Raw genomic sequence first — 141,479 nt, 5'->3', positions numbered from 1 at the left:
GGGACCAGGTTTCAAACAACAAAGCCAGCGAAAAAAAATCACATCACCGTGAATAAAGGGAGTGCGTGATGGGGACCCAATGCCCATCTGTAGACAGCTGGACATTCCTTGCAGAGGGGTAGTGGTGAGGAGATGAGTCACTCAGGGTTCAGTGTAGCAACAATGAAATTCAAAACCTTCCTCGAGTTCTTGAACGCTTCCTCCCCTCCCCATTATCATGATCCCAATTCTACCTTGCAGACCTGGTTAGACCAGAGGATGCACAGCGGTGCAGTAGGGATCTGGAAACACAGGGAATCTAGGACAGATGAACCCCTTGGGACCAGCAGTGAGAGTGGCGACACTGGGAGGGAAGGGGGTGTAGAAAGGGAGAACTGATCTCGGGGAGCTATGTGTAATCTCCTCTCTGGGGGATGGGCAATGGGAGGGTGGGCAAGGGGAGATGCTGGGCAGTGTGAGATAAGATAAAATAATAATTTATCAACTATTGAGGGTTTAGGGGGGAGGCGGAGGGGGGAGCAGTGAGGGAGGGCGGGGAGGAAAATGAGCTGATTCCAGGAACCCAAGTGGAGGGCGAATTTTGAGAATGACCAGGGCAATGAATGTATAAGGGTGCTTTACTCAATTGATATATGTATGGATTGTGATAAGCATTGTATGAGCCCCAATAAAATAATTTATTTAAAAAAATAATATCCCTTGTTTCCCATCCTCTTCTGATTCTGGCTTAAATTTCTGGCTGCTCGCTGTCAATGTACAGTTGCAACCATTACTGAATTAATTAAGCAAAATAATTTTTTTTGCTTAAAATGCATATGATATTAATGATATTGTTCGATAATTTCTGTACTTTGCTGGGCCCCCTTTCCTTAGAACGGGCACAAACGTGGGTCTCCTGAAGGTTGTTGGCCAGCTGGCTGTTGTCTAAAGATCTGAACATCTTGGCCCTGATATGGGAGCACGTCCAGTGCTTCCCCGGATTGTTGAAACATTCCAATGGGTATTCTTGCCATTCCTGAAGCCTCGTTTTTCCAGGAGTGCCTTCAGTGCTGTCTGCACTTCTTCCTTCAGCACCATCGATTCGTGATCCTATGTTCCCTCTTGAACTGGTTGACTGCCCAGTGACTACATGTAATCAGGGGCGACTGCCACTGAGCCAGGTGCTGCAATATTGAGCGGCCAGGTTCAGCTGCTCATAGGAAAAGCTGTGGCTACCTGCTTCCATAAAGATTACCGCCAATTGAGTGATTGTAGGAAATGTGAAGTATATACCAATAAAACTATTTTTTAAAAGATTAAAGCCAAAATCAAACTCATTGCAATGGAGTCGATGCCCATTCATTACAAGCCTGCAGGACAGAGTAGAACTGCCCCTGTGGGTTCCCCAGGTGGAAAATCCTCATGGGAGTAGATCACCTCCGCCCCCTCTTTCCTCAGACACAGTTCTACTCTGCGATGAGTCCAGTGGGCTGGCTGACAGCAGTGTTTGTTTGTTTGTCTATTGGCTGACATTGTACCACACACTATTTTAGGTACTTCCCATGTACCTTGTGAGAGGAGACCCTAACCCAAGTGTTCTAGGCGCAGCTCTGGCGTGCTTTGGGGAAGCCACTTCCCTTCATGGGTAGATCTCCAAAGTGAGGTCTCTGGTTCCGGCTCTGGGGGTCTCTTGCGACTGTCCACCTCTTAAAGTTGGAGCCAGAGCTTCTCCTGCATCTTCTTCAACCGACAGAGAGCCTCCAAACCCAGCCAGCCAGTGCGCTTCCACTCAGAGACCCTGCTGCCGGAAGGGGGCTGCCTGAGAGGGCTTCCAGGACTGGGCGTCTTTTCAGAAGCAGGCTGTCACAGATTTGGGAAAGGTTGGTGGGTTCGAACGGCTGACCTTTGGGTGAACAGCTGTGTGCTCTACCCACTAGACACCAGAGCGCCTAATCCTCTGCAGAGACAAAATCACCCAGGCACGCCCGAGCCACAGTCCGAGCATTTTTGGGGTGTGGTTTCGGCAGAGATCCTGTTTCTCTCTGGGGCCCCTGCCCACAGCCCAGCCTTGGGCACGCACATAGACATCCTTCTTCAGATCCTGGTCCAGGACAGGGTGGGGCCTCGAGCCCCGTTCTTGAGGGAAAGGGCTGCGCAGCGGTTCCCAGCCCAAGGGACAGGAGAGGCGAGGGGGTAAGGGACACCGCCCTGCAAGCAATGCCACCCTGGAGCCACTCCTGGAGGCTCCCCAGCTCTCTGTCCTCCCAGGTACACCGCAGGGACACAAGAGAAAGAAGCCAGTCTCCTCCGCGGAAAGGAAACGCCCCCCCACCACGGGGCGAGGGCGGGAAGCACAGTCTTGGAATTCCACCCCCACTTGCCCCACGTAGCGCCCGCCCTGGGGGCAGTCACCACGAAGAAGCCTGGCCCGGGAAACAGAACCTGCGAGCAGGGAGGAGCAGCCCCCCCCCGCCCCCTCCCCAGCAGCGCCGTGCTGAGGCCCGAGCTCCCCGCAGTCCTGGGGTCTCTAGGAGGCCGAAAATGAGGTCCCCAATAGGCAGGGCCCAGGACAGCGGGCACCCAGACAGGACCGCACCCTGAGGGCCAGCCCTCTCCCCAGGCCCAGCTTGATGCGGGCGGGCGCGGCCGTGGGGTGGGTGCGTTGATGGCGCAAGAAGCCCACGGGGACTGACTCATCCTCCCGCCGCAGCAGCGAGTCACCCACGGGGACCGTGGCTGCGCAAAGCCGGCTCTGTGCCTGCGCGGCAGCTCTGAGGGGACCCCTGGCGGCCACACCGGGACGTGCAGCCCACCGGCACCCACCCACGGCCAGCGGCCAGTCTCCTGAGCCACGCCTCCCTGCTCTGACCGCCCCTCTTTGGCCCCGCCTACTCACAGCCCCCCCCCACACACACCCCGGCTTCTCCCACCGTCTGAGCCCTGACACCATGCTGACACTAGGGGTGTCTGATGGTGTCTACTTAGCGTAGAATTTCTTTCCGGTTCTCCTGTAGATATGAACGTTTTCCAAATTAAAAGTTGGAGACCGGCTCCCTCCCTCTGTGTCTCTCTCCCTGCCCTTCTCCCTCTTCCTTTTCGCTCCCTATTAGTTGCCATGGTGACCCCAGCGAGTGGCCTTGAGGTTTTCTAGTAATCGTGTTTTCAAGTCTCTCACATTTCGAAAGCAGATTCTCCCAAAGTCTCTCTGGGTGGGTTCAGACTGCCGAGTTTCAGCTAGTGGTTGAACACCTTCAATGTCTGCACTGCCTGGGGACATCCTGCTGCCACACGTTCTTGTTTTCCAGTTTCTGTGACTTTTCTGGGGACCCCAAGCCAAGTTCAAATCGGGACCAGACGCTGGGATGAACTGCCTTGTCCCAATCTGCCTCCTTCCCAGGAGAACAGACTAGAAATAAGGTGGTGGGCAATCCACCAAGCACCTAGCCCGTCATCCACTGCATTCCTCTGCAAGGTCGGAGGTCCTGAGGACCAGAGGCCACGGTTGTCTTGCTCTCTAGCCCCTTGTTCAGCTCAACATCCTCGTCACTTAGCATGTTCTCTGTAAACGTGAACCAACTGAGTGGCTGGATCAGGTGCTCTGGGATGCAGGGGAAGGAAGCAGGCAAAGCAATGCAGGGGTCTCCTTCACTCCTCTCCCAGCTACTCTTACCCCAGCCTCCCACAGGGCTTCCTCCGGGAGTGGCTTCGGCTGCCCCTTTCCTCCCTGCCCTAAGAAGTAAGGCTCAGAACCGTGAACATCCAACCTGCACACGTAGCAGTCAGAGCAAGAAGATTTCAGGCCTGGCCCTGCACATGCTGGCAGACTCCCAGCCTGAAGTTCTGTCTTAGTCTGGGACAGGTCCCCATGTCCTGGGCCCAGCGGAGGCTGACCTTGAGACAGCAAAGAATCCACCAAAGATGACAGTGACTAATGACAGTGGTCAGCATGTCCCCAGCATCCTGTGGCACTTCCTATGTATTACTGTGCTGACCACCCACAAACAGCCCCCAGGGAGGTGGGTGCTCAAAGAGGGCAAGAAAGACTTCGGTGGTCGCATAAGGACTGTTTGCGTAGCACGTGAGCTAACCCGTATTCAAACAATTCAGAATCAAGGTTCTCCTCACCAGTTAGCAGTCTCTGATCAGCTAACAGTTCTCTCATCTGCTAACAGTCTCAGGAAAAGTAGTTGATTTGCTCCACGTTGTCCAGTCCCAGGCCTTCAGACACCAAGTCCAGCACTCCTTCCATGACCTTCCTCTGCCCCTCCCCTCAAGCCACAGGAGTGACTCACTCTGTGAACTCACTGCCACATCCAGATGGGAATCCCTATGACTCACGGCATCCGTACAGCTTTGATATCACAGCGAAGGAAAACTAGTCCCCCGTACTGCAAGGTAGCCTTCCAGGAGACGGGTGGGGGGGGGGGGGAATTCTAGTTCTCTGCTTTGTTCACTGCTGAGTGGGTCTCCTGGAGCCTGTGGTTGTGAATGCCAGCCTGTCCTGTGACTTGGTGAGTTTGAGTGGAGTGAATGGGGCCAATGGAAGCTAGTCAGCCCCCAGCAGGCCTCAGAAAGAATGGAAGAAGACATCCTTGCGTGTGGGTCCTAAACCTCCCCAGGACAGAAAGACACCTCCTACGATGTCTCTTTGACTTGCCAGTCTTCAGGCGGAGTCCTGAAATGCTTCCTAGCAGCTACTGTGTCGATCCATCTTGTTGAGGGTCTTCCTCTACATTGATGTCCTGCTCCAGGAACTCCTGATAACGTGCCCCAAGTCTGTATGGTGAAGGCTCGCTATCCGTGCTTCTAAGGAGCGTTCTGGCGGCACCTCTGCCGAGACAGATTTGTTTGTTGTTCTGGCGGTCCACAGTACTTTCAAGATTCTTCACCGGCGTAATAATTCACGTGCATTCTTCTTCGGTCTTCCATATTCATTTCACATGCGTATGAGGCGATGGAAAAAACCCTGGCTTCTGTCCGGCATCCCTTAGCCCTCAAGTGGCACCCTTGCCCTCTGTACATGAAAGAGCTCTTGTGCCACAGATTGACCCGATGTAGTGCATGGATTGGTTCCTTGACGACTGTATCCATGGGCACTGATAAACAAAAGGAAACGCTTTTCAACTTCAATCTTTCCTCCATCTATAGGTGCAACTGTGAGGCTTGGGGTTTTCTTTACACCCGTGTAGTCTGTACTAGAGCTTACATTCCGAGCACCCCAGTTTGCAAAGGGCTATGGATGGCAGTGACAGCCCCAAATCCATTTTCAGAGTCCCCACATAGATTCAGCCCCGTGGAACCCTTTCTGATCATTAATCAAGGGTGTAGACAACCTTGCCCTCAGGCAGAGGGCATTGGAAAGTAGATGACCTTGACCCTTCAGGAACCATCCCAGGCAAGGGCAGCCTTTCTTAAGGGCTTGTCTAGATGCATCCTTGATGGAGATAACTAGCTTCCAACTTGAGTGCTCAGACGCCATTTTGATGTTGTGTTAATGGCCTCCCTCATGCCGATGAGATGCCTTTGTCTTTGTGTTGTCTTTATCTCTCTGATGGCTTAATGTTCTCCTTAATTTATATTTGGGGGAAAAATTATATTTGAGATTGGGGTCTCTTTGGTACCCTGAAACAAATCTGAGTTGAAAGCTGTAGCTCTTGATTGTCATCAGCAAGTGCTTCATGTCCTCCTGACTTTTAGCAAGCAAGGTTGTATCATATGTGTACCAAGGGTTCTGGATAAGCATTCTGCCGATCCCGATGCCTGCATCTTCTTCAACTAGTCCTGTTTCTCATATTATTTGCTCAGCATATATATTGAATATGTGTGGTGAAAGAATTCAATCCTGACCCACATCTTTCCTGATTTTAAACCATGCAGTGTCCCCTTGTTCTGTTCAAATGACGGCCTCTTGGCCCATGCACAGGTTCCTCATGCGCACAATGAAATGTTCTGGAATCCCCCATCTTTGTTATGCTATCCATAGTTTGTTATGATTCACACAAACAAATGCCTTTGCATAGCCAATAAAGCACAAGTGAACATCTTTCTGGAATTCTCTACTGTCCGCCAAGATCAAATTGATATCAGCAATGTTATCCCTTGTGTCGTGTACTCTTCTGAATCTGGCTTGAAGCCCTAGCAGCTCCCTGTTGATGTGCTGCTACCACCGTCTCTGAATTGTGTTTAGCAGAATGTTACTTGTACGGGATTAGAATGATGTAGTTCTGTCACTGGCGTGTTCTGTTGGGTCACCCTTCTTTGGAATGGACACAGATATTGATCTCCTCTGGTCAGGTGTCTGGCTTGCAAATCATTGGCCTGGAAGAGTGAGTGCTGCCTATGCTTTTCAGCGCTTCATCATCAAACACGTCAACAGCTATTAATGTCCATTCCTGGAGCTTGTTTTCCCTTATGTAGCTTAGACGTCTTCCTCCAGCACCATCGGTTCTGGAAAGAGCTGTAAGTTGACCACATCTTTTTGAGAACTCACTCTGCGTATTTCTGTCATCTGTCTTGATATTTCCTCCATTACTCAACATACTTCTATGTGCAGTTGCCCATAGAATCCCTCAGCATTGCAATTCTGGGCTTTCATTTTCTCTGGAGTTCATTCAGCTTGAGATATGCTTAGGATGTAGCTTTCCCTTTTGGCTTTCTAACTCAAGTTCTTCTCGTCTTCATTATAGTATTTTACTCTGTCTTCTTCAGCTGCCCTTTGAAAGTTTCTGTTCAACTCTTTGATTTCGTCATTTCTTCCATTTGTTTTAGCTGCTCTGCATTCAAGAGCAAGCTTCAGAGTCTCTTCTGACATCCCGCCCTCTCGTCTTTCTTTCCTTCTTGTTCTTTTAATGACCTTTTGCTTTCTTCGGGTGTGAGGTTCTTGATGGTCTCCCACTGCTCAATCGGGTCTTCTGTCATTCGTTTTCAATGGAGCAAATCTGCTCTTGAGATAATCGTGTGGGATAGACTCGAAATCATAGGTAGGCTCTTGTGGGCCCGTTTTGATTTTCTTCAGCTGCAACCTGAACTTCATATGAGCAATTGATGGTCTGTTCCACAGTCAGCCCCTGGCTTAGTATTCGCTGCTGATATTAAGCTTTTCCACAGTCTCAACCCATAGACGTAGTCTATTTGTCTCCTGTGTATTCCATCTGGAGAAGTCCATGTGTAAAGTCGCCATTTATGTTGTTGAGAAAAAGTATTTGCAATGAAGAGGCTGTTGGTCTTGCAAAATTCTATCATTTAATCTCCAGCTTCATTTTTATCACCAAAGCCAGATTTTCCAGCTATTGCCCCTTCTTCTTTGTTTCCAATTTCCCTATTCCAAGCACCAGTAATTATTAATACATCTTGTTTGCATGTGTGATCAATTTTAGACTGAAGTAGTCAATAGAGTTCCTCGATGACTTCATCGATGCCTTATCATTAGTGACTGGTGCACAAATTTGAATAGTAGTTGTATTAACTGAGCTTCCTTGTGTACAGCTATTACACTATCACAGACAGCACTGTAGTTCAAGACAGAAATGTTCATTTTTTGACAATGAATGTAATGCCATTCCACTTGGATTTGTCATTCACAGCATAGCAAACCATATGGTTGACAGATTCACAATGGCCAATACCAGTCCATTGAAGCTCACTAATACCTAGGTTATCGATCTTTTATGTATCTCTTTCTCTATTTTTTAATGATTTTCAATTTTCCTAGATTCTACATATTCCAAGGGAGGGGTGCTTGGGCAACAGTTCTTGACCTCTGGAGGAGAAAGTCACAAATACCTTTAAGAGTTTGATTAAAATTATAAAACCTCCATCCAGCCAGAAAAATGAACATAGTCACAAGCATACAGATTTTACATATAAATTCTAGATGTTCACTGGCCCTCAGAAACTCCAGCATGGCCATCAGGCTTAACACGAGAAAAGAAAGAAACCATTGCTGTTAGTTGTACTTACAGTGGCCCTACAGGAGGGACCCAAACTGTCCCCTAGTGTTTCCAAAGCTAAAAATCTTTACAGAAATAGACTGCTATCATCTCTCTCCTGGGAAGTGGCTGGAGGATTTGAACTGCCAGCCACACATGTAACCACTGGGCCACAAGCCCTCATCATCAGTTTAAGGATCCTAAATTTAGGAAGAAAAAACCAAATCAATGTGGTTCACCTGAGGCATGGATAGCACACAAGGACACCTGGAGAACCTGGTTCAAGGTGAGAGATGCTGTACTGAAAGGGTGGAGATTCAAGTTCACCAGAGGCGTCTTGGAAGAAAGGCCTGGAGAAGTACTACAAAACATCAGTCACTAATAGCCCGCACTGTCCTACTCCGACACGGGAGAGGGGAAGGCCACCGGTCCCCCTCCAAGGCGGGCATCCTTGATTCGACAGCGCTCTCTGGTGGCAGGCTCTGGCTGTCACACAGGCCCGCAGAGGAAATGATGGATGGGGGAATGCTCTCCTGTCCATTTTCTGTCTCCCTCCAACACATCACATGGTCTCTGGCCACCGATGTATCCTTCAAACATCTCCCTTGAAGCCCACCTTGTGGAAATTTAAAATATCTGAGAGTTGTGAAATGGCTCAACAGATTTCTCAGGTGGGCTGGAAGTTTCAGGAGAAACGTGGTGAGGAAGCTTGAACCCCTACCTTTCATCAGTTCGATTGGGCTTGTTGGAGAATTCCATTCTGTCCTTCATAATCCTTACACTTCTAAAGGCAGCACGTGGTTTTCCAGGATAGTTCTTAATTCATGGGGGCAGTGTGCCTTGGCTAATATTTTCCTGCCATTTGCATGTTCTTGTTTACTTTTATGTTCGTGTATATAGATTTTATACCACCTAATATTACAATAAGAGAGTTACCTTTTTTAAAAATAGTTTTATTGGCATATAATTCACATACCAATAGTTCAATCAATATTTTATTTTATTTTTCAGAACCATCATTGCTGTTTATTATTTCTTTCTAAACCATTTCCATCCTCCCATTAAGCAGTAATTCCCCATTTACTTCTTTGACCACACCTGGTGACCTCTAGTGTTAGTCTGGATAGACTAGAGAAACAAATCCATGGACACACACATATATGTAAAAGAAATAGATTTATATACAAGAAAAATTGAACATTGAGAAAACATCCTAACCCAGTCCAGTCCAAGGTCATAAATCTGATATTAACCCATCGGTCCAACAGCAATCTATAAAGTCCTCTTCAGACTCAGGAAACACATGCAATGATGCCGAATGTAGAAGATCACAGGCCAGTGGGTAGAAAGTCTTTGGTGGTAGAAGCATCTCAGGGCTGGCAGGGGGCTCCACATGGCCCTTCCAGTTCCCAGGGCTGCATCAGGGTAGGTCCATGTGGCTTCTCCTCAGGGATACTTCCCTCTCAGGAAGTCAGCCTGGTCAGTAGAGAGTCTCCAAGGGAGTGAACCAAGAGAGATAGTGTCTCCTGCCTCCAAGAAGGAATTCACAGATTCCCAGAATTCTCAGGAGAAAGCCATGCCCACACAGAAGTCTCATTGGCAAGCTCCAGAATGACACTCTAGACGCCCACACTCTTAATCCTTAAATTGACACCAGATTAGGTGACTACCACATCTACGTTCTTTCTTTTTCACTAAATTGTAATTTGGTCTCGTCTACTTCCTATCTCTCTGCCATTTGCTGTCATGGGAGTGTGTCTGGCTGTGTTCACTATGCAAGGTTCATCCCTGTCGTGGCATGGACCAGAACTTCATTTCTCTTCGTGGCTGCATAAGAGTCCACTGTGTGTATACCGCACGGTGCAGTGAATTCATTGTTGTGACTTTTCTAGTCAGGCTTTGTAATTCCTATCAAATGACTGGATTAGCTCAACTCACTGCTATCAGGTCGATTCCAACTCACAGTGACTCAGTCAGACAGAGTAGAACTACTCCAGTGGGTTTCCAGGGTGTTCGTTTTTTAACAGGAGTCGAAAAGCCCGTCTCTCCCATGGAGTGGCTGGGGGTTTTAAACCGCCAGCCTTGTGGCTAGCAGCCCAACTTGTAACCCACTACACCACCATGGCTCCTAAATGCCTGGGTAGGACAATGCAAAGGTGAAGTGCTTGAGGCCCTCCAGGGTGATTGGATAGCTTGCTAATAATGTAGATAAGGTACATGACTCCCATGGGGGGTGGAAATGGACAAATAAGGTGTATGGAACTCTAACTCAAGGACTGGCTAGCTTTTCCATCTTTCTAGGCTTTGAGGAGCCACCTTAGAACCAGGAACAGAGATCTTATTACCACCAAGAAAGTAGAGTCAGGAGTGGAGCATGCCTTTTGGATCCTGGGATCCATGTAGCAAACCTCTTCAATGCAGGGGATGGAGAGAAATGGCAGGAAGCTAACAGCAGCAGTGGCATCAGAACCAAGCGCAGTGGGTTCCGGGGCCCTCAGAGCAAGAAAATCGAGTGCCTTCAGACAGAAGGCTTGTTGCTTGCTTGCTTGCTTGCTTGCTTGCTTGCTTGCTTGCTTGCTTGCTTGCTTGCTTGCTTGCAGAAAGGGCTATGCCCTGACTTTGGGGTGGTGAGGTAGGTTAACTAACCTATGAAGCTAGAGCTGAGCTCCTGTGGGCTGAGTGTCAAATGGACACTTATTGGCAGAGCCAGAAGAGTTTTGTAGCTTTGCCTGAATCATGCAGATGCCGAGAAACTAAGGAACAGAGAGAGATGTGACTGTGAATGGCTGAGGAGAGGCTATCCTAACCTAAGAATTGTATCCTGAGCACTTCTAAGCCTGAATTGGAACCTATTAATTTCCCTAATAGACATCATAAGTGTGAGTATTGTCTGCAAATCCTGTGTGAACACGGCAATGGATGACTGAACTCGGGAGAAATAGAGTGCTTGTGAGGGATGACTGCTGTCAGAATCGGTTGAAAAAGGCTGGAGGGTGGAGGGTGGAGGGTGGAGGTATGTCTGATCTTTGCTGCTCCATAGGAATCCTCCTTGAACTGATTTTGAGATGAAGTCTACTTCCTTTTTGTGAAGTCTTAGGAGGTTCTTAGGATGCTGTTGTTACCATAGCATATTTTGTTTATGTTTTTAAATGTGTTTTATGTGCTCCCAGAGCTGTTATGTTATGCCCCCCAAACTATTAAAACGTCATTAAAACATTCAAAAATATTTCACTGGCTCACAAAAGCAGCCGTGAAGATAATATTACACCCATAGTTCTGACCACTCAGAACAAGGCCATGGGTGCAGCCAACAGGCTTTCCGTGAGAATGTACTGGAAAGATGATATGGAAACTAGGACTGACTGACTATCCACCCCTTGTTTCCAAGGCACTACCCACTGCCATCAAGTCAATTCTGACACATAGCGTCCCCATACAGCATTTCCAAGATCGTAAGTCTTTATGGGAGCAGACAGCCTCATCTTTCTCCCTCAGAGTGGCTGGTGGGTTTGAACTGCCCACCTTTCAGTTAGCAGCCCAACACTTACCCCACAGTGCCACCTTCTATGAATTGTAGTCAAACCAAGGCTCAAAGCCATCCAAGTTTTGATTACCAGTCACAGTTAGCACCTAGTGGATTATTCCAGAATGAACACAAAATAACACTTCCCAGAGTGCAGGTTTCTGTTTCATTCCATAATGCCTTCCCTCACTCCTCAGAGCACACACAAGCTACAAGCCACACATACAGGAAGCCAGCACACGATCGATGTCCTTAGTCTCTCCATGCGTACACGTGAAAAATGTTAAATTGGCCAATGTTACCAATACCTGTCCAACCACCCCCAAACAATAATCAGCAGAAAGAACAGCCAGACAAGCCAGCTGTGGCATGCATGACCTGAATAATTAACTAGAGGGAAAGCAGTGGGACCCGGGCCACAGCTGGAGGCCCCGTACCGCTACACACCACGTGACGGGCCATCCCCATCCAGTTTGCAGGCTAGGATACAGAGATGTCGCAGGGTCATCCCAGACCATCACAATAAACCTTCCGCTTGGAAACACACTTTCTGCAGAGTGCAATCCAATGAAGTCCGCCTATAGAGTTTGCTGTGTAGCTGGCCAAAGAACACTGGGAGATCGCTTTCAGAGTGGGCATGGAGGAGGACAAGTGTTTTCCTCGGGGTGATTTTGTGAGTCACAGAGGCACCCTGGAATCATGTTGAGATGGAGTTCCAGCTTTGGGAGCAACAAAAGAGAGCATTGGAATTCTAATAAAAGAGGTGGATCCTCTTGGGCACCGATCGAATTGTGTCCCTCTCAAATACGTGTTCGAGTCCCAAGCCTTCTGCCTATGGTGTCATTTTATTTGGAACTAGAGCTTTCTTTGTTAGGTTTAAGAGGCCGTGTCAGTGTAGGGTGCGTCCTAGATCTCATTACTTCTGAGCAAGGAAAGACCAGATTAGACACAAAAGCCAGCCAAAAGGGGAAGAGATCATTGCTGCTTGAAGACCACCAAGGAACCGAAACTCCACAGCTCCGGCAGCAGCAGGAGACCAGCCCTTCCCCCTGCAGGGAGCAGGGAGAGGGGCATCATGGCTCGGCAGTGGGTGCTGACCACAGTTTCTTCTGCCCAAGCCCATGGAGCCAGAGGGAGGAGGAGCAGGCTGTCTGCTCCTATAGAGATTTATAGTCTCGGTACCCGATGTTGAGTCCCCAGGAGTCCAAATCAACTTGATGGAAATGGGTTTGGTTTTCTGCATGTTTGGACCGAGCTGAAGTAGGTCCGGGCCCTGCACATGCTTCCCTGCACATCCCAAAGGTCAGCAGCAGATGGCGCCAGAGAAGATAACTGGTGAGACCAGATGCTCACCAGTTAAAGAAAGCCGCGAGGAGTCCACAAGCAATTCTCAGTTTCCAAACCCCATATGCTAATTGCCATGATTGCCATACCTTCCTCACCACCCCTTTAAAAACCGAAGCCCCCAGTTGCTGAGCACGACTTCCCTCACCTGTTGGTCTAGGTCTCAGAACCTCGTCTGGGAGCTTTCCCTAATAAAGCTATGTCTGTTTCTGCTCTCCCTTGTCCTGTCTGTTATGTCTGTCTGTCTCCTTGTACCTCAGCCTCACCTTTACACTACACGCCATGATTCCAGACTTCTAGCATTTCTAAATGGTAAGAAGAAAAGAGTTCCTCTTCTTTGAAGCCTCCCACGTGGTATTTCTATCACAGCAGCACTAGTGAACTGGGACACTCTCTTCCCTCTGAAAATTCAGATGATGGAAATCACAAACAACAATGATTCCTATGTCATACAGCCGTGGTTAAAAAAAATGGGGTGAAGAAATGCATGTAAAGCCTTGGGACAATGCCTGGCATATGGAAAGTTCTCAGAGGCAAGCTATAGGTATCATCCAAGTTCCTGGGTGGTGCAATGGTTAACGTGCTCAGCTGCCAACTGAAAGATTGGTGCCAGTTCGAGTCCACCCAGAAGTGCCTCAGAAGAAGGTCCTAGATATCTAATTCCAAGGAAAATCAGCCATAAAGTCACGGTTTCATGGGACACCACAAGTAACCGACCGAAGACAATGTTCAGTGCTTGTGGCCTGCTTTCTAGTTCACTGTGTAAGGCTTGGGTCTTAAAAGTCTGCAAGTAGCCACCCAAGCCATTCCTTAATTGGTGTCTGTTTGCCTGGAGCAGCAGCAGAATAGAGTCGGGAAGAGGAGGAGGGAACGGGCTGCTAGCCGAATTATTTGCATGAGATAAGAAAAACCTAATGATTCACGGCTACCAGTATTGAACATTTTCATCAAAAATTTATAGAAGAATCCTGATCAAAAGGGTAAGGGGAGAGAATGAAGAATATAGTAATTCTACATGCTGATGTGTTCTAAACTTTCTGGATTCATTGAGGCTAGATGAACCCTCAACCCTGTTGCCCTGAGCAAAAAACATGAGCAGACAGTTCACCAAACATACCATCCAAATGGCCAGCACATATATGAAGAAAGGCTCGTGGTCACTAGTCATCTGGGGGATGCAAATCAAAGCAACAATGTGATGCCACCTTACACCAACAATGGCATCCAGTTAGATAGATAGATGATGGTAGATAGCTAGACAGATAGATAGATAGATAGATAGATAGATAGATAGATAGATAGATAGATAGATAGATGATAAATGCTCGAGAGGATGTGGGGACACTGGAACCCTCCTACATTGCTGGTAGAATTGTAAACATGTGCAACCACTGTGGAAAGTGATGTGTTAGTCTGAATAGACTAGAGAAACAAATCCAGGGAGACTCATGTGTGTAAGAGAGAACTTTATGTGAAAGAGCAATTGTACATTAAGAAAACATCCCAGCCCAGTCCAGATCAAGTCCATACATCTGATATTACACCATATGTCAATACTAATCCATAAATTCCTTTTCAGACTCATACAACACATGCAATGACACTGAATGCAGGGAGATCACAGGCCAGTAGGTGGAAGGTCTTGTGGATCCAGTGGCAGTGGAAGCATCTCACGGCTGGCATTGGTCTCCTCGTGGCTTCTCCAGCTCCAGGGCACTGGTTCCATCAGCTTGGCTCCATGTGGCTTGTCAACAGGAATGTCTTGCAGGAAGAGTGTGTCTGGTCTCCAGTTCCCAGAATCCTCAGGAGAGGGCCATGCTACACAGAGGCTTCATTGGCTATGACCTGATTGACAAGATAGATTCCACCTCTTCGCAGTTGACAGATTATTATGTAACTGCCACACATGATATGAAGATACTATAAACAACTAGGAAGAGAAATGCCATATAAGCCAGAAATTCCTCTGTTGCCTATCTACCCTAAAGAAGTAAGAGCCATCATATGAACAGATACATGTGTACCCACACTCATCACAGCACTGTTTGCAGCTGCCCAGAGATAGAAGAATGGCTAGACTTTGGTACATGCACACAAAGGAATACTACACATCACTGAAAAACAATAGGGAAACTCTGAAGCCCCTCACAGCTGGATCAACCTGGAAAATATTTATGCTGAGTGAAATCAATCAATCACAAAAAGACAAATCTTGTATGAGACCACCGTTGTGAAAAAAAAGAAATTTAAAAGACAAAAGACGTTCATACCAAAAAAATAAACTTTGGGGGTTACCACGGCAGGGAAAATGAAGCAATAGTCTAGAAGGTTGACCAGAATACTGGGCTGTTTTTGAGAGAAGCAAAATGAGGTACAACAAAAGACTGTCTATGAAGAAAGAATTTTACATTAAGAAAGCATCCCAGCCCAGGCCAACTCAAGCCCATTGGTCCGATGCTCACCAGAGACTCTCAGACTCACACAGCTATTGATGGAGGAAGCAGGAAGACTAAGCGAGAAGTCAGAACATCACAGGTCAGTGGGTGCACAGTCTCATGTATCCAAGGGCCACAGGAACGTGGCAGGGCTCCGCCAGCTCTCAGGGCCAGCAGGCCACAGCCAAGCAGAAAGGTGAAGAGGGACAATAGAGAGATGTTCCCAGTGTCGCTCTTGTAAAAAAAAAAAAAAGCCACACCCCCAAGAAGGTATCATCAAGCTGTGACTTGATTGAGAGGTTGGACTCAACACATAAAATCTAAGGATCAAAACAGGTATTAACTTGGGTGAAGGGAAAGATAGTAATCCACAAGAGATCAGTCAAAGGAAAGAGTAGGAAAAATAATCATAATTTATAAATTATCAAGGGTTCATGAAGTAGGGAGGGTAAGAAAGGGAGGGGGAAATGTAGAGCTGATACCAAGGGCTCAAGTAGAAAGAAAATGTATTGAAAATGATGATGGAAACAAATATGCAAATGTGCTTGACACAATGGATAGATGTATGGATTGTGATAGGAGTTGTATGAGTCACAAATAAAACGATTTTTTTTTAAAAAGGAAAGAGTACGGTAAGATAGCGGATGGGTTATTAAACTACTGAATACAACGTTGATTATCTGAATGGTAAACTTTCACCTAATTCATAATTTAAATTTTTTTAAAAGGAAGAAAGAAGAAAACCTGATGCCCTGTGGTAATTTTTAAAGGTTTAATCAAAACTGCCCCTGATGATCATCGTTAAACCAAACAGTATCTTAGCTTATTCAGTAGAGAATGTTTGCCTTCACATGGAAGAAGCACACCAGCCTGTGTAATCATGAAGTGTCGATGGAATCAGGTATCAGGCATCAAAGACCCAGAACAAAAAATCATATCAATATGAATGAGGGGAAGCGCAGAGCAGAGACCCAAAGCCCTTCTGTAAGCAACTGGACATCCCCTTACAAAAGGGCCACAAAGAAGAGATGAGTGACTCGGGGTGTAGTATAGCACAGATGAAACATACAACTTTTCTCTAATTCTTTAATGCTTCCTTTTTGCCCCTCCCCCCCATCATGATCCAAATTCTACCTTACAAATCTGGCTAGACCAGAGCATGTACATGGGTACAGATAAGAGCTCGAAATACAGGGAATCCAAAAAAAAAAAATACAGGGAATCCAGGACAGATAAGCCCCTCAGGACCAATAATGAGAGTAGCGATACTAGAAGGGGAAGGTGGGGAGAAGGGGGGAATAGATCACAATGATCTACAGATAACCTCCTCCCAGGGGGACAGACAACAGAAAAATGGGTGAAGGGAGACATCGATCAGTGTGGGACATGAAAAAATAATAATGATTTATAAATTATCAAGGGTTCATGAGAGAGGGGGTGGGGGGAGGGAGGGAGGGGAAAATGAGGTGATACCAAGGGCTCAAGTAGAAAGAAAATGTTTTGAAAATGATGATGGCAACAAATGTACAAATGTGATTGACACAATAGATGGATGGGTTATGATAGAGCTGTATGAGTCCCCAATAAAATGATTTTTTTAAAAAAAGAGTGAAGGGCACATGAGGGAGGGGGGAGTGGGGAAGGAGGGGGAAAAAAAGAGGACCTGATGCAAAGGGCTTAAGTGGAGAGCAAATGCTTTGAGAATGATTGGGGCAGGGAATGTATGGATGTGCTTTATGCAATTGATGTATGTATATGTATGGATTGTGATAAGAGTTGTATGATCCCCTAATAAAATGTTTTTTTTTAAAAAAAAAAAAGAATGTTGGGATCAATCGGTGGGATCAAATTGACAAGAGCACCTCAAAAGGTTAGGTAAGCTTAGGGGACAGTGGGTTTATGTCCGTGGAACGTAGCCAAGGTCACTCCATTATACATGTAGAAATCATTGAATTGGTGGGTGTTCTGCTGTATGTACTTTCAACAACAATGAAAGTAAAAACCTGTGGTTCTGCTCTAGAAGCCCAGGTGGCACAGTAACAGTGGTTACATGTTGGGCTGCTAACCACAAGGTCAGCAGTTCAAAGCTACCATCCGCTCGATGGGAGAAAGATAAGGCTTTCTGCTCCCATCAATATTTACAGCATCTGAACCCAACAGGCTACTCTGTCCTCTAGGGCCACTAGGGGTCAGCGTTGACTCCACCGCCGTGAGTTCTTCTCTAGCGTAGCTGGGTCGCCACAGGCAGAAGGCAACTCAATAGCAACAGACTCTTATTATCATCACACGAATGCCAGGGTGAATCGTGTGGTATTCATAGAGAATCACCAACAGGACTCCTGTGCCCACCTCAATTTCAAAGGAAATAGAAAATATGTTTACAATAATTCAAACTGCACTCACTGAGGACATTCTTTTCAACCTTTCCATGTGACATATACATACATATACACATGTAAAACATACGCACGTGAAATGGGCACTGAGTACCAGAAATCGCTCAACCTCCACCCTGGATGAAACACCCCGACTATAAAGGGCAAGGTCGCTCATAGTTTTGTTTTGTTTGTTTTGTTTTGTTAGTATTTTTTTTAACTGACATATTGTTCACTACCATAAAATTCATCTATAGGGTTCAGAACTTTCCATCGCCCCAACAAGATTCCCCATACCTCTGACTCCCTGCTCTCCAGCACCCCCTGGCAGCCATGAATCAGCTTTCCATCTCTGTGGATTTGTCAACCTTGGACATTTCCTACAAATGGGATTGTGTCTGGCTGATTTCGTTGAGCATGATATCAAGGTTCATTCACATTGTATCACATAGACCAGGACGCCATTCCTTTGTATGGCTGAGTAATAATCCTTCATGTACACGTACCACTGTTTGTCCATCTGGCCATCCGTTTACGGACATATGGGTTATTTCCACCTGTTGGCTATTGTGAATAGTGCTGCTATAAACATCTATGTATAAATACTTAAATACTTGTTTTCCATTTTTTTGGTATACCTAGGAGTGGAATTTCTAGGTCACAAAGTGATCCTACAATTTAACAGTTTGAAGGCCCCACCCTATGGGATCCAGCCCCATATCCCGATGGGTTTGAAGAGGCAGTTGTGTAACTTAAGGGAAGAAATTAAAAGACAAAAGTTTAAGGGTGCTCACCTTCGCCATGACATCAGGAACCAGGTCTGAGCAGAGAGGGAAAGAGAATTTAGTCTTACGTTAGGGAGCTAGCATAGGGACTGGGATGTCCATTACACATGCTCAGAGGTTCGAGCTTCCAACTAGGAAGAAGTGGTACACCTTGATGGGTGTTATACCTGGATTGGCCCATCTGAGCCAGGTGAATTCAGTCGACCAGGATCGTCGACCACGCCTCCCAGCGGAGGACCTGAAAAGCCAGAGTCCGGAATCTTGTGGCCCTTCTGTTTCTTAAGCTGCTCCGCGGAGGCCGTGCAGTGACCTCCTCTGGCCTCAGAACTCCATGTGCGGGTGTGAAGGGCCTTCAGGTGCCTGTGCAAACCTGAAACTTCTATCCTTTATAAAACTCACTTGGATCACAATACAGGCTTCGGAGTGAATTCTTTCTCATGGGAAGCTAAGGACCACGGTCTATTTCTCCCACGAGAGAGTTCTAACACTTACACACTTTATAGTCTCAGGCACGCAAGCCACGGTAAGCACATATGTAACAGGAAGGGGTTGTGTTGGAGGGATACAGGTAACATGAGGAGGGCGAGCTAGGAGTATACATGCAATAGGAAGGGGAGGTTACTAGAGGCATACATGTGACAGGAAGGTACATACATAACAAGATGGGTGGGCTCTAGAGTCAAGGTGGCGGATGTGTTAGTCTTGATAAACAGGAAAACAAATCCACAGAAACTCATGTGTGCAAGACAGAGTTTTATATAAAGGGTAAGTATACATTAAGAAAGCATCCCAACCCAGTGCTGTCCAAGCCCATAAGTCTGCCATTAGTCCATATGTTCAACACCAATCTACAAAGTCCTCCTCAATCTCACAGAGCACATGCAATGATGCCGACTGCAGGAGGAAAGCTGAATCAGTGAGCATGTAAGCATCTCAGTGTTGACAGGGGTCTCTACACGGCTGCTCCAGCACCCAAGGCAGCATCAGGGTAGGTCCATGTGGCTTCTCCTCAGGGATGTCTCACAGAAGGTGAACCTTGCTAGCTGAAGAATGGAACTGGCTAAGGCAGCTGCACCTTGGTCTGACCATCAGAAAGCAAGACACTGGAGAACCAGAAAGGTGAGGCTCACTGAGCCATTTATCTCTCCGCCCTTCAATTAATCCCACATGAGTTTATCGGCCAGGTTGACACAATAAACCTTAACTATCTCAGTGGCCTAACCATTTTCTCTGAGCTGGCTCGACCTTAGGTGTCTTTGAGCACCCATCCAGGGGAATGATCTGTGCTCCTTATCAGAAGGGAGTGGACCCTGCTTAAGATGGGACAGACATCTGATGACTCTGAGGGAGTCTGATGGCTCTGATGCAGACAACCTTCAAGAAAGTAGTCTCCAGGCTGTTGACCTTCAAGAGTAGGGTAAGCAGCCATATGCTTGCAAACAGCACCTTAAATTTGGCAATATCTGGGGGGTCATCAGAGGGAATAACTTTTATGTAGGAGAGTGTGAGTGGATAGCATATCCCACCCACGAACACGACGGTCCTCCTCCACAGGCGCCCCAACCTTCCAGACTCTAACGTGTGAATGTAGATGATTTGTTCACATGCACTCTCTTCCCGGTTGTGTTTCCCACACCACTCAACTGTTTTCCATAGCAACTGCACCATTTTAAATTCCCGCCAGTCATGTGTGAGCATTTCAATTTCTCCACAACCTCGCCAACACTATCAGTTGGTATTTTGATTGATATGCTTGCCTAGAGAGAAAACTGTGTGCTACCAAAGCTCTGCCAGCAGAGCTTTTTTCTGTTGGGGGGGGGGGATACTCCCTTGTACACATTAGCTTGTGACTTTGGTTGAGATCCCTGCAGAAGTGCCAGCAACTCTCCCCAGTTTCTCCCTGGGCTGCCCTTTTCTGGTTGTCTGGTTTCCCTGCCTCTCCCTGTCTTCTCGTTTTGATGGGAGGCAAACGTTGGGCTGTTTGGGCTCACAGAGTTGACGTGTTCAGCAGCAGCTGCTTTGCACTGTCTGTTTTACTGCCCTGGCTGTGGTTTGGCTGGAAGCTGGCCTCTGGAAGTGCCTGCATTTTCAAGTTCACAGGTTTCCTCAGGGCGGTGGTCCCTGGGGTTCTTCCAGTCTCATTCTGACAGGTAAGTCTCGTCTGTTTGTTTATCTTTGTTTTCATTGCCTTGATGGTGGCCTAAGATGCACAAGACTTTTTAAAATTTGGATGAAGTCTAGTTTATCCATTTTCTCTCTCGTAGTGTAGGCTGTCCATGGCATGTCTAATCCCAGGTTATGCAGATTTTTTTACCTGTTTCAAGCGTTTGATAGTTTTAACTCTTAGATGTAAGTCTTGGGTCCATTCTGCGTTAATTTTTGTGCGCTCGGTGAGGTAGGAGATTCAAATTCATTCTTTCTCAGGTGGAGGAGCGGTTGCCACAGCAAATTGGTTGAAAGGCTATTCCTTCTCCATTGAATTGTGTTCCCAAAGATTCACAAGGACCGAGTTTTCTGAAGTAGCTCCCCAAGCCTATCTTTCAAGGTGCTTCTTGTTCCCAAGAGCAAGGGTAAGAGACGGCCTGTCACTGTGGTAGCCAAAGGTTGACCAGAGAAACTTGAAGTTTATTCTGTAAGTGCGAAACAGAAGGAAACAGTGGGGTTTGCTGCCTCCAAATGGCTTTTAAACCCCCAGTGAAAGTCAAGTAAGTCAAATACCCCAAGCAGTGTGACAAAGGGCAGACTTTGTCGTGATCTCAGGAAGCAATGCCCAGGTTTTGCAATGATCTCAGGAAACAGTGATCTATGCTCACATTTCTCCAGGGGCTCCCAGCCAGCCAGCCCACTGAAGCCTCATACTGCATTGCTTATGAGAATGCTTTTTGCCTGGCTACCTATTTTAAAGACCTTGCGTATGGCCTTCCTGAGTTAGAATATACTTATTCATTAAACTTAAAAGAAATATTTACTGCAAAGGAAGGGGCTGTTGCATTTTGGATGACCGATGAAGCAGATCTAAAATTATATTTCCAGTATCGGAACAGCAGGCTAACTCCTTCACCCTCTCCTTCATTCTCAGTGGACTCAAAGCTCTACTCTTTTGGTCAGCAGCTGGACGTGTGTGTTTTACACCACCCAGGAATTCCTGGGCACGTCGAAAACCAAACTTAGTTGCCCTTAAATCAATCCTGACTCATGGTGACCCCGTATGTGAGTCACATGTGCCAGGACCAGTTGTACCTGTTGTCAGCTAAATAATTTTGACTCACAGAGAGCCCACGTGTGCTAGAGTAGAACTGTGTGGTTTTACAGAAGTAGACCACCAGGGCTGTCTTCCCAGGTGCCTCAGGGAAGACTCAAACCTCCACCCTTTCCGTCAGCAGCCTGGACAACCATTTGAAACATCCTAAACGCACCTGGTCATTGGGGTAGTCACCTCTGTGTGCTTAATACCTTTATCTGATGGAAAAGTAAATTCCTCTTATCTTTATGACCAGAGGTAGGTTTGCTGTAACTCCCAGGAAACCCATAGCCAGGAGGGCATCTTCTTGGATTGCTTACATTTCAAAGAGCTGTAAAGTTGCTAAAATGCTTGTTCTGATTTTAAAGAGATTTACGTAGACTTCAAAAGGGGAGTCATAAAAATAAAAAGGGGAGGAGAGTCATAACTCCAAGTTTTCTTAAATCTATGCTCTATAAACAGGGGAGTAAGGAGTCTCTTTCCCTTTTCAGATGAGGGAATTTTTTCTTTTTCTGTGTGTATTTTCTTACACTGATGAAGAAAGTGACGAGGTTTTCTGAAAGCTTTGTTGTTGACTGGTGACTTAGGAGACCCAGTGTGTCACCACCACGTAGGACCGCTCCCCAAGGACTGCTTTTCAGTACTTTTTCTTGTCCCCTGTAATCCTTACAAAAACAAATTACCAGGCCTTTCCTCCATGGAGCCACTAGGTGAGTTAGAACCACCAGCCTTTCTGTTACCAGCTAAGTGCAAGCCAGTTGTAGGACCCAGGACCCTTTCCCCTGAAATCTGTCTCTAACTCTTCTTTCTGTTACCTGCATTTCTCTGTCTGGCTCCACCCCCTGGGACTCCTCCCAAATGTGTTGGCAGATGTGGCGTTTCTGGACGGTTGGCGTGGAGATGCACACACTTCTTTCACACACCACACACCTCCCATCCCTGACTGCAGGCGGCTGTCCCTTAATCCCACCCATTGGCTTGCCCAGCCTCTCTCCCAAGCCCTAGATTCCAAAGAAGCTCTGTGGTTCCTGCTCTAGGCTGGGAGGAGCTTCGGGATTCTGAGCCAGAAAAGGGAGCTTGCAACCTCGCCCTGAAAACCCCACCCTCTAGGGATGGGTTTGTGCTTTTATGCCTCATAGTTGGTGGGAACCATAGAAACCACAGGTGACTGAGTCATAAGCCAATAAACAGGATTCTTTACTAACACGAGTTGCCTGGGGAAACCCCGGGAGGACTGGGCCCCTGGATTTCTTGGTTTGGCCGCTGAGAACCAGAGCACCCACACTGTGAGATTAAGCAAGGCCAGTGGGTGCAGGACACTCGTTTCTTGTGGGGCTCCTCACGACACCAGGCCCCAGCCTGAGCCGCTTCCTCAAGCCCCCCACACTGTCTTTTACCTCGTGAGGTTCCCACTCCCGGAAATTCTCTTCCCTTTTCGTCACTCCGGGATGTGAATGGTTCCTCCTTCACATCTCCATATGCCTGGCACTGGCACAATATAGACTCTCGCACATGGTCTGAAGATCAGGGGTTCTCTCCAGGGAGTCTCCAGGGCCCCTGCCTTCTCTAAGTCACTCAGCCTCCCAGTCCAGGAGGCAGTGTCTCCATCCCAGACAGCAGAGTAGGGCTGAGGGCTGGTGCTGGCTTGCACATACAACCACACCAGGATCGACTTGGAGTCCACTTTGACTCACCTGTGTCAGAACAGGACTGTGCTCCATGGGCTGATTTTTCAGATGTGCGTCGCCAAGCCCTTCCGCGAGGCACCTCCAGGTGGACTTGAAGCTCCAACCTTTTGGTTAGCAACCAAGCCTGATATGTGCACCACCCAGAGCCTCTACGGCATCAACCCCAATACCAAACCATACCCACTGTCTTTGAGTTAATTCCAACTCATAGGAACACAATGTCAGATTTCCAAGCCAAGGGAGCCAATCACCTCCTCTGGCGCCCTGGGAGCAGGGCCGTTGATGTGCCTGAACCCTCAACCTTGCAGTTTGCTGTGCCACGTTTACCCAACATCGCCGCCAAGTCTCCTACCATATAAAACTCACTCCCTGCCATCGAGTTGATGCCGACCCATAGCAATCCTAGAAGACGAGAGAGAACTGCCCCTGTAAGTTTCCAAGACTAAATTTTGATGGGAATAGACAGCTGGAGTGCTTGACTCCTGTCCCGGGTTCGGCAATCCAGTGGCTGCTACCCAGAAGGCCCAGCAGCTGAGCCCCTGGGGAAGTGCAGCGGAGGGAGGGCCTGGCAACCTGCGCCTGCCCGAAGTCCCTCAGGGCCCAGTTGTACCGCTGACCCACAAAGGGCAGCCCTCCTCCCACCCACGTCCACCCCCGTGAGTCGAAGCAGCCTGCAGGGAAAGAAAAGAGAGTCACCAACACACAGGTGGTACACAGTATGTCCCCCTGTCCCCCAACCCACCCATTTGAGAAAGCAATAGATTTCTCATAGATTGAAGAACTGCCGAACGATAAAAGCAAAATAAAGGGGGCCCTGCGTGGGCTGTTATACTGTTCAAAGAACAAGAGAAAGCCGGAGCGGCTGGTGGTCTCGCTCCCCGCCAAGGTCACAGAGGCCTTCCAACCCACCAGCCAGCACTCTGCACAGAGCTTTAAAGTCATGCATTTGCACCTACCCAGACATCACCTCCTCCTTAAAATGTTCCTGCCAGAGGACACCGCAAGGGGCCTCCTGCCCTTTAACAGGAATGGCCCTTGCTTGATCCAAGAGATCAGAGGCTTCTCACCAGGGACGGCCAAGAGCAGAGGGCACTCAAGGGCGGGCTTTGAGGAAGCCCATCAGCCGGTCTTTCTTCCTTGGTGCCTTTGGAGGACTCAAACCTTCAAACTTCCAGTCATCAAGCTCGATAACCATTTCCATGAGAACCATCTGCAGCACCCTCTGGCTCTGCAAGGTCTGTCTTTGAAAAGCCCAGCCCACTGCCATCAAGTCCAAAGTGACCCACGGGGACGGCTGCCCGAGGCTGCGAGTGTGTACGAGAGTCATCTTTCTCCAGTGCAGCGGCTCATGGGACGGAACCACCAACCTGGCACTGTCTGTCTAAAAAACTGCCAGCTATCGAGCCAATTCCAACTAAGGGCAGCCTAAAGGGGGCCATGATGGCATCGTGGGTCACATGCGGGGCTGCTAATCCCAAGGACGGCAGTTCAAAAGGAGCAGATGCTCCTCAGGAGAAAGCTGAGGCTTTCTACCCCCTTCAAGAGTTCCCGTTTCAGAAGTGCACAGGGGTAGTGCTCCTCGGTCGGACGGGCCCTCTGTGAGCATTTTCTATAATTAACCAGCCAGTTTTTTGCTCCCTGTGGTTCCCTCAGCCAGAAATTCTAAGCAATGCCAATCGTTGCCCCCTGAAGACAATAACTTGTGAGTCTAAACTCTAAATTTCAACAACCATTGTAATGACTAGTGTCTTTTGGTACCCCGTGTAAACTTGAAATCAGCCCAGGTTTGTAACTCCTCCTTCAGCTTGTGTTCCACACAGAACTGCGCACGGAGCACTCCAGTGAGACCAGGGCCCCACACCTGCAGACTCAGCTGCCCGTGTTTGGATCCAGACCAAGTTGATCATGCTTCCATCCCCGTCATCCCAGCTCCCTTGGGCTGCTCTGCACATGCAACCCCGTCCCTGCTTCCAAGCAGATGCCAAAGCAGCAGTGATGGATGGCCCAGGGATTGTGCACACAATGAAAAACTTGAGTGATTTCACATCTGCCTGCTTGGCCTGCCCTGAGTGTTTGGTTTCATATGCAAAGCCATGGAGACTGCCCACCAGGAGCATGGTGCTCTCTTAAAGGACTCTTTTACTGGCACCCCATTGGGAACGGCACCTGGAGAGGTCAGATAGGAACCCAAGTGAGTTTATGTCTTTGGGAGGGGCAGAGGAAGATGGAGTGATGTGTGTCCCCCCAAAATATAGGTATTAAATCCCAACTCATATATCTCTGGTTCTAGAGCCCTACTGGCTTTGTGGGTCATGAGTTGGGCTACTAACCATAAGGTCAGCAGTTCAAACCCACCAGCCACTCCAAGGAAGACAGATGGAGCTTTCTGCTCCCTGCTCCCTCAGAAAGTATAAATAAAGATGAACAGCCTCGGGAACCCAAAGTGGCAGTTCTGCCCTGCCCTATAGGTTTGCTATGAATGAGTAAATACCTGTGGTTATGATCTCATTTGGGAATTAATTTTCTTTGTAATGTTAGTATTGGGGTAAAGTTTGTCTTAAGACAACCACTTATGAGCTATGAAAAGAACCAGCTGACACCTGGCAGGAGGAGACCTCACATTGCCTGGGGTCACTCTTTCAAGAGGGGGGACCTAGGAGATGACCATCCACTTGAGGTGATACAACATCGAGACAAGGCTGAGGCAAATCAATGGGCCCCCACAGGAATGGAAGTAGAACCTTGCCAGAAAGTCAAGCCAAGACCAGGGGAGGGGAACGTCTGAATTTTGGAGAAACAGTTCTATTGATGAGTATGGTGGGTGAGTATGATGGGGAGAAGGGATGCTACACGATGACTGTAGGGAACCCAAGGGGGCGATGGGCCAGATTTTATGTTCCTGGGAAGACACTACAAATGTGTTTCTACCCAACCTTCGGTGAACCACATCATGGACTAAGTATCACAATGACATTGGGTGCTGACCTTACAGGCAGCATGGCATAACCCAGGGGCTACACCAGAAGGACTTAACATAAAGGCCCAACTAAATGAACTGAGCCCTGTCTCAAAGGTGCCCGTGCCCTTGGACTGAGGACTGGGGTACTCTGATGGGAGAAGAATCAGACTGTAGAAATAGCAGTCATTGTACACTGGGGGGAATTCCTGGCTGAGTGGGTGTCCACTGCAAAGGGTCCAATGCAATATTTAGCACCTCGCAGTGACATGACAGATTTTGATCTGTTGGGCAGGGATCTGTGCTTGGAAGGATTGAGCCAGGAAGTTTCCCCTGGCACCAAGCCCCCCACATTGGTAAACAGAGCTCCGTGGAGGGGAGATGGAATGTACAGGACTACAATTCAAATGGAGTTCAGCTCACGGTGGACCTGCACTCGCGTAGCTCCTCCTACCCATAGTGTCTGCAGGGCTGTGTCATCAGGAAACCGATGATGTCTTCAATGCAATCGCCTTCTACCCCAGGGGGATGATCGAATATGTTTTACTTTTTTTTTTTCTATGTGAGTTTGCTTTTCTGCCTCTCATTTATTTGTTTTTGGTTGTTTGTTTGTTTGTTTGTTTGTTTGTTTGTTTGTTTGTTTGTTGGCTGATTGGTTTATTGGTTTATTGCTGTTGGTGGTGGTGCAGTTGGTCTTAGGAGGTTTTGATTTTGTCATACTGTGACCGACAAAGTAAATCTGCGTCGTGCATATCCCAGGGACAAGCAGATGGATTCTGGACTTCCCCTTAACTCTAGCCCCAATCTTAGAACAGTTAGTTCTGATCACATAGCCCTGCTCGATGCTCACCTTCATGGACTGATCACCCAAGATAGGGGGGCTACAGCAAAGTGTGGTGAAGAAAGCAGAAGGTGCCCGGCTATCAATCAGAATAGTGTGTGGGGTCTAAAGGTCTTGCATTCAAACAAGCAGCCATCTAACTGAGGAGGCAACTCAGTCCATATGGAAGAAGCACACCAGCTTGTGTGATCCAAAAATGATAATAACAAAATCCAAATATGATGAAGCGAAAAGTATCAGAGCTTAAATTGTGAACACCCAATTTGTAGACAGCTATGGAGGACAATGAGAACCCAAAACCCATCTGCAGAGTATCCAATTAAATTAAAGTGCAGTCAGATCCCCTCTAGTCACAGGCAAGGGTCTCAAACAGCTTTACTACCAAGCAGAGGTCATGGTCATCTTGATTATGCTGGATCAAACTTGATACTTGGTCAGCTGACCGCCCTTTTGACCCCACCTGAATTTGTTCTAGGTGCAAGTATTTCTTCCTTGTTCTGTGACAAAAATTTCTGCGCTGGCTTTTTAAATATTGATGGTGGCCTTTTCTTTCTTACTCCTTATTTATTTTTTATATTGCTATTATTCTTATCACTGTTCTGTTCTTTATTGCTTCTATTGGGTTTCCCAGTTTGTGACGCACAGGAGAAGATACATAGAGATAACTGATCCAACAGTTTAGAGGGGAGGTGGGGGTGAGGGGTCGGAGATAGGGAGGGTGAGGGGGCTTGGGGAGCAAGCAATGTATGTGGGAGGTGGAAGGGACCACTGGAACGGATTGTGGTTACACAACTCATCTTAAAAGCGATTTTAAATATGAAAATATTCTAACATTGATTGTTGGTAACGAGTGTACAATTCTTCTTGATAGGATTGAACTATTGAATTATAAAAGATGTGGATTCTGTGCCAATAAAACTTTAAAATATTAAATTAAAAGATTGATCTGAGCAAGCAACCAAGCAAGGTAAGGTGGGGAAAGTGCAGAACCACATGAAGATCGCCCAGGAAAAGATGCTGAAGAGAGACAAGGACCGACAGAGAAATCCTTCCCTCATGAAGCCTCTTAAACTGTGGGAAAGCCACTCTCTGTGTGTCAGAGCCACCCACTTGTGGCGTTCCTGTCATAGCAGCACTGCCGAACTCGCCAACAGGATAAGAATAGGAGTTGGCATGAGACCACCATCACTGGGTTGTACACGTGGAAACCGTGGGATCAGCCTGTCTTTCGCAGTGCATACTTCCAATAACAATAAAAAATAATTGTTTTCAACAGTGAAACAGGGCAAAATAATTTTGCCTTGTAGAGGTGTGGGAAGTGCTAAAAATAACCCACACCAGGTCCTTTCCCCCACCCCCCACGAGATAGATAGATTTATTTATTTATTTATTTATAATCATTTTATTGGGGCTTATACAATTCTTATCACAATCCATACATCCATCCATTATGTCAAGAACATATGTACATTTGTTGCCATCATCATTCTCAAAACATTTGCCTTCTACCTGAGCCCTTAATATCTGCTGCTCATTTTCTCCCTCCCTCCCCCCTCCCCGCTCCCTCATGAACCCTTCATCATTCATAAATTATTATTATTTTGTCATATATTACACCGTCTGACGTCTCCCTCAACCCTCTTCCCTGCTGTCCATTCCCCAGGGTGGAGGCTATACGTAGATTCTTGTAATCAGTTCCCCCTTTCTACCCCACATTCCCTCCACCCTCCAGGCATCACCACTCTCACCACTGGTCCTGAAGGAGTCATCTGTCCTGGATTCCCTGTGTTTCCAGTTGCTATCTGTACCAATGTAGATCCTATGGTCTAGCCACATCTGTAAGGTAGAATTGGGATCATGATAGTGGGGGGGGGGAGGAAGTATTTAAGAACTAGAGGAAAGTTATATGTTTCATCGTTGCTACCCTGCACCCTGCCTGGTTCATCTCCTCCCCACAACCCTTCTGTAATGGGGTATCCGGTTGGCTACCAATGGGCTTTGAGTCTCCACTCTATACTCACCCACATTTTCAATAATATGATTTTTTTTTCCTTGATGCTTGATACCTGATCCCTTCGACAGCTTGTGTTCACACAGGCTGGTGTGTTTCTTCCATGTGAGCTTTGTTGCTTCTGAGCTAGATGGCCACTTGTTTATCCTCGAGCCTTTAAGACCCCAGATGCTATATCTTTTGATAATTGGGCACTATCAGCTTTATTCACCACATTTGCTTATGCACAGTTGTCTTCATTGATCGTATCAGGGAGGTGGGCACCCATTGATATGAGTTTTAGTTCTTTGATGTCTGATAACTGGTCCCTTTTGTACCTTGTGGTCAGACAGGCTGATTTGCTTCTTCCATGTGGGCTTTGATGCTTCTCAGCTGGATGGCATCTTGTTTATCTTCAAGACCCCAGATGCTATATCTTTTGATAGCCAGGCACCGTCAGCTTTCTTCACCACATTTGCTTATGCACACATTTTTCTTCAGCAATCGTGTTGGGAAGGTGTGCATCCTGGCATGCCAATTTAATAGAACAAAGTGTTCTTGCATTGAGTAAGTGCTTGAGTGGAGGCCCAATGTCCATCTGCTGCCTTAATACTAAACCTATAAATATATGCACATAGATCTGTTTTCCTACACTCACATAAATATATTTACATATGTACATTCCAGTCTTTGGACCTCTATAAATACCCTTTGTCACCTAGTTCTTTCCTCTATTTCCTTTTATGTGGGATACAGAAGGATTTCTCCCAAGCTGTCTCCCCCAAATATATGCCAAACAGCTGCTTGAGAATGACCATACAGTTGGAGGTCATCAGAAGTAGGTCAGGGTTTATTCTCCCTGAGAGCTATCAGCCATCTAGAGCAAGGAGTCACCACTGTTTATCCCACAAGTAGGGCCCACTCCCTTCTGATAAGAATAGTAGTTGTTTGTTTCCTTGTAGGAGACCCCAGAGAGGTCAAACCCACCCAAGGATGACTAAGACTAGGCTGCCATCTTGAATCTAGGGTCCGCCCATCTTGTCACATGTATATTCCCAATTCCTCTTCTTCCTATTGCATGTTTGTCCCTAGACCACCCCCTCTCATTACTGGATTACCTATAGCACAGCCCCTTCCTGTGACATATGTCCTCACCTGTATTTAGGGGCTTGCATGTCCCCAGAGAAGATAAAAAACCTGGACTAGCATTAAAATCACTCTCTCCCTCCACGTGGACCATCAGGCGGGGCTGAGATGAGCATGCTACCATGAATCGTGTCTAACTCCATTTATATTTCAATACTTCACTTCTATCTCTCATGCTCTCTATAACTCTACTATGATCTTTACTTATTATCACTGTACAATTGCGCCTACTGGACTCATAATGATGTTAGGGGTTGGCTTCCCCTGACACTTTTACTTTCTTCTTGTCCCACCATCATGCTCAGCCTTCATTTGGGTTTCAGTAATTTCTCTAGGTTACCTTGCCCTTGCTGAATCCCTACCAGGCCACTCACACCCTCCTTGCTACTGATTTTGGATTAATGGTCCCTGGCTTGGTCAGCAACACCTCCTTGCCCCCTCCTCCCCCTCTCCCGTGTCCCCCTGGAACCATTGGTCCCATTGTTTTCTCCTCCAGACTATTCATCCAGTCTGTCTTATCTAGATAGATCTGTAGAGATCATAATATGCACCATGAATCAAGTCATTGCAAGGTAGGCAATGAGTGAGAACACAACTATAACAATAAAAAGGGAAACCAATTACCCATAGAAGAATAAATTAATTAAAAGAAAGAAAACCTGTAAATATATCAAGGTCTGATTTTTTTATCTCTAGGCGTGTCTTTCAGTCAGGTCCAATGGGGTACCATGCTTTGGCCCCAGAGTCTGTCCTTTGTACTCCCTCGGGGGCTCCCTGCTCTGCTCCCATGGTTGCTGTGTCACTCGCTTTTAGTGGTTTGCCTCAGTGTCACAGGGTCAATCTGGGCCAGTCCCGGCCCTGAGTCTACAGTGTTGACCTCCTTAGGGCCCTGGGCCATCAAGGGACGGTGTGTCTCGTAATGGGATCAGCCATATTGTCCACTCTGTCCATTGGCTGTTCAAAGCGGGGATATCGTCCTCCAGGTTTGATGGGCCAGGATGTGCTCCACTCTCTCTTCCTCCCCCTTCATTTGCTCTGATTGAACATGCCCCTCTCCCCTAGCTGCAGCTCCAGTGCCGTCCTCTCACGTAAATTCTTCTGGGGTGAGGGGCAGTTGTCCACGTGGCTGGTATGGGGGCCGAGCCCTCAGGCCCCTCCACTGGCTCCCCACTCCTTGCTGGCACACTGCATTCATCTAGCACTGGCTTTATATCTGGTCCCTCTTTCCTGGTGGAGACAAACAATACCCTCCCCTTGGGTGGGTCAGTGCCCTATTCCCCCATCACACATCTTTTATTTTCCCTTTCCCCTTCCTCCCTCCACCCCCATTTTAGTTGGCTACCATATGTACCCCTGGATTTGGTCTGGCCCCTGCCATTCTACCTGGACCTCACCCCTGGAGTGTTTGTATACAGTAGCTTTTTCCCTGTGCCCCTTTTGCACTTACCTTTCTGTTCTCTCTTTCATATATATATATATGAAAGAGGAGGTGGGCAAAGGACCTGAACAGAAGTTTCACAGAATCTGAAATCTGAATGGCCAATAAACATATGAGAAAATGTTCCTGTTCATTAGCCATAAGAGAAATGCAAATTAAAACAGCTATGAGATATCACAAAACATCAGGAGATTGGTTCTTCTCGTGGCAACTTAAGGAGCCCCAGGGCACAGTGGGTACGCATGGCGTTGGGGGCAAACTGCTGGCTCAGCAGCTGGAATCCACCTGCGCCTCCTTGGGAGAAAGAGGACGCGTTCCTCACCTGGAAAGGTGCCGGCGCATAAACCCACGAGGCTTACAGGGCAGCTGTGAGTCGGAATCCACTCAATTGCAGGGGAAACTTGTCCCAGAATGCCAGACTCTGAGAAAGAGTCCCGTGTGCGCCAAGCAAGGAGAGCATGGTGGAATCTACTCAAGGGTACCTAACGACAAGAACAGTGACCCACAAATAGCCATGCTACGGGGAGAGTGCACTGTTGCAGAGACTGGGGCTAAACTGCCGCACCCTAGCCCTTGATCTCCCTGAGATCCATGTACATCTGCAACGAAGCCCCCAGGGAGTACCAAAAAGAGACTTTGGGGCCAGGGAGTGGCACCCCATCAGACTAGACTGGAAAACACTCCCAAAGGTCTACAAACAGACCTTGAACTATTTACAGGCATTTCTTTTTTGGTTGGGATTTTTTGTCTTTTGTTGTTGTTGTTGCTTTTGTTTTGTTGCTTTGTTTTGCTCTGTCTTGTTTTGTTTTGTTGCTTTGTTTTGCTCTGTCTTGTTTTTGTGCATATTATTATCTTTACAGGTCTATCTAGATAAGATAGGTGGGATAAACAATCTGGAGGAGAAAACAATGGACCAATAGTTGGGGGGGAGGGAGGGACGACATGGGGGAGGGGGAGACCAGGGAAAGAAAGTGGGTGTTAACAAACCCAGGGACAAAGGAGCAATAAGTGATCCAAAATTGATGGCAAGGAGGGTGTAGGAGGCCTGGTAGGGCTTGATCAAAAGCAAGGTAACCAAGAGGAATTACTGAAATCCAAATGAAGACTGAGCATGATAGTGGGACAAGAGGAAAGTAAAAGGAAATAGAGGGAAGAACTAGGAGGCAAAGGGCATTTATGGAAGTCTAAATAGAAACATGTACATATGTAAATATATTTATATGAGGATGGGGAAATAGGTCTAGGTGCATATATTTATAGGTTTAGTATTAAGGTAGCAGATGGATATTGGACCTCCACTCAAGTACTCCCTCAATGCAAGAATATTTTGTTCTATTAAACTGGCATTCCATGATGTTCACCCTCCCGACACACTCACTGAAGACAAAGCAGGTCCATAAGCAAATGTAGTGAAGAAAGCTAATGGTGCCCAGCTATCAAAAGATATAGCATCTGGGCTCAAATGACATCTAGCTCAGAAGCAACAAAGCCCATATGGAAGAAGCACACCAGCCTGTGTGATCATGAAGTGTTGATGGGATCAGGTATCAGGCATCAAAGGACAAAAAAAATCATATCATTGTTAATGAGGAGGAGTGTGGAGTGGAGACACAAAGCCCATCTGTAGGCAACTGGACATCCCCTTACAGAAGAGTCGAGGGGAGGAGACCAGCCAGTCAGGGTGCAGTGTAGCACCAATCAAGCACAACTTTCCTCTAGTTTTTTAATGCTTTCTCCCTGCTCCCTCCCCCGCCCCCACTTTCATGATCCCAATTCTACCTTACAAATGTGCTAAACCAGAGGATGTACATGGGTACAGATAAGAGCTGGAAACACAGGGAATCCAGGACAGATAAACCCCTCAGGACCAATAATGAGAGTAGTGATACCAGGAGGGGAAGGGGAAGGGGAAGGTGGGGTAGAAAGGAGGAACCAATCACAAAGATCTACACATAACCCCCTCCCTGGGGGATGGACAACAGAAAAGTGGGTGAAGGGAGACATCAGACACTGTAAGACACGAAAAAATAATAATTTATAAATTATCAAGGGCTCATGAGGGAAGGAGGGTGGGAGAGGGAGGGAGAAAAATAAGCTGATATCAAGGGCTCAGGTAGAAAGAAAATGTTTTGAAAATGATGATGGCAACAAATGTACAAATGTGCTTGACACAATAGATTTATGTATGTTTTGTGTTAAGAGTTGTATGAGCCCGAATGAAATTTTTTTTTAATTACAAATTTGCTCTAGTTTTTAATATGTTCTGCTTTCTTGTCTATTAAGGTTTTAAATCTGTTTTACTTTATTCTTTTTGTTTTGTTTGTTTGTTAATGTTTTCTGTATATGAAAACCAGGATAGGTAACTTTTCTAGACACAATAAGAGGATTAATGCTTCCTTAGGGGTATGGCAGGGGCGGGGAGGGGGAAATGGAGAGCTAATAACAAGAATGAATACAAGAATGAAGAAAATGTTTTAAAACTGGGTGCATTTTTTAATGTGATTGCACTATTGAATTGTATGATATGTGAATTATATGCTAATATAACTGTTCGGGGGGGAAGTGTTAGTCTGGGTACTTTAGAGAAACAAATCCACAGAAACGCATATGTGTAAGAAAGAATTGTATATAAAGGTTAAGTGTGCATCAAGAAAACATCACAGCCCAGTGCTGCCCAAACCCACAAGTCCAACATTAGCCCATATGTCCAACACCAACCAACAAAGTCCTTCTCCATCTCATAAAACACGCACTACGATGCCAACTGCAGGAGGAAAACCGAGTCAGTGAGCGTGTAAGCATCTCAGCGCTGACAGGGGTCTCCACACGGCTGCTCCAGCACCCAGGGCTGCATCAGGGTAGGTCTATGCAGCTTCCCCTCAGGGTTCTCTTACAGGAAATGAGCCTTGTCAGCTGAAGCAGGGAACTGGCTAAGGCAACTGCACCCTGGTCCAACCATCACAAATCAAGAGACCTGAGAACTAGAAAGGCGAGGTTCTCCAAGCCATTTATCCCTTTGCCCTTCAGTTAATCCCACATGTGTTTATTGACCAGGTTGGCAAAATAAACTACCTCAGGAGGGAAAGTGAAATTCTGGAAAACATTATTAAAAGGAATAATTTTCATGTCTCAGGAAAAAAAAATACCTCACTGCCATGGAGTCAATGACGACTCATAGCGACCCTATAGGGCAGGATATGTGGGTCTCTGAGACTGTAACTGTCTATGGGAATAGAAAGCCCCATCCCAATGCATACGCACTATGTGACCAGGGCTGCTTACGCAGAACCCCTCACAGCTATGGTGACCACTGGGCTCCCATATACAAAATGCCTTTTTGCTGTGGTTGTTAATAATTTATAATAGAGAGTACTGCTATTTTTAAAATATTCTAGCAGTATTCACTGCTTTACTTAAAAATAATAATAAAAGCTTTCATAAATATATAAATAAGTGGGTGCGTATGATTTCCTCAAAGACACGTGGGCAGTGCCAGTCTGCTTTGACCTCTGCGCTATTGAAATAAGCAAGAGCTTGGCAGCAGCCCTGGCTGCATCTGTTCTTTGCATGTTTTGTGTGATGTGTTAGTCTGGGTTGACTAGAGAAACAAATCCAGAGACACTCATGTATGTATAAGACATAGTTTCATATCAAAGAGTCATTGTATATTAAAAGAACACCCCAGCTCAGTCCAGATCAAGTCCATAAGTTTGGTATTAGCCCATGTATCTGATACCAGTCTATACATTCCTCTTCAGACTAACCCAACACATACAATGACACCAAATGCAGAAAGATCACAGGCCAGTGGGTGGAAAGTCTTGTGAATCAGTGGTGATAGAAGCATCTCAGCACTGGTGTGGATCTCCATGTGGATCCTCCAGCTCCAGGGCTCTGGTTCCATCAGTATATCTCCATGTGGCTTGTCAACAGGAATGTAAACAGAGAGTGTGTGTGTCCCGCCTCCAGGGAGGAAGACAGGAGTTCCCAGAATCCTCAGGAGAAGGCCATGCCCACCCAGAGGTCTCAATGACCATGACCTGAATGACCTAGAATCCATCCCTTCGCTCAAGGTGACAGCAGATTATGTCACTGCCACACGTGGTTTCCAAAAGGAAGCAACGGTTTCACACTTACTTTCAACAGATCAACATTGCCATCTTGCAATGAAAAGAACACACCAGAGAAGTACGTCAGTGTTTCATATCTTCATAGACGTGTAGTCAGATTTATCAGAGAAACCATCTCAGTAACTTAACCCTCAAATCACTGGGTAAGCCACATTCTCTTCACTCATTCATTCACTCAGTTATTTAATGTGGATGCCTGGGCTCTGCTTGCTCTCACCCATCTGTCACTTCTTTGAACATGTAGCTATTCCTAAAGTCAGCGGCTGTCAATGGGGCTCCGACACATGGCACTCAGGCGAGTCCCAGTCAAGCTGTCCTCCACAGGGTCACATGACTGAGTGAGTCTGCAGAAGGAGATGGCCAGACATTCTCCCCCATGCCTCTCAGGAAGGCCGTGAACATCCAGCCTTTTGGTTCACACTGGGTTTGTTAACTACTGGAGCCATCTTGGTACTCCTAATTGATTCCTTTTTTTAAAAAAATCATTTCATGGGAGGCTCATAGAGCTCTTATCACAATCCATATATCCATCCATTGTGTCAAGCACGTGTGTACATTTGTTGCCATCATCATTCTCAAAACATTTTCTTTCTACTTGAGCCCTTGGTATCAGCTCCTCATTGTTTCCTCTCCCTTCCCAACCCTCCCTCCCCCATGAACCCTTGACAATTTATAAATTATTATTATTTTTTCATGTCTTACAGTGTCTGATGTCTCCCTTCACCCACTTTTCTGTTGCCCAGCCCCCTAGGACAGGGTTATATGTAGATCATTATGATCAGCTCCCCCTCTCTCCCCCAGGTCTCCCCTTACCCTCCTAGTATTGCTACTCTCATTATTGGTCTTGAGGGGTTTATCTGTCCTGGATTTCCTGTGTTTCCAGCTCTTATCTGTACCCATGTACATCATCTGGTTTAGCCCATTTGTAAGGTAGAATTGGGGTCATGATAGTGGGGAGGGGGGGAAGAAGCATTAAAGAACTAGAGGAAAGTTGTATGTTTTGTTGGTGCTATACTGCACCCTGACTGGCTCGTCTCCTAATTTATTCTTAGCATGTTATTAGATTAACTTGACAAGCCTGTGATTTGCCTGTACAAGAAATAATGTATTTAATAAGTTATTAGTACATCTCATAAACTTCCAACTTATGCTATTGCTCTGAACCCTAACGTATTCAACCAACAAGTCATCTTCATCTGTGGATGCATTCTATTGATATCATAAATCCAGGTCATGCTGGCAATAACTCAGCGAGCGTGGAACCGCTCCGTGGGGTTTTCCTGGCTATAATCTCTATAGAAGCCGGTGCCAGGACTGTCTTCTTTGGTGCTGCCGCGTGGGCTTGACCTGCCCATTTTATAAGTTAGCAGCCCCCAAGGGAAATCACTTGCCCCATCTCAGATTCAAAGCAACACTGACCCACTGCACACATGATCCCAATCACCGCGCTACACTGCCAGGCTTTAAAAAGCAAAACCTGGAAGTGGAAAGAAAGCTCTCTCTATTCGTAGGGAAGCACGATTCCAAACATTCTTCTTCTTTTATGCTTGGTGAGTACTTGAACTGGGTTTTTGTTGTTTGGGTCAAATATATACTAGCAATAAATGTAATGACATAAGGAGAGAGAGAAAGAACAAAGGGCAAATATTATTTACTGAGTCTATGTCAAGACTATATAGACATTTCTAGCATTATTCGTAGGAGCCCTGGTGGCACAGTGGTTAAGCACTCAGCTGCTCGCCAAATGGTTGGCAGCTTGAATGATCTGGGAGGAAGAGTGTGGCACTCTGCTTCACTAGAGACTTGCAGCCTTGGAAACTTTAGGGGACAAGGAACTGCTCCTGTCTCTACAGAGTCACCTAGCCTGGACTTCATGCACAGAAAACAGTCCCAAAATAACAACAACGCCAAGGTGAAACAGAGGACACCTCAACTGAAAAGAAAGCAGAAAATATTAAAACTAGAACAAACTTTCAGCGGGTCAAAAAGGAGATCAAATGATAAGGTGTTACATTTCAACCTACCTACACCTGCTATAACCATCTTTACAATGTTCTCTGTCTGCAGGCAATGCACATCCTTCAACTGCGCTCTGAGAGGACTCACGGAAGCCCACGTGGGACTCCCACCGTCATCCATACCCTCCTCCAAAGCAGGGGTTCACAAGTTAAGCTCTGATACCATTCCCTCCTGGGATCCCACAGGCTGGTGTGCTTTCTTCGTGTGGATTTAGTTGATGCCTCACTTAGATTGCTGCTTGCTTGACGATGGGCCTTTGAGACCCTGGTTGCTACTCCTTATGAGAGATGGGCACTGTCTAGGCTCTTCCCCATGCTTTGCTATAGCACCCGTGGCTCCAGTGACCTCTTCATGCAGATGAGCTTAAATTTGAATTACATTGACTTAAAATTAAAGTGAATTGTGTTGTTTTAACATGTTAGTATTGATAGCATGCTGAAGATACATTTAAACATATAAAGTAGAGTTAGATCTTAGAAATGTACCAGGCTACCTGACAAATATCATTGATGTCACTGCATTATGCAAGGGAACCCGTCTCCATAACCGATAGGGTCCTAAGGAGCAGTTGTATAATTGAAAGAGAAAATTAAAGAGACAACAGACAAGATATGCAAGTGCGTACCACTTTCGTGGAATCTGGAATGTCTTCCATGGAATGTCTTTTCCTACAGGCTTCAATAGCCATGTGGCATGCAAGCCAGTCATGTGCATCTGTAGCAGGAAGGGCAGGAACTAGAGGCATGCAGGTGACAGGAAGGAAGGTGGGTTCTAGAGTTAAGGTGGCAGATTAACCTGGCTTTTCCTGAGCTGGCTTGGCCTGAGGTGGCCCTGAGCTCTTCTCCGGTGAAACAATCTACGACAATAGGGTCTGATTGCTCTCCATGGCATATAGCCTCTGGGTACATTAGAGAGCAGCCATGTGCTTAATAGGAACATCTTTAAGTAGTCTATTATGGGGGGAGCTGGTGGGGATGATTTTTAGACTGGGATTCATCTCCAACTAATGAATATGAAGGCCTTCCCCCACCAGCGTCTGCCTCCCAGACTTTTTTAATTTCATTTTCATAAATCATTTTGTTGGGGGCTCTTACAGCTCGTATAACAATCCATACATCAATGGCATCAAGCACATTTGTACATATTTTGCCATCATCATTTTAAAAACATTTTCTTTCTACTTGAGCCCTTAGTATCAGCTCCTTTTTTCCCTCCCGCCTGCACTTTCCCTCTCTCATGAACACTTGATAATTTATTATTAATTTCATATCTTACACTATCTGCTGTCTACCTTAACCCATGTTTCTGTTGGTCATCCTGCTCATGGGGGGGGGAAGTTATACCTCTATCATTGCAATAGGTTTCCCCATTCTCCCCCTTCTCCCCCCCTTCCCCCTACCCTCGTGGTATGTCTACTCCCATTATTGTTCCAGAGGGGGTTATTTGACCTGGATTCTGTGTGTCTATACCTCTTATCTGTACCAGTGCACATGCTCTGCTCTAGTCAGATTTGTAAGGTAGAACTGGGATCATGATAGTGGGGTGGGGCGGAGGAAGTATTAAAGAACTAGAGGAATGTTGTGTGTTTTGTTGGTGCTATACTGCACCCTGACAGGCTCTTCCCTTCCTTGTGACCCTTCTGTGAGGGGATGTCCAATTGTCTGCAGATGGGCTTTTGGTCTCCACGCAAACCCTCCTTGTTAACATCAATATGATTGGCCTCCCAGACTCTTAATCATGAGCTTAGAGAATTTGTCCGCATACACTCTCTTCCTGCTTCTCAATTTCCCACAATTATACATGTGAAAATGGTTGAAATAGCAAATGCCTTGTTATATATATTCTACCTCAAGATAGTATAAAAGGGGTGGTTGGGGGCACATACTTATCATTTCCCAAAATGCATTTGGTAGTGGTAACAAATGCGAAACATTTCCAGGAAACTGCCCAGTAACCCTATAGCCTTCACCCCAGAGGCCAGAATTTGCCACACGGTCACTTGCCTCCCCTCTCACAAGTTAGTTCCAGAAAACCAGACCTTTGAGATAGAGATTTAAACTTAGTCGTTATTGGGATCTACTCTTGGAGAATGAAGCAGGCCTTGGCAGGGAGAGGAGGCAGACTATGATACAGTCACAACAAAGGCCTTAACTGATCTGACAGGCAGCTCTGGAATTCAGTGGCTCTGCAGAGTTGTCCCAGATTGGAACAAAGAGGCGGACACAAACAAGGGTAAGACAAAATTATTGTTCCAAAAGAATAGAAACCCTTATTAAACAAAAAACATCAAAACGTGAGGCTGCTGCTTCTCAGCGTCGTCCATCGAGGGCCATACACTTGTGCAAATCATGTTTCCCTCTCTACCACCTTTCCCTTCACTCCTTGGTTTACACCACACTACGGTGACATGAAGTCACTTAACCATGCCTCTCCTCCTCATTTCTCCATAACTTCCACTGAATGATTGCGTTGGACCATGCAGACAAGGTGAAGAAAGGTCTAACTTGGGCATTGGCCAGTTTTGCCATTTCCCTGAGTATAAGAGCTAGCTGAGAGGCAGGGACGGAGAAAGTCCTGGGAACATCAAGAAAGAAGAGCTGCCAGCGGAGCACAGAGCTTAAGAGAAACATGGGTGTGCATAGATCTGTTCATAAGTTGTTCTTTATTTCTTTGGGGTATAAACTGAGTGGAGAAACTGCAGGGTCGTATGACAGTTTATTCACACTTGTCTAAGGAAGCGCCATGCTCCTTTCCATCGTGGCTGTACAATTCTCCCACCCCACCAGCAACGGATGAGAGTCCCAGTCTCTCCACAGCTTCTCCAGGTTTGTTATTTTCTGGGTTTCTGAGTTTTGCTACCAGTGCCCATGTGAAGTGGTATCTCCTTCGTTGTTTTCATTTGTTTTTCTCCAATGGTGTTGGGAATTTCTTCATATGATTATCGATCACCTGGATGTCATCTTTAGTGAATTCATGTCTTCTGCACATTTTTTATTGGATTTTCTGTGTTTTTTCTTATTGGGGTGTTGCAGTTTTCTATAGATTTTTTTTAGATTAGCCCTTTATCTGTTACATCATTACAAAAAAATTTTCCCAATCAGTAGGTGCTCCTTTTGGTATATGTGATACACAAAGTCTCTTGGTCTACATAATGCCATATTTGAGGAGCTCTTTTTGTTTTCTGTACTGTGGTGTTGGTAATTCTATTCGGTAGTGTACTTATGCCTTATATTAGGGTCCTTACATTTGTTTGTAATTTATCATTGATGGTTGTTATAGTGCTAAAGTTTGTAGTTAACTCTTTAATCCATCTTAAGCTTGTTGTGTGTGTTTTTTAATATGGTGTGATGCATGGGTCCTGTTTAATTCCTCTTCAGGCAGATATCAAATGTTTCTTCACAGGTCATAGAAAAGACTATCTCTACCACCCCCCACATCCCTGCCCTTTAATGTGTTTTAGGCCTTTATCAAAACTCAGGTGTCTGGAGGTGCTTGGTTTTATTTCTGGGTTCTCTGTTCAGATCCATTGTATTAATTCCAAACTGTTTTGATTACCTTGGCTGGATAGCAGGGCTTGAAATCAGAGAATGAGAGTCTTCCTACTTGTTGCTTTTAGTAGTATTTTGTCTATCTTTGGTTTCTTTTCCTTATGAAGTTAGCGGCTATTTTTTCCTTTTCTTTGAAGAATTATGTTGGGATTTGAATCAGAATTGCATTGAATTTATAGAGGGAGTTCGGTATGATTGACATGTTTACTACATTAAGTCTATATCCATGAACATGGGATGTTCTCTCACTTATGGAAGTCTCTTCATTTCTGGTAGAAGTGCTTTATAGTTACCTTGGTATGGGACTTCTGTTTCTCTGCTCAGCTTTATTCCTAAGTATTTTATCTCTAGGATAGTTATTGTAAAATCATTTTTTTCCTTTTCAGGGTCCTCTTCCTTAATATATGAGAATCCTGTTGATGTCTTATATGTTGATCTTATACTCTGCTTTTTTCAATTAATTCCAGCAATTTTTTTTTTTTTACTGATTTTGGGGGCTGTTTCTTAAGAGCATAAAACCAAACTCACTGCCATGGAGTCAATCCTGACTCATAGCGACCCCCTGTGGGATTCTGAGACTAGGACTATTTACGGGAGGAGAAAGCCCAGTCTTTCTCCCACAGAGCAGCTGATGGTTTCAGAGAGCTGCGCATGGGGCACCACCAGGGGTCCTATAAGGCCATAGCATATGCAAACACAGAAATTTGCCTCTCTCTCCCTTTTTTTTTTTTTTTTTTTTGCCATTTTGGCTGCCTGGCTTCTTTCTGACATCTCACAGCTAAGACTTCCAGGACTGTGGTAAGTGAGAATCGTGATAAAGGGCAGTCCTGTCTGGTTCTCACTAGGAGGGGGATGCTTTCAGTTTCTCTCCACGGAGTGCATTACTGGCTGTTGGTTTTGCATACACAGCCCTGTTAGGTTAAGGGAGCTTTCCTTCTACTCCTATTCTATTGTACTGTCTATCCCCATTGTTGAAGATGGTGGAAACGCCTAAGAATCTTGGGTTTGACTGAGCAGACCCAAGGACACTGTTGCCCAAGGGAAGCCAGGGATGTCTAGCTCTGTGGAAGAAAGGGAATGAGCTATGGGAGAGAGGAGGCCTGGAAGGAGACAGAGAAGAGAGGGTGGGAGAGCTCTGAGCCCTCGGGTGCTGGGAGGCCTGACATCTGTGGGGTGGGGCGGGGGGAGATAAAAATGCTTTTTAGGAAGCATGACTGCGATGAGCAGCAGGTCCCCGGCTCGAGGTCAACAATCTTCATCAAAAGCCATCAACACTGAGTTAAACTTTGAGAAATTCTTGAATTGGTTTTCACCCCATTGTATTCAAAAGAAGAAGAAGGCATCCTTACTTCCAAGGCTTTGGGAATGAGATGTCTGTTTCTTTGGGATCTGAGATGACAATGTAAGCCCGTTTTATTTGGTTTCCTTGCAGATGATAGGCTTTGAAGTTGGAAATATAAATTCAAGTCCTGTATCAGGCATCATCAGAACAAAAATCATATTGTTGTGAATGAGGTGGGGAGTGCAGAGTGGAGACCCAAAGCCCATTTGTAGGCCACTGGAGATCCCTTTACAGAAGGGTCGAGGGGAGGAGACGAGCCAGTCAGGGTGCAGTGTGGCAACAATGAAATGTACAACTTTCCTCTAGTTCCTAAATGCTTCCTCCCCCTTCCCCACTATCATGATCCAAATTCTACCTTGCAAGTCTGGCTAGACCAGAGGATGTACACTGGTACAGATAGGAAGTGGAAACACAGGGAATCCAGGGCGATGATCCCTTCAGGACTAGTGGTATGAGTGGCAATGCCTGGAGGGTGGAGGGAATGAGGGATGGAAAGGGGGAACCGATTACAAGGATCTACATGTGACCTCCTCCTTGGGGGACAGACAACAGAAAAGTAGGTGAAGGGAGATGTCAGACAGAGCAAGATATGACAAAATAATAGTTTATAAATGATCAAGGGCTCATGAGGGCGGGGGGACCAGGGAAGGAGAGGGGAAATAAGGAGCTGATGCCAGGAGCTTACATGGAGAGAATGATGAGGACAATGAATGTACAAATGTGCTTTACACAATCGATGTATGTATGAATTGTGAGAAGAGTTGTATGAGCCCCTAATAAAATGATAAATAAATAAATAAAATTCAAGTCCTGGCTTTTCTTCTTACGAACTATGTCATTTTAAGCATGTTACATATGTTATCTGAGTCTGTTTCCTTATCTAGTTTGAAGCCCCCTGAAAGCAAGTCCATTCAAACTCACAGAGACCCTGTGCGGGGTTTCCAGGACTGTGAATCTTCATGGCGAGAACTGGTTCATCTTTCTCCCTCAGAGTGACAACTGGGTTTGAACAGCCAACCCTATGGTTAGCAGCCAAAGGTCTAACCTATAGCACCACCCGAGTTCCTTTCATGTGTTCTAAGAGAGTAAAAATATCTACCTCATGGTGTTTTCGTGAAGACAAAATGAGTTAAGCCACATAAACTGCTTAATTATGCCTTGCACATAATAATGCCCTTTTTTCTAAAGTTAGGGGTAATTATGACAATTCTACACTCGATTAATTATCCTCCTTTTATATATGAGGAAATGGAGACGTAAAGAACCTACAGGTAATAACTAGTGGGCTGGGGCAGGAACCCAACACAGCTTGCCCACAAGCCTGAGTGACGGGCCTCCCTGTGAACAAAGACATGGACAGAAACAAAGAGCTGGCTCTGGGCACCAAGGACCATCCCTGTGGTTTCACACAGCACGTGTGTAGTCTAAAAACAGCTAACTAATGCAGGTACATATGAGCCGTCAGGGATGCCCGTGACCATAACTGAAGGACATTTAAGCAAACAGAGGGATTCATGCCCAATTAGGGTGGAGAGCAGCACAAGTCAAGAACAAGGTCAGAGGATGTCGGCTGTCCTACATGTTCTCATGTCAGGGGAGCCCGCCCCTAACACATCATCACTGGTCCAGTAAGCGCAACTATACCGTGATAACAAGTAAAGATTATAGTAAAGTCATCGAGAGCATGACAGATAGAAGAGAGATTGGCATAATGGAGTCAGACACATTTCATGGTAGCATGCTCATCTCAGCTCCTCTTGGTGGTCCACGTGGAGAGAGGTTTATTACTAACCAAAGCTTATATATCTTTTGGGGGATATGCAAGGCCCCTAATTACAGGTAAAGGTATATATCACAGGAAAGGGTTGTACTATAGGTAATACAGTGAGAGGGGGGCAATCTAGGGGTATACACGCAATAGGAAGGGGAGGGATTAAGGGTATACATGTGACAAGATGGGCGGACCCTAGATTCATGATGGCGGCCTAACCTTGATGGCCCTCGAGCTGGAGACTTTAATTAGTCTAAACTTCAGGGGAAGCAATCCACCTTCCCTAACAGCAGAGAGTGAGCCCCACCATTGTGGGAGAAACAATGGTGTCTGCTTGCTCTGGATGGCTGGAGTCTTCAGGGAGGTAACTTGCCAATCATTTACCATTAGTTGCAAGCAGTGTCCTGAGGCTAACATATATATTGGGGGAGTCAGTTGGGGAAGAGTCTTTTGTATCCCACATTCTCAGAAGTCACCGGTGTGCAGGCTGATCACTGAGCAAAAGACTTGCTCTCTTAAGTCTTTCTTGATTTAGGAGCAGATATTGGCTTTCCCACTTAAGCCAAGTTACTCTACCTCTGAGGTTCCTTCACGTCATCTGTCAAACGAGTGACAGCTCATGAGGTTGCTGTGGAGAGAAACTTGAGTAGTCTGTTCTGAAGGCCCGGCACATAGCAGGGTCTTTTCCAGCCTAATCGCCAGTCCATTTGAAGCCAAACTGAGAAAGTGGGTCTCTGAAGAAAGACAACGGGACCCAGAACTTCTGACTCTGCCAAAAAGGCCTCCATCAGGGTTCAGTGAAAGAAGAAGGGGTGGGGGTTGTGATCCAGAGCATGCGGAAATGAGCGTTCAGCTTGAGCTGGAGCTATTTGGGTCATAGGTCAGCTAGAACTTCCTGAAAGTCAAGGTTGTCAAGTAAGATTAGAAATAATGATTTAAGGCTGTTCTCTAAAGAGAAGCTACCTGTCTTCCTGGGCGGGCCAGGCGGGCCATAATGAGATGGGTGGAGACACAGCCAAGTACCCAGAGCAAATGAGCCTGGACAGACAAGTACCATGAGCGTGGGGCTGGCTGTGTGGGACTGGCCGAAGTGACAGAGGCCACCAAGTCAGCATGTATCCTGGTTTTCAAAACAAGGGGTGACCTAGAGCTTTAATCTGGCTCTTTTCAGTGACTCTCAAGTTGAAAGGGGGAACCAGTGTCCGTCTAAAGCTGAGGGAGGAACCCCAATGACTGCTGGGAGGAAGGGAGCACGCTTCTGTTGATCTGAAGCCATCTAACAAAGGCACTGACACTGGAAGAACCTCTGCTGGAGGAGGTTTTGGGTCAGAGACCAGGGATCATCTGCTGAGCACATCATGCCATCCTTCCCACATGGGGAAGAATGTCGGACTACCAAACCACGTGGGGCCCATACAACTCAGAGAAGCCAGGGCTTGAGGGCATGTCTCCTCCTAGCCCCTGCTCACTGACCCAAAACACCCCAAACAAATCAGTTGCCACCAAGTCGATTCCAATTCGGGGCACCTCCATGTGTGGGGGAGGAGAGCTGTGGGCCCTAAGGGTGTCCACAGCTGGTCTTTCAGAAGTAGAATGTGAGAGGAAACCAGCCCTCACACGATCATGGCCCAGTAGGCGCAATTATACGGTTATAATAGATTAAGATTATAGTAAAGTCATAGTGAATAAGAGAGATAGGAGCCTAGGTAAAATAAAGGAGTCTGACATATTTCATGGTAACATGCCAGGTCTGAGAACAGTGCGGGTGGAGGACAAGGAAAAAGAAAGACAACGATTTATTTCTAACCAAGACCTATATATCTTTGGGGGGGGGGGTGCAAGCTCCCTGATTACAGGTAGGGACATGCATCACAGGATGGGAGGGGGATGATCTAGGGGTGTACACGCCATAGGAAGAGGAGGGATTAAGGGTACACATGTGACAAGATGGACAGATCCCAGATTCATGATGGCGGCCTAACCTTGATTGTCTTTGAACTGGAGACTTGATTTATTCTAAGCTTTCAGAAGAAGCAAACCACTGTCCCTAGCAGTAGGGAGTGAGCTCCACCTACCGCAGGCCAAACAATAGGGTCTGGATGACTGGTGCCTTCAGGGAGCTAACGTGACAATCATGGACCATTAGTTGCAAGCAGCAGTGTCCTAGGTCTGACTTATATTTGGGGGAGGAAGCTGGGGAAATATCTTTTTATAGGCCACATCCTCCCATTTGTTTTATGTATTAAATTCAAAAGAGCCACAGTAGATCACAGGCCTTTCTTTGGAGACACTGCTGGGTGGCCTTGAAGTTCCAACTTTTTTATTAGAAGTCAAGGGCACTGACTGTTTCTGCACCACCCAGGAACACCCTCCTGGTCCCAATGACCAAGTTGAAACTAACATATTTCTAGGAAATGCCACTGGAGGAGACCGTGGCTCTCAGGTGTGAAGGGAGAGAGATAAAAAGCTTCCAAAAACCCATTCACTTTGGGTGCATTGTCTTATTCTTGAAGACCCGAGCCGCTTGTGAGGAGAAAAGGGTGGGGGATGCTCCTGAAAGTGGGAAGCACAGGTTCATGCCTTCACCTCAGGACCCCACCATGCCAGGAAGCCTCTGTTCATCTGGCCATGGACCCCTGCGGCTGATCACACCAAGTGTAGAAGAGGGCATGGTCAGAGCACGCAGCCAGACACTTGACTTCAAAGTCTGCCCCAGCAAAACCCGAGAAGTTGAATCTGCCTTTGGAACACCCCCAAACTCCCCTTTTGCTCACTTCCCCCCATCAGCTTCCACCCGAGACAAAGGTCGTATCTCCGACGGTGCCTGAGAGTAAGCTCAATGTACGACGTGTCTGACAAAATAGCTGAGGTTTGAGGGGCTTCTACCTTGACGGCAGATATTACTAGACCATTTTAGCAAGGCACACTTCTGTTGAGTCCACGTCATCCGAGACTCCTCCTTCTTAACATACTACTGTCGGATGTCATGCCGACCTACCAAAATTGGCCAGGAAGGCAATGTGACATGTCTGTTCTAAGCAGGAACTTTCAAGCGAGCAGAAAGGAGGTGCAGCAGCCGGTGAATGAAGAATGTCCGACAGAGGTGACGAAGGCATCTCAGGTATCTACTAAATAAAGGTGGCTCCTTTGGGTGGAGGAAGAGAGAAGACAGTGTTGGCAAGTCTGCCTGGAAATCTGCTGGGTCGGTTGGTCATGCTGTGGTGACTCACATGTTACTGTAATGCTGGAAGCCGTAATGCTAGAAGTTATACCTCTGGTATTTTAAATACCAACAGAGTACCTGGGGTGGACAGGCTACATACAGTAGGGCTTCCAGACTAAGACAGACCAGATGACCTCCTTCTGGAAATTAACCAACAAAACCCTTATTGATCCCAAAAGAACACTGTCTGCTCGCTTGCTTTGGACATGACATTGGGAGAGATCAATTGCTGGAGACGGACATCGTGTCTGGTGAAATGGAGGACCAGAGAGGGTGAGGGAGAGCCCCGGTGAGATAGATTGGTGTTGAGATGGATACTCTGGTGCTTGTGAGGAGGACACAGGACCCGTCAAGGTTTCTTTCTGTTGCACATACAGTCACCGTGAGAGTTGACTGAGCGGCAGCTGTCTACCTATTTATGTTACCTATTTGGTATTTCATTCACCCTGTATGCTGAGTAGATACTCGGAGAAGCTGGATTGCATGCAAGAGACAGTGGCATCAGGGTTGGAGGAAGGCTTATTAGCGGCCTGTGATATGCAGATGGCACAACCTTGCTGAACATGAGGAAGATTTGAAGCACTGGATGATGAAGATCAAGGATCTTCATGCCTGCAGCATGAATTACAGCTCAATGTAAAGAAAACCCAAATCCTCACAGCTGGGCCGATAGACAATAATTATGATAAACTGAGAAACGATGAGGATTGCCAAGGATTTCATTTTGCTTGGATCCATAATCAATGCTGGTGGAAACAGCAGTCAAGAAATCAAACACCCTCCTCCCCCGCCCCCCTACCACGGGGGCTGAACAACAGAAACGTGGGTGAAGGGAGACAGCGAACAGTGTAAGATATGAAAATAATAAATAATTTATCAAGGGTTCACAAGGGTAGGACACTTGGGGAGGGAAGGAAAAAAGAGGAGGTGATACCAAGGGCTCAAGTAGAAAGAACATGCTTTGAAAATGATTACAGCAACATATGTACAAATGTGCTTGATACAATTAATGCACGGGTTGTTATAAAAGCTATGAGTCCCCAAGAAAATGATTTATAATTTTTTAATCTAATGAAAAATAAGTAAATAAAATGGTGTGTTGGTCTGGGTTGACTAGAGAAATAAAATCATAGACACTCAAAGAGCTTTACATACAAGAGCAGTTTAATATTAAGAAAACATCCCAGCCCAGTCCAGATCAAGTCTATAAGTCCAATATTAGCCCATATGTCCAATACTAATCTATAAAGTCCTCTCGAAACTCACACAACACATGCAATTACACCGAATGCAGGAAGAATGCAGTGGATGGGAGGTCTTGTGGATCCAGTGGCAGTGGAAGCATCTTAGCGCTGGCAGGGGTCTCCACATGGCTCCTTCAATTCAAGGGTTCTAGTGTAGCTCCATGTATCTTGTCCTCGGGAATGTTTCACAGGGAGTAAGCATGTGCCCCACCTCCTATGAGCTATGGATCTCCTTAGAGCTTCCAAATGAGGTCAGCAAGCTGCGACCTGATTGATAGGCTAAACTCCACTCCTTCACTCTTAAATCTCAAACTGACAACACATTATGTAAATGTGTTAGTTTGGGTACTTTACAGAAACAAATCCACAGAAACTCATGTATAAGAAAGAGTTTTATATAAAGGTTAAGTGCACATCAAGAAAACATCCCAACCCAGTGCTGCCCAAACCCACAAGTCCAATATTAACCCATATGTCCAACACCAATCCTCAAAGTCCTCCTCCATCTCACAAAACAGATGCTATGATACCGACTGCAGGAGGAAAACTGAGTCAGTGAACGTGTAAGCATCTCAGCACTGGCAGTGGTCTCAACAGGTGCTCCAGCACCCAGGGCTGCTTCGGGGTAGGTCCATGTGGCTTCTCCTTGGGGATGTCTTGCAGGAAGTGAGCCTTGCCAGCTGAAGCAGGGAACTGGATAGGGCAGCTGTACCCTGGTCTGACCATCAGAAAGCAAGAGACCCGCCCGATAACTCAAAAAGGCGAGGCTCACTGAGCCATTTATCCCTCCACCCTTCAGTGAACCCCACATGTGTTTATCGGCCAAGTTGGCACAATAAACTAACTCAGTGTCACAAATGAGGAGAAGGAGAAGGAGGAGGAGGAGGAGGAGGAGGAAGGGGAGGAAAAGAAGAAGAAATATTGCTTTGGGAAAACTGATGCACAAGACCTCTTTAAAGTGTTGAAGAACAAAGATGTCTCTTTGAAGATTAAGTTGCTCCGACCTATAAACCATAGTGTTTTCAATTTCCTCATACACATGTGAGAATTGGTTAATGAACAAGGAAGACCAAAGAATTGATGCATTGGAATTATGGTTTTGACAAAGAATATTGAGAAAACTGTGAACTGTCAAAAGAAGAAACAAAGCAGTCTTGGAAGAAGTACAGCCAGAGGCTCTTCAGATGTGAGGATGGCGAGACTTTATCTCATGTCCTTGGTGTATGTAATCAGGAGAGTCAAGTCCCTGGAAAAGAGGACTAATGCTTGGTAAAGTATAAAGTCATTGGAAAAGAGAAAGACCTGCAGAGAGTGGCTGCAATACTGAGCTCAAACAGAACAGAAAATGTGAGGATGGCCCAGGACCGGGCAGTGCTTCTTCCAGGTGTACCTCGAGTCACTATGAGTTAGGACCAACAAACAGCTCCTTCCCATGGCAGCAGCCACATGTAGCATCCACTCTCCTATCGTCTGATACTTGTAGCAAGTCACTTCCTTCAAGCCCATAAACCCTGGATGCTACGGTAGTCCTATGGCATGCCCTGTACTAGGAGTTAGTACTGGAGGTGACCATTGTCCAGTGAGGGACTGGGACATATAGACAAATGCAACAGGACAAAGCAGAATAGGGAAGTTCTTTTTTTATTTTAATAACTTTATTGGGAGCTCGTACAACTCTTACCACAATCCATATATACATCTATTGGGTTCAGCACATTTGTGCATTTGTTGCCATCATCATTCTCAAAACATTTGCTTTCTGCTTGAGTCCTAGGTATCAGCTCATTTTTCCCCTCCCTCACTGCTCCCCCCTCCCTCGTGAACCCTTGATAATGCATAAATTATTATTTTGTCATATCTTGCCCTGTCCGACGTCTCCTTTCACCCACTTCTCTGTTGTCTGTCCCCCAGGGAGGAAGTTATATTTAGATCCTTGTAATCTGTTCCCCCTTTCCACCCCACCCTCCTGGTATCGCCAGTTTTAGCACTAGTCCTGAAGAGATCATCTGTCCTGAATTCCCTATGTTTCCAGTTCCTAGCTGTACCAGTGTACATCCTGTGGTCTAGCCAGATTTGTAAGGTAGAATTGGGGTCATGGTAGGGGGGGGGCGGAGGGAGAGGAAGTATTTAGGAACTAGCGGAAAGTTGTATGTGTCATTGTTGCTATACTGCACCCTGACTGGTTCGTCTCCTCCCCGCGACCCTTCTGTAAGGGGATGTCCAGTTGCCCACAGATGGGTCTTGGGTCCCCAATCTGCACTCCCCCTCATTCAAAATGATTTGATTTTTTGTTCTTTGATGCCTCCTGGACACCTGATCTCCTGGACACCTCGTGGTCACACAGGCTGGTGTGCTTCTTCCACGTGGGCTTTGTTGCTTCTAAGTGAGATGACTGTTTGTTAATCTTCAAGCCTTTAAGACCCCAGACGCTATATCTTTTGATAGCCAGGCACCATCAGCTTTCTTCACCACATTTGCTTATGCAAGAGGTAGTTCTTTTTAAAGAAACATGGTGGCCAAGGCCGTTGGAAACAAGAAGGAAAAGTGATCATCCTGATTGAGGAAATATTGGGGGGTGGAATCCTGAAAAAGATGGCCCTCAGGAAAGGCTTTGAAGGAACCAGGTCTGAGAGAAGACTGGAGAGCAGGCCCAGGCGAGGGAATCACTTGAGTACAGACATGACATGAAGGCAGTGGAAGCAGGTTCAGGAGACAGGGAAGGAGGAGAAGAGTAGTCACTGAAAGGTCTGAAGTGTAAGCAGGTGATACAGTGGAGATACTTGAATGCCAGGAAGAGCATGTATCTTTCTAAGTCAACACCCAGAGACCACCGCTCCGAGAGGAGGATCTGCCTCCTAGAAGGAAAGCCTTTCCTTTTCTGCTGTCTTTTTCAACATGTTCTTCTACATTTCTGCAACTTGGCTCATGTTGTTTCCCCTTCCAGAAATGTCCTTCCCCTTTCTCTGTCCAGCAAACCCTTGCTCACCCATAAATTCCCAGCACAAAGTTTGCCTTCTCTCTGAAGCCTCCCGGGGTCATCTCAGTGGTTATTGGTCCCACAAAATGCTCCCACAGCTCTTGGCTCATTCTTTTTAATATACTTATAGGTCAATATTCTTTTAACCAATCTGTCTCTTCACTCTCCACTTGTCTGTAAGCTCCTTAAGGTCAGGCTCAGTCTTTCTCTCTGTCTGTCTATCTGTCTGTCTCTCTCAAATTTTTACTGCAAATTGTCTAAAAGTATACAGAGAAAATCTGTTTTCCATCCTATAATAAATACATATTTTATTTTATGTCATTGGTTGCAATCCCCATGATGTACCATGACGTTTCTAACTTCCTCCCTGCACTTCCTGTTTCCATTCCTCCACCTTTCCTAACCCTACTGAACTTTGACCTAGGCAAATGCTGCCCTTTTGATCTTAAATGATTGATTATTCCAAAGCAAGTGTGCCTCCCTAGTACTATTGTTCCCCTTCTAGTGTGATCCTTTTCAGAGAGATGGTAGTAGTGGCTGGGCACCATCTAGTTCTTCTGGCCTCAGGGTCATGGAAGCTGATGTTCATGTCTATCGACTTCTCTGGGAGGAAAGACCACCTGACAACAAGCTCGTCATTTGTCCAGTTAGTCCATTGGACTAATTGTTTCTGTACATTTTTTTGTTTTCTTCACTTTTCTTTGTTCAAGACAAGAAGAAACTAATAGTAGCATCTTTGAAGGCCACTCACATGCCTTTAAGGCCCCAGTCACTTAATCATCAAAGTAGGATGTAGAACTATGTTGTGGATTATGTCATGCCAATTTACCAGGGCATCAAGGACTGACTAGCTCTTATTCATCTCTGCATCTATGTGCTCCTGTGCCGGAAGCTAGTGAACATTGCCAGTGGATGTGAAAGGAAGAAATGGAGGGAGGCAAGAAGAAAAAACTTCAGGTCTGAGGACCTGGCAGCTCTACTCAATGGCATCTACCTCACCTGGACTAGCACCTCCCAGTCTTCCTCCTCTCCAGGGCAGGGAGGACACAAACTCCCATTAGATGCCTCTGACAGCTGGTACTATTAACCTAAATGATCTCCACCCCTGCCCCTGCCCCTGCCCTGAGAGGTGAAAGCTGGACAGAGCTCAAGATTCAATAGTTCCAACTGCCCAGCTGGGTCTCGCTGCCCGTCTTAGGGGAGATGGAGAGAAGGGGTTTGGAGTCCTGTTATTAGTTATCCAGTACTACTATAATACAAAATTTTTAAAAAAACACCACAAGTGAATGGCTTCACAATAGAAATGTGTTTGCACACAATTAGTTTAGGGGACTAGAAGTCCAAATTTAGGATTAAGGGAAGGCTTTCTTTCTCTGTCAGCTCACAGCTTAGAAGGAAGCTCCTTGTCTCCTTTCAACATCCGTGAGTCTGGCCTGCCTTGGCAACCGCCATGTGGCTCGGCGTCACTCCTTCTCCGCTGGGTCTAGGAGGGGCTCAGCCAGGGATGCTGGGCCAACGGATGCGTGCTCGGCTCCTAGTCCTTCTTTCCTGATCATGTTGAGGATCCTTTGATCTCTGTTGATTTATTCGATCTCTTTTATATCTCAAAAGAAATTGATTCAAGATACAGTCTAATCCTGTAGATTGTATGTATCCTACTTCCTTAACACCACTGTCGCAATCCTGCTTTGTTATAACATTATAAAAGTTAGGATTTACCAAAAGTAGGATAACTACATCAGATCCACAAAAAAATGGAAGAAAAACAAGGAGGATAATTACATAATACTGAGGACTTTGGCCCAGCCAAATTGACACATATCTCTGGAGACACAATGTAATCCATAGCAAGCTCCTATGCTACACCCAGAAAGTCACCCACGTCTGGCCCTTGAATAGAGGCTCTGATCCTGAACAGGTAGACAGCCTCTCCTCAGCAGTGAGGTTGAGCAGGGGACCCTGGGGAGAGTTGCTGTCTTACAGGAGAAACTGAGGCATGGAGGAGGGCTATAACTCAAGCCAGGTATGTGAGAAAAGTATGAGCACAGAGAAGTATCCAACTGGCCAACTCTGGTCCAGGGCCAGGGCTCATGCTCCAGCAAGTGCTGAGCTCCCTGAGTTCGTTGTGTGCTCCCTTTCAGCCCACCAAAGGAGCCTCCTCTCCTTAGCACAGGAGGGCCGAGGAAAACCAGCGGTTCTAAGAAAGTCCATCTGACAACCAGCAAGCGCAGAGGAAAAGCAATAGCACATGGGTGCTCTACCTTCCTGCCTATGCAGAGCCAAACCTCTTATTTCTAGACACCAACCTTCCCTGGGAACCTCTCCTCCCAGAGAAGCTGAAGACAGGCCCTGGGGCAATGGCAGGTGGTAATTGGACCTCCACCTTGAGGGAAGTGAAAGGGTTAACTCTCCCTCATCCAATTGGCCTAACTTGCTCACCCTAAAGGGTTATAAGTCCAGGCTTGTCTCCCAGTGCTCTTTCCATTACCATTTCCCTCTGACTCCTCCTGGAAGATGTGGGATGAAGAAGCTCCCGGGGGCCCTTGTCAGGGATTCTTTCTGGTGTCATTTAATACCATCAGTAACCACCACCTCCCTGGTCTAGTCACTCTTCCTCCATGGCCCAGATACAGCTATTTGCTTGTCTCTAACCCAGTCTCTCTCTCTCTCTCTCTCTCTCTCTCTCTCTCTCTCTCTCTCTCTCTCTCTCTCTCTCTCTCTCTCTCTCTCTCTCTCCCTCTTCCTCTCCACCCTTGCCCCACCCCACCTAATCCTGTAGACACACACACACCAATGAATGAATTAGAAGAGGAGTTAGGAAAAAGAAAAATGTATCTTTTCCGCTTCTACAGTTTTACTCCTACAATGCCTCATCCCACATCTCTCCCTAAACCAGACCCCACTGACCATGTGGGAAGCAGGAGCTAGGATACAAAGTTAGAGGTACAGCCAATGTTTCTGAACCACCAGAGCATTCACCTAACAGTAAGTCCAGAAAAGGAGAATCTGTGGAGGCAAGTATTAAGCTGACAACCAAGCCAAGCCAATCTCCTTGCTGTTGAGTCGGTGCTGACTCATAGTGACCCTGTAGGACAGGGTAGAACTGCCCTTGTGGGTTTCCAACACAGAACTCTTTATGGGAATCACAGGCCTCATCTTTCCCCGGAAGAACACTGCTGACCTTGCAGTTGGTGGCCCAGAGCAGAACCACTGCACCACCAGAACTCTCTGGAAGATGAGAACAGGGGAGGCAAACTTTGAAACCATCCAACGATTGTTTTTAAATCCTCTCCTGAATGGAACAGAGTCAACTGGTGCAAAGTGGAGCGCAGAGCTCTTCGGATGATTTATGTATTTACTATGCTAAACAAGAGAGAAGGGAGATCCTTCTTCCAGCAATCAAATGAGTTAGGAAGGAGTCGTCTCCAGCTCTTCACAGTCTATTCCAAGAGGCAAACCTGTCCCCCAGCCCTCCCACGGACCTTGCAGCTGCAAGATAATGAGCTTATAAAGACCACACACCCATGGGATGGAGATATATATATGCACACATATATAATAAAACATCAGCCTGTTCAGCATTTTCACGTGCACAATTTAATGACATTAATTACTTTCATCAGGTTGTGCAACCGTCACCAGGATCCATTTCCAAATGTTCCCATCATCCCTAAGTAATGGCTCCCCTCACAGGACACCTGATTTCAAACATCCCACCTGACTGTCCGATGGCTGTCAGACAATGTATTGTGATCTGGGGATATGAAAAGGCGGTCTTCTTAGGTACAATCCCACCACACATCTTTGCTCAAACAATGTGGGCTGTCACTGTGAATTGGAATGGACTCGGTGACAGTGAGTTTGGGGGATATTTTTTTTGGGGGTGCTATAGATGATGTCAGAAGAGCCCAGTGACACCGTAAGTAGTTCCGTGGCTGAGATTTTCTGTTTGTTCTTGTTTTTCATCTCACTTCCTCCTTGTATTCCCAATTTGAGCCCTTCTGGATTTCTGCCCTTAGGTAATACTGAGGCCTTTTTGATGTTAAATACTGGTTATTCTAAGGTGTGTGAACCTCACTAGTATTATTTCCCTCTTCTGGGTCTGTCCATTGTTTGGCTGAAAATTGAGCCACAGGGTGAGTTTGATTCTAGATTGGAGGGGTAAGGGCCTTCATCATAGTTCCTATCCGACCAGAAAGCCTGGCCTTTTGGGATGTTTGCGTCACATTGTTCTCCCGGCCTGTTCAGGACCTTCCTGCGCCCTCTCAGCTCAGAGCAGATGGCAGTAGCAGCCCAGCATCCTCGGGTTCTTTGGGTCTTGTCAGCAAGAAGCTCAGGGTTTCAAGCCCGTCCACTCCTCGGTTCTTGGCCCACTCACAAGAAAGATTTCGGGCGAGGCACGAAATCCAGACAAATGTCAGAGAAAGAGCTTGAACAGGAAGAGTACGTTTGTTGAAGGGAGATACTTTGGGAAGGAAACCCAAAGGGTCTCAGCTATTTAAAAAGGCCTGGCCAAACCTAAAGCTGGACCTTCTATTGGGCTTAGGAGGACCTCCCAGCCTAGGCTGGCTTTGTGGTGGGTCCTCTGCTACTGGCTGGTCCTCTGGCACTCAGACAGCCCGCCTTCCCGCTGTGCTCTTGTCCCCGACCCAAAGCAGAAGAGTCTATCTATTCAGCCATTCTTCGGGTAGTGTGAACATCAGCTCTCTCTTCCCCCAGAGCAATATCGGAGTTGCTTCCATGGTAAGGAAATGTGTCTTATTCAGCCCTTCACCTCCCTTTGTGCTGGGGGAGTGAGGGGAGGGTTGGGGCATGGCTCCACCTTTTTGCCAGGTGTAAGGTTCCTGCCAGTTGCCTTCCATAAGCCCCTCTTCCTCACCCCTCACCCCTGCCAGCATCTGACTGGTGACCAGCCTCACAGTCAGGGGTGGGGGGCTGGTGTTTGATCCACTGACCTGATGGTTTCCATATGTCTTCCATTTTTGTGATGCCCCTTTCCTCTAGGGAGGAGCCCTGGGGTATGTACAGTGGTTAGGCAAGCGGTTGTCCTCATGGTCGGCAGTTTGAAACCGAGGGCAGCCCCGAGGGAGAAAGACTGAGCTTTCTACTCCAGGCAACAGTTAGCAAGGCTGACTGGAGGGCAGGGAGTTTGGTTTCTTGTGTCTTTCTTCTAAACGAGGAGAGACCAATAGTTGCATCTTCGATGGCTGCTCACAAGCTTTTGAGACACCCTCCCCACCAAATGCTACTCAGCAAATGGGGGTGTGGACCACCATCGAACTAACTGGGTTGTGCCTCTTGACCTTGGTGTCTCCCTGGAAAAGGTGGGAGGTCAGAACCCACCAGGGATGAGGTGGGAAGGAGAGGTAGCAGTCTGCTTCCGTCGTGATAAACGTCTACTCGGTGCTATAGGTTCACTACGGATGGTAATCACCTGGACAGGCGGTGAGAGAAATGCTGGGTGGGTGTCAGGGGACAGGTGATCCTTGTGAAGCCTAGAGTAGACTCCCTTGCCAGGGAAGGATGGGAGTCCTCAGAGAGACCTCCCTTCAGCCCAGTCTTGGGTGAAGGCAAGCCTCAGCAGGGCAAGAGGCCTCATCCCACGACAGAGGCAAAGTCCACAAGTGGCCTTCCACCTGATTGTCAAGGCCGGGAAGCAGGGCCTACGGAGAGATAATGATCACACTTTGGACTCGGTGGCCAGAGGACAGCTGGAGGGAGGTCAATGGTCCCCAGTCCCAGGGCGCCACCCATAGCTGCTGGCCCAACCCACCAAGGAAGATGAGGGAGAAAGAAGAGCCGGTAGGCGGCCACTCACTGCACCCGGGAAGGTGGGCACCGGCTACAAATCACCCAGGCGAACTCTCTTCCCCGCGGTCTCCTTCCCCTGCGCCCTGTCGCGCTTGGAACCCTTTTACTCCAGCGTCCCTCGGGGTTCGGGCGGGAGGGGGGCAGGGGGTTCGAGCAGCGCGCGCCAGGCTCCGCGGATGGTGCAGTTCAGGTGAGGAGGAGAGGGGTTCTGAGCCCCCGGAGCACTCCTTGCCAGTGGGGGCAGACCCCCTCTGCTTCTCCGCCCTACGGGCGCCAGCGCGGGGCTGACTACCGGACTGGTGTCCTCGGCCACTGGGCGTTCCCAGGTCGTCCCAGCCCCTCCCCCTGCACCGCACCTTCCCTCCCCTGCCTGGCCCGGCGCCGCTCCGCGCCGTGCGGCGGGCCCCCGGTCCCAGTCCCGAGCTGGGCAGCGGGGTTGGCATTGCTGGGGGAGCGCTAGGCGACCCCCCATCCCCACCCCACACCGGGCGGAGAGCGGCGGAGAGAGGAGCAGGGTCCGTCCGGGACACCTGGCCGCACAGGTGAGCTGCGAGAGTGCTGGGCGCTCCGGGGATGGGGGATGGGGGTGGGGGCGGTGCAGCGGGCAGATCCCGGGGCCCTGGGAACTCGGGTCCCTGGGCTCCCCGGGGAGGAAGGAAGAGAAGCGATGCAAAGCCGTAAAAGAACCACCAGCAGGGCGGGTGCGAGAGGCAGACAGAATCCCTACGGGAGGATTATCGATCGGGAGAGGCCCGAGGTGACTGTGCACGTCTTTTCCCTGCTCCTATTTCAGAGACTAAGTAAGGGAAGGGTCTGAGGCCCCCCTGAGGTACCAGCACGGCACCACTGTCGTCACCCCCTCTTTGGAGGGCTTCACCTCTCCAGGCCCCCGCCCACTCATAGGAGGGGGTCCTCTAGCCTGACTTAGAGGAAAAGAAGGGTACCCCACATCTGGTTCCCAGTTCCCCATCTAGGCTGAGGGAGAGTAAGCGAAAACCAACACCAGAAGGCCAGGCTCCCACCTGGCTGATCTCTAAGGTCAAGGGTCTGAGAGCTGTCCCCCACCTCACCTTGCCTGCTACCAGGAGGGGCCAAGGAGGGAATTAGCCAACTTCCCTGGTAGTAACGCTCCTGGACTTCAGATGCCCTCCACTCACAATTTCCATGGAAGCGGTCAGGGACAATGTGTATACGATACTTCACCGGAAGGCACTGAAATTTGAATTTCCTCTCATGTTTACAGGTCCTGAATGAGTCTTCTTTCTATTTTCTCAGGCGCTTCCATCTTTGCTTAGGAGTTAGTTGTACCAAAAGCAGGCAGTGAGTTGGATGGTCCATCACCAGGCCCGCCCTGCCCCTCCCCCACCCTCTTTTCTTCTGGCCCCCTCAGAGGGTAGGGGCCAAGGGGATCCTCCCACCTGGGACCATCCCCAAGCCAGAAACCTATGCTGGACCCTTGCTCCAAGCAGGATTGCAGGGGACGGGACCGTGGCTCGTCCCCTCCCTGTGTGCGCATGTCACTGCCGGTCAGTGGATTGACTCCTGTGACCCTTTAGGACAGGCCAGACCTCTCACCGTGGGTTTCCAAGACTGTGACTCTCTCCAGGAGTAGACAGCCTCTGTCTTTCTTCCGCAGAGTGACTGGTGGTTTCGAACTGCTGACCTTGAAGTTAGCAGTCAGGTATACCCAAAGAGCAAACTCACTGTCCTTGAGTCACTGTCGACTCATAGCGACCCTATCGGACAGAGTAGAACGGGAGTTTCCGAGACTGACTGTTTACAGGTGGACAAAGGCCCGGGAGCCGCAGGTGGGTTCAATCAGGGAGGAGCTATTTGTTCAAGGTGCTTTCTACCCAATATGTACCTGCACATACTCTGTCCTGCCAAGTTTCTCTCTCTCTCTCTCTCTCTCTCTCTCTCTCTCTCTCTCTCTCTCTCTCTCTCACGCACGCACGCACGCACGCACACACCACCACCACCACCACCACCCAAGCCCTTGGCCCTCTCTTTCCCATCCCTACCCACACTGATCCGCCTGAGTTTCACCCTCTCACCTCACCATTCGTTCCTTTGCGCTCCCTCTCACAGGCTTTGGGGTGCCCATTCTCCTGGACATTGGAGCTATGGCCCTTGGGAGGTGACCCATGAGAGAAGGGATGCAAGCCATTAATCCTGTGGACGAGGGCTCCCTCCAAGGCCTGGTGGCCTCTCGCATCGCCACTTATGGGGGTCGGCATGGGGCCTCTGCCCAGAGTACTGCTGGCAGTCTTTACCCACGAGGAGGCGCAGGCGCCGGACTGGTGAGTCCTCCAGGAGGTTCCCCAGGCTGTGCCCTGAGGATGACCTGGGTGGGGCAGCAGGTAGGACACCACCTAGGCTTTCAAGCGTCTGTCCCCTTAAAAGTCCATGGACTGCTCTGATCTTGTCCCTTACCACCCCCCTTCTTTCTGGCTTTCAGGGGACAGAAGGGCAGAGTTGGGGCCAGGCTCCCAGGACTCAGACCCCAGGTCTGAGACAGCCTGCACCTGCAGGGCTAAGAGCCAGGAGAAGCCAAGCCCACAGAGGAGGTGCAGTTAGACAGGTCTGAGACACAGAGCTGGGGGTGGGGTGGGGCCACCAAACCCTAGGGTTGCCACCTCCCAGGCTCCCTCCTCTACTTGGGAGGAGCCTCTGGGATCCCTGAGGCCTGCCCCCTGTGAGTCAGGGAGGCAGGGAGAGCAAAAGTTCAGGGTGCCCCTACTTTATAGGTGGGGATCATGGGGCCTGCCTGGCTCCACCCCTGGTCCTACCTCTGGGACTCCCTCCAATCCCGACTGAGGAAGGGAGTGTGGCTCCGTTCTTTCCCCTAGTCCCCAGGCTGCCCTGCCATCCCAGGAAGTCTGCTTCCTGCTGGGGTATTCCCTGCCTCATGGGGGAGGATCTGGCCCTCAGAGAGGGAGGTCAGCCAGGGACTCTCCCAGACCGAAGGTGGGAAGGGAGTTTAGGAAGTATATGTGGGTAATTCAGAAATGTGCCCTGTAGGGGACTGAGCACTGACCTCTCACAGGAGAGCCCAGCCACTCCCAACGGAATGGAAGGCCGGCTGACAGCCCAGAAAGGAGGGTACCCATGTGTGTACGCCGGACTCCCTGTGTGAAAGACAGGGAAGTAGCGTGGGACCGCATGCAGTGTCCCTTGTGTGCTGCCTGTGCATGCCTGGTGCAGAGCGCACACGTGTGCAGGGTGGGCGCCAGTAGCAAGTGTCTGCCTGCCTTCTGGCTCTGGGGGAGGTCTCTGCCCCTGCCCCAGGTCCTCTTGGGGAGCCAGCCCAACATGCCCTTGTTCAGCTCTGCTTGGCCTTGTTGGCAGCCACGGCCATGACTCAGGACAGGAGTAGCCACACCAAACTGGTTTGAGGGGATCAGTGAGCCAACCCAATTTGGCGGGAAGAGCTGGGTCTGGAGCCAAGCCTGGCCTCCAACCATCTGTCTGGGGCTTTGAGGGGATGGGGGGGACTCTCTACCACCATCCCTGCTCCTCCCCCAGGACCCCAGTCGCCGCCGTCTCCAGGACTATGTCCCCTTCGCCAAGAGTTCTGGCCAGGCCAGGAGGCCGTCGCCCTTGAAGCTGCGAGAGCCAGAATCTGAGAAGTGGGAATACTTGGAGGCTAACCCACCTTACTCCCCCAAACTCAAGGTAAGGATTTTCTCTTCTCCCCGCCCTATGCCCCACCCCACCATCAGACTAGGGATCCCCAGGGGTTGACAATACAGGACAAGGAGCTGTCTGCCTAGAGCCCCTCCAAAAATCCAGGCACCACTCTGCCTAGAAACCCCCCTCGGGGAGCTGGCCCCACTCAGCCCAGACCGTGAGGCCCAGCGACTTTGACTGAGGTCATTTTGACATTGTTTAAAGAATAAACTGTTAATATCAAACTTCCAGCCCTTTAAAGCTCTCAAATACTGGGAGAGCCAGGTACACTTCCTCTCTCCCCAAGTCTTATTTCGCCCTTCACGCCAACCATGAGCCCCACCTTCCTGTTGTGACAGTCAGGAATATTTTTGTTCACATGGCTTGAGTTCCAAAAAGTAATTTGTAAGACTTAAGCCATGTCTCCTAAAAAGAAGAGAAGTCCATGTGAAAAGGTTGCCTGGAACTCCGGGTTCCCTGAGTCCTGCTTGTGGTCTCCATCAGAAGGCCCTCTGAAGGGTGGGAGACTATCCCCCCTCTGGCCAGAAAGTCCAAGTCGGGTTCCTGCAATCCCAGGTTTCTCTGCCCAAGCTCCAGCTATGCCTTCTGTCTGCCCCACATTCCAGCTGGACTTGACCTCCAGCTCCTGGGCCTCCTGCCACGGCCCTGGCTCTACACACACACACACACATACACACACACACACACCACACCACACCACACCACCACCACCACCACCACCACCACCACCACCACCACCACCACCTCTCTCACACAAGCCAGGCGGGCTGGGCACCAGAGCTATGGTCAGGATCAGTCTCTTTCTTGACTCCCCAGGGTGTCAGCACAGTAGAACATCTGAAGAGACGGCTGCACACATTCAGCATGTTTGGGATACCCCGCCTGCCCCCTGAGGACCGGCGGTACTGGGAGTTAGGCGAGGCCAGTGACAGAAGTCTGGTCATCGAAAAGTCCTGGAGGGAGCTGGTGCCTGGACACAAGGTGACCTGTCCAATGTCTGTCCCCACGTTGTCCTAGACATACAGTCACACATCGAGGCTCTGCTCTGGGAACTGGCAAGAAGCCTTGGGAAGCAGGGTCCTGTGGTGAAACAGGGAAAGACAGCCAGATCCAGGCTCAAATCCTGGGTATGAGTGAGACCTTGGTCAACCTCGCTGAGCCTTGAGCATCTCTTCTGTAAAATGGGGGTGGGTGATACCACCTATACAGTGGAGGACTGCTTTGAGGATTAAAATTTAAATAAATAAATAAATAAATAGTGGTATAAATATTCTAAATGTCTACCAAAGTGCCCAAAAGTCCCTAAACCCAAACCAAGCCCATTATGATTGAGCACATTCTGATGGACAACTTGGTGGCTATTCGTCCAACACTCAACCCACAGTGCCACCTTTGAAGGTCCTTAGGTGACGCGGATTGGCTCGAGTTCAATTGCTAACCTAAAAGCTAGTGGTTCAAACCCATCAGTGGTCAAAAAGGAAAAAACACTATTTTTTAAAAACCCTAAAAGCTCACTGCCATCAACTCATAGAGCAGTGCAGAACTGCCCCTGTGAGTTTCCTGGGCTGTAAATGTTTCCATTAGCAGAAAGCCTCATCTTTGTCTCATGGAGCAGCTAGTGGGTTCAAACTGCTGTGGTCAGCAGCCCAACTTGTAACCCACAACGCCACCAGAAAAGAAAAGGTCAAGTGGTTGGTTTTTGGTTAACATCGTAACCAAGAAGCTCTGGATACACATGGGTCTCTATGCACTGTAATACACTCAGCCCAAACCCACCACCACCACCACCACCATAGTGCCCAGAAGCTGTTAGGAACATCCGGTAGCACTGAATGGAAGGCAGCTGCTGTCCTGTCTGCCATCCTTCCAACAGTACCATCACTGTGCCCACCCAGGAGATGACCCGGGAGCTCTGCCACCAGCAGGAAGCGCTATGGGAGCTGCTGACCACGGAGGTGATCTACGTGGGAAAGCTCAAGGTCATGACAGATGTGAGTTTCTCCCGAAGGCCCAGCCTGGCCCCATCCACCTCTCTCACACTGTCCCCCATTCTCTGGGGAGGGGCACAGGGTACCAGGCAAGCGTCTTGACTGCAGACCTGCCTGGGGAGTGGGGAAAGGAGCGGGCAGTACTGAAGGTAGGGGGATATTGAAGGGGTCATCTGGGGCGCCGAGAAGCATGGAGTCAGACTGTGAGACCCTCGCTCCTCTCCTGTGTCTAGCTCCTAGCCGCCGGGTTGCTGAACCTGCAGCGTGTGGGTGTGCTGATTGACGTGAGTGGGAACCCGAAGGAAGGTGCCTGGGCCCAGGAAGTGAGGGGTGGGCTCCCAGAGAGTGCCTCCAGGCTGCCCAGTCTGATTTCCCACCCCCATTTTCTACCCACCCAACACTTCCCCTTGCTCTAGACCCCAAACAGACCTGGGATCCCCAGGACAGCCCATGGCAGCCACAGCAGCTGAAGGGCGAGCTGGGACCCTCAGAGTCTCCACACCACTCTTGGACTCAAGCCTCCTACACCCTACCCCGCCCCACCCAGTGCCCCAGTCCAAACTTAGGGGCCCTCCCATGCCCGCAGCTGGCGCATCCTGATGACCAGCCTGCTGAAGACATCCCTACTACACCCCCCCTCCAGGTGTCTGCAGAGACCCTCTTTGGAAATGTCCCTAGCCTGATCCGAGCCCACCGGAGCTTTTGGGAAGAGGTGTTGGGACCCACCCTGAAGGAGACACGCGCTTCAGGCCAGCCTCTGAACCCCCTCAGCCTGCAGAACGGCTTCCTGTCGGTGAGGCCTGGGGGAAGGGTCCTGTCCATAGCACGTGCCTATGTGACCAGAATTCCTCTAAGACTTGAGAGACCCACAGGGCTCAGCCCCTGCCCTAAAACGATCCCTCCATCTGCCCCTCCCTCTGCCAATCTGCCCTCCAGTGCAAATGCCCTTCCGTCTCTCTGGGGTGGGGGTGGGGGGCAGTGAGAATGCAACTACGCTCTTAGGTTGGGGCTGACATTCATTGTCAGACAGCTGGGGGCAAGTATGGGGCATAAATAAGGAGAGACCCTAGAGAGTTACAGCCTCAGAAACCCACAGGGGCAGTTCTACGCTGTGCCTGGTTGCTATGCGCCAGGTCACAGCCCGCTGGCTGTGAGTTTGGTTGTTTTAGAAGCAGGAGGACAGGGAGGGCCATAGGGCCCTAGAAGCAGGGAGAAGAGGCCTAAGGGCCTCGTGTAGAGACTCTGTGCCTGCTGAGTTGTGCCCTGGGTTGGGGTGGGGAGGTGGGGAACCATCTCCCGGAAGCTTCCATCAGAGCAGGGTTTCTGGACAACCACACAAACACACACACACACACACACACACACGCGCATGCGCGCATACTACCCACCTACTGCGGGGCGAAAGGGGATCTGCAGTGGCCTGAAGATGTTCCAGCTGAATTATTGATGGCGGGAGAGGGGGCAGTAAGGTCAGCGCAGCGGGGCATGGCCAGGGCTGTGGGTAGAAGGGGCTCAGGCAGCAGTAATGGGTGTCTCCCCACTCCCCCCCTCACCCCACCCCTCTGACTGCCTTGGAATCCAGAGAGGGGCCAGGAGGTTGGGACTGGCTGGGGCTGAAGGAGGGTCTGTCTGAGGCCCTCACCACCCACCTTGCTCCCATGCTGTGAAGTCAGAGCCTGGGTTCCCTGACCTCCTGCCTCCTGCCTGCCCCCGCCCACCATCTTTGCCCCTCCAGTTCAGCCAGCGGTTCCAGCCCTACGTCCAGTACTGCCTGCGTGTGAAGCAGACCATGGCTTATGCCCGGGAACAGCAAGACAACAACCCTCTCTTCCAGATTTTCGTGCAGGTGGGAAGCGGGGTGCCCAGGGAAGGCGGCGGGGTGGATCCCAGACAAATCCATCTCCGCAGTCTGTGGCTGGCCTGCAACGGGGCAAGCAGGCTCCTGCAGCCTCCTGACCTCCGCTGCCTCCTATCCCCAACCCCCTCCCCGGGCAGTGGTGTGAGAAACACAAGCGCTCGGGGAGGCAGATGCTGGGTGATTTGCTCATCAAGCCCCAGCAGCGCATCACCAAGTACCCGCTGCTGCTCCAGGCGGTGCTCAAGAAAAGTCCTGAGGCCAGAGCCCAAGACGCCCTGAAGGCCATGGTAGGAACTCCACTGGACCCGGACCCCTGGGAGTTGGGGGCTGGTGAGTGGGAACTGACTGACGGGGATCCCTTGAGGGCCGCCACCTCTTTCTGCCTGCGCACTGGCAGGCTCAGCCTGTGGGGGGGACTCTGGCAGTGGGTGCTTGGGTGGGCTCCTCCCACGGCCCTTCTCCCTTCAGATTGTGGCGGTGGAGTCCTTCCTGCGGCACATCAATGGGCAGGTCCGGCAGGGCGAGGAGCATGCCAGCTTAGTGGCTGCCGCCCAACGTATCGGACCTTATGAGGTGCTGGACCCCTCCACTGATGAGATGGAGAAGGTGAGAGAGGGCAGAGGCCTTGGACCAAGCGAGGCCCAGGAAATGGGTGGGGATACAGAGGGCGCTTGGGCACCACCAAGGGGGGGTGGCGTTGGCTCCTCTGGGTGGGAGGGCCCAAGGGACAGAGTCCAAGAGAATAAGAAGGCGGTGGGGCACTCAGTCTCTCTCTAGGAGGGCAAGAGTGGAGAGGAAGGTCCTGGGGTGGACCAGCGGGCCACCCTCAGCAGGGTTTTGAGGACAAGGCCTGCTCACCCGCTGAAACCTCTCCCCTCGATGCCCCTCAGCACCTGCGTCCCTTCTCCACCCTGGACCTGACGACCCCCATGGTGGGGGTTGCCCCCGAGCACGCCAGGCAGCTGCTGCTGGAGGGATCCGTGAGAGTGAAGGAGGGACGAGAAGGCAAGGTGAGGGGGAGGTCAGGGCAGGGAGGAAGTATCCAGAGAGAAGCAGGGATGATGGGAGCCAGGAAGCAGGAAAGCTGGAAATAGAGTAGAGGGGTGTGTACACATATGTGTGTATGTGTATATGTGTGCATGTACATATGTGTATGTATGTGTGTATGTGTGTATGTGTGTATGTGCATGTTTGTGTGTGATGTGTAATGTGTGTGTGTATGTATGTGTGTATTTGTGTGTGTGCTGAAAAGACACCATGCCGTGTGTGTGTGTGTCTGTGTGTTGAAGACACCGTGCCAGCTATGACCCTGAGCCAACCATCTCATGAAGCAAGACGGTGGGTCAGGCTCTAGCACCCCATGATTTGTGGCTTGCCTGGTGTGTTTTCACCCACACATGCCCACCCATGTAGGTGCACTCGTTCTGGCTGGCCCCTCCCCCTGCCCCAGCTGACTCCAGTCTGTATCCCCTGCCCTCCCAGCTGGACGTGCACTTGTTCCTCTTCTCTGATGTGCTCCTGGTCACCAAGCCCCAGCGCAAGGCAGACAAAGCCAAGGTCATCCGCCCCCCACTCATGCTGGAGAATCTTGTGTGCCGGCCACTCCGAGACCCCAGTATGTCTAAATGACCATTAGTAACTTCCTCCATCCTTCTTCTTGGCGAGGGAGGGAGGGAGGACCAGGAAGGGGATCCAAGAAGGCCTGGACCTTGAAGCCGGCCCTCTCCTCCACCCAGACAGCTTCCTGGTGATCAGCCTCACTGACTTCCAGTGTGTGTCCAGTGCCCTCATTGTACACTGCTCCAGTTCCACAGACTGTGCCCGGTGGTTGGAGAAGACCCACCAGGCCCAGGTATGTGACCCAGAACGCAGGGGCAGATGTGCAACAGTCCCAGAGCGCAGAAATGGAGCATGAGTCGGGAGGAGGAAGAAGAGGAGGTGGTGGGAAGGAGGGAGAAGCTTGGGTGGATGCTGAGTCAGGCTGAGCTGTCAACCCTCCCAGGGGAGGGAAGAGAGCCTTGGGTCAGCTACTGTGCTAGTCACACACCAAGCCTCCTCTCAATGTTTCTCTACCTTGACACAAGGCCCGTTCATCTTCCATTGATGGGCACTCCTGGTGCAGGCCCTGCCTTGGGAGCGAAGGAATTAGCGAGGAATGATGTAGCCATCCTTCCCTCAAGGATTATGCTTCCAGCTCGGCTAGCCAAGTCAGCACCCATACGCGCGACAGCAGGGAGGAAGGATACTCAGGTGCGACAAAATCGCATGCACAGGGGGCCTCAAGCACGCAGCAGTGATGTGCCGAGAAAGCCAGGGGCACAGTGGATCACTGCTGCTGCTGCAGCGTCAAGTGCACCGGAGGACACAGCAGGAGAAAGCCAGGGGCAGTAGCTCAGCTCCATCGCGCCCATGATCTGGGTGCCGTGCTGTGGAGTTTGAGACCTTTGACCCGCAGCTGACTCGGAGCCCATAGAGGTGTTAAGCAGAGGAGTGACACAAAGAGATGTATTTGATTTTTAAAAAGCTAGAGGCGTTCGGAAGATGAGAGATCTAAATGAAGGCCAGAGAAGGGAGAAGATTTGAGGTGGACTTTAAAGGATGGGGAAGACTGGGCAGAAGAGTCGGGGAGTGATGGGGCTCGATAGGGAGGGCATCGATGAGGTCTTTGGAGCAAAAGCGTTCACGTGAGAGGGGCAGAGAGGCCAGCTTCTGCAGGCCTTGCGAGCTACCGCAGCGTGCGGACTGGGCAGGCGAGGGAGGAACTGGATTGGTAAGAGAAAAATACCATCCATTCTTGGGCCAGGGGATGGCAGGGAAATCGGTGTGTTGCGTTTTGATTGGTGTTTCATTCTTGTTGATCAAAGAAGCAGTGTGGCTTGATGGGCTGGAGGAAGGAGAGAGGCTGGTTGCCAGAGACCTCTTGTCTTTGTTGGCTGTAAAGCATTGAAGGTTCAGGCTTTTAGGGAAGCTTTGACCCCAAAAAGCTAAAGAAGACAGGGGAATCTTAGGGATTTGGTGGTTGAAAGCCAGCCAAGAGTGAACTCGGAAATTTTTAAGTTCACACACCAGTTTTGGCACTTTCTCACTCCGTGATCTGGCATCTCCATGAACTCCAATTTCCTCGGCTGCAGAAAAAAGATAAGCAAACACCAGCTCGTGCCTCCCAAGGACAATGCAAAGAAATCAGTCGGGTGAAACAGGCAGCTTGGCATCTCCAAGTCAAAACCAACGCCCGCCATCACAGTGACCCTATAGGACAGGGTGGAACCACCCCTGTGAGTTTCTGAAAAGATAACTCTTTGTGAGAGTCAAAAGCCTCATCTATCTCTCACAGAGCAGCTGGTAGTTTCAAACTACAGACCTTGCAGCTTGTAGCCCAACTCATAACAACTATACCACCAGCGCTCCGTGAATCCTCAGCAGCTCAAGTAACTGAAGGACAAAGAGGCCGGCCCACCTCCTGAGCTTGCTGCTTGAAAGACTGGATGGACAATGACGCCGCAGACAGAAATGAGATACAGCCACACACTCCCTAAGACCTAATTGGGCAAACCCCCCCCCCATATGTACAGCCTGGATCCCGTGAGGTTATAATGACCGTCAAGGTTCAGAAATCCCCATTCGGGAAGAGATGGTAGGGGACGCCGTGGACGGAAATGGACGTAGCGAACACAAGGGCTTCCCCGCGCGACACCTGTATATCATGTCTCTGTATACAAAAACGATCACACTGCTAGGTATATGAGGCCACAGGACACCGACGCTATATTTTTATGCAGCTATTATGTGCGCTGTCTATATTTGTTTGCCAACCACTCCCTGCCCTCGAGGTATTTCTATCATAAGATCTATGCTAATTATTAAAAATAATTAACAATAAAGGCATAGTACACTTGTACCTGCAGAGTTGCGAGAGGAGATTGGCAAACAACTGCAGAAGACTCGGTTAGTTGAGTGGACATACCATAAAGTGTCATGTATCATGTCCTGATGGTCATGGTACGGTGAGCACCATCGGCTGTGGTACAGATTGATGCCTGGACTCGACAGTCTGTCGTTATTTTGTGGCTCGCAGCCCCGCTATCACCACCACACCGCCAGCCCCCTCCTTCTTCCATCATTTCAAGGTGAACAGTCCCCGCTGCCAGATACAAAGCAGACTGCATCCTCACCGTGTGTGCTTCGGCTCATCGGCCGCAGCATGGATCTTGAACCTGGCCCATCGCTTCTGGCTGTGACAGCCTTCTCTCTCTGCTTTTCTTTCAAAAACAAATCTTCCTGCGAAGGGCCTGGTGGCACCCCAACACAGCGAAGCCAGAGCAGCTAGAGGCCACGGAGAAGCAGCTATGTGGAAGTGAAACCAAAGGTTGGGAAGCTGGAAACCCAGCAAATGCTATTGCAGAGTGAGATCGGGGCATGTCTCTGCAATTCCCCCATGGCACACCATCCTGTTTCTCAACGGGCCCTGGCTGCGACGACGCTGGGCATGGCTGTCCTTAGAAAGGGAAACCTGTTTGCTTGGTTCTTGCCTCCAGGGAGGGGTGAAGTGAGGTGGTAAAGTTCTGTCTTGAAAAAAGAAGCACCTTTAAATTGCAGTCGTGGGCGATAGCCAAGAAGAGATATGGCATGGCGCTTTGGGAAATGTGGAGACACCGGGCCAGGAGTTTGGGTGAGAAATGAGGATGAAAGGTAGACCCCCTCAAGAGTGAGTGTCCGCTAGCCCTGGGAGGCTGCCGCCGACTTGGAGACCTCAACAAGACAGTGGTGGTCCCCTGGGAGCCCAGGGGAGCCCAGCTTGATGATTCTGAGCCAGGAGCAGGGGACCAGAGTGAAGAGGTTATCCATGGCTGACGTGACGAAGGTAGTCTCCCATGAACCTCTGCCCCAGGTTCAGCTCTCTGCTTGCCAGCCACCTTCTCTCCGCCTGCCTTCTCCCCCAGCCGAAACACAGCTCCCCCATGTGGAAGCAAGGCTTCCCTGATAGGGCAAAGGACACCCTTCTAAAGGCCAGCCAGTCTGCTCTCACTGAAGAGAAAACAAAACTACCAACCCGCATTAGTGGTCCCAGGACAGCAAGTGGGGATGCCCTTTCCTGACGGCACCCCTCCTCTCTCTACTATTCTTCCCTTTCTCCTCCTGCATCTGCTCCTAGTGCGGCGACACCCTACTGCTCGCCTTCTCCTCCCACCCCTCATAGCGCAGCCAGAAACAAAGCCCCTGGCTGTGGCGTCCTGGTTAACACGTGGGTCTGCTCACCAGAAGGTGAGCAGTTCAAAATCACCTGAACTCCTGGCCCATGTTTTCACGTTTCCAAGTTCAGGAATCACCTGGCCTGTGGGAGAAAGATGAAGCTCTCTCTTCCAGTAACGATGTAAGATGTACGGTCTCGGAGAGCCGCCGGGGGCTGGTCGACCCTGTTGTCGGTGGCTCTATGGGCTGTGTGTGCCGTGAGTTGGAATCGACTGGGTGGCAGTGGGTTTGGTTTGGGTTTGCTGTTGAGTCCGTTCAGACTCACGGTGACCCCATGTGCGCGCACAGCAGAATACCCCATGGTGTCCAAGTCTGCTGTTCCAGCAGCAGAGCTGGCCTTTCAAGGGAGGCACCTCTGGGTGTGTTTGTAATTCTCAGCCGTTCACACCACCCAGGGGCTCCTTAGAACCCCCATGGGGCTATTAAAGATTGCTGGTATTTCATTGTGCAAATAATTTAGCACCCCTCCTCCCCCTAATCCTCATCTCGCCTCTCCGTGGCAGGCTAGTGAGGGAAAAGAGGTCACTTTGTCCGCCCAACACAGCCCACTCTTCGCAAAACAAAAATGATAGGACGTGCTGCCTTCCTTGTCTCGCTCTGAATTCTTCCAGTCGTCCTACCCTCTGTCCCCCTCCGTCTGTCTCTGTAAGCTGGCGAGCCAAGGCGCTCACCTACTGTTCCCCTGCATAGGGCAGTCGCCTCCACGGTCAGAGCATTTTCTCCCCTTTCAGAAAGGTGGATGCAGGCTTACCCCGAGCGGGCCAACGCGCGCGGAGGCTCGGTCTTCAGAGAAAATGTGTTTCTCCAGGAGGAAAAAGATGCATCTCAGCTTCTTCCGTTGAGCGGGTGGGAAGAAGCAAAGGAGCCTGCGAGGGGAACAGAGAAGGAGGGCAGAGACAGAGGCCATGGGGTGGGAGGAGACACAGAAGACGGCAGCTGAGAAGAGCGGCCAGAGCCACAGCCAGCTCTCACCCCTTATCCGTGTTCTTGAGCAAACCGCTTCCCATCTCTCCGCCTGCTTCCCCACCTCAGCAACTGCAGCCGGGATGGTCAGCACCCTTCCGGGGTCCTCTCACTGCCACCGGGTCAATGCCCACTCGTAGCAGCCCGATAGGACAGGGGAGGACTGCCCCTGTGGGTGTCCGAGGCTGGAATGCATTATGGGAGTAGAAAGCCGATCATTCTCCTGAGGAGCAGCGGGTGGTTTCGAATTACTGACCAAAGCAAGACAAGCCACCAGGGCTACCCATGCAGGGCAGGAGTTGGAATGACGTCTGTCCATTGCTTGGCACGAGACCGCGTGCTGGATGGGCTCTGTTACCATCCGCGTCCCTGACGGCGCACAGGGCGGCCTGGCGATCTCCTTCCCATAATGTATACTTTGGCGAGCCTGTGCAGCCCAGTTCTGCTCAGGCCCACGTGGCGTCACCAAGACAGTGCCAGCTGGATGGTACCTGGTGGGTACGGTCAGTGTTAGAGGAAGGGGGTGGTCAGCACCCTTGGGCTTGTGTCTGTGGCCCAGAAGCCGCTTCCAGGCCAGTGATGGGGGAGTTGGGGTGGAATCTGGGAGCAGGTCCAGAGGGGCATTCCTTCTCAAGGCTCAGGCCCCCAGCAGGACAAAAGCAAGAGACCCCCTGAGGACAGCCCTCAATTCCTTTTCCTACCTTTGGGGGGAGGTGGGGGTGGGGCCACATTCTTACTCAGGTGACGTGTCCTCTTCCTTACCCTTCTTCATGGCTCCTTGTCCCCAACTACAAGAATAGCTAAAAAAGAGTCTCCAGGCTGGAGAGGCCTCGGGTAGCAAGAGGTGCTTCACACAGGCCGTCCCTGATGCCCATGCCCCCACCCCACCGCCTCAGCTCACATCTCATCCCCTGCTGCTTCTCAGGTCGGGCAGGGGCCAATTTCGGGAAACCAGAAACTGTAAACGTGATCCCTGACTTGCTCACAGATAGCCCTTCCCCCCAGGTCTCTCCCACACACACACCCCCTAGCCTGGACCTCCCAGACACAAGATCGCAGGGGTGTCCTCCCAGCAGGACAAACTGGGGCCCCAAGGACGGTCCTTTCCACACTCCCAGGTGGACCCTCTCTTGAGTGTCCCTCCCCACGCTCCATGCTAAGGGGGGAGGTGAGGCCTGGCACAGGTGTGCTAGTGGCCCCACACCTGCTCTGGTCATCAGACCAAGCCTTAGGGGGAATCTCCGCATTGATTTGTCACTCCTGGGGCCCACAGGACCGAAGAGGTCGGGGAAGAATTGGAAACAGAAGCCTGCTACCTTTTTCCTATTCCTAACCCGCCCCCACCCCAGTGTTTCTGGGACGCTTTGGGGTGTTCACATACCTCAAGCTGGGAGACATGCAGAATATGAGGGGCAACAAAAAGATCATGGGGAAATTCCACTCTCTTCTATTCGCATTTCCTATTTAACCACCAGTGTGCTGTGGGCTTCGGCCAATCAGAGTGGAGCGTGGCAGGCCTCTACTGTGTCTTGCTGTGTTGACTTTAGTTGTTGGAGTTTGGGGCAGGAAGGTGAGTCTGGGAGGGTTTCCATTTTCCAACCCTGATATAGCCATACCAGGGAGTACTGAGCCAGCAGTGTCCCCCAGCTGCTGCCACAGGCCCCTTTGCCAGGCCTCCACCCACCGTCAAAACACACACACACCCCTTTCTTCCTCTCTGCCTTGTGTAGCTTGTCTTTCAAGGCTGCAACTTGAAAATCACTAGTTACTAAACTCGGACTAAGCAAGCAGGGTCCTGATTCTCCCCAACCCCTGACTTTGAGCAAGTCCCCTGAATTGGGCTGCTAACCTCAAGGTCTAGTTGCTCTGTGGGAGAAAGCTGAGGTTTTCTACTCTTGTGAAGATTTACAGCTTCAGAAACCCACAGGGGCAGTTCTACCCTGTCCTGTGGGGTCGCTAGGAGTCAGAATCTCGGTTCTGTAGGGTCACCAGGGACTGGAATTGACTTGACGTCAGTGAGTTTGGTTTGGAGTGTTCAGGAGCTTTGGTGGGGCTGTTGGGCAGGCATTAGACTGCTAACCACAAGGTTGACCGTTCAAGCTCACCAGCCACTCCTCAGGAGAAAGCTTTACAGCCTCAGAAACCCTATAGAGAGTTGGGATTCACAAGTTGGGATTCACTTAATAGCAGTGAGGTTTGGCGAGTTTTCATTTTCATCCGTAGAATGGGAAATAAGGTAGAAGATGCAGTGGGGCTGTGGTGTGCCCAGTCAAGTGCATACACAGGAAGGTGCTTGGGAACCTGCTTCCTGAGAGTCACTCTTTCACTCTTGGGTGTTAGTTTTTATTACCTGGATGAAAATGTTGAGGGAGGAAAACAAAACAGCTCATGTCTATGGGGACAGAGCTGCCTTCATCCCTCGGAAGGACAGCAGAGTTCAGCTTCAGGGCCGAGGCCCAGGAAGGGAGAGAAAGATGCTCTTCAAGGAGCATTTGGGGGGGGGGGGGGTGACAAGCACCATTTGATCCAGGTGGGCCTCCTGAAGGAGGGGGCAGATACCTGACAGAGGGCTCACCAAGAGGACAGGACAAGCCGGAAGAATGGTGCAAGAAGAAGGGGGCATTCTGACCACCCACCCCACGCCAAGATCTGCTTGGCTGTCCCATGACCAACCAGAGCACAAACCCACTTCTAACTGCAAGTTACTCCACCTTTAGATCGCGGTTTCTCGGTAGTAAAAGTAGGGGTGAGAAAAATGCCTGCTTCCTAAGATTCATAAGATAAGGTGTCAATGATTTAGAAAAAAGAAACGCCATTTCATATCATTCCTGGCTTATAGCTGAGAGCTCTTCCATAACCCAAGTCTCCTCACCCCAGGCCGCCCTGCAGAAGCTGAAAGCAGAAGAGTATGTCCGGCAGAAGAGGGAGCTCCTGGCCCTCTACCGGGACCAGGAGTCCCCGAGCCCCAGGCCTTCCACGCCCTCCCTGGAGGGCTCTCAGAGCAGCACCAAGGGGAGGTAAGCAGGTGGGGGACTGCAGGCTAGGGAGCAGGGAAAAGAAACCCACTGGGCTGAGATACAGCATTCCAGCACCTGGGGGGATTGGAACTAGATTGGGAAACCCAGGTAACAGGCTGGAGTCAAGTTGACTGACACCAGCCATGTGAAGGATCGAGCAGGGCAACGTACAAGGTTAGCCTAGCGAGGGTTGGCATAGGGTGAAAAGAACATGAAAATGATGCCAAGTGGCCAGAGAAGAGCCAGCTGGCTCCCAGGCCTGGGCTGGAGAGTAGAGGTAAGTGTGGGCTTGCAGAATGGCCGTGAAGTCCAGAGATGCTTATCCAGGGTCACACACGGCTGCTTAGCCATGTGGCTTCTATGGAGGGCAAAAGAAGCCAGGGCTGAGGGATAACTTTCCATGAGCTCCGAGTACCGGCTGGACGCTGGCCCAGGTGATTTGGTTCAAATGGCTCAGCGGCCAAACCAAAATCAAACTCACTGCCTCTGAGAGCTTCCCGACTATAACTCTTTACGGGAGTAAAAAGCCTCCTCTTTCTCCTGTGGAGCGACTGGTAGTTTCAAAGTGCTGACCTTAAGGTCTGAAGCCCAACAAGGAACCCACTGTGCCCCAGGGCTCCTTGGCTTAGTGGCAATGCATGTCTTTAAGGAACTGACAGTCCAGGCAAGGAATGAGAAAGATGATCACACAGGGCTGTGTACAGGTGATGCCAAAATAGATCCAGAGGGATCATTTCTGGGAGGAATGGTCAAGGGAGACTTCTTAGCCTTGAACTTGACCCTTGGGCCTCTGACTGACCGTTGTCCATTAACCATAGGATTCCTGAGTTCTCGGCGGTCATCCCCCACCTGGTGGTGACGGAGGACACAGACGAAGACACGCCCTCAGTGCCCGAGGATGCCTCCGACTCTGGCTACGGCACTCTGATCCCAGCCTCCCCTAAGGAGCCCCACAGCCCTCGGAGCCTGCTACGGCAGCGGGCCCTCCGGCGGGACCCTCGCCTCACCTTCTCCACCCTGGACCTCCGAGATATTCCTTTGTGCCCCCAGCACCCTGACTCCCAAGCCCACCATCGCCGAAGCGCCCCAGAACTGCCAGGGGACGGCATCCGAAGAGGAAGCACCCTTCCCAGGGGAGGCCCTCCCTCCTGGTCTGAGGAAGAGGATGGAACCCCAGAGGGAGGGAATGTAGTGGTAGAAACCCTACACAGGGCCCAAATTCGGGACCAGCTCTCCCGGTCCCCCACCCACGTGGACTCTGCCGGGGAAAGCCCCTGGGACTCCTCGGGGGATGAAGAGGAAGTGAGGACCCCCCCCTCCCACCACCTCCGGGCTGAGGACATGCTCAGGGAGCTCCGGGAGGAACTGGCCAGCCAGAGGATTGAGGGGTCCCCGGAGCCCAGGCGCAGCCAGCCCCGCAAGCTGACGCTGGCGCAGCTGCAGAAGATGCGAGGATCCCACATCATACAGCTGGACACCCCCATGTCCACATCGTAAGTGCAGAAGGGCCACTGGCCCGGAAGGGCAGTGGGGAGGCAGAGCAGGGGCAGTGGGAGGAAGGGTCCGTAGGCTGGCTTTTCACCACCACCACCAGCTCTCACCTTTGACTTGGCTAACAGCTCCTTCCTTCCTTTACAGAGAGGCGTGAGGGAGGTCCACAGGAACTTGGGCCTTGTCCCCAGAGGGAATCTTGCCCAAGAGTGCTGGTCACTCCCCCACCCCTGGCCTCTACCTCAAGGACCACACCTTCTGCCAAGAAACCTGGCCTGGGCACCGTGCTCTCTGTACTCTGGGGCTTTGGGGATCAAGAACTGTAAATTCATGTATCCAAACACCCGAGTCCCACATAAAGTTGTACGTTAAAAATGGCAGCCTGTCACTAAATGAGGGCGTGGGACAGGGGCAGGGAAAGTCACAAACACTGTCTGCTCCCTGACAGCGGCGTGACAAATGGCGGAGTCGCTGACTCAGTGCGACCCTACAGGACGGAGTAGAACCACCCCCCGGGTGTATCTTGATGGCAACAGATCAGTGGGTCTTCTCGCCTGCGGAGCCTCTGACTGATGGCAAAGAGCTTCATCGTTGCCTTCCCAGCGTTCGTTTGGCAGGCCCCATAGCGCGGGCCTTTTCCCATCCACCTCCCACGATCCCACAGCAACCACAGAGACCACGTCCCCCAAGAACAGTTTTAATTCAGAATTTTAGTGTATTTACAGAAGTCCACCTTGCTGGCTAGAAGCCCAATTGTTGTGCTTTGGGATGGTTCAGCTTCCTCTGTGCGTATCCAGACTGGGACAAGGGTGCTAAGACTCAATTAGTGTAACAAAACTGATACAAAATGCTCCGACTACTGTGAAATGGGCGCCCGGAGCAGCCCTGCAGTGCCTCTTTATGCCTGCAGCCACTCCTTTGGGCACCCACAGCACACACTCTCACTCTCAGTCTCCCCCTCACACACACACACACACACACACACACACAAGCACGCACACCTCACACACACCACTGAGAAAAAATATATACACACGGATGGAGGGGCATCTGTAAAATACGACTCATGGCTTCCCCTTTGCAGAATAAAAGAGGGCCTAGAGTATCATCCCCCCCAGTCGTTCCTCCGGGGCCAACGGGCCAGAAACAACTGTCCCCAGGTGGGGGGCGTGGCCTCACGGGACAGACGTGGTCCCAAGGACAGTGAGGGGCGTGGCCTCACCGAGGCAGGTGGGGCCCAAGAATAGCAGCGCCACCCAGCGCATCCTCAATCTTCTCCAGGCAGCCACGCAAGTCCATGTCGCAGAGCACGCGGCCCAGCAGCTCCAGCGTGGCCTCACGCCGTGGGGTCTGCTGCCGCCAGGCCTCCAGCATGCTGTAGGACGCCTCGCGCACGTAGCGCCCGTTCTGCAGCTCCAGCCGCTCAATGTCATGCTCACTCAGCCCCAGGCGCCTCATGAACTCCTTCCAGCGTGTGGGCGGCACAGAGTCCACCACAACATATAGTGTGGCCGGGTCACCTGCGAGGGGACCCCGGGTGATGAGCCTCCAGCCAGCTGGAAACCTCCCCTCCTTTGCGCATGCGCTCCGGTCCCACTGGGCACTCACCTGGAAACAGGTCCTGGGAGCTGTCCTCAGCCTTCTGGGAAGGGTCGGGGACCTTGGTGGGGGTCATGGTGGAAGCAGGGGCAGCAGTGAGGATGGGGCCAGCCTCCTGGTGGAGTGCAATCACCTCTCTGGGAGGGGGTACATTTCTCAAATTGGACCACTCACTGGAGAAGGCGGTGCCGGGGGTGGGGCTGAAGGCGGGGGTGGGGCTGAAGGCGGGGGTGGGACTAAAGCCCGGGCTGAGGCTGAGGCCGAAGCCGTGGGTAATGGGCTTTCCAAGAACATGTTCCAGCTCCCCCTGAAAGGGAAAAGACACCTGAGTTAGTGGGGGCCAGGACGCACAGCCCAGCCCTCTGGAGGCATGACGAGCCTAAAGCAAATGAGGGTTACACTGGGTTGAAGGTAGGTGATGGGTATTTCAGGTAAGTTCCAGATAGAGATTTCATCTCACCTCTTTCTCATGTGTCTGTTTGCCACAAACTGCAAGATGGGGGGAAAAAAAAACAAAAAAAAAGACATCACGACATGGCCTTCACTTCCCCGATATCGCCCGCTGCCCTCCCCTTCTAATCTCCTCCTGGGGCTGGGTTTGGGGATTTGCGGTGACCCGCTTCAGGGCCTTTGTGCCCCAAGGGACAAGAGAACCACTGGTATACCATGACCTCACCAGCCATCGGGGACCACCACTTCCTGCCAGGGCTCCGTGACAGCTAGCTGCTGCTAGCCTCATTTAGCTTCCCACTCGGTTCGGGAAGCCCCTCCCGTGCCCCCCACCAGCACCCTTTTCTCTCCCCAAAGCCCCACTCACCAATGGAGTAGAGCTTTGGCTTCCACCGTTGGTAGCGGCACATCACCCCAATGAAGACAAGCAGAAGGCAGAGACCAAAGAAGATGACCAGGGGCAAGAGCACGGCGGTGCCTGGAGGCAAAGTGGCCCAGCAGTCAGCAGGGAGCTGAGCCAAGGTCAAGGATTCAGGGAGGTCAGGTGAGTCTGGACTACTATCCTCACCTGCATCAGGAGAGCCCGTCACAGAGTCCACTGAGGGCAAGCACAGCTTCCTGCACTCCATGTGATTCTTACAGCTAAAGGGGCGGAGGACAACAGAGAGTTACCATGGGAGCAACGCAGGGGAACGGTTGGGGATTCTTTGCTTTACAAACATTTTTAACGGTCTCGTGAGAAAGTGGAATTTGATGATCTCTCTGGGTGTCCAGACAGAGGGATGACCAGATCTCACCGTAGAATCAATGGATTTTAGAACCGGAAGGGATCAATCTGGGGGAAACCGTGTAGAAACAAGAGTGGAGGGCAGTTACCTTCTAAGTGGGATTAGAAGATGGTGGGATTTCCCCACAAATGTTTTCAAGCCCCCTCATTTGTTGTCAAGCAATGCCAAGTGTCTCCAGACAAGTCATTTTTAACAGCTAAGCCTCGTTTTCTTTCATGAATAAGCTAGGAAGGAGCGTACTTTTCAGCATTGAGGAAGCAGTAGGCTGGCACCTAGAAACTTACAGCCATTGAGCTGATTCCAACTCTAAGTGACCCTATGTGGCTTCTGAGACTAAATCGTTAGGGGCGCACAAAAACTCCCTGCCATCGAGCCCATTCCAGTTCATAGCCAGCCGAGGGTAACCCCCCTGAGGTTTTCTGCAACTCTCTTTACAGGAGCTGCAAACCTCGTCTTTCTCCCTAGGAGCACGGGGTGGTTTCCAGCGACTGGCTAAATGAGATACAGGCGCTCTACGTAGAAAAATCAGAAGCCAGATGTCTTCACCCCACTTCAGGCTTCAGACGACCCTGTGTGCGTCGGCACAGAACTGTGCTCCTGTTTTCAGTGGCTGGTTCTCCAGTGGACCCGCAGGTTTTCTGAGGCGCCACGGGGTCGACTCAACCCTCCACGCAGCACATGAGCCATGTACAGCACCCAGGGACCCCCAAGACACAGGACCAAACACCGACTGCTATTGAGTCAATGCCCCAAAGATGGCAGCTGTTAGTGTAACCTTTCGTCCTTGTTTTACAGCATGAAACCCCTCTGACAAAAGAGGCTCCAGGCCTTTCGCTCAGGACAACACTAGCAAGCCCACGCTGTGATTTTAAGAAGAGGGGTCAGCTGTGAACGTTTCTAAAATACACACGGCCATTAGCTGCCAACCTCTCCGGTACTTTGGAGAGACCTAGACAAAGATGGCATGCTTGGTAAAGGCAACATTCTCACCCCAAACTCCCTGCCATTCGGCCGAGGCCAACTCAGCAGCCCCGCAGGACAGGGCAGAACTGCCCCAGTGAGTTTCCGAGACTATCACTCCCCCCTTTTTTTTTTCCACACTTAAGATGTTTTTCATGTGAATTCCGTCTTTATAGTTTTCTGTGAAGTTAAAGTCATCCTTTCTTTGCTGTCATTTTATTGGGGGCTCGTACAGCTCTTATCATAGTCCATACGAGACCGTAACTCTTGATGGGAGTAGAACCTCGCCTTTCTCCCGCAGAGCAGCTGGTGTTTTCAGACTGCTGAGCTTTCGGATCTCAGCCCACCACGTTGGTAACCGCTGTGCCCCCAGGGCTCCAGTGGTAGAGGGTCAGAAAAAGATCAATAGAGAGGAAGACCCTCCATTCGATGAAGCGACATCGTGGCTGCCACCATGACCTCCAACACAGCAGTGACCGTGAGGATGGCGCAGGGCCAGCGGGGCTCTAGTCTGTGGTACACAGGACTGCTGGGAATCAGAGCCCCCACCCCCGCACAGCACCTGATCATAATAAATGCAGCCAGAGAACACCCTGGAACAAGCACTTCTTCCCCTGCCGCTGAGAGCAGGGGAGGGTGCAGGAAGAGGACGCCCAGGAGGCGGGGCTCCTCAGGAGTCTGAAAGCAAGAAGAGCCAATTCACACTCACTTCCCAGCATCGTGGTGAGAACCACACGGAATGGGTACAAAGGCTTGTTCAAGAAGTGACAGGGGGGCTTACTCAAGGTCAGTCACATTGTCACTACACACCTAAGCTGGGGTCTGAACCCATGCCCTTTAAACTCCAGAGGTCGCAGAGCTTCTCTGTCCCACATTGAGAGGTCCTTCCGAAAGGCATCCAGAACAGAGGGGGGGGGGGGGGAGTGGGAGGGTGCAATTTGCATATACATGGTAGGCACAGATCACCTCCTTAAAAGCTTTAGAACTCGTACCATTTTTAGAACACCAGAGTGTTCTAGCGAGAGCATCCTTGTCAATAAGAACGTCCCTGTAAACTGGGTCTGTGAAAGTCCTTGGGGGAAGAGGGAGAAAAGCATGTGGACGAAGTTGGCTTTTGCAGGGAAGTGTTTCTGTGGAATGAACGTACACGTGGCTTGGCCACAGTCAGCCCGTCCGTATGTATCAGACCTCGAGCTTCTTTCAGTGGGGGGGGGGGGTTGCTGACAGGGAGGATGAAGCTTGCTGGGAGACCTGACGTCACTTCCATGAAAAGCTGCTCAGACGACCACCTGAGGAGACAGCATCCTGTACTAGAGGAGCCTGGGATTGGGAATGAGTATAAAGTGCTGGGGTACACACGGCTCTAGGATCCTGAGACTCCATTTCTGCATGTGTTCAACCAGACCTGCCTCTGGTGGAGGCTGTGGAGAGGGCCAGGTAAGAGAACAGGCATCAGAGTGAGTCCTGACATCTGATGATTACCTACGCGACTGCTAACGGAAAGCTGACATTCTGGACCTCTCCACTGTCCCACGGGAGAAAGACCTGGAAATCCATCTGCTCCTGTAAATATCACTGCCAGGAATTCCTTGCGCTCTGCCTTTCCAGCCCGGTCCCGGCAGTATGGCTCCCGAAGAGAAGGGCGGTGAGAAGAGCAAGGGCCGTTGGGCCATCAACGAGCTCATGCCCAGAGAGGACACCATCCACATTCACAAGCGCATCCAGGATGTGGGCTTCAAGAAGCGTGCCCCTCGGGCGCTCGAGGAGATGCGGAAGTTTTCCATGAAGGAGAGGGGGGCACCAGAAGGACGAATCAGCACCAGGCTCAGCAAAGCTGTCTGGGCCAAAGGAATCAGGAACGTCCCGTACCGCATCCGTGTGCGGTTGTTTAGGAACTGTAATGAGGATGCAGAGTCCGCAAACAAGCTCTACCCACTGGTTACCTACGTGCCCATCACCACTTTCAGACCCCTCCAGACAGTCAATGTGGATGACAACTAGTGGATGATGATCTAATAAAGGTTCCAAACTGAAACAACAACAACAAACCACAGCCAGAAAAAGCCCAAGAGGCAGGTCTACTCCGTCACATGGGGCTGTAGTGAGTGTTGGTTACACGTCTCAGCAGGATGAGCACAGCCTGGGCACCTGGATCCAGCGAGCACACAGGAGCTGCCTCGGCGGGCCGGAGGAGGACGTGAGATGGTCCAGTGGGAGGGACTACAGTGCATCGATTCTCAGAGGGCCACTGGATGGAAGAGGCACCACACACCTACCATAAATCTGCCAGTGAAGCCAAGAGGCATCATCAGCTGAATAACCCAATCCACCCAGTCTCAGTGCCGGGAACTTCTGTCACCAAAGACTTCGGAAGAGGTGGGGGACAAGCTGGGCCTGGAGGGCTGTCTTGGCACAAAGTGCCTCCCACTTCATCAGTCTCCAGAATGCGCTGGAGGGTTTCTGTCTCTGGCCCCTGCGGATGACTCCCCTGCCCCCCCCCCAAGGTCACCCAGCAGGCAGGGTACTCACTTAGCACAGGGGGTACACTCCTTTCCCTTTAGGAAGAAGCCTGCATGGCAATGACACAAGGTGTCCTGGTCCTCCTGGCCTGTGGGGAGAAGAAGAGTGCCGCTGAAGGAGAGTGACACCCCCCACGCCCACCTCCAGCCCCTCCCACTCCCCCCCCCTCCCCGCAGAGGGCAGGAAGAAGCGGGAAGGAGGGCCAAAGTGGAACAGTGCTCCGAACTTAGCCAAAAGGCGGACAGGACATGCTGCTCACGGGGAGAGGGTGCAGAGAGAGCCGCCGGGGCCTGGACACAGGGAGCCACACTCACAGGGGACAGCGGTGGTGCCGTTGAGGCAGAGGCTGCAGTTCAAGCACCGGAATATGTTGTTGCCCGCATGATGGTCCCGGTACTGGTTCTTCCTGCAGCCGCACTTGGTGTTCTCTGTCACGGTGCAAGGAGAGAGCTCCACCTGGCCCATTTCTGGGGCAGGAAGTGAGAGGGCAAGGGCTGTGGGTACCGGGCCATGGCGATTCTCTTTGTATTCCCCAAACCCCTCCGCCGCCATCCCCAGGCTGCTGGACGGCACACACGCACACTCCCCCCACCCCCCAGCAGCAGCACCACTGTTCGCACTTGCACGGGCACACTCACGCCCACCAGTGTCCGCCTCCCGTAGAGCCCGCGCCCACCCCAGGACACACCTTTCCGACATATGCTGCAGCTCTGGCAGCTCCTTTCGAAGTTCTCCAGGGCCGTGAAGGTGCCACGCTCACACTCCCTGCAGTCCGTGTCCCGCCCCGGGCTGGGGCAGTGATTGTACAGATAGGTCCCTGGGATGGGGTGTCAGGGTCAGTGTGCAGCTGAGCGCTCCAAGCAGAAGCCCCGGGCGAGGGAGTCTGGCCAGGGCCAATTCCCTCAAGGCTCTGGGAGGGCACAAAGCCCAGCCCAGGGAAGGGACAACCTGAAGGGCTGGGCGGGAGGAGCCTGGGCATCAGACTATCTGGAAAATGCTCTGTGGGCTGAGTGGGTGAGGGGTGGACCGTTCTAACCCGCAAGCTGCTGGAGCGTCTGCTCCCGAGAAAATGCAGCTCTCTGTCCTCCAGGGTGGCTCCGAGTCAGGACCGACTCCAGGCCGTGGGATTTGGGGGAAAGTCAAGGAAGCAGGGCCCACGACTGACGGCATCCATGGTGCCACGTCCTCCTACCTTTGTGGCACTTGGTACAGCAAATGGAACTGTTTTCAGGGTGGCTGTATTTCCCCTGGGGACACAGATCATCTCTCTTCTCTCGTTCCCCCACCTGGGGGACCAGTCCAATCACCTCCAAGGGATATATGCCCACCAACAGAGCAAGGCCAAGTAGCACCTGCAGAAGAATCAGATCAGACATCAGGAGAGGTGGAGGCAGTCTTAGACACGGCAAGGGCGCATCCTCCCTGCTCCAGGCCTCCTGGGCCAGGAACTCTCTCTTCCCAGGCCACTCGTGCTCACCGGCAATGGTCTAAACCTAGGCCGCTGGCATGCCATGCAGTCCAGTGCTTAATGATTCTCTCGTTCTTCTTGTTGTTGAGGATAGATACACACACCAGTTCAAGAGTTTTAGCATGAACAATTCTGGGATATTGATTATATTCTTTTTCGTTGTCCAATCATCTGGCTCTCCTTCTGAGTTGCTCCTTCCCATTAACATAAGTTCACTTGACCCCCTAAGTGTCCTATCTAACCTTTTGTGTTGCCCCCGTCAACTTGCTCCCAGAGATAGATCTGGAAAGAGTCCCACCACATCCAGGGCAGATGTTCCGTCCTGGTTACACTAAGCTCTTGTTTGGTACTGTGAAGATGGCGGGGATATTTTTGGTTCAAGATGCAAAGATGATCTCAGGGTAATTGTGTGAGGGAGTCATCCAGCCTCTATGGATCTAGAAACTCTGGATTCCATGAAAACCTGAAGATTTTCTTCTGTGTCTTCCTCCTTTTGATAAAGCATTTTGATCAAAATGTTCAGTAGTCGTAGCCGGGCACCTTGCACACCGCCCAACAGGCAGTTGTTGGTGGGGGCCATTAGCCACATGTTCCACTGCCGCCGCTTCTCCCCTCTGTTCCTCCTTCCTCTGTTCTCCAGGTGAATAGAGACCAATTGTTGTCTGGGTGATCGGCTCTGTTCTGCCAATTCAAGGCTAGTAGGCTCCAGACATGGGCTCTATTTCACCCTTATTCTGAGACACCCCAAGCCCCATCCCAGAAGCTAACAATGCTGACACCAAGCAGATGTTCCAAGAAAATAAACAATTTTGGATTAGGGAGCGGCAGGTCGCCGCCATCATTAGCCCTTTCTACCAACAAGTAGCTCCAAAGCCCAGGGCTGCTTCCCTACCTCGGTGTTGGGTTCTAAATATTCACCTGGTGAAGATTCACTGAGGTGGACAGTTAGAATCTGTGTACCTGCCTGCATTGTGCTGTATCAGTAAAAAGTTATCGTTGCTTTCAATCCGAATAGGGTGGAGGTGAGTGATCTTCCTGGGGGCATCACCATTCCCCATGAGTGGGCAGAGAAGGCGAGTCTCTTTATGAATTTGTATTGAAACTTCACTTAGGACAGTGGTTCTCAACCTGTGGGTCACCACCCCTTTGGGGGTTGAATGACCCTTTCACAGCAGTTGCCTAAGATCATCAGAAAACACATATTTCCAATGGTCTTAGGAACCAAGACACCGCTCCTCTACGCGTCTCCAGGTGGGTCCGCCCACATGCAGATACGTCCACAATATTTCACAATATTTAGTGCCATATTGTTTTTGTGATTAATCACTCTGCTTTAATTATGTTCAATTTGTAACATTGAAAATACATCCTGCATAGCAGATATTTACATGACGATGCATAACAGTAGCAGAATTACAGTTATGAAATAGCAACGAAAATAATGTTATGGTTGGGGGTCACCACCACATAAGGAACTGTATGAAAGGGTCACGGCATGAGGAAGGTTGAGAACCACTGACTTAGGATCTTACCCTCACAACTCTCCACTCCCCACTCAATCCCTCCCACTGCTAAGTTTACACAAACGGCAAAGACACTCGGGGCAGGGGATGAGAACAAAAGGGAAAGTTCAGGGGCCAAGGATGAAGGAGGTAGATGTTACCGATTGAATTGTGTCCCCCCAAAATAGGTGTTGGGATCCAAGCCCTCCTGGATGCAATCTAATCTAATGCATTGACATTGCACCAATGTCGGGTGGCTCCTACGCCTAGTTGATTATTTGTTGTACAAAGAACTGCATAGACGGAGATAGGTAGGCAAAAATAGGGGAAGACAGATGCTATCTGACAGCAAAGGAGGCAGATGAACCTAAAAACTCACGAACTCCAAGGACTGCCAGCTTCCTAGAAGCTGAAACAGACAAAGAAGGTCGGGTCATACACTGAACTCCAACCTCTAGCGTCTACGGATGGCAGAAGAACCAACAAATCGGCCCTGGAGCAAGGACCGCCAGAATGGTCCTGAGCAGTAAGGACGTGAGACTTCATCCTAATCGCTCTGGACATGTGATCAGAAAAGACCAATCCCGGGGACGTGACCTCATGCTTGGGAAAGCAGAGGGTCCGAGGCACTGAGGGATGCTCGCGATACGATGGACCGGCACAGAAACCGCAATGAGGAGCTGAAACCTAGCAGCAGGCAGGAAGCCAGCGCTGGCCCGGCCACCACTCTGTTCAGGTATCCGTCAGGTGGCCGGGAGCTGGAGCCATCCAGCAGTATCCGACAACCGCCTTCGGAACCAGACGCAACAAATGCCTGCTCTTCAAAGCCACTCCCTGTGTGGTAGCTCTGTCACAGCAGCAGCAGCAGCAGGTGACTGAGACAGCGGGTCCCAAAGCTCAGGTGGGGACAGGAGTGGGTAAAGGAATCTAGGTCAGGTGCAGCTAGAGCTGAGCAAGTGCCTCCAGGGAGGCCTGCAGTCCTTCGCACAGCAAGGCATTCTAGAAGGCACGTTTCACATCCTCAAGCCCGTAGCAACTCAGTCCTTTGACCTGCTCTGGCTTCAAATACCAGGAAAGCAAAACCAGAAGTCAGTGTCTACGTCCAACGTCCAACGTCCAACGCAGACTGTACCCTTTGATCTCTAACCGGCTTCCGACCACCCCAGCCCGACTTAGTTTTTTGTTTGGTTTGATTTTTCCTACAGTAAGAGCCACCTCGTGTGTGTGAAGAGAGGAGGAAGTTCTTTATGTATATTAAAGTTAGGGGAGCAATGAATGAATCTGGTCTAGCCTAGCAAGGGTGGCCAGGCAGCCTGCAGGCAGCAGTGTAGCCTGAGCAGCCTTGAACTTTGGAGAAAGTTGTACCCTGAGTCACTGCTGGTAGACATACACACACACACACCACACCCCACCCCACCCCCCGGAAGCCAGAGGCTCAGCCACAAACAAGGGAAGCCACACTCAGAAGGCTGGGCAGGGGCACATACCTGACTAAGAGGTCAGCCCCCACACTGCTGTATCTCCCTAGTGTGGAGAGGGGAGGGGCATTCAGTGGGGGGTGTAACCAGGAAGAGTCTAGAGTGGTTATAGGAAGAACTTCCCAATCCTGAAAGTCTGGAAAGTGTGGTTCCTTTCCTGAAAAGACAAGAGCCCTCTGGGCCCCGGAAAGTCATGGGCATTTCGAATCTCACCAGAGGGCTGGAAGCTGAGTCAAAAGGCAGACAGAGGTGGGGGGAGAAGTTTGGGCAGTGCTGTCCAGGGGTCTCTGGCTGTGAGGAATGGGCCTCCAGGAAAGGGAGGTGGAGGGCTGGACTTTCACTGCCCTGGCCACGTGTTCCTCTCCCTCTCTAGCACTTGGAGGGTTAAGGCAAATCCGGGAAAGGGAAATCTTTTCCCAGCAGCCCCGCCCCAGTGACTCAGGCCAGAAGGAGGGAGGTGAGAGGGGGGGGGGGAAGAAGGAACTAAGTGCTTCCCCAGCTCCTCAAGGTCTGAGTCAGCACAAAGAAGGAAAAGAGCAGCCAGAAACTAGACCCCAGCAGACCCCTTCCTTCTATGGAAGTCTCTCCCTCTACCCCCTTCCGGAGCCCCGCATTTCCCTCCCCTTCGGCCCCCAGAAGAGCCAAGCAACGGCCCCCGGTACCAGTTGGCCCCCATATTTCAGGAAATCGCTCCCTCTCCTCTTGATCCCAAAGGGAAGTCTCCTTCGACCCCTGGCTTCCTCCCACCAGTCACAATCCACTGCTTTGGGAGGTCCACAGCATCCTTCCTTTGGGCTTGGCCCCGCCCACTCTGTCCCCCCTACTGGTTCAAGTCACTTGCTGACAAACTCATTCCCAGGGCTCTTGCACCAGCCCCTGGCCCCCACCCTGGGATCACCACATTCCCACAGCCTGGGGGCTCTGGCCCATTAGGTTGGGGTGAGGGGGCTCCCTGGAGTCTGACGAAATAAGGCCAGTTCTGAGAGTCCACAGTCCCTCCTCCAAATCCACTGGCCACACAAGGAACGCTCTGGAACCCTAAACACCAGTTCCAGGAAAAAGCCAACATGAAGGGTCTCGGGGGGGCCCACAGCGGCCCTGCAGCCAGCCCACCCTGACCTAAGAGCCAGCACCCATCCCTTAGGAGTTGCTAAGGTGACTGGATCTTTTTTTTTTAAGTCATTTTATGGGGGACTCTTACAGTTCAGCTCTTATAACATTCCACACATCAATTGTATCAAGCATATTTGTACATATGTTGCCATCATCACTGCCAAAACATTTTCTACTTGAGCCCTTGGTATAAGCTCCTCTTTTTATCCCCTCCCTCCCCAACCTCGTGAATCCTTGATCGATTATAGATTGTTTTTATTATCCGGTATCTTACACTGTCCGCTGTCTCCCTTCACCCACATTTCTGTTATTCGTCCCTGGGGGGGGGCTATATATATCCAATCTTGTGATGGGTTCCCCCTTTCTTACCCTTCCCCCTCCCAGACCATCCCCCCCTCCTCAGGACATTGCTACTCCCATTACTGTTCCTGAGGGGCTTATCTGTCCTGAATTCCATGTGTGGAGAGCTCTTCTCCACCAACGTGTGTTCTCCGGTTTATATGAAGAAGGGATCTTGAAGCAGAACCATAGAAATGGGAGGTAAGCTCTCAGCACCCAGGCTCCAGCCTGACCAGGCACCTATGGCCTACCACAGAGAAAGGGCAGGACACAGGCAGGGGCTGGTGGAGAGGCAGTTGAGGAGGTGGCCCCAGCACCCCTGTAACACCCCCACAACTTCCTGTGCAGCTTCCTGTGCTGTGGCTGCAGAGTGGGGCCCAAGAAGCTAAGATCGACCACAGGTCTAATGCTGACCCCACATGGACCTACTTGGTTCCCCCTCTCCAAGCATGAGTCTGGTCCTTAAATTATATTGTTTGTTTATTGAAGGTCAATATTTTGGGGACCTCACAGGGCAGTGCCTGCTGCAAAGTCACGTGTGAGTTTCCACCTCCCTCCTGTGCTATGTTCCAACAATGTTCCTGGCCCCAACCCCCGTGAACTCTAACAGTAGCGAGAATTACCTACGCCTACTTTCTGGCACTTATCATGAAATAGTTCTCTTTGGGCAAGTAGATAGGATCTCCCCAAACAGACCATAACCCTGTGAGATGAGTGGTCTTGGTCAGAGATAAGAGTCTTATCGCCCTTGGTTTCCTCGCAGCACCCAGAATCAAGCCTCCAGAACAGCTGGAGCAAAAGAACTATGAACGGATGGATCTACTATTCATCATCTGGCTTGAGCTCCAGGTAACCAGCAATTTCCAAAGAGGAAGGTGGGAAACAGCGCCTCCCCACTGCACGCCATAGCACTGCATTTCTCTCCATGGGGCAGTTTTCCAAATAAACACGCACAACCACATTCCCAGGAAATCCTTTGTGGGACTCTGCTCCCCTCGGATTGAGACCCCTGGATGAGTGCATGCAGCACATCGGAGCGCCTCATTGTTGCTAGCTGTAGTCGCACCCCACAGGGTGTCCTAGGCTGAGATCACCAGAGCCTCTATGAGAGTTCTTCGAAGGCAGAAACCAGCTTGAGAACCGCTGCTCTCGCCTGTCAGATACACTTCCACCAGGCCAGTCCCCTGACCTTTAATATGCCCCCAAAATGAGCTCACCAGTCCCCTCACCCAGACAAATGTCACACCACCAACCTCTTGACAGGGGGCCACCCATGCCAAGTGGAGGCCTCTTCTCGGCCCCCTCCTTCCCCTGCTGCAGTCCTCTCCCCAGCCCCTTCTGCGGTCTCAGTCCTCTGCAAGCTGCCTCCCACAGAGGGAGCTGCCTGCCCACCATCAGTCTAACCGCTCCTCCCGCACTTTGCACTGGGCCTTCAACTCGCCCCCACCTGTGGGGGAACCTTCCTCTCCATGGCCTGACCTCAAACTTCGCTTCCATTGGGTCACGGTCCTTTGCGTAAGTTCTTTTTCCCCCTATCTGTCTATTTGTGTGTTTGTTTAGTCTATTTATTTATTCTTCGGTTTCAACTCTTACAGTCAGACTTGACTTTTATTTAGTCAGAGCACAGTCCCAAGAAGGCAGGGCCCTTGAAGAACTTTTTCTGAATGAGTAAACGAATGAGGGAGCTGATGGATGAATTCCTCCACCTGAGAGCATCTACCGATATTTTGAATCATTTTATGGGGGGAGGGAAGGGCTCTTACAGCTCTTGTAACAAACCATACATCAATTGTATTGAGCACATTTATACATATGTTGCCATCATCATTTTCTAAACAGTTTCTGTTTGCGCCCTGGGTATCAGCTTCTCTTTTTCCCCACCCGCCCACCTTCGTGAACCCTTGATAAGTTATAAATGATTATTACTTTCTGAGAGCTTATTCCAACATATTTGGTCGCCACCACCCTCACTCAGATGTGGCCTTTCTCTTTTCTTACGGTTCCTCCACTCAAGACTTCCACTCCCATGTCGCCCCAGCACCCAAACCAAAGATCCCATCTCTCCATTCCACCTTCCTCCCTTCAAACCAATCTTCCTCCTGCTCCTTGGCTCCCTCCTTCTGAGACACCCGGCCTGTCAGTGATGTCAAATGTCAGCTCCCGATCCATGGCTATGAGGCTTTCCCTCTGACCAATCCCTTCTCGCTTGTTCCTTAACTCACTCAACAAATATGTAGGTGATCTATACGCCCTGGTCAGAGTTCTGGTTGACACACAGGATTGCGTGCTGGACTGTTCACTACAGGTCAGCTGCTTGGAATCCTGAGTAGGAGGAAGAGGAGGCTTTCAGCACTGAGTCTCAGTGGGATGTGCCCTGGTAACGTCATAGTGACGGGGTTGTCTGCTCAGAACCCAAATCTGCTTCATGAAGATTACAGCCTAGAAAACCCCATGGGGCAGTTTCACAGTCACATGGGATTGCCACCACCACCCAGGAAAGCAGAGGTAGATTATACCTAGCTCGTGCCCTCAGAAGCTCCCCAATGGGTGGGAGACTAGTGGTTGGTTGGCCCCTGGTCCATGGAGACACATCCAGAAGGGCACTTGAGCCAGCCTGGGCAAGTTCATGGTTTCCGGGAGCTGAGGACTAGTTTAAGATAACGCAGATGGTTACCATCTCCTGGTTCTACCGCCCTCGGCACTCCAGGGCATCCACCTCCATGCTTTCGTGGCCATTTTCCTCCCGATTGTTCCGAAATCACTTTTTCCTCTAAGCTGTCCTGGCTCCTAAACTATATGCTCAGTGGGAGCAAGACTCAGTCTCCCGGTTGCATTGTAACCAAACCCACAGCCACCAAGTCGACTCAGACTCAGCATTTCCCAGGCTATAAATCGTTAAGGAAGAGGCAGCTGGTGGGTTTGAACCACCAACCTTGCAATTAGCGGACCAACGCTTACTGGACAGCACCACCAGCATTCACACTCTCCCGTTATCCTCTTCTACCCTTAGTTGCAAGTGCATGCATTCAGCACACATACACACATGCACGCGCACATGAGCACACACAGGCACTGGGAGCTGTGTGGACCAGGACTGATGAGAAACTACATAGCTCACGGACCGCCTAATGCAACTTTCCATCGCCTCCCGTCCTCCCCCACCCCTTCCAGCTGGGCTCCTTTCCAGCCACTCCTACCCCAGCCCCTAGGCACTTTCCTTTTTCTGTTCTCACTAAGTTCCAAACGCAGATAGTCACTGAGTAATTACCACTAAAGCTAATCCGGGAAGGGGCTTCAAAAAGGCGCATGGAAAAATGAAACAAAAAGATCGTGACATTTTCCACTGGCTTTTTGAAGCCTCCTCCATAAAAGCTATGATGATGGTGGTGGTGGTGGTGGTGGTGGTGGTGGTGGTGGTGGTGGTGGTGGTGGTGGTAGTGGTAGTGGTAGTGGGGGTGGTGGGGGTGGTGGTAGTGGTGGGGGTGGTGGGAGTGGGGGATTGGGGGGCTGGGGGTGGTGGTGGTAGTAGTGGGGGTGGGGGTGGTTTTTAAGTTGACGTGTATCAAGTGTTTGCTGCATGCATGCATCTCAGCGTGAGCACTGTTTGACTTCAGGCCAATGGTCTTCACACACAGCTACCACCCCTCCATCTAGGGCGGTTTATGTGCTGCTCCGCTGTTAAACAGGTTTTGACAGAGCTTCCAAATGGAGCTGGACTAGGAAGAAAGGCCTGGAGATCTACTTTGGAAAATCAGCCAACACTCTCTGGGCCACAACATTCTGATGCACAGATGGTCTTGGGGACAGGACAGCACAGGGCCAGGCAGCATCCCCTTCCTTGACACCCGTGTCTCCTTGAGCTCCCTGCAGACTCAGGGCAGCTATCCACCAGGCCTCCTCTGGAACATCAGCCCAGGGGTAGACACGCTGTTCACTCTGGAACCCCAGCATCTCACACAGTCCCTCCGACAAGGGAGGGCCACCAGTGGCCATCAAGGTCAATTCCAACTCCTGGCAGCCCCATGGCTATCCGAGACCTGAGCTCTGGAGGGTTTTCAACGCTGGTTCCTCATATTCCGACCACCAGGCCTTTCTTCTGAGGAGCCTCCCAAACCCCTTTGCAGCCCTTGGATTCTGACTCATAGCAAACCTATTGGGCAGAAGAGAACTGCCCCCTGTGGGTTTTCGGAGACTGTAAATCTTTACTGGAATTGAAAGCCTTTACGTTTCTCCCTCGGATCAGCGGGTTTCAAACTGCTGGCCTTGTGGTTAGCAGCCCAAGGCAGTCCCCGCTTTGCTATCAGGGCTTCTTGAGGTGCCTCTGGGTGTATGTGTTCACACCAGCGGTTTGCAGCAGATCACATGAGGCACTTTTGTGACCCAGGCACTTAGAGAAAACGGCATGTAGTGATCTATTCCCTCCACACAACACCTGGAGCTGCTGTCCAGGATGCCCATTTCACAGACAAAGAAACTCAATCTGAGCGCAGCATTACACGGTGGAGCCAGGATTCTCTCTCTCTCTCTCTCTCTCTCTCACACACACACACACACACACACACACACACACACACACACACACACACGGGAGCAGTCGCCCATTTCACAAAGAAACTCAATCTGAGCGCAGCATTGCACGGTGGAGCCAGGATTCACACACACACACACACACACACACGTGGGAGCGCTGTCTCCACAGAGGGAACCTACAAAGGAGACAGGGCCGAGGCTGGGGAAAGATCCTGGAGGCAGGACAGCTGAGAGAAAAAGCAGCAGGGACAGGGGAGACTGGGACCTACTGGGCCGGCAGGGAGGATGAGAAGGATCCTGCGACCATCATAGAGAGGTGCTGTCTGCTCTAGACACCTGGGACCAGAGCGGAGAACCAGGGAATGGAGATGCAACAGGAGGGAAAGAGAGCTTCCAAAAGGCCCTCGGGAAAGAGGGTGAGAGAGAAAGGAAGCAGGAACAGGGGGAGAAGATGCCAGCCATCAAGGAAGTGGGAGAGTGAGTGGTGGGCCAGAGATGGGCAGGGACCCAGAGATAATGTGCCCAGCAGTCTGGGGGAGGCAGGGAGCTGCAGGCATTTGGACAGGAGGAGTGGGGGGTAAGGAGTGACAATGCAGGAGACCCTGAAAGAAGGCAGATAGAAGAGAAAGGAACATTTTCCAGTGACAAAAGACAACTTTCTACCAACTTCCTCAAATTGGGCTGAAGGAGAAACTTGTTTCAATCTGTGGGGAGGGGGTTGGGAGGACAGGGGCCCTGGCTGCTTGGTGGAGAGCGGAGGGTGGTTGAACCCAGGCCATCCTTCCTGGGAGCTGAGCCACCCCATCAGAGCCAAGAATGTCCCAAGGAGGAGGCCCAGGGAGGGCACTGGGGGCTCTCCACTTAGTTGTCCTCTTTCCAGTGTGGAGCCCCTCCCTCACCCCCAACGCCCACCCACACCCCCACACACAGAGACACAGACACAACTCCCTCCCTCTCCAGACTCTGTTTCCCCATTTCACTGCCACGGGCAGCCTTCCACCACCACCACCCCTAACTCGCTCTCTGGCCAGCCAGCTGACCCGTGGGCCAAGAGGCAGTTCCGAATCCAGAAGCTTCGGGATTTGAGAGAACCGGCCTTGCGTCTCCCACCAAAGTCCTTTCGCGCCGGCGCCGAACATACCCTACCTGTGGCCTCTCACCTGCTCCCACCGTGCCCCCACACTCGCGGCCACACCTAATTACCTTGGCCAGCAATGGCCGGGGTTCCCTATTAATGTTCCCCTTTCCAACCGCTCCTCCACGGCCCCCACCCCACCCCCGCCTCCCCTCCAGGCTAGTCCCTCGCCGGCCCCCTCTAGAAACTTGAACTTCAGGACGCGGACGCGTTAGGAGCCGGGATCTGGCTCCCGGAGAGGGGCGCCTCACCACCCCCCACACCCGTCCCCTACCCCCGCCCCTCCCCTCCCCTCTGGGTCCCCGGGCTCACCAGCGGCAGCGGCAGGCCAGGGACGGTGGGGAGGCCCATGTCCGGCCTGGGTGGCCGCTCACTCCCCCATCAGGGCTCAGGGCGGCGGCGGCGGCGGGGTCCCGACGTCCGCGGGGTCCTGAGTGCAGCCCAGGCTTTCGGGAGGGTGTCCCCGAAGGGGGAGACTCGGGGTGGAGCTCTTGTCCTGGGCCCGAGTCTGAAGATCTCCGAGCCGGAGAGAGGAGGTGGGAGGGGAGGGGAGGGGAGAAGGCGGTGTTGCAATCGCTGCGGGACAGGAAGAGCCTGGGAGTAGGCGGGAGGGGGCGGCAAAGGTTCTTAACCCTTTGTAGCCCAGCCTGACAGCTAGCTGGCCGAGCTCCAGATACTTGGTGCCCCCACCCACCAACTTGACACTCCCAGCTGGGGTCCTTTCCCAAAGGGGCCAGCGACGGAAAGACCCAAGGCTTTGAAGTCAGATTCACTCCCCACCCCATTTTTTTTTCCTCTTAGTCATCTTCCAGAGTTCCAGCCACTATCATTTGAACTTTTTGTATTTTTTTATCTGTTTTGGTGAAAGTAGACACAACCAAAGACACATGATTTCAACAGTTTCTTACAGTACAGTACAGTGACATCGGTTTCATGAGTCTGGAATCAGTCACTTTTGAGCCCTGTGGTCTTAGATGAGCCTTCTGACACCCCCACCCCCGCCCTGTCCCACTTGGTAAATGAGATAAGGCTGCTGTTCAGATTCTTTACAAAAGGACAGAAAAAGCGTCCCACGTGATAATTGTGATAAGCCTCCCGGTCCCCAGAAAGCCTCTTTACCCTCCCACTTTTGGGGGAGTTAACCCTTCCCACTAATGTTATGCCCTGCTTGAGGTCTGTCAAGGAGCACAGGTAGTGTCCTTGATAGATGCCAGGTCAGCTCTTCAAAACCGCAGGCTGCTCCGTGGGAGAAAGGTGGGCTTTCTACTCTGGTAGGGGGATAATCCTGAAAATTCAGCAGGTCCGACCTACCCTGCCTGATAGGAACACCTTGAGTCGGTATCACCTGGATGGCAGTGAGTTTGGTTTGTGGGTGCCTGGACACACGGACTCTGCTGATCCTGGCTGCAGCCAGTGGGTGGACCTCAGGCAAGGGCCTCTACTGAACCTCATTTATTAAGTGGGGGTAGCAAGAGCTGGCACGCTTCTGAAAGGATTAATGAGACCGCCTCACCTCCGTGACAAAGCTTTGGAAAAGACAGGTCGCCTTTTCCACCTTAGGACTCGGGATAGCACAAATGGTCTGCATTCGCCTGCTCATCTAAAAGTTGGCACCTCGGACGCACCCGGTGGCATCACAGAAGAAAGGACAGGGCAATCTGTTTCCATAAAGATGACAGCCAGGAGACCCCAGGAGGCAGTTCTAGTCTTTCTCCAGGTGTGGTAGTTACGTAATTTCATATCAACCTGAAGAGATGTAGAGGTGTAGGGGTGATGTTTAGCCTGTCAGTCAGGCCTGATGACCGCCCTTGAAGTGCCACTGGGATCTATGGCTCTCTGGAGGCTGGAGTGTCTGTCTGTCTGTCTGTCTCTCTCCCTCCCTCCCTCCCTGGTCGGTGGCCACCCAATGAGTTGCTGGAGCCCCAGGATGTTTCCATAGACCCGGGATCCACTTAACGTTGCACCCACTGACCTGTAATCTTCCTGCATTCTGCCCCACAGCATGTGACTGCATGAGTCTGAAGAGGGACTTGTGGGCGAGTATCGGACTTAGGGACTTAAGTTTGGACTGAGTTGGTGTGTTTTCTTGATATATAATTACCTCTTGATATAAAGCTCTTTCTCTTGCACATATAGGAGTGCCCCTGGGTTTGTTCCTCTAGTCACCCCAGCCTAATACCCATGGGTCCCTACGAGTCTAAAATGATGGAGGGGCAACAGGTTTGGAGTTCTGTTTTATCTTGTTTCCTTTCTGCTCCATCAGGTATAATCCCAATGGCCTTCTGCTAGCTATTCCGATACCTCCATCAGAATGGAGACCGAGAGATACCTACGACCACTCTCCCTGGGTTACAGGTGAGGAGCAGGAGACCTGGAGACACCTGTTCCTGCTGAGCCAGCAGAGAGCCCTGGGCTCTCTGTCCCAGGCCAGGAGCCTGTTGGCTATGATGGATACATTCATGCTCACTTTTCTTTCTGCCCCTTTGAGTCAGACGCCCCCAGCCGGACTCTATGGGCATTGCATCTCTCTGCCCCATTTATGCAGGGCATCTCCAGAAAGAATCCCTCCACAAGACACCATAGGCGTGACCCTCCCTCCACAGGTGAAGGTAGGCTCCAGGGAAGAGCATTGAGGACTGAGGCCCCAGAGCTCCTAGCTGCTTCTCCCTATGGCCTTCCCCAGAGCCCACTTCCCCTGGCTCTTTCACGTCTCCCCTGTGGAAGCCCCGGGCCTAAGCGAACAGAACTTAGGCCCTGCCCTGGGGTGGATGATCCCATAAGCAAGGTAAGCACAGGTTTACTTGTACTTACTTGCAACTCTATAGTGCACCATTTCCCGGAGGTCAGCCCATGCTGATCCTGCTGCCCGGGCACTCCATCCCTGTGAGGGCTATACATGTGAAAGGGCTCTGGAGATGTAGTATTTACGCATTGGGCTGTGATCCTCAAGGATCCATGGTGATGTAGTAGTTACTTACACATTAGGCTGCTACCCACAAGGCCAGCAGTTTGAAACCACCGGCCACTCCATGAGAGAAAGACGGGACATTCTACTCCCTTAAACAGTTCCAGTCTCAGAAACCCACAGGAACAGTTCTACCCTGTCCTATAGAGCCGCTGTGAGCCAGTATTGACTCGATGGCAGTGAGTTTTATTAGGGCTTTTTGTTTGGTTGGTTGGTTTGTCATTCTGTAGGAAGCTACAGCAGGGTTGGGAGAAAGACAGATGCCAGGCAGATGTAGAAGCAGGGTCTTTGAAGTGGTGAAAAGATGTGAGAAGTGTTGCTGCAGATTGGTAAGTAAGCAAACAGACAAGCCTGTGCTTACCACTGGTGCTCCCCACCCCTGCAAGGAGCCATCCTCCTTCCACCCACCCTCCTTCTCTTGGAGAAACAGGAGGGTGGAAGCTAGGCTGCTCCACCAACACGCAGGGAGAGCCACGGTTCGGTGCCATGGGAACGGAGGCAGACAGCTCGGAGAAGCAACGCGTGCTGTTCGAATAAAGTGCTCAAGTCAGAGTGCCCAGTTTCCGAGGTGAAGAAGACCAGAGCCCCTGGACCCCTCACCCAGGCAATGAGACCCCTGCCCGTACCCCTTGCAGAGCGGGTCTGGTGACTTGTGACTTGTGTAGTAGTGGTAGTAGTAGTAGTATTGGCTACCTAGTAAGCATCCCTCTGGTCAGTGGTAACAATATTAATAGTTTATATGACTAATGAATGCCTTCAGTGACCTCTTATAACATTTCAAAGGATTTTTAATACTCTGCAACCCGGCAAGGCCATTACACAAATGGAGGGAACTTTTATTGTTTAGTAGAGATGTTTATTTACCCAATACGTTTAAAGCTCTGAGAAATTCAGTATTAAACTGTTCTGTGTCAATGCTTGAAGGGAAAAAAAAAAACAGAAAAGATGGTAAGGGGTGGGGTGGTTCTAGAAATATGAAAAGCCAACTAATCTCAACCTTCATCCAATTCACAATAAAAAGCTAAAAAAAAAAAGTATCTCCCCACACACACACACACACACACAAAAAAAAAAGTATTCCTACAAAAAGAAAGCAAAGTAACTCATCTCCTGGAGGAGGTCAGACTGTAAGACCCTGCTCCCTGGGTGTGTGTTGGGGGGGGTGGAGAAATAATTGATGGGGAGGAGGAGGGAGGGAGGAACTGCAGTGGAACAGATTCCAGGGGGTCTGAAGTGACTGGGCTTGTAGGGGGATTACAAGGGCACTCAAGGGCAACAAAGGGATGAAGAGAAAAGAACTTGGGGTAGCAGAGACCTCTCTCTCTCTCTCTCTCTCTCTCTCTCTCTCTCTCACACACACACACACACACACACTTCACCTACAGCAGCAGCTAGTGATCGAAAGAGTTATTTCTGAATCCAGGTCATGTGGGTTCCGGCTCTAATCCTGCCATCCTGACGGGATTCTATGTGACAGGAGTACAGAGTGGGTCACAGAAGGCGACCTGGATGGCAGGCTGATTGGATAAGGGTTGACTGGGTAAACTGGGACCAGCCACCTGAGCGACTGAGCCCCATAGGGAAACAATGAGGCTGTTGAACGGGGCCGGCTCAGCTCTTTGCAGTCCACGGGGGATCCAGCTTCATCCAGCAGTTGCTGTTCACCCCAGCAAAGGACAGGGAGCTGAGGAGAGGTCCTAGGGGAGGTGGGGCAGGGCTGAGGCTGCGGCAGAGAAGTGTAAAAGGTTCCCTGGGTCAGAAGGGGGTGTTGTGACACCACCATTTTCCCCGCATTGACTTGAATTTGGGAAAGGGAAGTCAGAAGTCTTCACATCAGTTCCTGGTGGTGACACTGTCTACCTCTCTGCTCCCCTCCCCCAAGGCTACTGTTGTTGACTCCTCGAAGAACCAGGGGAATAAGACCAAGATGGCAGGGGAGGTTCCCAAAGATGAGGAGGAGCAGTGACTTCTAAGACCCAAGACGAATGCTAGTGTCGGCGTGGGAAGCAGGGCAGTCTGAAAGCCAGTTTCCATCTTTCAGCTGCCCCCAGAACCGCAATGTCTTCTTTAATCAAAGCTGGACTGGCCCCCCTGTGTGATGATGAGGCCGAGATACACCAGGTTGGAGAGAGACTCCAGAGGAACCTGACCCCAATCTCCCCCTCCTGTGCCAGCACCGAGAAACTGATGGGGAGATAGGGAAGTGGTGCCGAGGGTGCAATATCGTGGCAGGCCGGTGAGCGGACACAGGAAACAGAGGCAGAGGATTCGTGATGACTGCAACAAACGTTGGGAAAGAGGTTCAGACAATGTGTGGGTCCTCAAAGGATGGTTCCAATGCCTCCCCTCTTTCATGCAAACACGGATCATGAGCAGAAAACTGATGCTTAATACCCAAAGAGAAACAGCCCTCCAGAACCAGCGGGATGACCCCACGCTTCTAACTGGCCCCGTGACTGATTCAATAGAATGGCCCTGCTAGTCATGGTCTTCATGGCTCCCACCAGGGGACTGTGCAAATACGAAGGGAGCTTGGATAGCTTGCTAATAATGTAAGTAGGCTGTATGGCACCCTTATGGGGGTGGCACCATGGAGATGGGGTATAGTGCATACTAATGTAGGGAATGGTCGATTTTTACTCTCCCACTGGCCTTGAGATGAATGATCCCAGGGGCAGCAGAAAGGAGCATTCACTACCATCAAGAAGGAAGAGCCAGCAACAGAGCATGTCCTTTGGACCCGAGACCCCTGCTGTGAACTTCCTGGATCCAGGACACAGAGAGCCAGGACACCAGAGGCGGTGAGAAGCAGTCACAGAGAAGAGGCAGTGGCAGAACCAGGAGACACACAGGAGACAGTGCCGTGGGCCTCCCAGCCCGTGGAGAGAGAAAACGGAGTGTCTTCGTGTGGGAGACTGGCTGACGGAGTAGCCGTGCCTGCAAGTACTTATTGGTAGAGTGATGAGCGTTTTTACAACACTCATCTGAACAGGGTAGGAGTCAGGCTGAGGGTCAAGGGCCAGAGAGAGTCCTCCCTGTAGGCACGGCTGAGAAAAGGAAGACTGTCTTGGTCGAAGAAGTATATCCTGAGCACAGCTGATCCTGAATTGGAACCCACAACTCCCCTAATAAGCCCATACCAGTGAGTATCTGTTAGTTCTACGTGGCTGTTACAGTGAGTTACTGACCCAGCAGAGTAGAGCGAGCATGCCAGAGCATGCCATGGGGGGAACAGTTGGCGTCAGAATTGGCAGAACACTCGAGCAGGAGCTGCATGTCTGACATCTGCCTCACAGGAATCTGCCTTAGGCTGATGTTGATGGCAATTCTCTCTCCCCCTTGTGAAGTTAGGGGAGGTCATTTTCTGAAGCCCTGAGGAATAGTCACTTCCATGGTGAAGCCAAAGGGCATGGAAGTCTTTCCCCTCCCTCCCCACTCCCTCCCGAAGGCCTCCCAGGGACTCTCACTCCCTTCTGCCTTTGTGATGCCTCCATCCAACTCTGTAGCCATGTCTTTATGCCACAAACATTTTATTGAGCATCTATCTACCTGTTTGCACCAAGCGGGACCTTGGGCTAGGCCCTGAGCATACGTAAAAGAGCAAAACCCCAACCCCAGTCACAGGGCACTCCCTCCCAGTCAGCTTATACAAGACCACACTAGAGCATCGGCATTCCAATAGGTGGCACAGTGCATTCTGGGAGCGGAGGAGAGCGGGAATGATGGAGCACAAGGCTTCCTTGAAGTGCTGGCATCTGAGGAGGGTTCTGAGGGATGAACAGGAGTCCGAGGTCCGAAGGCAGAGGAAACCTCAAGCTGCACTAGCGCTTGATCGACTCGGCTGCAACATGAAGGACCCAGGGCAGAGGCACAAGGCATGAGGCTGCTGCTGCACAGGCAGCGGGTAGATCAGGCTGGAGATGTCCTCAGGCTGACAGGGAATGGCCAAGCCGTTCATGGCAGTTGGTCAGCCTCAGCCCCTGCCCTGGGGAAATCAGGGAAGGGGAATTGCCCAAGAACAAATAAAGGGGGCTTTCAGGTGGGGTTCCCCACCCAAGGTGGAGGAACAGTGGGAGGAACAGTGGGAACAGTGGCTTCCATCCTGTGTCCTGTCTGGGGAGGAAACATGCGCATGCCTTTGTGTGCCATTGTTTGTGTTTTGTTCTGGTCCCCAGTCGTTACCTAGGAGAATGCCTCACCAAAGGCCGGAGTTTGGCCGGCTGATCCCAGGAAAAAGGAGAGCCCTCTCCAGCTGGGTGGGGAATCAAAGTGCTCTCGAGGCAAGGGCAGGGGGAACAGGGCAGGAAGAGTGGTGATTCTGGGTTGCGGCAGCATTGAACCTCGGTCTCTAGGAAAGCTTCTTGAGCCCCTTCCCTATCCTGCTTCCCTCCCTCCACTCACCAAAGGCAGCCAAGCAGCTGTGAAGGGAAGAGTCTACTCATCTTTGCAGCCAGCCCAGGCTTGCCCCCTCCCACTAAAAGACACGCCTGCCTGGGTGAGGGCGGGGTCACTCTGCTTCCACCCTCAGGGCTCCCCCACCTCGGTACAGCCATAAGAGCTGGCCTCAGCGGAGCCTAGTGGAGACGGGCGGGGGCCCAAAGTGGCATAGGCAGGTGGGGGGGCTGTCAAGGCTGGGGCGGTAGCAGGGCCAGGCTGAGGCGGGGAGGGGGATGAAGGGTGGGGGCAAAAGCGCGAGGGGAGCGAGGACGCTGGAGTAGACGCCACCTCCTGGGCACCCCTGCCGCCTCGGCCAGGAGACCAGTATCGGCTTCGGAACCTCCGGAGGAGCATGAGGAAGGTGATGACCAGGAGGTCGAAGATGAACTCCGCCATCTCCACCACAGACAGCACGGAGGAGCCAAACCACAGGCTCCACTGACTTCCCAGGTTGGACAGGAGGGTGACCATCTGTGAAGGGGGGGGGGGCATGCAGAGCACTGGGGCAGAGGAGCTGGGCTCTGATCGCACAGCCCCCACCCCCACCGAGACATTGTCCTTTCTCTCTAGGACCCTGCCCACTCCACTCAGCCCCTCCAGGTCTCCTCTCCTTTGCAAGCCCACAGCTCCTGGTTGGTGCCACCAGGAAAAAGTGGGTGACAGTCTCAACTGAAACTGAGATCTGTCTCAAAGATCTTCTCCTTAGCACCTGGCCTGCTGGTCCCACCCCCACCCAGGAACCTCGCCACACACCACCCCCCCTCCCCAGGCAAGCTCCTCCTCTTCCAACCCTCTCACCCTTGACCCCTCACCCTAATCCCTCTAAGACCCCTATCTTAGAGGCCAAGTCCCCTGCCACCTCAGAGGCAAGCCTTGGTTTCTCTGACAGCCTGCCACCCTGCTCAGTCTCCAGAGAGTTTCAGGTTCAAGGAGGCAGAACATACCGTGACAGCAGGAGACTCTGAGTTGGTTTTGTAGTTCAGCTCCTTGAAGAAGATGTTGAGTTTAGCGATTCCATTTCTTCGGTGTGCCCGTGAGGTTGGGAAAAAGGGACAAAGGATTGGTTTCTCAGACCTTCACAGACAAATGCCCTCCCCCAAGTCAATTGCATTCATTCATTTCTCTTCCTCCATCTGTTGCCTCCTCCAAAGGATCCCTTGCCAGGGCTGGGGCCAGGCGCAGACTGACCTTTTGTTGTTGATGGTGTAATTGTTCTGTCGAGAGAGCATCCGGTAGACCCAGTCCTGGGAAGAAGAGGGCCATCAGTGGGTGACCCCTGTTCTCTTTAGACTTCCGAGGTTGGGGAGATGGGACAGACAGACTCCACATATAGATAGATACCCAACAAGGACTATGTGCACACGTGCGCACGCACGCACACACACACACTCACTCCCTCTTCCTGCCATCCAGGCCATGCCGCCTGCTAGCGGCTCTAGAGGACAGGGCAGAACTCCCCCTGTGTGGGATACAAAAAGGCTTTTCCCCAGTGTGTCTCCCCCAAATATACGACAGACCTAAGACACTGCTTGCAATACATGATAAACGATAGTAGCACACTTGGAAGCAAGCTGGTTAGAAGTCATCTCCCTGAAGGCATCAGCCATCCAGAACAACCAGACTACTGTCAGGTCCACCGTAGGTGGGGCTCACACCCTACTCATAAGGACAGTGATTGTTTTCCTGGAGCGCCCTCAGAGTAAGCAGCTCCAGGACAATCAAGGTTAGGCCGCCATTGGTGACTCTAGGATCCTCCCATCCTGTCACATGTGTACCCCATTCCCTCCTCTTCCTATTGCGTGTACACCCCTAGATCATCCCTGTCCCATTACTGTATTGCCTATAGTACAACCCCTTCCTGTGATGTATGTCGTTACCTGTAATCAAGGGGTTTTACACACCCCCAAGTATATATAAGCCTTGGTTAGAAATAAACCTTCCTCCTCTTGTCTCCCATCCCCACATGGACCACCAAGAGGGGCTGAGGTGAGCATGCTACCATGAAATGTGTCTGACTCCTCTATTTTACTCTCTCTCCCATCCCTCCTACTCTCTATGACATTACTATAACCTTTAGATAGCATCACCGCACAACTGTTCCCAAGAACCCCATGATACCTGTCAGGGACTGGTTTACCCTGCCACCCCTGTGGGTTTCCAAGACTGTCACTCTTTTTTTCTTTATTTTTTCTTTTAAATCATTCTATTGAGGGCTCTTACAGCTCTTATACCATTCCATACATCAATTGCATCAAGAATGTTTATAAGTTTTTTGCCATCATCATTTTCTAAACAGACTGTCACTCTCAATGGGAGTAGAAAGCCTCTTCTTTCTGCTGTGGAGCAGCTGGTGGCTTCCAACTGCTGACCTTGAGGTGAGCAGCACAATGTGTAGTCTACTCTGCCACCAGGCACACCCTCACACATCTTCTCATACGGCTCCTTGTCCCACCTTACCTGGGATGTCACCGAGGGCCACCGGGAATAACCGGCAGAGAGTTGGTAGCTGGTCACACTGGAGACAAAGGAAGGTACTCAGTGACAGCGCTCCCCCACTGAAAACACTTAGCTGCTTGCCCATCCTCCCCCCACCCCCAGTCAACCCCAGCTGCCCGACCTGCAACCTGGGGGAAGGGACACTCACCTGCATGGCTGTCGGCACTTGGTGAAACAGCCCAGGCTGTCCTCGGAGAAGGCCACCTGGAGCTTATAGAAGCAGTAGCCTGTAGGTACAGAGAGGAGCCCAGTTCCCCAGGGCACCACCACCTTCTGAACCCCAAACCCCAGATGGTCCTGCTCTCGCTTCACCAGACACCCTAGGGTGTGATGATGGTGCTTTATTTGTGCAGCATAGAAAGACAGGAAAGACTACGCAGGGCCAATATTGAGCGTAGCCATACCAGAAGGGGAAGGGGGGAAGAGAAGGGGGAACCAATACCAATGATCTCTATATGTAATCACCTCCCAGGGGGATGGGCAACAGAAAAGTGAGTGAAGGGAAACATCGGTCAGTGTAAGACATGAAAAAATAATAATAATTTATAAATTATCAAGGGTTCATGAGGGAGGGAGGGGGAAAATGAGAAGCTGGTACCAAGGGCTCAAGTAGAAAGAAAATGTTTTGAAAAGGATGATGGCAACAAATGTCCAAATGCACATCACACAATGGTTGGATGGATGGATTGTGAGAAGACTTGTATGAGGCCCCAATAAAATGATTTTTTAAGGGATTGAGGAGAACTAGGCATAAAAAAAGAAAGACAGGGAAGAGATGAAGCTCAAAACAAGAACATAAGTGTGTCAAGATGTGGAAGAAATGAACAAAGCTTTCAGAAGTCAAAACGAAACATGGAAAGGTTGGTTGTGTAAGAACAAGAAGATGCCATCTCACACCCATTGGGGAAGAAACAAACACCCAACACACAGCCGTGGAGCCCACCCTGGCTCCCAGAGCCCCTCCGGGAGAGGGTAGAGTCCCACTTTGGGTCTCTGAGATGCTTACCTCTGTACGAGAGAGGAAAACCTAAGCTATCATCTAACAGACCAGTGCTGGCAAACGCGTAGACAACCTGGCACCCTGCTCTACTGCTGGTGGGACTAACTGTAAAGGGGCGCCGCCACTTAGGAAAATGAGTCCGGCAGTTTCTAAAGGGGTTCAACCTCAAGTTACCCTAGGACCCAGAGACTCCACTCCTGAGCACGTAGAAGAATTGAAAAGCTATCCCACCCAGAAATGTGAAGGAACTTTCGTCGCAGCCTCATGGCTAATAGCTAGAAACAACCCCACGGTTCATCACGAATGACCTGGGGGACATAAAACATGACTGAGCCGCGAGGAGGAACGACAAGCAGATTCGGGGCTGAAAACATTGGGCCAAGGGGAAGAGGCCATTCCAAAGGCCCCGTGTTGGATCCCCCATGGAGTGAACTGTCCGTGACGGGCAACTCCATAGGAATAAGAAATAGATGCGTGCTCCTGGTGTCTGAGGATATAGTGGGGCACAAAAGGAAAGAGGGGTTGGAGAGAGGCTGATGGGTGTGAGGTTTCTGATGATGAAAACATGCCCCACCTTGTACAATTTAGTTAGGGGGTGGGGTCCGCACAAACTCAGACTATACTAAAAGAACAAAATGAATTGTATTCTTTAAATGAGTCAATTGTATGGTATATGAATTGAATATCAATAAAATTGTTACCCCCAAAATAGAAGAAGATGCTGCGTAGGGGTGGTACTAAGTTTCTATTGGGGGTGATTAAATAACATATATACTCGTGTATAAGCCAAGTTTTTCAGCACAAAAAAAATGTGCTGCGGGTTTGGCTTATACACGGGTCAGTGGTACCCCAGCGAGGTATAACATCTCGCTGCCCACCCCCCTGAGGTAACAGGACGCGTGCCCGTCATCTCATGGGTGATTGTCATTTCTCCGCTGTTCATTCAAAGCCCTGCTGACACTGCAGGGCTTTGAATGTACCTTTGAATAAGCCTTTTAAAGACCGTGTGCAAAGGATGTGGCATGAGTGGATGTCATCTGGTCAAGCCCAACTAACAAAAGGAGGAAATCTCATGAAGCCTGACACAGAGTTAATAGCAAAGAGGGTTTTGAGATGCATGGGAAGACATTCCAGAAGACAATGGTGTGACGTGCCTTCCAGAAATGTAGTATTAGTAATGCTGTGGATGGCAGTGAAGACTGCGCTTTATATGAAAATGACAGCAGTGATGGTGATGACGGCGATCTCAGTGAGGACAGCGTCTATGATGACCTCACACCAGCTGAAGCTCTGCACTGGGATACGGATGATGATGAGGAATCCAGTTTTGAAGGATTTTAACTCTTTACATTTTAGCTTGGTTGCTGATTGAGCTCAGGAAATAGTACTCTTAAGGCTTCATTGTTGATACCTTATTGTTTTTGTTGAACCTATTTTCCACTTACTCTGCTGGTTTACTAATGTTAAATGACTTGTCCTTTTATTTATGTTTTTTATTTGAAATAAATATTTAAATACGTTACCCCACTGATGGCTCCATTTTTAGTAATTTTATTTTCATTTGTTTTGATTACTGAAACTCGCCACTAGCTTCTGCATTTTCCACCTTAGGCTTATACTCGAGTCAATCAGTTTTTCTGGTTTCCCAGGTAATAATTAGGTACCTCGGCTTCTACTCGAGTCGGCTTATATTCGAGTCTATACGGTAAATCTAGAAACGGATGGTGGTGCTGGTTGGACAACTTCGTGACCATAATTCATGTCACCGAACTGTACTGTGAAAGTGGCTGGAATGGGGAGCATTTTAGTATATGTGCCCTCGGTTGGGCCCCAACGCACACCTGCTGAAATGGCATAAGCAAACATACTCATTTCGAAGAGCGTTTGGCTAGGAAACTCCTATGTTGCCGGTGGGATGGTGAAACGGCACAGTCTCTTTGGAAAAGGGGTGGCAGAGTCCCATACTGTCCAGCGTACACCCTACGCTTCCATGAAAGGCTCCCTCTACCACTGGGGTCGGCGAGCTACGGCTTGACAGCCACCGGCAGCGGCTCTTCCAGTACATACGTGTAGCTCTAAAGTAAATCAGAAAGGAATTTAAAGGATATGATTCGGAGAATGGTGATTTGTTTGTCAAGATCTATTTAGGGCTCTCAAATGATTTTTAAATTGTTATGAGGGACAGAATTAGCTCTTCCAATCTCTAAAGTTGGCTGACCCCTGCTCGCCAAACTAAATGGAAACATAAGCGATTGGGAGTGGCAGGGGAGAGTGGGGTTATAGATTTCACTCCCTGTTTCCCAGGTAAGATGAAGATGATTACGTTGTCCTTGCTCTATGTAGCCACTCAGATCCCCTACTTACACCCCCCAGCCTGGGGGAGCGGGGGCCATTTCTCACCCAAACACCTTCATCTGCCAGAGCCAAGGAACTAAAATTAAGCAGAATGGGAAGCCGCCGGTGTTGTTCTCTGGGAAGGACGCCATCCTTAGGAAACTCAGCAGACCTGACCGTTAGCTGTCAGTTCCTTACCCCAATCCTCACAACTCCCCAGCAATAAATATTTCTAGGTCCAGCAACCTAGAAATAATGGCTTGGGAGTGGGGGTCGGGGGCTAGGAGTCTGGGCTCTGCATGTCCTGTGATGTGGAATGTCCTCCTCACCCCACCCTCCGGGCCTCAGTTTGCTCATATGAGCAAAGAAAAGGTGGCATGCGGTGGCCTCCAAATTTCCCTCCACTTCTGATGTGCTCTAAGGTCAGAGAGACAGGAAGTAGAGGCAGCAAGGGAAGCATTTGGGGTTTTAGTGGACCCAGGAAAGAAGTCAAGCAGAAAGACACACGGGCAGAACCAAGGTTGGGAAGTCCGAGTAAACAATTCTTCAGGAGGAAAGGAGACAGGATGCCCCAAGTGCACCAGGTCCGGCCCTGCTTCCTGAGCAGTGGGAAGACTCCTTCTCTCCCAGCATCCGCTACCCCCTCCCCCACCCTGTGGGAGAGGCCCAGGGAACCTGGGGAGGGTCGACTGTGCCAGCCAACGCCACCTCTGGCTAGACAAGAACACATGCATCAGGATGTGCTGCCTATTTCTCTTCGTTAGCGATTTTTGCTCTTTCTCTCAGCTGCCAGTGTCACTGAACAACTGCAATAGAGACCCAAAGAGGGACCTTTCTTCCCTAGAGCAGGAGACAGAGGGTCTTCCAGTACTGGCCCCCAACTTTCTTACTGTGTTCTCCTATGGGGAAGAAACGGGTCCACCATCACTTCTGGTAAGGGGCGTTTGATTTAAAGGCAGAGGCCTGTACTGTGGAAGGCATTCAGGATGGACCCTGCAGGACACGCATGAACTAGCGAGTGTGAAGGAAGGAGTTCAATACCTGGGACTTCCACTCTTGGCTTCCTGTGTCCCTGTGAATTGTCTGCCCTTCCCAGCAGCTGCCCAAGGCGTTGGCAAGAGCCCTCCCAGCTAAGATCCCCTGGGGGTGGGGGCTGGAGGGGCGGTTGGCAGGCCAAGGACTGAAGCCTCCATGGACAGCGTGCGGGGTCACCAGAACAGCTGGCCCCTTCCTACTTGAGACCTGCCTCCAGACCTCTGGTTTCCTTGCACTGCAGGTTATTTTTTTAAAGGGGGGGGGGGGGGCGGTGAGGTGAGGGGGGTGCAATTCCTTGACATACAGAAGCCAAAACAGAGAAAACGGTAATCGAGAGAAAAGAGAGAGACAGAGGAGACAGCTCATTGAAAAGCAAGTGTGAGAGAGTGAATGTATCAGGGCTGGTGGCAGCCGTAGGCCATCTCCACAGGGAAAGGAGAGAGCTCACGGGAAAGTCCTGGATTGAGGTGGGGAGGGGCAGGGGAGTCTCACCCCAGGAGCTGTGCTTCCAGTAATCGCAGTATTCCACCGAGTGGGGCTTTGGGTAGAAGATGTAAGCGCAGCCACACTCCCTGATCATGTTCTCCTGGAAGCAGGAGTGAATACACACCTGGAAGAGAGGAGAATGAAGAGGGAAGGGGCTTCCGGCCCGATGAACCACCTCCCCCCCGCCCCCACCCCCCACCCCACCAGCCGGACACGAGCAGGACATCTCTCTGCCCTGCGCCTCCAGCTCTTTCCACCAGCCTTCCCCCAGGACCCACCTTCACACAGCACTCTCCTCGGTGCGTGCGTGCGTGCGGGTGGGACCTCACCTGCTGTGTGTAGTTCGAAGAATAAATGTTCTTGACGGGGACGTCGCTGCCATCCTCAGTGCAGTCACCATAGTTGCCCCCAAGTCTGTCCAGGGCTTCCTATAAACCCCCATTCCAGGAGGTGAGAAGTCAGAGCAAGTGGCCCAGGCCACGGCCCAGACTGGCTCTTCCCTCAGCCCCAGGGGTATCGCCTATCCTGCCAGGCTCTTCTCTCAGCTTACCTCCTCCAAACATGCGTTCCCAGCAGCCCCCACTGCCCATCCCGGGCTCACTTCCAAGGGTGCCAGACCCAGAGAAAGCCATTCCTGAACATCCTCTGGCCCTTTTCTCAGCATCTCCTCTCCCAGAGTCCACTTCCCGTGGCCCTACCCCTCAATGCTCACTCTGCCAGCCCCTGAAGACCTCCCCAGGCTCAGTGCCCACCCGACAGGATCTCCTTCCATTCCACAGTCTTCTTGGCGTTCAAGTTCATCTCCCAGGCCCTTCCCAACAGGAGGCTCTCCTCCCTGGTCCCCCGTCAGCTTCCTTGCCTTTTTCATGCTGATGGAGGTCTCCACGCCAGGCCGTAAGTTAAAGCCACCATCGTCCATGAAGGCAGGCTCGTCCTGCCCGTGCACCATGACCCTGGCCCCCGTCACCGTGGACAGCAGTGGGATGAAGTCATTCTGCTCTGTGCGCAGCACCAGGGACAGGCCTGGGGGCATGGGAGAGAGCAAGGATTGTGGAGAAGGCTCTGGAGTTAGAAAGCTACCCATCCACCTTGCCTAGTTGCTAATGATCCCAGGGCATCAAGGCCAGGAGGACCTACAAATGAATTTGACCACCCCTGAGCTGGAGTCGAAGATGTGCTCCCTGGTGGTGTGTGGTAGTTACATAATCTGGTGTCATTTTGAGAGGATTACGAGCGAAGGGGTGGAGTCTGGCCTGTCAATCAAGATATAAACAATGAGGCCTCTGCATGGGCTTGGCCTTCTCCTGAGAATTCGAGGAACTCTGGTATTTCCTCCTTCGAGGTAGGAGACACTTCTCTCTCTCAGCTCACTTCCTTGGAGACTCTCTACTAAGAAGGCTGACAAGACATCCCTGAGGAGAAGTCACAAGGACCTACCCTGATGTAGCCAGAATCCTGGACCTGGAGAAGCCACACAGAGACCCCTGCCAGCACTGAGATGCTTACAACACCACTGGATCCAAAGACTTTCTGCCCACTGGCCTGTGATCGTCCTGCATTCGGCATCATAACATGTGTTTTGTGAGTCTGAAGAGGACTTTATAGGTTGGTATTGTGCATATGGGCTAGTATCAGACTTAAGAACTTGGTCTGGACTGGACAGGGATGCTTTCTTAATGTTCAGTTGCTCTTGTATATAAAGTGTTTCCTTAGGCACATGTGAGTGTCTATGAATTTGTTTCTCTAGACTACCCAGACTAACACATGGTGCAGTGCTAGCGACGCGCGTGGAGGCCGGGTCTGGGGTGCAGGGAAGGGAGGGCCAGGGGCTCACCGTTGTTGATCCCAGGCAGAGAGGACATCCAGAGGTTAGAGTTGTTCTTGTGATTGAAGGTGTAGCAGTTCCCGTACATCAAGTGGTAGGACTGAGAATAATTCCTTGTCAGGAGAGAGGGAGGAGAGTCAGGGGTCAGTGGGAACAGGGGGGTAAGACCACCGAGGAAAAGCTGCACTCCCTCAAATCCCTGCCACAGGTGTGCCTTTCTGAGCCATCTGCTTCCGGATCACCCACTCCAAGCATGTGCCGCACGCTGCTGGGCGTTTTACACAAACGGCCTGTGAGCGTATCACCCCTACGTCACCGAGGAGGCAGCTGAGGCTTAGTGAGGTCAAGTAGTGGGCACAAGGAGACACACCCAGAACTGGCAAACCTGGAGCTCAGGCCCAGGTCATCTACTTGCCAGTGCGCGAAGACACCCAGCCTCACTCGCCTGGGTTTATGTGTTGCTACATGGCCTCTCTCGTGATGCAGCGCTGTATTATGGGAAACACAGTAACTTCTTACACGGCTTGCTTCCTCAATCGGATTGTGAGCCCCTTGAGGACAGAGCCTCGACTCTGATCTCTAGATTGTCTTAGTACCCTCTCGGCTATGTGTCAAGTTCTTCCCTTACAATCCAAACCAAAAACCACTACCAGGGGGGTGATTTTGAACGCAAGAACTTCTGCCAGGATTTCCAAAACTGTAAATCTTTACAGAAGCAGACAGCCTCAGTTTTCTCCCACGGTGCAGTTGATAGCCTTGAACCACAGACCTTGTGGTTAGGAGCCCAATGCTTAATCCATGGAAGCACCACGACTATTTTCTTCTGATATAAGCCAAAAAAAATTCACTGCCACTGTGGTTGTTACAGAATCTGCCAACTTGAGGAAGGGGTGGAGTCTAGACTGTCAATCAGGTCATAGCCATTGGTGCCTCTGTGTGGGCATGGCCTTTTCCTGAGGACTCTGGAAACCCTTGTCTTCCTCCCTGGAGGCGGGACACCCACGCACTCTGCTTCACATCCCTGTTGACAAGCCAGATGGAACTGCGCTGATGGAGACAGAGCCCTGGTCCTGGAGGAGCCACGTGGAGACCCACCCAGTGCTGAGATGCTTCCACCACCACTGGATCCACAAGACTTTCCACCCACTGGCCTGTGATCTTCCTGCGTTCAGCGTCATTGCATGTGTTGCATGAGTCTGAAGAGGACTATATAGACTGGTATCAGACATATGGGCTAATATCGATCAACTTGTGGACTTGATCTGGACTGAGCTGGGATGTTTTCCCAATATACAATTACTCTTTGATATAAAGCTCTCTCTTACATACATATGAGTTTCTCTGGATTTGTTCCTCTAGTTCACTCAGACTAATCCAGCCATCAACTCAATTCCAGCTCACAGCAGCCCTTTAGAGGGTTTCCAAGACTATAAATCTTTATGGGAGCAGACAGCCTCAACCTTCTCCTGTAGAGAGGCTTGTATGTTTGAACCACCAACCTTACAGTTCACAGCCCAGTGCCTAACCCACAGTGTCACCAGGATCATTTTCTTCCCATTTACTCTCATTGCCATCAAGTCAGTGCTGACTCACAGTGAGCACTCCACCCCCATCCTCTTGGGCTTCAGGGACTGTAACTGTCCATGGGAATAGAAAGCCCATTCTTTCTCCTGAGGAGCAGCTGGTGGTTTTGAACTTCTGACCATTCAGATCAAAGCCCAATACATAACCGCCCATTTAGGAGATAGTCAATGACTATTTGTTGAGTGAATGAAATGGAGAGGTGGAAGAGAGCAAGGTTAGAGGAAGGAATGACACCAGTAAAGGGCATGGCACTGGGGCACAGGGGCACCTGTGTTCCAACTAGCCTGCTATCTTGGAGCTGGTGATGGAGTAAGGGAAAGAGAGACGGACTTTGGTCTGTGAGTGAGCGGCAGGGAAGAACGAAGAGGGAGGAGGAGGAAGAGGAGGGAGCAGAAGATAGGCATAAATAAGAGGTGGGGAGTCTGGATTCTGGCTGTATAAGTTTGAGCAAGTCATTTTTCTAAGCGCCTCATCTGTAACATGAGGACATTGGAACTAGGTGGTCTGGAATATGCCTGTGTCCTTGAAGAACAAAAGCAGAGTCAGTGTGAGCTACTGTTCTTAGTAAGGAGCCCTGGTGACGCAGGTTAAGCATCAGGTTTTACAAGGTCAGCAGTTCAAAACCCAGCAGCCACTCTTCTGTCTGCTCCCGTAGAGATTTGGCCTCAACAACCCAAAGGAGCCACTCCGTTCTATCCTGCACGGTGGTCACGATTCAGAATTCACTTGATGGCCATGGGTTTTGTTTTTGTTGCTATTATTATCGTTAGCATTAGCTGAAGCACTGAAGCATCTTCGAGGAAGTGCTTAAAAAACAAGCACAGAAAACCTTCAAAGTCATCAACCTTATAGGACCGTGTAGAACCGTCTCCGGTGGGTTTCTGAGGCTGTAAATCTTGACAGGAATAGAAAGCCTCATCTTTCTCCCATGGACTGGCTGGTGGTTTAGAACTCCTGATCTTGCAGTTAGCAGCTGGACTGGCTGGTGGTTTAGAACTCCTGATCTTGCAGTTAGCAGCTGGACAGGCTGGGTTAGGGAGTGGTCAAAGAGAGGCTGCAGCTCCCTGGGAGAGCAGACAGTGCAAATCTGTGAATGCATGCTATCACGCCGTGGGCAGCCTCGGGCAGCTGGAAGCGGCGTACTATGGATGGATTTTAAAAACATAGAGCTCAGTGGACAAGGTAAGGTAAAAGAGAGACAGGTGGCTCAATACCAATTGTGAAAATCAAACACGCATTTTAATACACAGGACAGGGCACACATTAAGCCTATTAGCATCATTATCTAAGAGAGGCAGTAGAACCCAACAATTACAATCACAGAACCTGGAGCTAAACTACTGGTGATTTGAATTCCACCCTTAACAATTATTAGCTCAGGGGTCAAACAAATTCCACCATCTCTGGCTCCTTCGGTTTCCTCCTCTGTCAAATGAGGACAATGGCAGTGCCTACGTCACAGGGGTGTTGGAAGGTTTAGATTATACTTAGAACGGCGCCTAGCATTGGCCGCTAACTACAAGGGCAGCAGCTCAAGTGCCTAAGATCGACAACCTCGGCAGTCTGATTTGGGTCACTCCGAGTCCGAACTGACTTGATGGCGGTTGATCTCTGTAAACGTACTACGACAATTTAGGAGCCCTGGCGTAGTGGTTACACATTGGGCTGTGACCCACAAGGTGAGCAGTTCAAAACCACCAATTACCCCTCAGGTGGAGGTGAAAATGGGGCTTTCTACTCCTGTAAAGAGTTCCAGTCTGGGAAACTCACAGGGGCAGTTCTCCTCTGCCCTGTGGGGTCACTGAGTCCTCCTCGCCTCGATGGCACTGAGAGGAGGGAGATATTAAGGTTACAGGGGAGCATAGGGGTAGCGTGACAAAGACATGCTGGGGAGAATGTGGAGACACTGGGCCTCTCCTGGCGGCCGGGATTATAAGATGGTCAGCCACTTCGAGAACGCAGCTGCACGGACCCTCACACCCTGAAACACAGTCGCCAGGCTGTTGTCGTTAGGTGCGGCCGAGTCCCTGTCAGGCGACACCATGCAGGTGACAGGGCAGAACTGCCCCTGGGATTTTTGAGGCTGCCACCTTCCCTGGAGCAGAGCACCGAGTCCCTGCTTCTGCTTCTGCGGAGCGACTGGGTGGGTTCAAACTGCCAAGTGCTTAACCACGGCACTCACCGGCCATTCCACCCAGAGCTCTGTCCTCAAGGCCATGACGAGCCTACGTCCACACCAACACTCACACATGAAGGGTCAGCAGCAGGATTCATGATAGCCAATGTGTGGAAACAACTTACATGCCTCCCATCTCATGAACAGAAGATGGGAGTCAAACAAAGGCATGGTCTTTGGCCATAAAAGAGAAGGAGGTTCCGATACACGTGATGATATGGCAGAATCACAAAAGGATTATGCTACATCAATGAAGGCAGCCATAAAAGGCCACATATTGCATGATTCCGTTTATATAAAACATGCAGGATAGGTAAATCCATGGAGATCTGGAAAGTGTATTAGTGGCTCCCTGGCTATCAGGGGAATGAGGAGAAACTGCTAATGGGTATGAGCTTCTTTTCAGGTTGATGGAAATGTTCTAAAAGTTGATGATGGTGGTGGTGGTTACATATCTCAGTGGATATAACAGAAACCACTGGATTGTACACATTACAAGGTGAATGTTAAGCTACATGAATTAGATCTCAATAAAGCCGCTACTAAAAAGAAGATTATACCTAAACCAGAAATATCCCCAAAGTTTGGCTAAAAAGTAGTTTGACTAAGCTAGTAAAGAATGTGGCCTTAAAAATAAATAAGTACAGAAAAGAATGTGCTCATTTAAGATCTACCTAGATGAAATTAAATTGATGGCGGCAACTCGAAAGATTCGATGAGAGCCTTAGGGGACCGAAAGAAGTATGAGAATGGTTACGCGGCACCTAACTACAACACCAAGATCATGAGTGCCGTTGAACTGTACATGGAGGAATGGTTGAATTGGTGTATGTTCTGTGGTGCACATCCTCAACAAGAAAAATAAATTACACACACACAAAATCACAGGGAGTGGGCAGAAGGGTGTGGGATGGTAGGGTTGAAAAAGAAACCATGCTAAAGAGCTGCCGCTTGATTCTGACAGCCAGGAGAGATGTCGAAGGAATCTGATTCTAACCAAATTCTGGCTAAATCAGAACTCTGACAAAGTTCCCAAGGTTGTAATCTTGACAGAAGCAAATTGTTCCATCTTTCTACTGGGAAGCAAATGTTGGGGTCAAACTGCCAACCTTTCAGTGAGCCACCCAATGCTTAACCCACAGGGCCACCAGGGCTACTGGTTTCAGAATACCAAAAAAGATCAGATCAAACTCCTAGCTATTAAGCCTGCTCATAGCAAGCCTGTGGGGCAAAGTAGAGCAGTCCCTTCAAGTTTATGAGGCACTCCGTGTCCATGAAGAGGGCGGCAGGAGGGAAGGCAGAGTCAGAGGCCCCCATGGAAACTACAGGTGTGAAGTAGTTCTGATGGTGACGGTGAAAGCAATTCAAGTAGCAAATGTGGGCTGACCCAGGCTCAGGTGCTGCCCCTGCCGCATATCCCAGCTGGCAGGGTTTGTCCTCAAACAAACACCAAGACTACTAAAGATAGCAACCAAATTGTGTGCTGAGCAAGTGAGTGTGCCAGGGGTGGGGGCAGAAGCAGGTGACACCTGGCCCTGCTGCCATTCTCCAGGGACGTAGGAGGGGAGGATCCCTTCTGGGCCGAGTGCTGCCTTGGGCTCCTCCTCAGGCTGGCAGAGGCAGAGGGAGGACGAGATAAGGGCAGGAGAGGCCAGAGGCTCAGAAGGGGACCCCCCTCCCTCCTCGCCTCACCCGGTCCCCCAGAGCTGGCAGTTACTGTGACCTCTCTGTGGGATATGACGACAAGGAGTGGCAAACAGAAAGAACAACTGGCAGACGTTACAATAGAGGAGAAAGAGCCCTAGGAATGCCCGTGACCTTGGACAAGTCACTTTCGTTTTTGAGTGCAAAAGTAACGAGACTCTACTTTCTCCAAACACTGTGACTTACAGGGAACCCGCACATTCATCACCTGGGAAATTGGTCTACGCTTGGGGGTGGGGGGCGGGGGGGTGCAATCATCTCCATCACTTGAGTCAAAGGGCCAAGAGGACAAGGATCTTTGTTGTTGTTTTTTTTTATGCACCTCACATGCTGAGAACAGCGACCAGCACATAGCCTTGACATTCAAACATATGTGTCGAAAGAACACTGACCGGGTCTTCTCTGCCCTCCCCACTGCCCCATGCAGCTGATCAACAAAGAACCCGAGGCTCCCTGGAAAGCCCAAAGTCACCCAAACAGGAAGGCACAGAGCCAGAGCTGGAATTCAGGTAGGGTCCCTCGATGCTGGGCTGTTCCCACCTGTGCCTGCCTCCTCTGAGGATTGGGAGTGGGGCCAGTTGACCGTCCAGGCCCATTTGAGTTTTGAAGTCAGTGAGAAAGAGGCCCCAGAAAGACGGAGACAACGGGACTTCTAGCCCTTGGCGTCTCAAAGCCAGAATGACAGGCCTGCATTTGTTCCCCAGAACATCCAGATGGAGCTGCCCTGGGGCGGGTGGGCAGAAGTCTACAGGGTGCTCCCTCCCGCCCTTCCCCCACCCCACCCACCCACCCCCGGTGGAGGGGTGGGAATCTGAAATCAGATTTTCTCCTTCCCTCCTTTAATCCACAGGCATGTCTTAGGTCCTGGCCAAGGACAGGGTTCTCCAGGGAGCACAGGGCCAGGTGGGAAGGACTCACGCCTGGCTGCAGGAGTTCTGGTTGAAGCGGCAGGCGAAGATGAAGCTGCCCAGTGTGTCCTCCTTCAGGGAGGGCGAGTCCTCGGGCACTCGGGACAGAATGTTGATGTAGTGGAAACGGTACCACTCCCTCACCGCATCCACCCCCGATGAGTAGGTCTGGTAGAAGCAGTCGGATTTGTTCTGGTTGCACTGGATAAAGAGATCGGGCAGTCAGAGGGCCAGCAGCAGGGGCCAGGCAACAGGCCAGGGCCACGATCAAGGAGTGAGAGATCTGGGCTCCCGAGAAGGACCCCTAGAGAAGGTTAGGGAGTCAGAGACAGGGAAGGAAGAAGTAGCAGAGGGGAGAGAAGGAGCCATCCAGATAGAATGCACCAGGAGAGCACCGGATGGGGGACATGGGTGATGGGCAAAGGAAAGGAGCACCAATGGTTAAGCGCCCAACTACTAAACGCTGGTGGTTTGAATCCACACAGTTTCCTCAGAAGAATAGTGCTCTACTTCCAAAAAGCCACAGCCATGAAACTCTGTGAGTCCCAGTTCTATTCTGAAACAGAATAGACCGAGTCAGAGTCAGGGCAGTGGTAAGGAGTTTGGTTTGGGGGATGGGGGGTGGGGTGTGAGACCACCCTCTAAAAGATGGGGCAAGGAGCATGCCCTACTCCACCGGGTTGGTTTCCTGTGAGATCCAGCGATTGGTCACAGCGACAGGAGCGGGGACCAGAACCTACGATTCCTGTGGAACAGCCACTCTCACTAGAGGGCGCCCCCATCTTTCATCCCCTCTGCTCCTCTCCCGTGTCTTTCTCCTGATCTCTACTGGCAGTTCCAGAGTACTAGAGATTGGTTCCGGGGTGGATCTGGAAGTGAAACTTGTGAAGGAAGTCAAAACGGGTGGGAAAGTTCTCATTCAGCCTCACGGTTTAGGATCTCAGCCAGGGGGGGCCTATGGGATCCCTATAGGTGGGACTGAACTCCAGGGCAGTGGGTTTTGGGTTTAGTGTAAGCAAAGGCTTGCAGGCTTTTCAGTGATTGAGCAGCAAAGGAACATGACTGCGGTGTGTGCATGAGTGACTTCCCCTGGTCTTTGCAAAGTGGGGAATTTTACAGCATTCAAATGCCAGTGGAGTTGTCTTTTTTGTTGTTGTTGTTGTTGTTTTTTAAAAATTTTATTAGGGACTCATACAACTCTTATCACAATCCATACATATATCAATTGTGTAAAGCACATCCGTACATTCTTTGCCCTCATCATTTTCAAAGCATTTGCTCCCCACGTAAGCCCTTTGCATCAGGTTGGAGTTGTCTTTAACACTAACTTTAAAATACTCAAAGAACTAGTCTTTAAAATACTAACTGTATTCTATAATTATTATTTAATTCTCCCTTTTCACTGGCTCTTTATCCTCCTCTTGGGCTACCAGAGCCCAAGTTTCCCACCACGCTGGAGACCCCCAATTGCATCTCAACGGGGAGTGTGGCAGTGGGGGGTTGGGGAGACGACATTTAGGGGCAGGGGGTGAAGCATGGGTTGGGGACCCGCCTGGAATTCTGCAAGGAGCTGTTTGCACACTCGATGTTATTCCTTATAAGGACCGCGCACTAACCGGCTTCACCTCTGGAGCTTTTTCGATTTTATCCCTTAGGTTTCACTTAAGCCCCCAGCCAGGGGACTGCACGGAAATAAGCCAGAGCCCACTGCCTCCCAGTAGATTGTCACTCACTCACTCACTCACTCACTCACTCACTCACTCACTCACTCACTCACTCACTCACTCATCTCCACGGCCAGCAAGCCAAAGAGGTCCTGCTCCCTATAGTTGGGCACCAGAGCTGGGCATCAGAGCAGAAAGCGAACCCCAGGGAGTGGGCGGGGTCAGCAGGGGCGGGGCCTCACCAGTTGGAAGCCGATCTTCCAGTCCTTCCTGTTCACCTGGGGGTTGTTGTCCCACACGCTGGAGGAGGCGCTGCGGGCCCGGGGGGACGGGGGCGGCCCCGGCAGGCGCCGCAGCGGGTGCGGCAGGGCCCGGGGGAGGCTGCGGCGGCTGCGAGGAGGATGGGCCCCGAGAGAGCTGGAGCAGTTGTATTTATACAGGTCGAAGAGCGTCTGCTCCGTGATGCGGTCCAGCTCCTTCAGCTCCTCTTTAATCTCCGTGTACCTGGACGGGGCGACGGCGGGAAAAGGGTCGCGCTGGAGGGAGGCCTCGGGCCAGCCTCTGCCTCCTCTGAGCCTGCCTGGTCTGTAGGCGGCCAAGTCGATTCACCTCGAGAGTGAGGGAGGACACTGAAGTTTAGGGGGTGCCCCCTCAGGGCTATCATTGCGGGAGTGGGGGGAGGGGGAGGTGAAGGGCAGAGGTGCACCTAGGAGTGTTCCCGGGATGCAGAGACTGCATTTGTTGCCCTCTGGTTACTGAGGGGCGGGAGGTGCCAGTTGGCGGAGGGGTGCCCCTCTCCCAAGGACAGCACCTTAAAGGAAGCATGGAGCGTTTCTGCTCTTTCTGGCCTGGCAAAGGGAGAGGCCTTGGGGCTTACGGCTGCCACCAGCCCCACTGCCATCCAGTCCATTCTGACTCCCAGTGACCGACCCACGCAGGGGTTCCCTTTCTTTCGCCCTCTGGCTGGTGGGTCGGAACCGCCACCTCCCAGAGCCCCCAGGACACCTTCCAAAACAGGGCCAAAAGCTACAGGGTCTAGAATCTCTCAAGGAACGTTTTAAGATGCCCCCACACCCTCACCCCACCCCACCACACCCCACCGAGATTCCGTTCAAAGAGCTTCAGTTAAACTCTGACGGGTTCAAACTCTCACTGTCCTGCTCCAGGCAGCCTTGATGCCAAAGCTTTTGGATGTCAGCTGCCAGAAACCAAATCAGCAAGCAAACACCCTGCGGGTACTGCATGGTCAGTAGACTGGCAACAGACAGCTGGACAAGGCGTATCACAAAACCCATAGCCCCGAAAACAGCGCAAACAACATCAAATGCCTGGGCAGGGCGATCTAACCAAAGTTGCACCAGACCACAGGCAGCACTGACACGCCAAAACCCTGCTGAGAGAAATCAGAGCATGGAGAGAATGACCAAGGTCTGTGGCATCAACCCCATCCCTGTCAAAAGGTCACCAGCCTGGAAGAAAATGACAGGTTGGGATTTCCATGGGAAAGGCCGAAATCCAATGGAAGAGAAGACCGACCTGGGCAGATTCAGTGACCTGACTCTCAGACTTAACTCGTCACCAACTCCAACCTGTCTATCCCTTCTCTGGCCACATACCCTCCCCTCAAGCTCCATGCTACCTGGTTGCCAGGCTCTGCTCTCCATGCCCCTCCTCCTGGCTCTTCCAGAGCTCCCCTCCCCGCCCCCATCCTGCACTGCAACCTGATCTGCCAAGCTTGGGTTTTCCTACCTCCTCCTCAACCCAAAACCGCACACTGCAAGAGAGGAGAGGTCAGGCTCCAGACTGAATCCTCACCTTTCAAGGTTGACTTCTATCCCTACCTCGGCTTAACACCGGAGGAAGGACTAGCAGACCTCCCCCTCAAAACAGAAATCCCACCCCACCCCCCACCCCCAATTCTTGAAATTCCTGTCATGGGAAGCAGGGTCTTTGCATTGAAAAGCTAAGAAAATTGGCTGCTGGGTAAAATGGATTAGGGCTACCCAAGGAATTGTTGTCTGTTGCTTTCAACTCACGGTGCCCCCATGTGACTGAGTAGAACCCCCCCCCACACACACACACAGGGGCTTCTAGGCTCTACTCTTTACAGAAGCGGATCACCAGCTCTTTCCCCCGCAGAACGACCTTCATAGGTTCAAACCATCAATCGTTGGCTTCGTAGGGGAATGCTTAGCCACTGCACTAAATCCCCCCCACCCCCACCCCATCCTCACCATCCATGTGATGAGGTTCAGCAGGAATCTAATTCCACAAGTGTGGAAATGGAGCCAGTCCTCTCACTTTCCCACGTCTCCATCCTCTAGGTAGGACCTCACAAGTTAGGACGCCAGCTTTCCGACTGTCAAACAGTCCCTCCGGATTCTGACGGCCTCTGCGGGTTCATTCGTTCACCCCAGTGGTTCCTGGAGACTATGACAGATTGTGGCAACATCATGTGTTACAGAGCAGTACAGCTCCATAGGGTTTTCCCCGCTGGAAAGACTGGTTCAAATCCACCAACCGATTGGCAGGAAGCAAATGAGGCTCCCTGCTCCTGCAAAGCTTCACAGCATCAGACACCGAGACAGGGTGACTGAGTTAGCAACCCACTCGATGGCAGTGGGCTTGGTTTTAATCTTTACGATAGGAGACCACCAACCTTCTTCTTCCAGGAAGCCTCTAGGTGAGTTCACATGGCCAGCCTTTCAGTGAGCAAATGTTTATGTCATCCAGGATCTTTCAAGGGATGATAGCCAAAAGGGTACAGATGAGAGACACAGAGGGTGCAGTCTGGGAGGAGTCCTGCCTGAAGCATGGTGTCCCAAAGAAAGAGCTACACACAAGCACAGTCAGGAAGCTCATCTGAGCATGAGGGTCAGAGCTCTTGGGGACGACTCCACAAAGCCCACCAGAGTAGATCATGTTTTCTTAGGATCATCAGTATCGGACTCCCAGTGGTCTCCCTTGATGTGGCCAGCCACATGTGGTCCAGTTCTCAGATACCGAAGAACAAAGGCCAAATTTTTTTCTGCAAAGGTGATTCTACATTCTACAATAGTAGTGACATCAGATCTTGTCCTATAAGCAGGCCCTGGAAAGAAGACACTAAGGACTAGATAAACCCAAACCAAACTCACTACCATCGACCAAGTTGATGCTAACTCGTAGCGACCTTGTAGGACAGAGTAGAACTGCCCCTGTGAGTTTCCTAGACTATCATTCTTTATGGAAGTAGAAAACCCTGTCTTTCTGTCCTTCTCCCAAGGAGCAGCTGATGGTTTCGAACTGCTGACCTTGCGGTTTGCAGCCCAATGTGTAACCATGATGACACCAGAGCTCCTTAACCCTGGACAAGTTATGTATTTTCTCTGTGCCTGTGTTAGTCTGGGTAGATTAGAGAAACAAATTCATAAACATGTATATGTATATAAGGGAGAGGTTTATATACAAGAGCAACTGAACATGGAGAAAGCATCCCAGCCCAGTCGAGATCAAGTCCATAACTTCAATATTAGCCCATATGTCCGATTTCAATCTATAAAGTCCTCTTCAGACTCACAAAACACATGCAATGAAGCCAAATACAGGACGATCACAAGCCAGTGGGTAGAAAGTCCTTGGGTCCAGTGGCGTGTAAGCATCTCAGTGCTGGCAGGGGTCTCTCTGTGTCTTCTTCGGCTTCAGAGGTCTGGTTGCATCCATGTGGCTTGTCTTCTGCAATGTCTCCCAGGGAGTGGCAGAGAAAGAGCAGTGTCTTTGCCTCCAAGGAGGAAGTACCAGATTTCCCAGGAGAAGGCCGTGCTCACACAGAAGTCTCATTGGCTATCTCCAGATTGACAGCCTAGACTCCACCCCTACCCCCTTAATCCTTAAATTGACATCAGAGTAGGTGACTGCCACAGTGACTCTGTGGCATCATCTATAAAAGGGGACGAATCGGAGTTCCTGCTGAAGAAGGCGGTCATGCTGGAGGGTAGGGAGGGTGTGCCAGAACCTTAGCCCTCCTTCCTTGACACATTTGTGACAGAAAATACAGGTATGACTGTGGGCTTGGCAAACCACAGCGCAGTGAGGCTGTCATGACTGCATGGGAACAGGTAAGGGCCGAGGAGAAAGAACCAGGGTAAACGGCAGCTTTACCTAAAACAGAACTTGGGGCATCAGCTCAAAGATACTGGACTGACTGTCCCTGCTAAGCCTGCCCCATAGAGCCTGATGTCCAGTCCCTCACCACCCCCACCCCCAACTCCTTCCCCCACTCCCCATTCCCTGGCAGCTTCTCTCGCTGAAACACCGCCCTTCCTCACCCACTCCTGCTGCCATGTGCCCCGCCCTGCCATCTGCAGAAAGAAGATGCTGTGGCCACCCTTGTGGTCCAGGAAGCCCAAGCGCATCCTTAAATCCCTGCCAGGACGAATGGAAACTCTGTTCTGGGGCTCGGTTTTCAGAGGTCGTGGCTGTGACTGGCTCTCCGCCTTGGGTGACAAACTCTTTCTTGGCCGGAATAAAAGGGACTCCAAAGGCGGAGGCTTGTGGCTGACTGCTTCGCGCTTCCTCTCTGAGGCAGGACCGATGGCCTCTCTTTTCCCTTTCTGGGAAGGTGCTGAGCAGCACCTCCGCCTGTGCCAGCTCTGCGGGGCCCCAGACTCTGCTGTCTGTGCGCTGTGCGGACAGAACGCATGCGTAGCCCTGCTCTGACTGTCTGGCTGCAGGCACAGGTGTTCCTTCCTCCTCTCTCCCCTCCGAGGCTTCCCACCTCCTCCTGCTTCCCTTCAAAGGAATCTCTCATCTCAGCCACTGCCTCCCCCACCCACGGCCATTTCTGGTGATTCAGACACAGGTCACCACCTCGATGGCGTGATCCACCCACCCCTGCCTCTCTCCTAGAGCAGGAACCCAAACAGGGACCTTCCCTCCTGTATGCGGATGCAAACCCACCCTTCCTACTGCAGCTGCTTCCCAGTGACTGGCCCATTCCCAGGGTGCCTGGGTCCCGGCTCTCCCCTGCAATAGAAGAAAGAGCTTTGAAATCAAGCACACCTGGGTTTGATGACTCAATGACTCACTTAGGACTGCTGACTCCTAGGTGTGGGGGGTTGATTTGGGGGTCCCATTTCCTCACTCAACTTCTGTGAGCCTCGGTGTCCTTATCTAGAACGTGGGCGCCATTGCCGTCCCCATTCAGGAGACAATGTATTGCGAGGCCTAGACGGCCTCAGTTGATTGATATTAATTCGTGAAAGTGGCTGGTACCTACCAAACAGTACGTGTGTCTGCTTTTATTGTTCTTTCGATGATGATTCGCTGTCTGACTTTGATCAGATTCTGTCACCTGTCGAACCTCAATTTCCTCATCAGCAAACTAGAAATAATAATCCCTGCCTGCAGGGACAGCTGTTGTCAGGGGCCCCTCGGGTGGTTCCCATCCGTAGCAACGGTAAGTACAAGAGAATGGAGCACTGCGTGGTCCCGCACCATCGTCACAGCCGCTGAGACGTGTGAGCCTGTTGTTGCAGCCACTGTGTCACTGTGTCGAGGAGGGTCTTCCTCTTCGCTAAGCCGCTAATTTAGCAAGCACGCTGTCCTGAATGGACATCAAAAACAAACCAAACTCACTGCCATCAAGTGGATGGGACAGGACAGAACTGCCCCCGTGGGTTTCTGAGACTGTAACTCTTTTATGGGTAAAAAAAACCTCATCTTGCTTCTGAGGAGCACGTGGAGGTTCCAAACCGCTGAACTTGGAGTTAACAGCCCAATACATAACCCACAATGCCTCCAGTACTCAAAACACTGTCCAGTCCTGCAGGAGTTGGGAGGCTACAAACACCCAGGAAGGGAGAGGCTCATGGCAGGCTCTCTAGCTCAAGGGGGAGAGATTTATGATATGTTCCACTCTGTGCTGGGTGCCGGGAGAAGACGGGCTTTCTACTCCCGTAAACCGCTCCACTCTCAGAAACTCACAAGGACCGTCCTCTCCTGTCCCATAGAGTCCCCGTGAGTCGGAATGGATTAGATTGCAGTGACTGCTGGGTGCTAGATCAAGGTTTTTATCTCTCTCCTTTAATGAGATAAGGTTTATATCACACTCAGCCCAGTGTCCAGCATATTGTAAGTGTTCAAATCTCCTCCCCTGAGCTACAGGCCCTTCCCTGATCCCCTCTCTTCCCAAGTGCTTGGACAGACTCCTAACCTCCCGCAGGACTGGACAGAGTCGTGTCGTCTCGTACACAGGGCCACTGTGAGGCAGAACCAACTTGATGGCACCTAACAACAACTGCAGCAGCGTCTTGCACCCTAGGGACTCTAGCCCCTCCTGTAGGTGGGGTTCTCTCTGTGTGGATGTGAGTCTTCCCAACCTGGCAGAGAGGCCTTGGCATTTACTCCAAAGGGCTTTTTCCTGGACCCGGCGGAACTTTGGGAAACATGCGAGCTTCCAGAGATCTATTCTGGCCTCTTCAGCTCTCACAATATCTCTTCTTCCATGCCAAATATGTATTGAATGCCGGCTGCCTAGCCTGATGCCCCTACCCACTGTCTGCGGCTGGCCCAGTCCACGCTGGTGGCTTGTTCCTCCACCATGGCCCGAGGGGACCAGGGAGGGAAGGGGAGGAAGGAGAGGAGCAAAGCCTAAGAGCCCCAAAACCCAATCCCACCGTCTTTGGGTAGAGTCATAGTGACCCTTTAGGCTAGAATAGAACTGCCCCCAGGGAAGTTCCAAAGTTCTGAATCTTTATGGACGCAGGTTTTCACATCTTTCTCCCACAGGGCAGCTGGTGGGTTTGAACCACTGACCCTTTGGGGTAGCAGCCCAACACTTGCACCAAGGACACAGAGACCAGGGTAAGGGAAGAAAGCAAAGTGGGGAGCCAAAACAGAGAGAGCCGATATCTGAAGGGAAATTTCACATATTCCCTGTTTTACATCTTGGTCTTAGAAAGAGGCAGGGTTTCGTGGTTAGGCAAACAGAGAGTGAGTCACAACGAGGTCCCCAATTATCTGGGTGACCTGTGACTGGTCTCTCTTTGGCACAGTTTCTACAACTGTATGATAAGGATAGTGGTTTCTGCCTCCAAATGTACAACTGTGCTTGACACAATGGATGGATGTATGGATTGTGATAAGAGTTGTATGAGCCCCCAATAAAATGATTTTCATAATAATAATACTAGTACCTGCCTTGTAGGATTGCCCAGAGAATTAAATGAGACCCCATGTCTGGTGGGCAGAGCATCTTTTGAGTCAAAGGTCCCTGTACTGGATATCCCCAAACCAAGCCAAACTCACAGCCCCTGAGTCCATTCCAACCCTCCTCCCCTATAAGACAGGCTAGAACTGTCCTCATGGGTTTCCAAGACGGTAACTTCTTAAGGAAGTAGACAAGCCTCATCTCTCTTCCGCAGAGCAGCGGGTGGTTTCAAACTGCTGACCTTGCAGTGAGCAGCCCAGTGTGTAACCCACCCCGTCGCCAGAGGTCCTCCCAGGATGTTACCTGGCGGTCAGTCAATGAAATGACCCAATAGAAGAGTCCCAGCCCTTATGACTCCATGACACCCCTTTGGACACACCAGAACCGATGTGAGCTTCCACCATGGCATTTGATCCGTTTCAATCGCCCATGATAAGACACCTATCAATATGTGTGTTCATAGACACAGACAGCCATTCGTACTCACACACAAGCACTCATCAAGGACCTTGCGCCGCTTGAAGCCAATATCTACAACCCACACCACTTCTACCCTCTTCCCACAGTGCACTGAACCGTGCGGCTGTGCCTGTCTCCTCGGTCCCATTTGGTCCCCGGTATCTAGCGGAGTACCGGCCTTCAACAAAGATATTGCTGTGGTGGTGATGGTCGGCGCCATCGAGTCGGCCTCGGTCCTGGAGACTGCTCCAGGTGTCACAGGCTAGCCCTGGCCTTTGCTTGCCTGTCCTCTTGACAGAAGTGCCAAGCCTTTTCTTCCCAGGGGACGCTGGTGGGTGCACCGCCGCCAACCTTTCGGTGAGTAACCAAGGTCCACCAGTTGGGTACCCCAGGGCCTTTTTATGAGGACAACATGGGCTGTTAATGGACCCATTTGACCAGATCCCCAGCATTGCGTCTGGTTTGACGCAAGTGTTCTCAAGGTGTGGCATGGCTGAGCGAAGACAAACGAAAGGTACATAGAAACACCCAGCCCTGCCCTCCTCTCCATTCCATGGTCACCACCCGCTTCGGCTTCCAGACCCAAATGTGGCAAAGCGCGGTGATGACACCCAAAACTCCAGGGCACACCCAAGCCCTGGGTGGGCAGGTGAACATGCAGCCCATAACATTTTAGCTTGGGTCTTTGGGGGGCAGCTTGCCAATGGGCTGCTTCTGACCCTGCCCCCTTTTCCTTCGGGCTCTGTGAGTCCCCAACTCCCAGCTTCAGACCTCATGGAGGGCTTTGTGGCTGGAACCCCTGGCACCCCACATTGCTCTGTCCAAAACAAACTCCTCTTCTGAGCCAAGACTGGCCCGATCCCACCACCTACCACCACAGCACCTGCCCATGGCTCCACTGGCCCTCGACCCTCCCCTCTTCTCCCGGAGGCTGAGGAGGCCTTGTTCTGTGGCTCACATGGCTCCAGGGAAGGCATGGAGCTGTTTCTCTACCTTCCCCTGTTGGAAATGATCAGCATGTTGATCTCATCAGCACTTCCTCCCACTTGTGGGGCGGAGAAGGGGAGTGGGGAAGAGTGTGCTGTTGGACCAAGAGCCACATGGTGGACAAAACCCCGGGGGCTCAGGGGGCTCCACTGGACAGAGATGCCGGTCCATCAGGCCAGGGACGGGGGGTCTAGCTGCCCAGCCAGCACCTCCGTGCCTCAACAGGGAAGTCAAGCCACCGTGGGAGGCAATGGGGGGGCACTGACCTGTAGGGGTTGAGAGTGCAGACAGTGATGGCCGGAAAGACAAGCTTGTCCGAGTTGAGGTTGATGTTGAGGTTGACGGGGTAGCTGAAGTACTCCCCAAACAGCAGGCCAAACTGCCAGTACATCATGCCGAAGGCGCAGAGCCAGAGCACGGCCCAAAAGGCCGTCTTCATGCTGTTGTGCTGGGAGCACACCAGCCGGATGGCCCCATGGATGGTGGTATTGTTGCAGAAGAACTGGAAGAGCTCTCGGTAGGAGCGGTGAAACTCGATCAGGGCCTCCTCCTCCTCCTCCGTGCGCCCACTGGGGACCTCAGGCTCCGGCCCCCGCTCCGGCTCCTCGCCCTTGTCCCCCTTCATGACCTCTTGGGTGGGATGGGGAGGACAAGGGCAAGGGTTAGGGCCGAGGTCTGGGCTCTAGGTCCCGTTCCCATCACCACCTTGAACACCCAATGAGACTCTGAGCCGGCTTCCTTCCACCCCTGCCTTTCTGCTTCCCTCCTTCCATCCTCCTGGGAGCCAGCTGACCTGCAGCAGTCAGGGCCAGAAGAGCTGGAGCCGGGCTTCCCTGGAGTGGCCCTCCTCTCCGTCCCTCCTTAGGACTCCGTTTGGTTTCTGCCCCAGCACCTCCCACTCTGTCTCCACAACACAATAGCCAGTCACTGCCCTTTCTAGTCAGTCACTTTCTTTGGATTTCTTCCCTCAGGGGTTTGTTTGTGTTCTCTCTCTCTCTCTCTCTCTCTCTCTCCCCCTCTCTCTCTCTGCTGTCTGGTTCTCCCAGGGTGTCTTGCTCAGCTGGCTTGTCTTCTCCGTGGCCTCTCTGATCCTGCCTCTCCCTCTAGATCGGGGTCCTCTTCTCTAGTCTTTGACTACGGGCTGTATTCTGACTCTCTCTGTGCCGGGGTCTGTGCTGCCTCCAGCTCCACACTCCCAGGTGTGACTGGACTGGGACTGGTTCCTTTCCAGTTGAATCTGGCCGTGGAGCCTCTCCTCCCCCTCACCTGACAGGTGCAAAGGCCTGGTCCGGGAGCCCGCCTGCCCCGCCGGCCACCAGAGGGTGGGAGTGACGGAAGGCCTCATTAGCATCTCAATTAAAGGTGAGCAGGACAGGGGGTGGGGACAAGGAGGAGTCTGAGCTGGCTGTTCTCCAATGGGAGGAGGGCCCCAAGGGCAGGTGAGCCGGGGAGCACCAGCGGGTTGGGAGAGGGTCCTGAGAAACTGCGTGGACAGAGGCCTGGATGGGGAGACAGAAGAGGGACGGTCAGCCCCGTGAGCGCAGACTGGGTGACCAGGAACAAAGGCGGTGGACGAGGGCAGTTCTATGGTTGGTGGCGAGAGAGCTGAGGGGGAGGAGGGCGGGCGGTGCACGGAGCATCTCCTCCAGGAAGTGAGAGGAGGGAGCGGGAGCAAGGGCAGGAGAGCCAGGGCGGGAACCCTAGTGGCCTTCCAGAGTCCCCCTTCCTTGGGCACCTCTCCAGGGGCGTTCGGGGTTGGCCACACCTCCGGGTCTTGGACGAGATCGCCGAGGTTCCTCCCTGCTCCAGAGCGGGAGCTCTTCCTGACGGCTCCACTGCGCTCACCCCGGGGGCCAGCACCTCGGTCTCTTCCTTGCCGTCCACCCTCTACCTTCCCCACACGCCCTCCTCCGGGAGCAGGCCCGGGAGGGGCCCAGGTGCAGCAAGGGGCTGGGCGGGGCCCGGGGACATTCTGTTCCTTTTTACACCACTGGCTGCCAGGCCAGGAATGTGTAACGTCCCGTGTAGTCACGGGGTTGCAGGAATGCGGGCACCGAGAGGCAGCTCAGGGGCCAGGCGGGGCACTGTGGGCACAGACGGGAGCCCAGGGAGAGGCGGGGCCAGCAGGCACCGGCCGGTGACAGGGATGTGGTCAGCGCTGGGTGATGGGAGGGAGGTGGCAGGCCTGGCTGAAGTCTCCAGCAGCCCTAGAAGGTAGCGAGGAGAAACTCGTTGGTAGACGCCTGTCTTTCTTCCTCCAAAATCTTTGCCCCAAACTTCATCCAGCAAGAGGATACCTTGTGAGGGGCCAAAGGGTCGGGTGAGAGAACCAGAACCAGGCTCTGAAAGAGTCCAAAAGGACCCCAGTGGGTGGCATGTCACACACAGCTCGGACTCTTCCCAACAAAGCCCTCTCTCTCTGCCCTCCCTCACAGAGACCCTACAGGGGAGAGGGGGGAGGGTTCCAGGCTGTGATTTTGTGGTGTTTTTTTTTTTTTTACCATGTCTTTCTCCTTCAGAGTGGATAGTGGGTGCGCAGTCCCGCGTCTCAGGCACTGCGCCACCAGCCCAGGCCCCGCATCTGATGACAGTAAGACCTGTCAATGTATCACCGCACTGCAGTACGGTGAGGGTTCTGGTAGTAAAGTTAAGGGGAGGGAGGAGGGGGTGCAGGGTTCCCCAGGAGGAGACTCCGGAAGACTCCCCACACAAAGTGGTAACTCTGCTAGACCTTGAAGAGCAGGAAGGAGTGCACTTGGCCAAGAAGGAAGAGGGTGTTCCAGACTCAGGGTGCAGCCCCCCACCACCCCCACTCTTCTTAAAGTGAGAGTTGATGCTACAGACCGGCCCCAGCTTACCTTGACAACCGCTGATCTTCCTGCTTCTGGGGTGTCGGTCAGGAAGCTTTCTCTTCATTTTCAAGATGAAGAGAGGGGACCTGGTAATTAAAGAAGCGGCCATCTAGCAGGGAAGCAACAAAGCCCACATGGAAGAAACACACCAACCCGTGTGATCACCAGGTGTCGACAGGAATAGGTATCATAAGTTCAAAACCAAGCAATCAAATGGACGTGAAGAAGCTTAGACAAAGTGGAGACCCCAAACCCACCTGCCAGACAATTGGACAGTCCCTCGCAGAAGGGCCACAGGGGAAGGAAGATAGATATCCAGGGAGCAATATAGCACAGATAAAACATAACTATCCTCTAGTTCTTTAATATTTCCTCCCCTTACTATTACAGTCTTAGTTTTACCTCATTAATCTTACTAGGCCTGTGTAATGTTCACTTATATAATGAAGATCGTCCAATGCATGAAATCCAAGGTAGATAAACCCATCATAAATAGTAATGGGAGCAACGATTCCCTAGGGGTACGGGAAGGGGTTAGGGGCAAGGGGGAAACCAAGAGCAAAGGTGACTATGTAACCCTACTCCAGGAGAACAAATAACAGAATTGTAGGTGAACGGTTACAGTGGATGGAGTAAAATACGGCAAAAATTATTATTTCTAATATGAGAATAAGGGACAGATCAAGAAGAATTCAAGAAGAAAGAAACTTTTGAAAATTATGGTGGCAGTAATTGTATAATTATGCTTGATCTAGTCAAATTATAGATTGCTATAATATCTGTAAGAGCTCCCGATAAAATGATTTAAAAAAATAAAATAGCGGAGTTCATTAAAAACAGAATTCAGAATTCCTCTTCTCCCTCTGGGCTTGTCTACTTGAAGATTTTGTCCTTCTTCCCAGACTCACAGTGAGTTGGGAAGTGCCAACTCCCTACTTTTGAGTGCCAGGAAATTTCTACGGACTCACACCCACACAGTCTGTGGATTTATCGACTCTCTGGGTCCTGGCTGTCTCCCTGGCTCTCTGACAGGAGACAAGGCTCTCTGACACTGCTCGCATCTTTCCCAAGGGACCCAGGACCCTAGATACTCCATACCCGTTGATTCAGACCCAGACCAGGGTCCAGGGACTAGGGACCACCTCCCTAGAGCAGGGCAGCAGCTCTTCTCTGCCTGGTGGGAGAAGCACCTCCCTGGCTTGATGATTTGCTAGTTAGTGCCGGAAACCCAGCCACTGGCTGGAGGCTCTGGGAAGGCCTGAGGCCTGGTGTGGGCCTGGCAGGAGAGTGCCATCTGGCACTGCCTTCAGGGGGACAAGAGTGCCCCCTGGTCTTAGATACCACAGCATTCTAGATCCTGAACTGGACCTGGAGCTGGTACTGATAAGTATGGGAAAAACAAGAGCCAGAGACCCGCTTGCACGTTCTTCACAGCACCATTGCAAACCCTGGATGTCCAAGTGTGGACATCATGCCCCAGTGCATCCCGGTGACAGTGCAGTTCCTCAGCCATGCCCAGGTAGAGATGCCCCCCTTTATCTCATTCCACTCCCACGCCTCTGCTCACGCGGACCGCTGTGGTTTGCGTGGCCATGGCTGTGTTTTTTGTGGCTAGAAGGATCCTTGGTAGCATTGTGGTTAGGAGTTGGGCTGCCAGCTGCAAGCTCAGCAGTTCCAAACCACCCTTGGGAGAAAGACGGAACTCTACTCCCATAAAGAGTTACAGTCTCCGAAACCCACAGGGACAGTTCTACCTTGTCCTATCGGGTCGCTATGAATCACAAATCGGTTAGATGGCAGTGAGTCTGGGTTTTGGTTTTTTTTATATCCTAGTGTATCTACCTCCCCCACCCCCTAAATTTTATTTTATCATTGGAGGATCCGCAGGGAAACACCCCCACCCATTCAACCATTTCTACATGTGCGGTTTCATGATGTTGATTTCATTCTTTGCGTGTGCACTCATGCTCACCCTCCTTTCTGAGCTGCGTCCTGCCTGTTAGCATCAACTCACGGCCTCCTGGGTCTCCCGCCTCCTGTGGGGGCGGGGGGGGGGGCGCCCGGCAGACTGGAGCTAATGCTGTGATTTGACAGCAGCCAGGTCTTCGAAGAGCACGTTGTTGCTCACGGCACACCGTTTTCTTTTTTCTTTTTTTTTTTTAACAGTTTCATTGGGACAAAATCCACAGATCAGACAATTCAACCGTTCAGTCACATCAAGAAGAGTTGTGCAGTCATCACCACAGTCAGTTTGGGGACACTTCCTTCTTTCTTGTCCTCTTTGTCATTGGCTTACCGATCCTCCCCTGCCCCCACCAACCTCCCTGCCACAGCCCCCAAGGAGCCAGGAGTGCAGCTACTATCTCTGTAGATCAGCGGATCTCAACCTTGGGTCACAACCCCTTTGGAGGTAGAATGACCCTTTCCCAGGGGTCACCCGATTCATAACAGTAGCAAAATTACAGATATGAAGTAGCAACGAAAATAATGTTATGGTTGTGGGGTCACCACAACATGAGGAACTGTATGAAAGGGTCACGGCATTAGGAAGGTTGAGAACCACTGCTCTAGATTCACCCAGGCTGGGTTTCAGAGACCAAAAACAAAAAAATGAAACAGAGAAAAACCTCAACAGACTAAACTCTCATGCAGGTTTTTGTTTGTTGTTTGTTTCATGCAGTTTTAAGATGACCTGAGAGGACATTTTTGGCTTAAGGTGTAACGGTTCTCTTGGGACCATCATCTCAAGGGCTCCTGGCATGTCTTTTTAAATCATGCGTGACTGTGTTCCGGGTGAAGGCTTACACAGCGGTCCGCGTTTCCATTCAACAATTGCTACCGGGGTTGTCCAGTGAAGTTGTTACTTTCCATATCCATTCTCCTCGTGTCCCTGCCCCCGTACATCCTCATCTTTGTTTCAAAGTCATTGTTGACCATTTGTTTTCCTACAGGTGATTTTTTTTAAAGGAACACAGTACTTACAAGTGGTATTATTATTTAGTTACTTTGTTATTGATATATAAACTGACCTCAAGGTTAGGTTCCGCTCAAGGTTTGAGGAATATCTCAGTGTAATAGTCTCAACCAGTTCAATGGGTCTGGTTTGGTTTCTTTCTCTCCATTTTTCTTTCTTCCATCCTTTCTCTCCCTTCCTCCCTGCCTCCCTCCAGTTCTCATTCTCTCTCTCTCTCTCTCTCTCTCTCTCTCTCTCTCTCTCTCTCTCTCTCTCTCCTTTCTTTCCTCTTTAGAATTGGTGATTCTGCTCTACAGTTTCTCCCATCCAATCAGGGTCCAGCTCTGATTAGAATGGTCGGTGGAGGTGACCCGGCCCCATCTAGTTCTTCCAGTCTGAGAGGAGCGAAGCTGTGGTGCATGCTGTCTGCCCCAGAGACTCGTTCCTTCTTTGCATTTTTCCTTTTTCTTCCTTCTATTACTTTGCCTCAATTCTGTTTTCAGTTGCTGCAGAAAAATGTGTCACAAAATGCTTGCCACTTCGACAGGACACCTGCAATTGAGGTATACTGGTTGTGTTCCTTGTGCTGTACAAGCATCAGCGCTATCCTCTACTGAAGTGTTCAAAGCCGTGGGTCAGGCTAACATGAAAGCTTATCTGGAATGATGAAACCTGTCTCTAAGAGACAGCTGATTCTTGGTTGGCCAATGAAGTCACCAGTTATATGTTAGCGTAATTTTTTGCCAGAGTGTGTGACCAAAAGATGTTTCAACTTCTTTCTCTTTTGAACTGCACAAGTAGGTTCCAATAGTGGCATCATGGATTATATGCACTTGAATACGTACATACCATATAGATGTAGATGTAGGCGTAGACGTAGACATAGACAGCCTCTCCCCTAAGGGGAACCATCCTATAAGCATTTTTCTATGACTTCCCTTTTTGCTTTAAAACTACATTCCAAAAGGCTCTTTAACTCTCTGAGCCTCAGTCCTTGTGTGTTAGCCCGGGTTGACTGGAGAAACAAATCCAGTGACATTCATATCTGTGTAGGAGAGAGCTTTATATCAAGAAGGAACTATGCATCCAGCAAACATCCCAGCCAGTCCAGATCAAGTCCACAAGTCCAATATGAGTCCATAATTCCCTCTTCAGACCAACACAGTCACAAGCAGTGATGGCAGAATGCAAGAAGATCACAGGCTGCTGGGTGCAAAGTTGTGCGGATCCAATGGTAGTGGCCCCATCACAGGGCTCACGGCAACCCGGGTCAGCCAGCAGGACTGTGAAGGCAGAGAGAGAGGGGAGAGGCCCAGGACTCTCCTTTTGAGAAGGCCATGCCCACAAGGAGTCACCCTCAGGCTAACCTGATTGACAGGCTACACTCCTCCTTTATACTTTTACATAAGAGGTTGACATGAAATTATGTAACTACCACACCTTGCACAGAAAACACTGCAATGGTAGGGACTGTCCAAATGGCCACAAAGGCCCTTCCCAGCTTTAAGAATCACCCAGAAGTTAGGAGCAGACCCCTTGGAGAACTGAGCCTGCTCATCCCAAGCTCAGTGCCACTTCTGTGACATCCAGAGGAATTTTATTCTGTGGGGACCAGGGCCTTGTCGACCTTATCTGGGAGGAATACTCTCCCCAGCACTCTCAACCTCTCCAAGAACCCTGCCTTTCCTTCCAGCCCCTGGCTGATGCTCCCTCTGGACACCAGCCGTCCTCCAGGCTGGTGCTGTCACTAGGAAATGACAGCTGTCACTAGGAAATGACACCGGGGCCCCTCGTGGGATGAGGGCAGATGAGTCCCTGGCCCTTGCTCCTGGGAACTGGAGGTGACAGAACTGGTTACTTTCTACTTTGTGCTCCCGCAGAGAGAGCCTCGTTTGCCGCTCTGGGGTGGCGCTTGCTTCCTAGGATTGTCTTACACAGGTGAGCACGAAGGATGCGTGAAGAGGGGCCAGGTGTATTCCTCCTGGCGGCAGCCCAGCGTCCAGCAGTCACGCTCTGTTGATCCAGTCGACAGCAGCAGCATCTGGAAGGGCTAGGAAAAAGCGTTCCCCAAACATCAAATGCCCCCCCTGTTTCCTCTGTTCTTCTTGTGCTTGTTGGGGTCCCTCAAGTCGATTCCACCTCACACTGCCCCTCCTGCGACAGAGGGGAAGAGCCCCCATTGGAAAGGAGGGGAGAAAGGAGACCCGCAGGCCTGCCATCGGGTGGGGTCACACTGCCATCCTTTGGGTGCACTGGGGCTTCTCGAACCCCGCTTAATGGGACACTAGTTTGTGGTCCATTCGTTATCGAAATAGCCTTAGACCGTTCACTTCCGGCCCTTGCTCCCTAGAAGTGAGTGCATTGAACGCAGCTCTTCATACTCACTGCTCTGAGCCAGCAATGCTCAGTGTGTGGCCTGCCCCTGGTGGAAAACAATGGTCCTCGGACACAGCGTGGATTTTTCTTTCATCTGGAATGAAACACCAGGAAAACCCCTCCTGCTGTTCTGAGTCCGGTCACCTGGCGGGATGCCTGGGAACTGACTGCTGACAGTGTATTCCTTTGGGGCGAAGCAGGACTTCTCAACTCTGACTGCATCCACATTCGGGCCTTGGATCGTGTTTTGTTGTCTGGGGATGTCCTGGGCACGGTAGGCTACGCAGCAGCATCCTCAGCGTCTCCATACCTGAGACCATTAGCACCCTCCTCCACCAGTTAGGTCGATGACAAAAGGAAATGTCTCCTCGGGGGTCAAAATCACCCCCCAGTTCAGAAGGACTGGGGTGAGGCATTGTCCCTAGGGAACAGGCAGGGCCACCCTAAGAAGGAGCGCCCTCATAAGCTGCACTCCTTTGTGTTTGATAGACCATTCCTGTAGTAGGTTGAGCTCAGGGTCCAAGTGACCTAGACTCCCAACTAACATACTTCCCAAGGGTGCCAGCAGCTCCTAGGGTGAAAAAGTGGGGCTTTCTACTCCCATAAAGAGTTGAAGTCTTGGAACCTCGCCGGGGGCAGTTCTACCCTGTCCTATAGGGTGGCTATGAGTTGGCATCAACTCGATGGCAGTGAGTTAAGGGCACCAGTTGGCTGAGAGCTGTTTGGGGAAGAAGAGAGAAAGAAAGGGGACCCAGAGGAACCCATTCCTGCCGCCCATCCCCTCTGTGTGTGGCTCTGCGTGTACTTGTGGGAAGAAGAATCTGTCAGCAACTGCCTCTGAAAAAGGCCTGGGAGAAATGTCCCCTCCCACATTCCAGACTCTCCGGCACAGGGGCTGACCCTGGTGCTGCCCAGTGGAACTCAGGTGGACACAGAAGGAAAGCAACGACAGTGTCCTGCCCACCAAGAATACCCACTCTTTGTCGTCTCCCCCATGTGTCTCCCTCATCCTCCTGGGGATAGTTGGGTGGGCATCAGAGGAGGTATTTCTAGACAGCATGCATGAATCGTGGTCTCGCGGGCAACAGGAAGCCCTGTGAGCCATTCAAACAAAGAGAAGCTGAATACAAGGCACTGGCATAGGCGTGAGGAGAGAAGCAAACTGGCTGCAGGGGAAGGTGAGGTGTGACATCTCTAGGGCTGTGGAGAGCCTCTTGACGGGAGATGGGACCAGGGCGTGAGGGAAGAGGGAACCATCGCTACAAGAGACGTCACGGAGCAGACAGTCGCTGTGGCTGGTTAAATGACTCCCTGGCTCTGTGAACGGCTCCATGGTGTTTTCAAGGCTGTGAAGATCAGCAGGTCTGCCTTCCAAGGTAGCTCGGGATGGATCAGAACTGCCAACCTATCAGTTGGTCTTCAAGAGCTTAACCATGTGTACCACCCAGAGTCCCAAAAAAAAAAAAAAGGAGAAACAGCAGGCCTTCACTCCTCCCACCTGCTTCTGCCTCCTATTGGCTGCACCTATCCAGAAGCCAGAGGGAAAAGGAGTCTGGGAAATGTAGTTCCCAGAGACACAGAGCCCAGCAGGGGAAGGGCAAAGGCTGGATCTCTGAGCGAACTAGCACAAGAGTGAAGGGGCCAGGATTAAAACCTAGATATTAGCATCCTTTCCTTAGGACTTAGCGAGCCCTTGAGAGCGAAAGTGACAGGCTAGGGCTAGCAGCAGCAAGAAGGACATAGGTCAGCTCAAACCAAACTAACTCACTGCCATTGAATCACTCTGACGCACAGCGACCCTGTAGGACAGGGTAGACATGGCCCTGTGAGATTGTAACTCAATACAAGAGTAGAAAGCTGGTCCTTCTCCTATGGAGCAGCTGGTGGTTTCAAACTGCTGACCCTGCAGTGAGCAGCCCAACTCTTAACCACACCCCCAGAGCTCCACAGTTCAGCTAGCTGGGGTTAAAGCAGATGTGAGGCAACAGTTACCTGTGACGTAGGTAACAGGGAAGAGCATGAAGTTAGTCTCGGGGTGCAGGAAATGCTCTGGGGAGGATCATGGTATTACATTGCGTCACCCCCAAATACACGTTGAAATCCTAAGCCAAGAAGAGAGCTGCTGAGTGGAAAGTTGAAGCTTCAAACCCACCAGCTGTTCCCCGGGAGAAAGATGAGATGATCGGAAACCCTGCGGGGCAGTTCTGTGACAATCTTGAGGGTCACTGTGAGTCAGGACCATCTTGACAGCCGTGGGTCTCGTCTAGAGTAAACCCATAGAATAGGAGCCGGGGACAACGGTCAAGCAGGCCCCGCTGCTGCACAAAGGGCCAGCTGTCATAACCCCCAGCCTCGTGGCAGGGGAACACATGGTCATCTGCTCTGTAAAATGTGACTATTGCTGGTGTTGGGCGCACCGACTTGCCTCCGAGGCACAGCATCCCTGTGAGTGACAGAAGGGACTCTTTCGACTCAGTGCCGTGTTGGAGCCCATCGTGGCAGCCCCTGTGTCGGTCCATCTCACTAAAGGCCTTCCTCTGTTTCACTCACCCTCCAAGCCTCCAATCCTTCTCTCAGACGGGTCTCCCCTGGAGAGACCACGTTTTGCTGTCCTCACTTCTAATGAGCATCCTGGCCATCCTCCTCCTAAGGCAGCCTGGTTTTTAGTCTTCTGGCAGTCCATGACATATTCCTTCTTCGTCACCAATCTCATAATTGAAAAGCATCAATTCTCCTTTGGTCTTCCTCAATCACTATCCAGCGTTGGATGCATATGAGGCCATTGAAAATACCACAGCTCAGGTCAGGGGTACCTTAGTCCTCAAAGTGACGCCTGTGCTCTTCAACACTCTAAAAAAGTCTTGTGCAGGACGTCCCTTGGTTCATTCCATGGGCATGGATTGTGGATGAAATCCTTGACAACTTGAAGCGTTTCTCCGTTGATCATGATGTTGCGTATCGGTCTAGTTGTGAAGGTTTTTGTTTTCTTTTTGTTGAGGTGTGATCCATGCTGAAGGGTAAAGTCTTTGATCTTTATCCATTAAGAACTTCAAGTCTTCCTCACTTCCAGGAAGCAAGGCAGGGTCAACTGCATATTACAATCCCGGCGCCACACGTCCTTCGTGCAGTCCCCTTCAAAGAGTATTTGGTCAGCATAGAGATTTGAGTGTGGTGAAACTATAACCCTGATTCAGGCACCTTTTCTGATTTTTAAACCATACACCATCCTTTCACTCTGTTCACATGACTGCCTCTTGGGCTATGTGTACGCCTCATGCACAAAATTAAGTGTTCTGAAATTTCTGTTCTAAATATTAACTGTAAAACCCAGGTAAACATCCTGATGTTCTCCACCAAGATCCCGCTGAGATCCCTTGTTCCACATCTTCTGAATACTGTGAAATCCTAGCATCTTAAAATTTATCCTCCACAAAATATCTCCTGTTGGTGACTTTAATGATGTTGTTTGATAATTTCCACATTCTGTTGGATGACCTTTCTTTGGAATGGGCACACACAGAGATCTCTTCCAGTCAGTCCACCTGGCAGTTGCCCTCCATGTTTCTGGGTACAGATGAGCGATCTTCCAGCATGGAGCCGTCATAAAGAGCACAGCTGTGGAACCCCTCTGGGGCAGGTCAACTCTGTTCTACAGGGTTCACTGTGGGTGGGGATCCACTTAAACAGCAGTCGGGTTTTCTATCTGTCGATGCGATACTACCGGAACATAGGATTGTCAGTGTTATGCTCATGAAGTCATTCTCGGTGGCGGCTTTAGACCGAATCACTTTAGAACTCTACAGAGAACAGACAAGGCACAGAGAGAAGCAAGCACAAGTGGGGGAAAGAGTGACACCCTGGGGAGACCACCGAAGAACCAGGACACTGGGGCTGCAGAAACTGAGACCAGGATTTTGCTCACATATGAACACAGAACAAGCCCTTCCCTAGAGCTGGTGCCCCACCCGAGAGAGCATGCCGCTCATTACAGCTTTCCAGTTTGTCAGAGAGACAGTAGGAAATAAAGGCCATGAACGCAGTGGGTTAAGCGTGGGACTGCTAACCTACAGGTCATTGATTCAAATCCACCCCCCGCCCCATGGGAGAAAGATGAGGCTGTCTGTCCCCAAAAGGTTTAGTCTCAGAACTCAGAGGCTATCCTCCTACCCTGTCCTGGAGGTTCACCATGAGTAGGATTCAACTCAATGGCTCCAAAAAGAAAGGCAAACTTGCTGCTATGAGTCAATTCTGACTCATAGCAACCCTATCATCGACCCTATAGGACAGCATAGAACTGCCCCTGTGGGTTTCCAAGACTGCACATCTTTACGGCAGGACGGCTGGTGATTTCAGACTGCTGATCCGGCGATGCGTACTCTGCCCCGACTCCAGCTCTGTGGCTGTGGGGTATGCATAAGAGCCTGTACTTTACGCTCTTTGTTGTCCACGTTACACTTCAGTTCTAAGAGGTGTAAGCAAAAGGATGCCTGTCCTTTAAAGAAAAAGCAGAAAAGTTCAAATGCAATAGCATCGCATCTGGAATATGGTTCGAAAGAGTAGAGGGAGGCGCTGAGGGGGAAGGCTGAGATACAGAGGGAGTAAGAAGGAACCGTGAACAAAGTCCGACAGGGAGGGCGTATGGTGCCCAGATGGCCTATCTTGGGCGGCTCTTTTAGCCCCCTTATTCTTAGGAAGACGCCATGAGTCACCGAGAGGCCACCGGAATGAGCCGGAATTGGAACTCAGGAGGGCTGGGTTCCAGGCTGGCTTGGCGACAGCTATGGGACCTGGGCAGAGCATCATTCACCCATCCATGTGAGTACCTAGTGCATGCGGGGCCTCTGGGCTCAGCACTGGAAGGCGGCTTGGGGAGAGGTTTCGTGTGGGCATTGCAGAGCCCCCGGCTGGCGAGGAGGAAGACAAGAGCAGCTCGTTACAGAGGACAGTGGGCTGGGGTGAGGGGCTGCTTCTCAGAGTCCCAGTGCGTCCTCAGGCCAGGAGAGCAGAACCTCAGGGACCAGAGAGCCTGGCAGAAGAGGCCCATGGGCTGGTCCACAGGTTGAAGGGGGAGAACCCGAAGAAGAGACCTGAGTCCCCCTCTCCAATCCTCTCTATGGTATCCATGAGATGCGGTCTGCTCTGGGCAGCCTCTCTGAGGGATTCAAAGGCTCCTTGGTGAGGAAGCTGAGGACGGTCCACACTGCCTCTCCATGCTCTCCCAGGGGGGGGGGGTCCCTGCCCAGGAGCAGCTGGCCTCTGTCCAGGAATGTGTGCATTGGGCTGGTTGGAGTGATGGAGGGTGACAGTCAAGCCTGGTCCCACTGGCTTGAGATCCTCCTGCGCTTGTCTTAAAAGATCCAAAGGAGGAAGAAGGGCTCCCAGCCGGGACTTCTGGTTCCCAGATGCAATGTCTGTCTGTGGGTGTCCGGGCCGATGTGGGTCCCGCCCCATCTCTCCTTGACCTGGCCCTTCGCCCCAGATCTCCAACTCCCTCGGCTCCCTGGTGAGCTCCAGGGCCAGGCGAAGAGCTGTCCCTTGTGTCCTGCCTCTGCAGGCCCTTGCCCATCTGCGCCTCCCGCCCGTCCGGTCTCCCCACTTCGGATCAGCCTTCCGAAGGGAGGAGGCCGGGTTCCGGCAGTGGCTGCCCTCACGTGCTTTCCCGGCCGCCCCCACCCCCTCCGGGCCGCCTGCGTCGAGGCAGCCTAGCCTGTTCCTCTTCCCGATTGCGATTGCGACAGGCGGGACTCGGCTCCCAGCGCTCCCTGTCCCCGCCCCGCGGACGGCTCGCTCCACTCCCACTTCCTGAGCCCCGCGCTGGAGCCCCGGAGGCCAGGCCCCGCGGCTCCCGGCCCCCGGGGGCACGTCGGACCAGGCCCGCTCTAGCTCCTGGGCTTGCTGAGCGGCCACCTCCGCGGCCCAGGACGCCCCAGCCTCCTTCCAGGCCTCCTCGTCCGGCCGATCGACCAAGTGACCGCCATGCGCCTGCACTGGGCCGCCCTCCCCGGCGGCCTGGCCTGGGGGCCCATCGTGATGGGGCTCTACGGGCTCCTGGCAGCGCCCCAGCCCCGACTGGTGAGAGGCCGGTTCAGGCTGGGTGGGGGGTGAGTGAGGGTAGGGCCGAGGGGACTGGGCCACTCTCTCTCTGTCTCCTGCCTCCCCCGAACTGACCTCTGATT

At 50.9% G+C, this 141,479-nt stretch overlaps 5 protein-coding genes across 5 annotated transcripts in view; 3 read left to right on the top strand and 2 right to left on the bottom strand.

Annotated features, from left to right (window-relative positions):
• Positions 1 to 59,890: 59,890 nt before the first annotated feature.
• Positions 59,891 to 75,997, top strand: PLEKHG6 (pleckstrin homology and RhoGEF domain containing G6). Its single transcript, XM_075553133.1, has 14 exons — positions 59,891 to 60,034; positions 61,260 to 61,409; positions 62,241 to 62,405; positions 63,320 to 63,415; positions 63,646 to 63,696; positions 64,056 to 64,205; positions 65,148 to 65,258; positions 65,408 to 65,557; positions 65,739 to 65,876; positions 66,161 to 66,280; positions 66,753 to 66,885; positions 67,007 to 67,122; positions 74,361 to 74,500; positions 75,319 to 75,997. The coding sequence occupies exons 1-14, from the start codon at positions 59,891 to 59,893 to the stop codon at positions 75,995 to 75,997; spliced, it is 2,343 nt and encodes a 780-aa protein (XP_075409248.1).
• Positions 75,998 to 76,672: 675 nt separating this feature from the next.
• On the bottom strand, positions 76,673 to 94,428 carry TNFRSF1A (TNF receptor superfamily member 1A). Its single transcript, XM_075552187.1, has 10 exons — positions 94,186 to 94,428; positions 83,501 to 83,660; positions 82,997 to 83,125; positions 82,623 to 82,775; positions 82,318 to 82,396; positions 78,609 to 78,682; positions 78,408 to 78,518; positions 78,051 to 78,079; positions 77,600 to 77,897; positions 76,673 to 77,511 (listed from the first exon to the last, which is right to left on the bottom strand). The coding sequence occupies exons 1-10, from the start codon at positions 94,222 to 94,224 to the stop codon at positions 77,210 to 77,212; spliced, it is 1,374 nt and encodes a 457-aa protein (XP_075408302.1). The 5' UTR covers positions 94,225 to 94,428; the 3' UTR covers positions 76,673 to 77,209.
• LOC142450360 (large ribosomal subunit protein eL31-like) lies at positions 81,348 to 81,789 on the top strand. The gene has a single exon (XM_075552188.1). The coding sequence runs from the start codon at positions 81,412 to 81,414 to the stop codon at positions 81,787 to 81,789; it is 378 nt and encodes a 125-aa protein (XP_075408303.1). The 5' UTR covers positions 81,348 to 81,411.
• A 6,934-nt stretch (positions 94,429 to 101,362) lies between the features above and the next one.
• SCNN1A (sodium channel epithelial 1 subunit alpha) lies at positions 101,363 to 127,771 on the bottom strand. The gene is made up of 12 exons (XM_075553380.1): positions 127,389 to 127,771; positions 118,730 to 118,991; positions 116,834 to 117,024; positions 110,461 to 110,564; positions 109,486 to 109,649; positions 108,956 to 109,054; positions 108,633 to 108,750; positions 103,920 to 103,998; positions 103,733 to 103,790; positions 102,464 to 102,519; positions 102,220 to 102,295; positions 101,363 to 101,746 (listed from the first exon to the last, which is right to left on the bottom strand). Exons 1-12 carry the CDS (start codon positions 127,745 to 127,747, stop codon positions 101,363 to 101,365), a joined length of 1,950 nt encoding a protein of 649 aa, XP_075409495.1. The 5' UTR covers positions 127,748 to 127,771.
• A 13,277-nt stretch (positions 127,772 to 141,048) lies between these two features.
• LTBR (lymphotoxin beta receptor) overlaps positions 141,049 to 141,479 on the top strand; it is a 7,067-nt gene continuing 6,636 nt past the window's right edge. Inside the window, exon 1 of the mRNA XM_075552186.1 lies at positions 141,049 to 141,375. Within this exon, the coding sequence (XP_075408301.1) occupies positions 141,280 to 141,375 (96 nt within the window). The 5' untranslated portion in view covers positions 141,049 to 141,279. The remainder of the gene's footprint in view (positions 141,376 to 141,479) is intronic.

The sequence above is a fragment of the Tenrec ecaudatus genome, chromosome 6 (genome assembly GCF_050624435.1).
Source record: "Tenrec ecaudatus isolate mTenEca1 chromosome 6, mTenEca1.hap1, whole genome shotgun sequence".
Taxonomy (NCBI): Eukaryota; Metazoa; Chordata; class Mammalia; order Afrosoricida; family Tenrecidae; genus Tenrec; species Tenrec ecaudatus.
The sequence above is the reverse complement of the archived record's forward strand: the minus strand, read 5'-3'. Positions and strand labels throughout refer to the sequence as shown.

Coding starts and splice junctions, on each gene's coding strand:
- TNFRSF1A (XM_075552187.1), bottom strand. CDS start 94,224: ATGGGCCTCCCCACCGTCCCTGGCCTGCCGCTGCCGCTG. Junction 83,661..94,185: donor CTGGCCTGCCGCTGCCGCTG/GTGAGCCCGGGG, acceptor ATTCTTCTGCAG/GTGCTACTTGGCCTTGCTCT. Junction 82,776..82,996: donor CTGCAGCATATGTCGGAAAG/GTGTGTCCTGGG, acceptor TTCCTGCCCCAG/AAATGGGCCAGGTGGAGCTC.
- SCNN1A (XM_075553380.1), bottom strand. CDS start 127,747: ATGAAGGGGGACAAGGGCGAGGAGCCGGAGCGGGGGCCGGAGCCTGAG. Junction 110,565..116,833: donor CAGAACTCCTGCAGCCAGGC/GTGAGTCCTTCC, acceptor TCTCCTGACAAG/GAATTATTCTCAGTCCTACC. Junction 109,055..109,485: donor CCTCCATCAGCATGAAAAAG/GCAAGGAAGCTG, acceptor GGGGGTTTATAG/GAAGCCCTGGACAGACTTGG.
- LOC142450360 (XM_075552188.1), top strand. CDS start 81,412: ATGGCTCCCGAAGAGAAGGGCGGTGAGAAGAGCAAGGGCCGTTGGGCC.
- PLEKHG6 (XM_075553133.1), top strand. CDS start 59,891: ATGCAAGCCATTAATCCTGTGGACGAGGGCTCCCTCCAAGGCCTGGTG. Junction 60,035..61,259: donor GAGGCGCAGGCGCCGGACTG/GTGAGTCCTCCA, acceptor CTCCTCCCCCAG/GACCCCAGTCGCCGCCGTCT. Junction 74,501..75,318: donor CAGAGCAGCACCAAGGGGAG/GTAAGCAGGTGG, acceptor CATTAACCATAG/GATTCCTGAGTTCTCGGCGG.